This window comes from Eleutherodactylus coqui, chromosome 9 (assembly GCF_035609145.1).
Source record: "Eleutherodactylus coqui strain aEleCoq1 chromosome 9, aEleCoq1.hap1, whole genome shotgun sequence".
Lineage (NCBI taxonomy): Eukaryota > Metazoa > Chordata > Amphibia > Anura > Eleutherodactylidae > Eleutherodactylus > Eleutherodactylus coqui.
Genome location: NC_089845.1, coordinates 126,529,266 through 126,638,129, shown reverse-complemented (window position 1 = coordinate 126,638,129; position 108,864 = coordinate 126,529,266). Strand labels below are relative to the sequence as shown.

The 108,864-nt window shown below is 44.4% G+C and overlaps 1 protein-coding gene across 1 annotated transcript; it reads left to right on the top strand.

Annotated features, from left to right (window-relative positions):
• The first annotated feature begins 39,582 nt into the window (after window positions 1–39,582).
• Window positions 39,583–98,333, top strand: FAM83A (family with sequence similarity 83 member A). The gene is made up of 4 exons (XM_066578482.1): window positions 39,583–40,268; window positions 54,641–54,808; window positions 63,540–63,664; window positions 95,348–98,333. Exons 1-4 carry the CDS (start codon window positions 39,783–39,785, stop codon window positions 95,898–95,900), a joined length of 1,332 nt encoding a protein of 443 aa, XP_066434579.1. The 5' UTR covers window positions 39,583–39,782; the 3' UTR covers window positions 95,901–98,333.
• The last annotated feature ends 10,531 nt before the right edge of the window (window positions 98,334–108,864 follow it).

Below are 108,864 nucleotides of genomic sequence, written 5' to 3'. Positions count from 1 at the left end.
CAACGGCGCTATATGCGGGCTAAAGCCAGTACTGCATGAGGGAATACGTTGGATAGGCTCCGACAGCAGAGAGGCTGGCAACATACAGTAAGAGAACCCCGACGGATGTCTTCCAACATCGGAGCTGTACAGCCTTAAACCATAATGTCTTCAGAGGTCAGACAGTGGATTGGAAAGGGTTAACCCCTTAAGGACGCGGCCCCTTTTTTTCCATTTTCATTTTTTCCTCCCCCATTTTAAAAAATCATAACTCCTTTATTTATCCATCGACGTCGCTGTATGAGGGCTTGTTTTTTGCGGGACAAGTTGTGTTTTTCAATGGGGCTATTTAATGTACCATATAATGTACTGAAAAACTCTTAAAAATGAAAAAAAAACTACATTCCGCCATCTTTTAGTGCATCTTGTTTCCACGGCACACAAACTGCAACAAAAATGACCTGATAACTTTATTCTATGGGTCAGTACGATTACTACGATACCAAACTTGTATAGTTTTTTTTTTTTGCCATACTACTTTAATTTTTTTAAATTATTTCCTGCCGCCATCTTCTGTGCACAATAACTTTTTTATTTTTCCATCCACATAGTTGTGCAAGGGCTCCTTTTTGGTAGGTTGTCCTCCAGTTTCCGTTGGTTTAATTTTGGAATAGATACGACTTTTTGATTGCTTTTTATTGAATTTTTTCTTGAAAAAAGGGTGACTAAAAAAGTGCATTTCTGGTGTTTTTTATAGTTTTTTTTCTGACAACGTTCATCGTATGGGATAAATAATGTGTTACCTTGATAGAACAGACTTTTACAGATGCGACAATACTAAATGTGTTTTTTAGATGCCACCGTCAGAATTGATAGCGGCGTTTAAAGGGTTAACAGCTTTGATTAGCCGCTCGGTGCCGGCTGTCAGAAACAGCCAGCAGCTGCGGTGTATGTTGGGAAATCGCCACGCGATCTCTTGTCATACATACCCGGACACTGCAGGACGTTAATGTACACCCTGCAGTGGGAAGGTGTTAAGGGTCATTCATTATTGTTAATGTAATCACCTCATTTAGGTGATACTCAAGGGTTATCATAGCCTTATCAATTAGGTATGCCTAAACATATATAGACAGTGCATCCGAGAAGAGTACAATGAGAAATAATGAGGTGATGTTTCCAAGCTCTTCTATTTTATTGTTGCAATGCAAAAGATTATATAGTGTGGCATCCTCCACAGTCAACAATTCAAAGTCCACAGCATGTGTGATACTTCTCTCTTAGTAAAACATTACAAGGGTTAATTATGACAAAGCTGCATGCTCAGCATCTGGGACCTTGTTAGTAAAATTTCACTACAATGCATCTTTTGCAAACATACTTTTTGCTATGCACACGACACAAATATTATGCCCATGGCACTACTGCATAAAATATAGTTCAATACTTTCACAATTTAATTAAATACTTTCATAATTATGTAACTACCTCCCCCAGTATAAGTGAGTTTCTGTTAACTTGGTTAATTATTCCTTTTTATCTGAGACCCTTGGTCTATTTTTCCTCAGATGGTCATGTGATCTCAACTCTGACCAGTTCAGATGTACTTTGGTTTATGCTGTCTGAAACTAGTCAATTTCTCAGACTGTGTAAGGGCTCCTGTCCATGGGCGGGTTGGACCCCACATGCGGAATCCTGCAATGGAGTTCGACCCGATCCCCGGCTGTTGGCCCCTTCGTACCTGTACAGCATCTCTTCTATGTGCTGTGGATGTGCCGGCCTGCTCTTTGACACACATGAGCAGTACAGAGGACATCGCACCATCGCTATGGCGATGACGCCGCTCCTGCGGACATTCTGCAAAGATGATTGTGAAATGACTGCAGGATGGACGGCTTCCATTGACTTCAATGGAAGCCGTGAGTGTGTAGCCCACACAAAATCGCAGCATGTTACGATTTCTCCTCCGTGAGCGAAAAATCACAATCGATTTCTGCTCGTGGGCAGGAAATTGTGTTTTTACATTGCATGCTACGAGCCGGATATGCAGTGGAGTCCATAGGCAGAATCCTGCACTGCAAATCTGTCCGTGGAAAGGAGTCCTTCTGTCATTGCATGAATCCTACCACAGTAACTGTCTACAGGGGGACACAGACACTCCTATAACAGGGGGCAGGAATGGTAAACCAGTAGCAAATATCTCAGAATGAAGATGGTGCCTGATAAGCATCAGAAAGGAGACTGCACTGAATAGAATTGACTGCAAGACACAGAGGTAACCTCCAGAGTGTGACAGGCAAACAGGTGAGGGGGGGAAAGGGATAAGAAAATGTTTGTTTCCAGATTGTCTCTTTAAAGGGGTTATACTACCAAGATTGACTTTTATAGCCTTTCCACAGGATACAAGATAAAGTCTGATCAAAAATTACAAACTTTATTGGAAAATATCTTTGCGACATTTTACGCATTACCGAAGATACATAAGGGGACGAACCCAATCAAGGGACGCCCGATTGTTTCTGGGGTTAATAATCTTACCCAAAACATCAGCATTTATGTTGACAAGATCCTACGTCCTTACGTTCTATCATTACGATCTTACGTAAGAGATACGATGGACGTTCTTAGGATTCTTGAAGGTATCACCATCGAATCAGACGTCCTACTGGCATCACTGGACATTGAAGCTTTATATAGCTCAATCCCCCATGAGGGGGGTCTGGCGGCAGTATCTTTCTTCCTTCAGCAAAGAGGTGTGCAATTTGAAAGTCATAACCAGTGTGTTGTCAACCTACTGGAGTTTATCCTTAAACACAATTATTTTGTGTTTGACTCTGAGTACTTCCACCAGCTCAGGGGTACAGCGATGGGGACGCCTTGTGCCCCATCTTATGCTAATCTGTACCTGGGCTGGTGGGAGGAAAAGGTCATATACAACAACTCACAGTGGTCTGACAATATTGTACTCTGGTTACGTTACATTGATGACATCCTCATCCTATGGAAGGGTACATCTTCTTCTTTTGCGACCTTTGTCGAGACACTAAATACCAACACCTTAAACCTACGCGTGACTAGCGAGATTAGTGCTACGACATTACCCTTCCTTGACATCCAGATTGTCAAAAATGAGGATGGTACCATCGCATCCACTCTTTATCGAAAGAAGACTGCTACCAACAGTCTATTGGGGTGGCAGAGCTACCATCCGACCCCTTTAAAACGTGGTATCCCGAAGGGTCAATTTCTTCGGTTACGTCGGAATTGCTCTGATGAAACTACATTTCTCTCAGAGAGCAAAAAACTGATGAAACGATTCAGTTCAAGAGGGTACCCAGAGGAAACAATTCTCCAGGCCTATCAATATGCGTCCAAACAACAACGTACCGTCTTATTAACACCAAAAGTACGTTCTACCGACCACTCTCCAAGAGTGATTGGTACATATGATACAGCCTGTCCCCAGATACGTGATATTCTTTCTCACTATTGGGACATTTTGAAAAATGATCATGATATCAGTGAGTACATTTCCCAAAAACCCTGTATAACATACAGACGAGGCCATAATTTAAAGGACCACTTGGTCAAAAGCCATTTACCACCGGACGAATCCAAAATCACCTGGCTAGGATCGAATCGTCCAAAAGGCACTTTTCCCTGTCACTCTTGTGCTGCTTGCCCCTTCATCCAGAAATCAAGTTCCTTCACCTGTGCTGTTTCCCATCGCACATACAAATGTCACGATTTTATTAATTGTAAGACCAGAAATGTGATATACATGGCCACATGTCCATGCCCAAAAAACTACATTGGCAAGACAATCCAGGAATTTCGCCGGAGGATTCTTGGCCATGTGGGGAACATCGAAAGACACGAATCCACCCCCCTAGCGGATCACATGTGGTTGGTACATAACGGCGATGCGCACTTATTAAAATTTCAGGGCATTGAACTTTTGCGCACGCACGGGAGACGAGGGAACATAGATCAACGCCTTTTGCAAAAAGAAGCCTCCTGGATCTTTCGTTTCAATAGCCTTAGTCCATCAGGCCTTAACGAAAGCTTATGTTTTAATTGCTTTTTGTAATCATGAAAAAAAGTCCTTGTTGTCACTGACATATCTTTGATGTGCTCAACCGCCTCTGCTTTTTGACAGCCACTCTATTCTCTATTGTGAGAACTTATATTTGTCTGTCTATTATATACAGATATAGTTTACGATATGAAGTCTCAGAATTTTTCTAATTTGACTCTCATTTATCAATGTATCCACGAAGATATCCCCAACTTTTTTTGGATTATATTACCTTAATCTATAAGCTAAATAAGTAGATTTACATATTCTGTATCAACTATAATAAAAAAATCTGCTTGCTCCTTCTCGTCGCTCTCCAGCACTGACGGCTGTACTAGCTGCCAGTGCTCTAAGCTCCTTTGCCCTTAACAGCAATGGGACTTTCTTCCCATACATGTGACCAACTCTGGGATCACATGACCGGCGTATTGACGCTACCGGCGACCAACGCATGCGTGATGACGTCACGCGCATGCGCGAACTTCCGGTCTGCCGCTCGGAGCTACACCGGAGACTACACAACAATCGGGACTCCAGGTAAGCGATCAGAGACGCTTCTTAGCTCTCTGCACTGATTCGCTACCTGTCTATTCATAATAGGAATCTCCCAAGTGCTGAACTTCTAAGTTGGAGCACTTAATGACCCTAGTCCGGCCCCTCTACTCCCCGGACCTCATTGATTGGGCTATGTCTGAATTCCCCTCCCAGGGGATGGCCCAGTCTAGCAATATATGGGCACACTGCTATTCAGCCTCACACTACTCCTGTGGCTCACCATCAGGGCCACAGGCTTTATCTTTTTGCTTTATTTGCTTTATGTTTTTTGGGGGCTTTGGGAAAGCTTTGTTAGGCTAAACTATCTACAGGCCTAGATAGCACTCCTCTTATGCCTATCGGGCATTTAGTAGAATTGCTGTCCTCTGTCTCTGTCTATGACCCTCCGGATTGTCTGCATCATCCCAGACATATCGGAAAAAGAAGGGCTACTAGACTCTATTACCTATTACTCAGGGGGACTGTCTGAATTCTTTTAGTAACCCTTTGTTACCCACTCTAACCTCTATCTATCCTCTGGCAGAAAAACAATTTTCTCCTAAGATAGAATTTTTGAGGCTATCTAGCCTACTGCATTACTCTTGCCACTGTCCTCAATTAAGGGACAAAACTACACTATGATATCCTGGCTATTTTGGATCTTAATATAAACCACTTGCCGGGACATAGATACGTTTTGGCAGAGTATTCAGTTTGCCTGTTGTTCCCAAATCATTGCTCCTCATTATTCTAATATTTACCGAACTCTTGTCTATCACAAATACTGACAGCAAAAAGTCAGATCGGTCTTTGTCCTCTTAAAATAATCCAAGTGCTCCTGATGAACCACATTCGTGTGGAGAAACGCGTCGAGCCGAGTCTACTACAACTGAATGACCACGCTTTGCGCCATATACCTTGCGCAAGCGAGAACTGTTGTTCATGTAGTCTATGATACCTAGACCATATTGTGAGCCAAGTCTACTACAATTGAATGACCACGTATTGCGCTATATACATCGCGCAAGCGAGAACTGTTGTTCTTGTAGTGTATGATACCTAGACCATTTTATGGAACGCTGTGCGCTCTATTCTCTATCATATAGGGGCTAATTCTGGTAGGAAGTGACTTCTTACGAAAATTATCATTCTACTGTGGGCACTATTTTTATGCCCTTACAGCAGTTTGAGTCACTTTCCAAAACCCCCCCCTGTGATTGATAAAACAGAGGTCCTAACGCTATTTGTCCTCTGGCAATACCGATTATCTTCAGCCTCTAATTATTTCCTTTTTAAGGATGAGGCGTCCTTTTGTGATAATTTTGGATGTTTTGTTTGTCTATATGTAACGTGTGTGTGTCAGCCCATGTTTTTTAGATATTTTCCAATAAAGTTTGTAATTTTTAGTCTATAACTGTGATTCGGGCCCTATACTATAATTTATAGACTTATTCCGTCTCTGTGACAAGTTTCTCTACTATATGGCGGGCTTTCTCTCAAAAGACTTCAACACGTCTCAGTGGCTGTCTGAGGCGGGTGCGGTTTTCTCAGAAGGGGAATTTAGAGCTACACATCAGAACCAATCGATTGAAAAGTGTTTTAAAGAGCTTACTTCTCTATATCGGGAATATTTACGAAATTGGTGGGAGGTCCAGGGTCTACAAAAATACATTGAACACCAGATAGTCCCTCGAGGCCTCCGTAACCCAATAGTACCACCCAAACGCCTCCACAATCCTGCATTTCTCAAGAAATGGCAGGATGAATCTACTCTAGCCTCACTCAAATTGATTAAACTACTACTAGATGAAGAAAAATCTACACTTGAGGCTAACCAAAAAAAGTTGGAGGAACAGATAGAAAGAGCAAAGGCATTCAGTACGGATCCTGATTTTTCCACAAAAGAGAAGGCCTTACATATTAATATTGAAAAATTTACGACACAAATAAAAGATAGGAAACACGCACAGTTTAGTCGTGATCTCCTTGATTTTAAAGACAATAGAGCATATACCAACACCTCAGGCCGCTCTGAGACGGATCCTAGCTCTTCGGATCTATCCGAAGGTGAACTGAGACCCTCCAATCACCCTACTGCACGTCGCTTTAAGGCACGGTTTCAATCCCGAAATAAAAGCCGTGGTAGAAAACCTCAAGAAGGGGTTTTCTCTGAACCCCCGATATCTCAATATTTTTTGAGGGGGCGACGAGAACCACACACCGCCCCATGACACAACCAGTAAGCTCCCATTTGCCCATTTCGCAATCAGTCTCTGAAATGATCTCTGATACTACATATATAACCGAGACGGACTCGGATTCCATTGAAGACAAATTGAAGGTGGTTAATTTGTCTGACTATAACTTGACACCACAGGAGTTGGGCCTGTTGGAGAGGGGGCTGTCCTTCGTCCCCACGACCCGCTATGATCCGTTCGTGTGGACGAAGGACATCTCCCTCTTCACTCGCAAACTTAGATGGAAAAAATTCTTTGCCATTAAAGAAAGAGAACGTTTAAAAGAACTCGGTCTGGAATTATCAGACCGTCAGGGTCTTCAAATGTTACAGGATCTTGAGGATGAGAACTCTAGACTATGGGGTTCTGGTCCATTTACGGACCTTAAACCATCCAGCAAGAATAACCCTCCGTCTCTGTTTAGTCCAGAAATTGATATATTTGAGAAATTGGTGAAAAATGATTTAAAAACCTTGACAACTTATCACAAACCAAACTCTAACTTGACTCAAGGACAAATAAAAGCGTTGAAATCTTTGGAAAATAACTCTAAGATCATTATTAAGGAGGCTGATAAAGGTGGCAATATAGTAATACTAAATAGACCACATTACGTGGAAATGTGCCGTAGACTTCTGCATGATTCTACAACATATAGCACCCTCTCTCATGACCCGACTAACCTATTCTTGACACAATTACGGGACCTGTTACAACATGAATTGACCAATGGCAATATCGATACCAACGAATATCGCTTTATGTATTCTTCTTCTCCGACCATTGCGACATTTTACGCATTACCGAAGATACATAAGGGGACGAACCCAATCAAGGGACGCCCGATTGTTTCTGGGGTTAATAATCTTACCCAAAACATCAGCATTTATGTTGACAAGATCCTACGTCCTTACGTTCTATCATTACGATCTTACGTAAGAGATACGATGGACGTTCTTAGGATTCTTGAAGGTATCACCATCGAATCAGACGTCCTACTGGCATCACTGGACATTGAAGCTTTATATAGCTCAATCCCCCATGAGGGGGGTCTGGCGGCAGTATCTTTCTTCCTTCAGCAAAGAGGTGTGCAATTTGAAAGTCATAACCAGTGTGTTGTCAACCTACTGGAGTTTATCCTTAAACACAATTATTTTGTGTTTGACTCTGAGTACTTCCACCAGCTCAGGGGTACAGCGATGGGGACGCCTTGTGCCCCATCTTATGCTAATCTGTACCTGGGCTGGTGGGAGGAAAAGGTCATATACAACAACTCACAGTGGTCTGACAATATTGTACTCTGGTTACGTTACATTGATGACATCCTCATCCTATGGAAGGGTACATCTTCTTCTTTTGCGACCTTTGTCGAGACACTAAATACCAACACCTTAAACCTACGCGTGACTAGCGAGATTAGTGCTACGACATTACCCTTCCTTGACATCCAGATTGTCAAAAATGAGGATGGTACCATCGCATCCACTCTTTATCGAAAGAAGACTGCTACCAACAGTCTATTGGGGTGGCAGAGCTACCATCCGACCCCTTTAAAACGTGGTATCCCGAAGGGTCAATTTCTTCGGTTACGTCGGAATTGCTCTGATGAAACTACATTTCTCTCAGAGAGCAAAAAACTGATGAAACGATTCAGTTCAAGAGGGTACCCAGAGGAAACAATTCTCCAGGCCTATCAATATGCGTCCAAACAACAACGTACCGTCTTATTAACACCAAAAGTACGTTCTACCGACCACTCTCCAAGAGTGATTGGTACATATGATACAGCCTGTCCCCAGATACGTGATATTCTTTCTCACTATTGGGACATTTTGAAAAATGATCATGATATCAGTGAGTACATTTCCCAAAAACCCTGTATAACATACAGACGAGGCCATAATTTAAAGGACCACTTGGTCAAAAGCCATTTACCACCGGACGAATCCAAAATCACCTGGCTAGGATCGAATCGTCCAAAAGGCACTTTTCCCTGTCACTCTTGTGCTGCTTGCCCCTTCATCCAGAAATCAAGTTCCTTCACCTGTGCTGTTTCCCATCGCACATACAAATGTCACGATTTTATTAATTGTAAGACCAGAAATGTGATATACATGGCCACATGTCCATGCCCAAAAAACTACATTGGCAAGACAATCCAGGAATTTCGCCGGAGGATTCTTGGCCATGTGGGGAACATCGAAAGACACGAATCCACCCCCCTAGCGGATCACATGTGGTTGGTACATAACGGCGATGCGCACTTATTAAAATTTCAGGGCATTGAACTTTTGCGCACGCACGGGAGACGAGGGAACATAGATCAACGCCTTTTGCAAAAAGAAGCCTCCTGGATCTTTCGTTTCAATAGCCTTAGTCCATCAGGCCTTAACGAAAGCTTATGTTTTAATTGCTTTTTGTAATCATGAAAAAAAGTCCTTGTTGTCACTGACATATCTTTGATGTGCTCAACCGCCTCTGCTTTTTGACAGCCACTCTATTCTCTATTGTGAGAACTTATATTTGTCTGTCTATTATATACAGATATAGTTTACGATATGAAGTCTCAGAATTTTTCTAATTTGACTCTCATTTATCAATGTATCCACGAAGATATCCCCAACTTTTTTTGGATTATATTACCTTAATCTATAAGCTAAATAAGTAGATTTACATATTCTGTATCAACTATAATAAAAAAATCTGCTTGCTCCTTCTCGTCGCTCTCCAGCACTGACGGCTGTACTAGCTGCCAGTGCTCTAAGCTCCTTTGCCCTTAACAGCAATGGGACTTTCTTCCCATACATGTGACCAACTCTGGGATCACATGACCGGCGTATTGACGCTACCGGCGACCAACGCATGCGTGATGACGTCACGCGCATGCGCGAACTTCCGGTCTGCCGCTCGGAGCTACACCGGAGACTACACAACAATCGGGACTCCAGGTAAGCGATCAGAGACGCTTCTTAGCTCTCTGCACTGATTCGCTACCTGTCTATTCATAATAGGAATCTCCCAAGTGCTGAACTTCTAAGTTGGAGCACTTAATGACCCTAGTCCGGCCCCTCTACTCCCCGGACCTCATTGATTGGGCTATGTCTGAATTCCCCTCCCAGGGGATGGCCCAGTCTAGCAATATATGGGCACACTGCTATTCAGCCTCACACTACTCCTGTGGCTCACCATCAGGGCCACAGGCTTTATCTTTTTGCTTTATTTGCTTTATGTTTTTTGGGGGCTTTGGGAAAGCTTTGTTAGGCTAAACTATCTACAGGCCTAGATAGCACTCCTCTTATGCCTATCGGGCATTTAGTAGAATTGCTGTCCTCTGTCTCTGTCTATGACCCTCCGGATTGTCTGCATCATCCCAGACATATCGGAAAAAGAAGGGCTACTAGACTCTATTACCTATTACTCAGGGGGACTGTCTGAATTCTTTTAGTAACCCTTTGTTACCCACTCTAACCTCTATCTATCCTCTGGCAGAAAAACAATTTTCTCCTAAGATAGAATTTTTGAGGCTATCTAGCCTACTGCATTACTCTTGCCACTGTCCTCAATTAAGGGACAAAACTACACTATGATATCCTGGCTATTTTGGATCTTAATATAAACCACTTGCCGGGACATAGATACGTTTTGGCAGAGTATTCAGTTTGCCTGTTGTTCCCAAATCATTGCTCCTCATTATTCTAATATTTACCGAACTCTTGTCTATCACAAATACTGACAGCAAAAAGTCAGATCGGTCTTTGTCCTCTTAAAATAATCCAAGTGCTCCTGATGAACCACATTCGTGTGGAGAAACGCGTCGAGCCGAGTCTACTACAACTGAATGACCACGCTTTGCGCCATATACCTTGCGCAAGCGAGAACTGTTGTTCATGTAGTCTATGATACCTAGACCATATTGTGAGCCAAGTCTACTACAATTGAATGACCACGTATTGCGCTATATACATCGCGCAAGCGAGAACTGTTGTTCTTGTAGTGTATGATACCTAGACCATTTTATGGAACGCTGTGCGCTCTATTCTCTATCATATAGGGGCTAATTCTGGTAGGAAGTGACTTCTTACGAAAATTATCATTCTACTGTGGGCACTATTTTTATGCCCTTACAGCAGTTTGAGTCACTTTCCAAAACCCCCCCCTGTGATTGATAAAACAGAGGTCCTAACGCTATTTGTCCTCTGGCAATACCGATTATCTTCAGCCTCTAATTATTTCCTTTTTAAGGATGAGGCGTCCTTTTGTGATAATTTTGGATGTTTTGTTTGTCTATATGTAACGTGTGTGTGTCAGCCCATGTTTTTTAGATATTTTCCAATAAAGTTTGTAATTTTTAGTCTATAACTGTGATTCGGGCCCTATACTATAATTTATAGACTTATTCCGTCTCTGTGACAAATAAAGTCTGATCAGTGTCGAGACTTCCACCCTTCCCAAGAACAGGGGTCACATGTCCACCTTTTCTTGTCCCAGTGGGGTCGCTACACCCACCCATAGTGACATGGATTTTGAATGGAGTAGTGGTCGTACATGCACGGCACTCCTCCATTCATTTCAATGAGGCTGAAGAAATAGCAGAGTTTAAGCGCTTCGCTATTTCCAGCAGTCCCATTAAAGATAAATGGTGGCACCGTGAATGCACAGCCAGCTCCTCCTTTCAATTTCCTCCTCACTGCGGGGAGATGCAGTGACCCTGCGGTTGTGAGAAGAGAGGGACCCTCATTCTCTAGAGTGGTGGGGATCGCATAGCTGAGACCCCACTGATCAGACTTTAATTGCCTATCGGCGATAAAAGTCATTCTTGATAGTTTAAGCCCTTTAAACATCTCAGACATGTTCATGATCTGCTGGAGCATTGAAAGAGGTATACTGATCCTGAGTTATATCTTGTATTACTGTATAAGGGCTTAGTCACACGGTCGGTTTTTTTTTGCCCGATTTGCAGATGCGCTTGCGATCCGTATCTATATTTACCCAATGCTTTGCAACGGGAACGGTCACATGTCCGTTTTTTATGCGGATGTGCCGAAAATTATATGACACAACGATTCGCAGAACACATGTAACTGCGTTCTGCGCAAATCGGTGTTCTTGTATGTGCGCTCAATGAGAACATATACTAAAAATCATTCTCCCGCCTGATCCCTGACAGCTGCAAAAAGGTGAGTATATATATTTTTTAATTTTTTACACTTTTTTTGGATGCTTTTCAGGGAAGGGCTTATAATTGAAGCCATTCCCTGAAAATTACTACAGCAATTGCCGGCAGCTGTATTCCGGTTCCATTGACTTCAATGGGAGAACACCGTTCTCCTCTGCCACAGCTGTGGCAGAGGACAGTGGGCAGCGCTCTTTTTGAGCGTAAAACGCCCGTGTGACCGGACCTTTTGGGATGATAAACGCTGCTAGTAGCGGTTTTTTCAGCCGTGACGCCATTTTTTGTGCGCATCAGTTTTGCACACAAAAAATCACGCGAAAAAATGCCCGTGTGACTAAGCCCTAACTCAGAGCTGCAATCGCTGTCCTGCTGATGGATTCACTGCATACAAATAGTATATTACTTTTATTGCGTATTGATCTGGACTTAGATCCTGTTTTATACTCCAGAGCTGCACTCACTTATCTGCTGGTGGAGTCGCGCATAATGCACACTTCTAAAAGAACCAATGGCTTCCTATAGAAGCGTTAATATGTGTGGAATTTGAAGCGCAAAACAGTGCGCACCTAAAAAAGATAGGACATGGTGTGCGCTGTTGGTGTGCATTTTTCAGGAGTTTCCCTTGACTCCTATGGGAGCAGGAGTTAATAGAAACTCCTATGCTGGAAATAAATTCCCCGCTGCTTACAGCAGGGCATTTAAAAGGTGCTTCTGGCCAAAAGCTCCTTTTTAAATGTCCCGCTGTTAACCCCTTAGTCCCTGCAGGGATGAGGGGACTTTCCGAGGGTTCCCATTAATCTCCGCGGGGAGTCCCCTCATCACTGGACATTGTGACAACACTGTCACAACATTCAGTGATGAAGGGACTGCAGTGGGGACGAAAGAATCCACTGACATAGCTGTGGCAGAGGACCACGATGCTATGCCATTGCTTTTAGTGGAGCTGGTGCTGCTGCCGCCCCATTGAAAGCAATGGTATGAAGGCAAACCCTGCAAGTTCTTAATTCCTGCACTATCTGTCTCCCACTGAAGATCAAAAATCTGACGTGCTCTCTCAAACAAGTCTATGGGATAGCATGCACATGGCAATCTGAAAAGATTTTTGTGTACTGATCTTCAGTGGGTGACATTGCAGGAATCAGGGAGTGGGTAAATATTAAATATACATCACCCGACTCCCTGTCACTTTCCTCTAACAGCATCATAACATAGTTTATTCTATAGTAAGACGGTGCAGATTCCTTTTTTGGTCCTGCCAGTTAGGTTAAGGTCTGGACTTTCATAGTATGCTAGGCTGAAAAAAGACAAATGTTCATCCAGTTCAGCAGTTTTCACCACCCTCCCTCCCCCACACCTTGTTGATCCAGAGGAAGGCTAAAAAAAACAATGAGGCAAAAGCCAATTTACCCCATTTTGGGGGAACAAATCCTTCCTGACCCAATAATGGCAGTCAGAATAATCCCTGGATTAATATTTGAAAATTTCCTACCTGACTCCAAGACTAGCAGTTGGAAGATCCCCGGATCAACAACCCCTCTAGTTATTTAAGGTCTACATCCTGTAATGTAGCGCTCTAAAAAGTCATCTAGTCCCCTCTCTTAAACTCCTCCATTGATTTTGCCATCACCATGTCCTCAGGCAGAGAATTCTATAGTCTCACTGCTCTTACAGTAAATAACCCTGTCCTGTGTTGATGATGAAACCTGCTTTCTTCTAGATGTAGCGGATGCCCTCTTGTTACTGTTGCAGTCCTGGGTATAAACAGATCATGGGAGAGATCCTTGTATTGTTCCCGAATGCATTTATACATAGTTATTTGGTCGCCCCTTAACTGTCTTTTTTTGCAGGGTGAATAATCCCAATATTGACAGTCCTCTCGTTCCATTTATTAATTTTGTTGCCCTTCTTTGAACCCCCTCCAGCACTGTAACATCTTTCCTGAGCACCGGTGACCAGAATTGTACGCAGTATTCCATGTGAGTCCTGACAAGTGCCTTATATAGTGAAAGAATAATGTTCTCGTCCCTCTCCCCTATATCTCCTTTAATGCACCCCAAGACTTTATTAGCTTTTGCAGCAGCTGACTGGCATTGATTGCTCCAGTTAAGTCTACAGTCCACTAGTAACCCCAGGTCTTTTTCCATCTCACTTTTCCCTAGCAGTACCCCATTCAGTGTATATTGGTGACATCCGTTTCTCCTGCCCATGTGCAGAACCTTACATTTTTCGATGTTGAACTTCATTTGCCATTTTTCTGCCCAAGCCCCCAACTTATCTAGGTCTATTTGTAGCCGCACATTGTCCTCCGTTGTATTGATTATCTTTGAGTTTTTCCAATATCTTATATTTTATTTAATCAAATCTGATGTTGATTTGCTCATGTCCTTGGGATCATTGTCAGTTGCAAACTTGGATGTATATAAGGTCTAAAACTTGGATTTCTTAGTCAGGCAACCCACATGACCATCAATGAAAATATGATTACACCTCTTCATTACCAATATATGAGAGGTCAAAACTGTTCACAGGGTTCTTTTAAAAAGCAGAATTGCTGAACATGTGATGCAAATAATGCTCACTAGGGGGCTCCCTACACTTATTTCTTAATTCTTAAGACATCAAGACTGGTGAAGTCAGTTGTAGCTATTATACAGTATAAATCATTGTGATGCTCAGTGTTAGCCTGGCACTATCCTTCTCATCCAGAAGTTCTGTGAACCGGTACAGGGGGCCGCTTCTCTACCGTCATATCAAAAGAAAATGAAAACAAAGATCTGGTACCGTGTTAGCCAGTACAGCAAAATGTGATTGTTCCCAGCAAGAGAAACGACGTAATCTTGTAGATATGATACCTTTTAATGGCTAACAAAAATACATGATGTAATAATAGCGAGCTTTCGTACCAACGCAGGGTACTTCTTCCGGCTTAAATGGATTGGATCTGAAGAGGCATGCATATTTATACACACTTATAACATACATACTTATGACAAGGCACAGATATGGATGGGATTGGTTCGCACTTAAAAGGAATTCTGCAAACCAGAAAACAAACTTTTTTTGTCTAGGCACTGATAGCGGAGTGAAAGTTTTATGGTCTCTAAATTACTGTTGGAGGGGGGGAAAAGGTCAACAGGCTTGAATTGTTATAAGAGATACACAAACATTTTTAGCTAAATACTGATAAGGGAGTGAAAGTTTATGGTCCCTGAATTACTGTTGATGGGGGTCTTATCTGTATAATAAATGTCTCACACTTCCCATTCACGCATAAATCCTGGGGAATAATTTAACCCAGTATTCAGCGTGTCAAAGGTTGTTATCAATTTATACTCCTAAATTCTTCTGTGGTTTTGTGACTTGAAACCACCCTTCAATATCAAAACTCTCATATCTCCTATGTCATGTTCATGGCTAGAGAAGTGTTCGGCCACAGGCAATTCTCTTCTTCTGTGTTCAATCGTGTGGCGATGAGATCTCATCCTGGCTTTCAGTTTCTGTCCTGTTTCTCCAACATAAAGACCCCCAACAGGACATTTACTGCACATGATCAGGTACACAACATTGGACGAGGAACATGTGAATGTCCCCTGGATCTTATAGTCCTGCTGTGTGTTGGGGATCCGTATCCTGTCCGCAGTCAGTACATGTGAGCAGGTCTTACAGCTCCTTACATTACAGGGATAAGTTCCTTTTTGTGTGTCAGAGGGTAATGCACTCCTGATTATAAAGTTCCTCAAGTTAGGAGGTTGCCTGTAACACAGAAGCGGAGGGTCCGGGAATATGGTTTTCAGACGGTCATCCTTGTGCAGGGTATGGTGGAGTTTTCTTGCGGTTTTCCTTAGTACCTCTAGTTGCGGATTGTAGGTCACTACTAGAGGCACACGATTGTTTCTTTCCTTCTCCTTGTATTGGAGTAGTTGACTTCTGGGTATCCTGGTGGCTCTGGTGATTTGGTCATCAATTGAGGTGGGATGGTAGCCCTGATTTATAAATGTTCTTTTAAGATGGTACAAATGTTCCTCTCTGTCTGTTGGGTTGGAGCAGATCCGGTTGTATCTGATGGCCTGGCTGTAGACAATGGACTTTTTGATGTGTTTAGGATGGAAACTGTCCCATCTGAGGTATGTGGGCCGATCAATCGGTTTTCGGTACAGGGATGTCTGTATTGAGTTATTTGAAATCTTTATGGTGGTGTCCAAAAAGTTGATTTCTGTATGCTAGTAGTTTAATGTCAGGTTTATGGTGGGGTGGAATGCATTGAATCTTTCATGGAATTTTATTAATTCTTGTTCGGTGTTGGTCCAGATGATCATGATGTCATCAATGTAGCGGAAGTAGGCCAATGGTTTGTTGGGGCAAGAGGCCAGAAAGTCACTCTCCAGTTTTGCCATAAAAAGGTTGGCATATTGCGGTGCCATTTTACTGCCCATGGCAGTCCCTGTGAGTTGCAGGAATTTCTCTTTGCCAAAGGAGAAATAATTGTGTGTGAGAATGAATCTTGTGAGTTGTAGCACTGCATCAGAGGCGACCCCATTGGCCTCAAGGTGCGCCTGGCAGGCAGTCAGTCCATCCTCGTGTGGGATGTTGGAATATAAGGATTCCACATCCATAGTGGCCAGGATGGTGCCATTGGGGAGGGGACCTACGGTTGACAGTTTGTTCAGTAGGTCCGTGGTGTCTTGCAGGTAGCTGGTTGTGTTTCTCACCAGTGGTTTGAGGATGCCTTCCACCCATCCTGAGATTCCTTCAGTGAGGGTTCCCACACCTGAGATAATCGGTCTTCCTGGGTTGCCAGCTTTGTGTAGTTTTGGAAGCATGTAGAATGTCCCCACCTTGGGGTTCTCCGGTATCAAGTCCAGAAGTTTTGTGGAGCCCACAGACAGGCTTCTAATGACCCTTCTCAATTCCCTCACATATTTCTGAGTCGGGTCTTGATTCAGTTTAGTGTAGTATCTGGTGTCCGTCAGCTGTCTGTTTGCTTCCTTTTTGTAGTCCGATGTGTTCATGAGGACTATAGCCCCACCCTTATCTGCAGGCTTAATTGTGATTTCCTTGTTGCTCTTAAGTGCATGGATGGCCCTTCTTTCCTGCATATTGATATTAAATGTTTCACTTCCATGCTTGTCCAGTATAGTGGATTGCACTGCATGCCTAAAGGAGTCTATGTATTTGTCCAAAGTGCGACTCCGGCCAGGAGGGGGCATCCAATCAGACTTCTTTTTGGCCCCAAGTTTATCCTGTGTTTGTGTGCTTGAAAGGCCTGTGTCCTCTTTATCATGAAAGAATTCTTTCAGTCTTAGTCTTCTGAAATATTCCTCCATGTCACTACAAAGTTCTGTTTTGTCAAGTGTTTTAGTGGGACAGAATGAAAGTCCCCTGGAGAGGACACTGAGCTCCACCTTACTGGGGTTGTGAGATGGCAGATTGATAACACAGCTGACTTTACCTTTGTCCGTGTACTGACTGCGGACAGGATACGGATCCCCAATACACAGCAGGACTATAAGATCCAGGGGACATTCACATGTTCCTCGTCCAATGTTGTGTACCTGATCATGTGCAGTAAATGTCCTGTTGGGGGTCTTTATGTTGGAGAAACAGGACAGAAACTGAAAGCCAGGATGAGATCTCATCGCCACACGATTGAACACAGAAGAAGAGAATTGCCTGTGGCCGAACACTTCTCTAGCCATGAACATGACATAGGAGATATGAGAGTTTTGATATTGAAGGGTGGTTTCAAGTCACAAAACCACAGAAGAATTTGGGAGTATAAATTGATAACAACCTTTGACACGCTGAATACTGGGTTAAATTATTCCCCAGGATTTATGCGTGAATGGGAAGTGTGAGACATTTATTATACAGATAAGACCCCCATCAACAGTAATTCAGGGACCATAAACTTTCACTCCCTTATCAGTATTTAGCTAAAAATGTTTGTGTATCTCTTATAACAATTCAAGCCTGTTGACCTTTTCCCCCACCTCCAACAGTAATTTAGAGACCATAAAACTTTCACTCCGCTATCAGTGCCTAGACAAAAAAAGTTTGTTTTCTGGTTTGCAGAATTCCTTTTAAGTGCAAACCAATCACATCCATATCTGTGCCTTGTCATAAGTATGTATGTTATAAGTGTGTATAAATATGCATGCCTCTTCAGATCCAATCCATTTAAGCCGGAAGAAGTACCCTGCGTTGGTACGAAAGCTCGCTATTATTACATCATGTATTTTTGTTAGCCATTAAAAGGTATCATATCTACAAGATTACGTCGTTTCTCTTGCTGAGAACAATCACATCAAAAGAAAAAGAATGAAGAGTAATCAAAATGGGGGTCGTGATGGTTTTATGAAGAACACAGTGGGGCATGGGACTGCAAATGGCTGTTTTTTTCATTTTTAGACAGTTGTTATCATTTCAACATTCAATACCACCACATAATATCCAAATAGTGAAGGAGTTAAAGTCCCTGGTGGTCTAGGGGAGTGAATGGTTAGTTGTTAAAGGGGTTGTCCAGATTCCAGACAACATGTTCTCTTCAGTACCTAGTGTACTAAAATAAGAAAAGGAGCAATGCTTACCTGTTCCTTGACACCGCGATCCAACATCTGACCAGTAACAGGACAACATCTTTTAGTTTTTGGTGGTCCAGAGTAGTGATGAATGATTAGTGAATTAATCGATTTGGGTCGATATCAGCCCAATTTCACAAATATCACCATGAATCTGGATCTCCGTTTCTGACTCCCATTAAAGTCAATGGGAGTAATAATTTCACGAAGTTGTCCTCCTGAAGGTCCTCAATGCAAGCAAAGACCCTCAAATTGCACGGGAATACGGCTACACATCTGGGGAACACTGTGCTCTTCCCAAAAGTTGTTTAAATAGTGTACAGTGGTGTAGGGGTCAATCGTAGTACAGGGGTGTCAATGAAAACAACAGAAAGCCCACATAGGATCTCCTTGATTAAAAAAGAGGCGGAGGAAGAGGGAGCAGGACGAGGCTGACTCTTCACCCTCAGGAACAGATGAGCTCTTCAAGGCAGCGGGTGGTGGGACTTCATATGCAGTATGAGCATAAAGTTTATTACATTCTGCTACAACTAGAGATGAGCGAGCATGCTCGTTTAAGCCTGCTACTCTAGCGAGTAGCAGCATGCGGGGGGGGGGGGGCGGGGGGGGGGGGAGCAGGGGAGAATGAGAGAGATCTCTCTCTCCTCCCTACCCCTGCTGCTCCACCGCTGGCCAAAGCCGCCCCCCCCCCCCCCCCCCCCGCATGCTGCTTCAGTGAGTACACAGTTACTCGAAAAGACTGCTACTCGCTCATCACTAGCTACGACTTGTTACAAGAACTGGCGTTGTTCTTCGTATTTGGTCATACTTGAATTAAAATCTTGGATTAATTTGCCACCTTTATCTGCTGTGGCATTTACAACCTTTAATTTTTCTTCTATCATTTTACCTTTCAAGTAATCAGGGATCACTTTCCAAGAAAGAAGTTGCAATTTTGAACCATTTAAAAAAAAAATCAAAAGTTTGAGGAAAAATAAAAAAATGTATCTCCTTGATCAACAGCAAATGTGCTTCTTCAAGGCTGAATTGTGCTCTTATCTTTTTGAGAGCAGGAGGTTGAAAATGAATTAGATGACAGAAATGTAATAATTTCAAAGCCATTTTTTTCCTTCTTCCTTCAAAGTTTCATCAAAAAACCCCAAATGCCACTTGTTCTGAATTTAGATACCACAGCTGATTTATACATTTGCCTATTGCTTTCTCTGATACCTCTTTTTCATTTTTTTTAATAATTTATAAGCAAACTTAACAATTGCAAATCTTGGTTGGAGGGCATAGCCGCCTTGGAGGCATTAACCCCTTGAGTGGCACGCCCGGAAAATTTCCGTGACGAGCTCCACTGCTCATAGCAACATAGCCCGGAAGATTTCCGGGCTATGTATCACTATGGGAGCTGCAGAGCACAATGCCACAAGCTGTGACATTGTGCTCTGCCTGCACAGACCCACACAGAGCAGTGCAAGGGCTTTGAAAGACCAGCAGAAGATATTGCAGATATGTCGGCAATCTCCTGCACTGGTTTGTTTACAGGTTGCCATAGAGACCATCGGCTTGTCAGAAGCAAGCCTATGGTCTCTGTTGCAGGGAGAGCTGGTTGTTAGCTGTCAGAGGACAGCTAGGTACTAGCTCTTACAGCAGAGATCAGAGAAAACCTCCGATCTCTGCTGTGTTAACCCTTTACATGCTGCAGTCTATGTGACTGCAGCATGTAAAGGGCTGTCACTGCAGCATGTAAAGGGCTGTCACCATCGGACCCCCGGAATGTGATCAGGGGTCCTGATGGGTCCCTGTGGAAGTCCCCTAAAGGGACAAAAGAAAAAAAAAAGGAAAAAAATTATTAAAAAAATAATAAAAACACTTGTCTCCCTTTACTTTGTAAAAAATCAAAAATATAATCACACATGTGGTATCCATGCATCGTAATGACCCAGAGAAGGAAGTTAATACATTATTTAACCCCTTAATGACATGGCCCCTTTTTTTCTTTTTTCCCCCATTTCTTTTTTTCCTCCCCCCTGTTTAAAAAATCACAACTTGTCCACAAAAAAACAAGCCCTTATTTGGCCATGTCAATGGAAAAATGAAAAAGTTATGGCTCTTGAGACGCAACTGCAAAATTAGTTGAAATTCAATGATTGGACCCTTTTAAAAAACCTGCCCTGGTGGGCACGACAGGGTGGTAGGAAACCCGCCACTCAAGGGGTTAAACCAAGTTTTCACGTAACTATTAATAATAAATAAACAAATTTGTCCTATTCCATTCTTTCAACATTATTCAAAAGAAACTGATCCCTATAAATATACATTTTTAGTGAATAAATGGCTTTGGCCATCCACCTAGCATGATGAATGGCACCAGGTACCCTGAAAGAAATTTTTTCTAAGTATTACATTCTAAAAAAACTAAACCTAATTTGAGAAATTCTTTCCGTGGGCTGCTGCTGTTTTACGGTCCATTTACACACACAGATAACTTTCAAAAGATTGAAAGATCAGTCATCGTTTTGCATAAAAGTACTAGTAATAGGCATACAAATGAGCTTCTGGGAGGTCTAAGCTCTGTAATTAGCTGTATTGTTCAGCCACAGGCTCCCCTTTGAGAATTCAGCACCATGGACAGCAGACAAAGCATGCGGTCCTGCTAATCAGATGTTCTGCTGAACAAGCAGAACTGAAAACGGTCGTTCGGCAGCAAACTTAAAGATGAACACATTTAGACACAAAGATTATCGCTCAATGGACGGCTTTTAGCAAATTTTTAGCGATAATCATTATGTCTAAATGGGGCTTTAGTTGTTCTAAAAGAAGGCTTGAAATCTCTTCAGCATCATCTTTTTTTTGTTTTTAATATATTTATCCTTAGAGATGAGCAAGCACGCTCGGTAAGGTCAGTTACTCGAGCGAGCCTCGCTCATCTCAAGTAACTGCCTTCTCCTCCGAGCGTGCTCGGGGGGGCAGCGGGAGTGGCAGTTGAGAGCGGAGTGGAGCGCGGGGGAGAGTGAGAGAGATATCTCTCTCCCCACCGCAACCCCCGCCTCCCCCCCGAGCACGCTCTGAGGAGAAGGCAGTTACTCGAGGTGAGCGAGGCTCGCTCGAGTAACTGACCATACCGAGCGTGCTCGCTCATCTCTAGTTATCCTCAATACCACTTTTGTATTTTCTTTTGTCTATCTTAGACCACTTAGCTTGAAACGTTTTAAAAATATCGGGTTGAGGGCTAATTTTCAATCGAACACTGCCTTTAACAAGACTTCTAAAATGTGGTGACGACATGCCAGGTATAACAGATGTTTCCCAAACATTTGTTCTAACGAAACCCATGTTCTTGTGATACAACTTGTGTTTACAGCAGTGATATCAAAACACATCGCCTCAATTTTTTCAACTGCCCCCCAACTCTTCTACTTCAGAGAATACAGCTTTTGCTTTAGTGATCCCCATACTATTTTCAAGCTGAGGTACTCCAATCAATTTATCTTCTTCCCCACAGCTACTCAGAATAGCTAGCCTCTCTATACTTTCTCTATTCCATTCCAGTGTAAAACAGCAGCCTCTAAATCAGAATTTTTAAGCCTACTTTTAATTAGCTGGGCGCTTTCCTGTTGAGAATGTTGTCTACAAAGTTGCACTGTACTCCTACTTAAAGGGGTTGTACCGCAAATACAAGTAAAGTTTAACACTTTTGCGCAGACCAACTGTGCGGCGCGAGCACGCTGGAGTGGCGCGTCCACAGGACAGAAGAGGCAGACTGCGCAAGCGCGTCTATTCGAGCCAGGAGAAGGATTCGGTCGGTGCCAGGGAGACGGGGACGCCAACACAGGGGGGGGGGACCCCCTGTAGGTAAGTATATAACTTCTGTATGGCCAATATTTAATGCACGATGTATATTACAAAGTGCATGTATATGGCCATACAGAATCGTTTAACTTTACTTGTATTTGCGGTACAACCCCTTTAAGGCTAAAATGTCTACATTTTCACCTAACGCCTCTGCAGTAGTTGGTATAATTCGCAATGCATCCCTGTCTGAAATATTACATCTATCCAACAATAATGACAACTTTTTGGTAATAATTTCTTTTCTTTCTCGAGAGTACTTCATTTTCTTAGCACTTGGCTCCTCTTCCTGATGTGTTCCTGGGATGTCCTCAAATTCATCCTGTGTCGGCTCCTCGTTTTCTGATGAGCTGCTTAGAAGAAAGTCTAAGGCCTCATGTCCACGGGGAAAATGAGGCCCGCTATGGATTCTCCATGGAGAATCTGCAGCGGGTCCCTCCTGCCCCGCGGACATGAGCGCTGAAAATAGGAATAAATGAGAATAAACTCACCTCCCATCCGCTCTGTTTCTTCTCTTCGCGGCGGCGCCATCTTCTCTGCGTCGCGGCCGGATCTTCTTTCTTCGGCTCGGCAGATGCGCATGATGACGTCGGTGACGTGCCCCGCGCATGCGCCGTCCCGAAGAAAAAAGATCCGGCCGCGACGGAGAGAAGATGGCGCCGCGCGAAGAGAAGAACCGGAGCGTGTGAGTAAATCCCGATTTTTGTCTCCCGCGGATCCGGACGGCTTCCATAGGCTTCAATAGAAGCCTGCGGGAGCCGTCCCCGCGGGAGACCCGCATGAAAATGGAGCATGGTCCAGATTTTTTCATGCTCCATTTTTTTTTAAATCCCTTTTATTGACCATCCGCGGGTATTTATCTACCCTGCGGGTGGTCAATGCATCCCTATGGGGTGCGGATCCGCGGGCAGGATAAGAGTTAAAATCCGCTGCGGATTTTAATTCTTATTTTGCCCGTGGACATGAGCCCTAAGTCTTTTTCTTTGCCGCCTGAAAAATAAAAACCGCAAAAATAACCTATTAGTATCTCCCCTCTAACAAAACGACATTCAATAAAAAATATCTCAAATACGTGTTGTTCAGCCCCACAGATTGAAAAGGTGAAAAGGAAATATTAAAAAGAGAGCAAACACACCTACTTGTGATTTTTCCAATCTTGCGATCTGAGCTGATTTTCTCTCTTCTCTTTGTTTTTCTGCTCATGCAAATTTCAAGTCAACTCCTCCCCTGCAGCCAGGACATCCCTTTTGTCTCTGGAGTAGCAAAAACACCTGATCTACTTCAGTAGTATTGATGAGTTCATCCTGATGAGCAACATCGAAAAGGTCATCAAGGGGTGACTTGAAGGCTTCCACCTTTTCATTCTGAGCTGCACTTGAAGTTCTGCCAGCATTTTTTTGCAGTTTTCTCCACTGTTCATAAAGTTTTTCAAGCTTTGCAACACAATCTTTTAAGTGTCTTGTTGGAATCTTCAATTTCTCCCAAAAAATTAATACTTCTTGGATAGAAAGTCTTGACACTTCTTTGATGCTCAGTTTGACTTGGCGCATATTATAATACAAATTTTGCAACACTTGAAAATTCAATGGTAACTTACTACCAGTAATTTGATGAGATGCGTACGTGATCAAATAAATCTTGTCTTTATGCCTTAAACTCACGCTAGCTGCTGCTTTGGAAGACGAAGGCTCTGAATCCATTTTCACTCAAAGTCAAAACCGAAAAAAAACCAATGCAAAGTTTACCACTTGAAATTCAAATGTTGACTGCGCTTCCTGCCATTCGCCACACAAGTCCCCACCCCAAGAGCAGAAGGGAAGATATCTGGTAGGGTTGTTGTTTGTCTTTTTGGAAAGGGCCCCTTCCCTAAGAACAACAAGTAGTCTGTGAGAAGGAAAATAAGGCCTCAACTCACATTCAACATACCATTCGTTTGGAGATTTGGAACACGCACGGCCCTGCAAATTGCCTAATATCTTCAAATCTATGAGTCACACCCAAAAAGTGCTTGAAATAATATTTGTAAGTAAGAACATTATCAATAAAATGAGACCATGATCAGGTTTCTAGGACAAATAGTTTTCATTTTATAGAAGAAGAACTGTGATTTTTTAACAAAACTGCCATAAAATCATAAGGTTGATGAGGCACGGGTTAATGTTATCCAACTGATCTGAAACTTGGGAACCTCATTTTCTTACCAATAGGCAATAGAGATGAGCGAATCTACTCGTTTCGAGTATTTACTCGATCGAGCACCGCGATTTTTGAGTACTTCAGTACTCGGGTGAAAAGATTCGGGGGGCGCCGGGGGGTGGGGGGAGGTGTGGCGGCACGGGGGTAGCAGCGGGGAACAGGGGGGAGCCCTCTCTCTCTCCCTCTCCCCCTCACTCCCCGCTGCAACCCCCCACTCACCCACGGCGCCCCCCGAATCTTCTCTCCCGAGTACGTAAGTACTCGAAAATCGCGGTGCTCGGGCGAAAAAGGGGCGTGGCCGAGTAGGATCGCTCATCTCTAATAGGCAACTTTTAGGAGGGCCCCCCAAAAGATATCGTAAGAAAATTTTTCCCTATATACCCTGCAACTACCCTATAAGAATGGTTCATACATTTTCTGTTGAGGTTGTTTACGTTCTGGCCACAGTTTCAATAATTACCACAGATTTTACAGAAGACTCTTCTTTCATCACGTGTGATTTCAAAGAATTACAGGTTGCACACATCCTGTGAGCAGACCTAGCTGTGGGCCTGATGTTGCTGCGACTAATAGTAGCTGACGGTGACGGTACGGCCCTTATGATTTTCTGCAACACACTACTCCGTCTTAGCATGGTCTTCTACTTCCTCCCCCCCTGCGATCTCCTATTATGACTCTCCCTGTCTCTCTGCACCTCATCATCTTCCACATTCTCTTCGTCGTCCTTCTCCTGAGTGGACTCTATGTTATAGTGAGCACCGGGAGCTAGCACCTCCATTTCCACATCCCCCTGAGTGCACATTGCCTGTGGAGGGCTGACCGCACACACAGACCCATCCTCATCCTCCTCTTCAGAGGAAAGTAATGGTTGGGCATCAGTGCATTCAATATCGTGGTCTTTTCCCTCTGGTTGTTTGGACTACCTGGTTGACATCCATGACACTGAATGATCCAACAGCTCCTCAGACTGATCCATAAGGACTGCTTCAGAGGACATGGGGAATTTGGCAGGGGTGAAGTAGAGGAGGATGCTCATGGTGACTGGTGCAGACTAACTGCTGTGTGCCTGTGACTGGGAGGAAGAGGAGATCATGGAAGTTGAGGCATGCTGTGTCATTCACTGTACAACCTCTTCTGCATGCTGTGGATGTAATGCATGGGCAGAACCACTTCTAAGACTCCTCTCGCCTCCTGCAGAATGTAAGAGCTGCTTGAAGTCCCAACTTAACCCATCTACTACCACTGACACGTCCCCTACCCATTGCTTTTCCATGTTTCCTTCTTTTTTTTGTTAACTTTTTAGTGTAGTTTTATGCAACTTATCAGCTAACTTTGTATGTTGTGGAAAACCACGGCTAACTGCATAAGGCCTGCAAATAATAAGTAGTGGCCAGCTAGCAACTTTGAACGATGTCTGAGGCAGCTGACACACCCAGTGTGTGTATTTACTGTTTCCCTGCTTGGATTTACTTTTGTTTTATATTAACAAAAAAGGGCTGCCAACTAAATAAGCCGCAATCCCTGGGAGGCACAATATGTGAGAGCACGCCACAGAGTATAGCTTGTATCTTTGTGAGCTGTCCCTGTTTGCATTCCCCAAACCCCACTGCTAGCTGTGTAGGGCCTGCAAATAATTTGTAGTGGCCAGACTGGCGACTTTGAACAATGACTGAGGCCACAAACAGAGAACTGCAGAATTCCCCATGCCAAAGCATATTTTGTCTGTCTGCTTTGCTGCTATATAGATTGACAGCAGCAGAAATATACCCTCTCCTAAATGTACAGACCATGTTTTGTATAGGCATATTAACGTGATGCAAAAACTTTCCTTGCTCCCTGCAATAGAACCCTGCTTAAGTTCTCAAGTTTTCACATTGTGACAATTGAACGACTAAAGTGTAGCTTCTGCTGTCTGCAGGTTCCTTCCACCTTGACACTGAGAGAACTCTGGAGAGCGTAAGTGTACACAGAAATCAGAGCGATAAAGCAAATGTAGCTCTTCACAAATGCAGACAGGTACTATCTAAAGGGAAATTCCAGCTTATTTTTTGTATTATCCTCTCCTGCTTCCAGAATGCAAATAGTTAAAACAAGTCTGTGAAATTTGGAGGGGCAGTGTACTGTACAGCAGATCGAACCTTCTATTACCACTTCTGTGCTGACCCAGCTGCCACATAAGTATCTGAGATCACCATGTCCCTCATCGGTGTCCAGTAGGTTGATGTTTGTACAGCTCAATGCTGTTGGACTCCGTAGAGGTTGAAATGCATTATCTGCAGCAATGAATCAGGTTCCACTATCTGTTTGAAATGGGATGCTGGTAGGCACCAAAATTGCAGGTTGTATGATGGTGCAGAAGCTGACAGAGAAAGGACTTTATTGAACCAAGTAATTTTATTAAACAAGAAACTGAGGACGTGGTTTGGATGGTGGAGCTACGGGACGCACATGGCTGAGGATCCTCAAGATTGAGGAGAATTCAGCCTGTTTTCCTTCTGTATGGCACTTAATCTGCCCCACTGGAAATCCATTGGCGATGAAGAGTCTCACGTGGAGAGGCAGGTGGGCGCCTGTTACCGACCACCAGAGACGGACGGCTTGCATAAGCACTGCAGTGATGAGTGCTCTACCTGGGGCTGCTGGGAGCAGGAGACTGGCACTTTAGGACAGGGCACAGCAGTTCTATTCCAGAATATCAGGAAGAAGTACACATATTGTCCTAATACTCATTAAGACACTAATATTTCCCTTCTTCCCCACCTCCACTTATTCATCTGCTATATAGACTTTAATGGGAATAAAACAGACATTACAGTTGCTTATGTGAACGCTACTGCCACCTGGTAGATGGATGTGGAACAACAGCCAGCGTTATTCCTTAATGTCATCTGAAGTAGTTCTCCTATATTAGACAAGTATATTGAAAAGTTTGCAAACACCGATTTCTTGGACAACCTAATTGTGTTACAACACTTGAGTAAAAACTAAGTGCCAAAATAACAGGATTTCCGTTGGTGAATTGTCTGGTACGACCGCATTTTATGAAAATCCAGCTGTTCACATGCGTCAACTGATTTACAAACCTTCTTATTATTAAATACTGGTTTGCCCATTGATGAGGGTGAGACTGCGGGGCCAATTTATTCTCCAGAAGTCCACAACCTTGGGCCACATGGGGAATAAAACAGCTTAAAAAGAAATCTAATTCCACCTAACCTAATGGCCCCTATGGGTACTGGATAAGTCACATCCATACCATGATCTATCTCATAATCCTTTACTAATCTTGGGGACCGAAGGACGCCTTTTTCCTCACTACATTTATAGCCTGTAAATTTGTCGAGCCTAGAGGGGCCTAAGTATGGGTAAAAATCTCACTGGATGAAATGCCTGTAAATCGGCACGATCAAATCGGCAATCAGAATCAGAAACAATAAGCACAACTGGAAAACAAAGAACCGAGTCTTCCAAGGGTAGCAGGGAAAAGGGGATAAAGGTGCCCCAGAACCCTCAACTTCACCCAATTCCACAATAATGAGTGCTACAGACACATCCAGACATAATCCAGACGAAGCCTAACATCTCATTCCCAGCTGCATCTCCTTTAGGCACTTTGACGCCTGGCAGCACGGAAACAACACAGGCAACCTTGGTGGCCAAGGAGGTGGCAAAATTACTCCTACCTTAATTTAACAGCTGACTGGAAACATTATACAAATCATTATTTCATCTATGTGATCCCTGGCGATTGATTAATGTTACTAGTAGGGAATATACTTGTCGCTCACTGCGTACCATTTCTTTCATGTCATGCTCCGTCCTTGGCCACCATCATCAATCTGCAATTCGCCCAATTATCTTTTCAGATCATGCACCCGTCTCACTGGAGCTTCAGATGGTCCCTTCCCAGTGTTTGTCAAAGATGTGGATATTCCCCTTGTATCTGGCAGAATCGGAGGACTTTCGGGATTATCTGAGGCTCCATTGGAACAGTTATGCAGATGACTATAGCAAACATGAGGAGAACATAGCACTATTCTGTATGACCTTCAAGGCTGTTATGCGAAGGCATGCTATAGATTATGTTTCTCATAGGAAAAAAAACATTTAGTTACAAATTTGCCATCCTCTTGATGGCACAGAGGGTATTCATACAAGGACAAAACTCCCTAAAAACCATTAGAACGATGCTAGCAGCAACTGTTATTGCTCAAACCCCGATAGCCCAGGGCCAAGCTTTTGACAAAATGGCTTAGCTCTTCCTATACATAATATCGGAGTGAATAATTTTGGGCGAACTTTTACCGATTACATAAACCTAACGCACACAGAAGCCACCACTACTCTCACTATTAATGGACTTAATACACTGACAATTGGCCCAATTGGCCTATTCTGAGGAGCCTGCCAAGGGATGCCCCCTTTCACCACTTCTTTTTGACCTAATTGTAGACCCTTTACTCCGCCACCTAACATCAACATCACTCTACACGGGTATTTGATGAGCTGAACTAGAAGTAAAAGTAGAGGCCTTTGCAGATTATATACTTTTTACCAATCCATTAGCAATCCAAAAAATGTCCTGGCGCCGTTTTTACAAGACATAAAACATTGGTAGTCTTCTAGCTTATACTTTAAACCTAAGAAAATATGAAGAAATGCTGCTCAAAGGCGCAACAAGACCTCTGTGGATGAACCGATACCTATTTAGATGAGAAAAAAATTCTATACGATACTTGGGAATATGCGTCACCATAGGCTATACAGAACGAACACAGATCCTTATATCTAAAAAATTTGAATGAGCCCTAGGTTATTGGAGGAACGTTCCTTGTTAGGGAGAGCTAGTTTACTCAAAATGCTTGACCCGTGGAGGCCAGAATACCTCGCTGTAGCCCGCCACCAGGTGCCGCTGCCACTCCCCCCTTCCTTAAATACTCCCCCACCCCTTTCTTTATCCACCAATCCCCCACCGCTATCCCCCTAAATCTAGAAATTCTCCCCAACACTAACAAAATTAACCCCATACTCCCCGAATAATTCTAACTCCGGCTATCTCCCCCCTCGTGTCATGGCGGGCTTCCATTTTAGGTGGGGGCCTCGCCTTCCCCCCCATTCCAGCCCTATCCAGGAGTTCCCTTGTCTGCTATACTGCCTTAACGCCCTACCAATACTCTTAAAACCAAACGATGAGGAAAGGATCAACTATTTATATAGAACTTTTATATGGGGAGAAAAAAGGTCCCGCATTGCTTTCAAAGCAAAAACAAAAATCGCATGGAGGAATTAATTTTCCCCACATAAAAGCCTATAATTTTGCATCACAAGCTAATTCAGGACTGGTTATATTCACTATCGAATTTCACAAATTTAGTTTTAGAACAAAGGATGTCCTTCCCGATACCTCTATGAAATATCCTCCCTTATACAGAACTGCCAGAGATAGCTCCCTAATATTTACTGTACGGAAGGCATGGAATAGATCACGCTGTGACAGCCACGCACCCCATCACCCCACAAATTCCCTTATTTGTCTTTTATAAAAAAAATCCCAATTTTTAAAATAATATCTGTTATCGGATTTTTTATGCTTGGTGCGTTCAGGGGATCGACTCAGTAGATAGATTACTGCACAGAAAAGGTTCATCTCGTCCTATGAGGTGGTGATGCGGAGGTTTCCCGAGACACGGGTGGCACTTTTTTCTTATCTGCAAGGCAGACATTATATCCAACACTCTTCTATCAGAATTCCGAGACTTTGACTGGGATCTGACAGGATGCATCTGAATCTCTAGACCAACGACGATACGAGGCCTGATTTCTAGGTTATATAGGTCCATCCATAATATGCAAGAGTTGGGTGACATTGATCCTGGAATTAGAAACTGGTCCACAGATGCTCCATATTTAACCCGCATACTTATTCTAAAATCAGTGGTGTGTGCTCTCAAATATTTGCCTTTGGCTAGAAATGAGATTACAAATTAGTCATAGATCTTCTTCAACCCCTACAAGGGGATGCCACATGGGTATATATACAACCCCAAATAGTTTCAAATTTATAACACTGTCTGTAGACCTGTCCCCTTGTACAGACCTTTTGGCTGCTAATCCACAATTACACGACAACGCATCTCACAGCTTTCTGTCCACATTCCCGACACCGTGGTCAGAGATTTATGCCTCATCTCACAGGAAAATCTGTACACTTTACCCCCGGCATCCTTTTCGATGAGTATCGGCATCTCACAGTCCGGTTGTGCTTCAGCATCGACGAAAAGTCACTAATTCTGTTTAACAGAATGATGTAATTAAAGGGAACATGTCACCAGGATTTCACCACCTAAATCGCCAATACCGCCACACTATATGTGGGAAGGGCATTTTGAGAAATAGTGCTGCATGCAGTGCCGGGCAGCTGAGCGGAAACCAAACGGACCCCCTTATAGTCAATGGTGTCCGTTCAGCACGGTTCGGAACCAACAATGCTGGTGTGAAAGCAGCCATACTCATACTCTATAGCAGTAATCTGCAATCTGTGGCTCTCTAGCTATTGCAAAACTACAATTCCCAGCATGCACCAACCCCCACTTCTCTACAGCAAAGCACAAATACAGGACAACCAGTTGATTGAATCTTTACTTTCCATACATTTTGGGATGTTTACATAGAGGAGGAAGAAGCCTCTACATGTCCTCTCCGGTAACCAGAATATGACCTCAACCAGTTCGCCCTGATCTGCTCCATGCCCTGTAGGCATTGTAGGCGTATTCATCCTCCAGAAGTGTGCACAGTATATCATGACCTGTCACTGTCAGTCCTACAGCTCAGTACACAAACCTGTCCATAAATCACATAGCTGTCACACCTCCCAGGTGGAGCACCTTAATAATTACATGCAATATACATAGGGGCTCAGTTATGAGTACTAGCTGGCACCACATGAGGATTCAGCCTGTCATACTGAACCCCATTCCATAGTGTCATACATAGCACTTAAAGAGGTTGTCCAACTGGTAAAGATGACCTTGTTTTTTGTGTTACAATTCATATTTGATTATGCATGCCCAGATTGTTTAACGCCTATCTATATTGAATCTATATCTTTAAGTGGTGCCCACTAAATAATACCTTTAGACACGCTCTGCCAACCCTTCCATCCGTCTCCCAGGAAGACAAGGAGAGGCATCACCCATCCCTCCATTTTGTTATCCCTATCAAGATAAATACCAGCCATTCAATGACATCTGCAGCAAAAATAATGCCAATCAACTGCCCCCTCATCAGCCGTATGATTGTCCTATTGGCTGCTTGCTGTATCTTCTATCAAACTAGAGAAAGGTGAATTTGAAAAGACCTGAATGCAGTTTCTGGGGAATAAACCCAAACAAGATTAAGGTTGTTGTGGATTGGTCTGTTCCTAAAAACTTAAAAGATGTTCAACGCTTTGACTGGTTTGCAAATTTTTACAGGAAATTCATAAAGGACTTTTCAAAAAACATCCTGCCTATCACTGCTCTCACGAAAAAAAACACCAGTGTTTGCATGGTCCCTCTTTACATCAGCACCGATCCACCCAAATGCAGAACTGCTCTTGGTCATCAAAGTTGACACCTCCTATTTGACAGTGGGTGTGAACCTATCTCAACAAGTTGGAGACAAAATGCAGCTGCATCCATGTGCATTTCTATCATACATCTTTCTCTGAATGGAGACATCTTTTGCAGGAAACTTATCAATGAGTTTCTCAGTGAGAGAAACACAATATGCCTTATTCTTCTCAAGATTCAACTTTTATTGTCTCCTACCGACTGGGCTCCAGGAACAGTAGGGCCGATGCCTAATCAAGGATTCTGGGTGAATCATGGGAGGCTGAGATAGACAGTACTATTCTGACCCCAACAAATTTGTCCAGAATTCTTAATCCTAAGGAATTGCTAACAAGGGTGAAAGAAGGGTATGAAAGCGACCCTTTCCTCAAGCAACCTTTGAAAGAAGTATAGCTGTCTTACAAAACTGGGTTCTGGTTGCACATGAACAGACTGTACGTTCCAGAAGTGGGTCAACTTGAGGTCCATGACTCCAAACTTTCTGGTCATCCCGGGATCACAAAGCTCCTGCTCCAGTTCTTCTGCTGGCCAAATTGCAGGGAGGATCTGAAGACGTGTGTCAACTCCCGTGATACGTGTGCATGGAACAAGATACCTCAAGCTCGTCATTTGGGGTTTTTACAGCCACTTCCAGTTCCATCTAGACCCTGGGGATCCATATCTATGGGCTTTATTGTAGATGTCCCTCCTTCAAAAGAGATGACCACTATTCTTGTGGTGGTAGACAGGCTTACTAAGATGACCCATTTCATTCTTCCACCAAGGGGATCCCAACAGCTGAGTAAGCGGCAGAACTAATCAGAGAAATATTCAGAATGCATGGAATACTGGATGATGTTGTTTCTGACAGGGAGTGGAATTCACATCAAAATTCTGGAAGAGCTTTTGCATGGCCCTGGGCATCACCGTGAATCTATCATCTGCGTTCCACCCCCAGTACAACGGTCAGACCAAAAAGGACAAATCAGACACTAGAAAAATATCTGCGATGTTTCATCTCCCACCTCCAAGATGATTGGGTGGGCTAGCTACCTACAGTAGAATTCACATACAACAATGCCAGGCATGGTTCAACCTCACAAAGTCCGTTTCTTGCAAACTATGGGTTACACCCTAGCTTCATTACAGGCCTCCCTGTCGAGACTCCTGTCCCCACCATCAACAACAGACTTTCAATACTGCAAAAAACACAGCAGGGACTAAAGGAAGTACTACAAGATGCTAAGGAATGCTATACACAGGCTGTGGATCGCCATCGCAAGGCCCCCCTGCCTTTCAGATAGGGGACAAGGTATCGCTGTATGCCAGAAACGTGAAGAGCCACGTCCCTTCCCACAATGTGAGGAGCTTATTTGGAGAAATTGGATTTCCTGATGATCCAAAGGACTGGTGACTCTTTATTGACAGTTCTAGCAAAAGTTAAAAGCAGTTCTCCTTCATAATGGCAATAAATATCCCACTATCCCAATTGCTCACACAGCGCATCTCAAAGAAGATTATAGAAATGTCCAATACATACTTCAGGTGTTACAGTATGAGGAACATCAATGGGATGTTATAGGGGACTTCAAAATGATCACATTCTTGGTAGAATTGCAAGATGGATATATAAAGTATCCATGGGATAGTAGGGATACTGCCAGGCACTATGAAACTGTTGAGTGGCCAATGAGGAATGATTTTGTGGTTGGTGAGAACAACATAAAGTGTGAACCACTTGTGAGGCAAGAGAAGATATTAATGCCCCCTCTTCACATAAAACTGGGGCTCGTTAAACAAATTGTCAAAGCATTAGTCCCTAATTCTGAAGCTTTCCAATACTTAAGGACTGTTTTTACACAACTTTTAGAAGCGAAGATCAGAGGTGGAATTTTTGTGGACCCACAGGTGAGGAAATGAATGCATGATGACGAATTCATGAAGAGGCTGCTACAATTTGAAAGGAAAGCATGGAAGAGCTTCATTAATGTTGTAGATTGTTTTTTGGGCAATCACAAGGTGAAAAATTACAAAAATGTGGTTCAGAATCTTCTTACCAACTACCACAAGATGGGATGCAGAATGTCACTCAAGTTGCATGTTCTCCACTCACACCTAGAAGTGTTCAGGTCTAACATGGGCGCATATTCAGAGGAACAGGGAGAAAGATTCCACCAAGATATTAAAGATTTTGAAAGGAGGTACCAAGGACAGTAGAATGAGCCAATGCTTGGTGACTATATCTGGGGCATAATTAGAGAAAGGGACCTAACCCACAAGAGGAAGAGGAGGAAAACGCTGCACTTTTAGGGGGTATTATTATGTGCTTAATGACATTTAAAGGGGTTGTCCCGCGCCGAAACGGGTTTTTTTTTTTTTCAATAGCCCCCCCGTTCGGCGCGAGGCAAACCCGATGCAGGGGTTTAAAAAAAAAACGGATAGTACTTACCCGAATCCCCGCGCTCCGGTGACTTCTTACTTACCTTGCAAAGATGGCCGCCGGGATCTTCACCCACGGTGGACCGCAGGTCTTCTCCCATGGTGCACCGTGGGCTCTGTGCGTTCCATTGCCGATTCCAGCCTCCTGATTGGCTGGAATCGGCACACGTGACGGGGCGGAGCTATGAGGAGCAGCTCTCCGGCACGAGCAGCCCCATTCAGAAGGGAGAAGTCCGGACTGCGCAAGCGCATCTAATCGGGCGATTAGACGCTGAAATTAGACGGCACCATGGAGACGAGGACGCTAGCAACGGAGCAGGTAAGTGAATAACTTCTGTTTGGCTCATAATTAATGCACGATGTATATTACAAAGTGCATTAATATGGCCATACAGAAGTGTATACCCCAACTTTGTTTCGCGGGACAACCCCTTTAAGTATCCTCAGGTGATTTTTCATGCACTGATGCATATTTTACATGTTCAGGAAAGTTTCAGTAATTTTATTGCCAGTAAATATTTTTACACAACACTGCAATCCAATTTGTACTGAGAAAATAAAGTAATTTTCTCAAATTTTGAAAAGTCAATCTTCTGAATCTAAAAACGATCTCACAGATAAAATTTTGGATGTTTGATCCATGAAAAACTGAGAGTGCACAAATATCATGTGCCCTCTTTTTTTTTATTGCACACCCATTGAATTGAATGGTTAACTTTCAGAAAAAACAATTGGACCAGAATAGAACATGCTGTGAATTTATTTTCCCATGGTCCATTGTTTGATGTAAAGAACCACATGACTGTAATGGGTCCATTACAGTCAGTTACAAACATGAACAGCACATGGACGTGAACATTGCTAATGTAAATGAGCTCTTAGTAAGCAGGAACCAATGTTCTTTTCTATAGATTCCTAGAATCCTTCACCTATTTGTACAATGTGAGTTTCAAAATTCTGAGCAGAGATTTATATAATCACATCCCTACATGTATAAACTGAAATATATACATATTGTTGTTCCTAAGGTGTGGTATCTATAATCAGAGACACACCTTGAGAAGTTATCTCGGATTTAATTGCACTTTATAAGTCAAGTGTATAGTATGTTGCTTATCTTTTACCCTCCTGGGAGTGAAGCAAAATGAAAATGAACCAATATGTAGCATCATATACATATAAGAAATTCTGATGGTTCAAAGGAGTTCTGATATCTCCAACATCTGTGAACTTCCCCAAGATTACTTCAAAAATACTTTCAACACCGCAAATAACTTTCTACATCTCCAAGAACCTCAAACGTCGAGACCTCAAAGCATTTTCTGACATCTACAAGAAACTCTGACACATCAAGGGTTAAGAGACCCAGGGATACAGCTGACAGTTGTGGACAACTCAGCCTGGTGGCCTGAAGAGAGGTTGTGCGGGGAAGGGGAAGGCCAAGCTATGCCTCTGGACCATGCAATGCTCCCGGGGAAAAACGATGCAAAAGAGTGATGGAGTCATCCTCCACAGCGCCACCTATTGGAATGTAACTTAGCTTCCTTACAAGTCAATATCTCACCATTTAACAGGCTGTAAGGCCCCTTTTACATGGACCGATAAATTGTTCAGATTCCTGCATCCAGCGGCAATCTGAATGATTATAGTTCAGTATAAATGTATGCTCCGACTGGACGATGAATGAGAATTTGTCCGCTTCTGCATGCAGTAAACTGAACGACAGATCGGCCCATGGAAACAGGTAGTCAGTTACTTATGAACAACTGCCTGCTTACTGTGAATGGAGGCGGGTGGGCTGTAACCTTCCCTCACTCTGCCTCCATTCACTGAGCAATAATCATTCCTGTGTATAATCTGCATCTGCGCCCGACAGATCGTCCTGTGTAAAAGGGCCCTAAGTCATACCAGAACACTCATGTACAGACGGTAGATTCTGGGTTCTTGCCTCTGTTAGCGCAAAGAGGATCGCTATAGGTATATTCTCGCTTTCCGAATTCAATAAGCCTTGAGTTATGAGCTGCTCACAAAATTGACTAGCCACACAGAAGTTGTGTAATCAAGACAATTTCTCCTTTAGGGCGCCTGCACACGAGCGGAAATTCTGCGGCGGGATCTCCCGCGGGATTTCCGCCGCTGCAAGCCTGCATAGGATTGCGTTAACAAACGCAATCCTATGCAGACGGCCGCAGTTTGGCCGCACGAAATCTCGCACGGCAAACAAGCTGCAGCACGTCCTATTTCTGTGCGGGGCTCGCAGAACCCCGCACAGAAACGCCACTCACTCACCGCCGGCTCTGGTCTGCGCATGCGCCGGCAAGCCGGCACATCAAACAGCCGGAACCGCGGGTGCGGGTAAGTACGCGCCGCTCTCTGCAGGCGCTCGGGTCGGGTCCCGCGGCGAGAATCTTTGCCGCCGGATCCGACCCGCCCGTCTGCAGGCGGCCTTATTTTGGGAACAGGTGGTAATATTTATAGGTTTTAGACAAAGACATTACTATGAGATGCCTTGGTTATTAATATGTTTAGCTTATTACAATTCATTTATTATCATTGGTCCTTAGAACTCAGTATGTGCAGTGACGTTGGTCTGAAGGCAGAACTTTCCTCCGGGTCGTTGTTCGGTTGGTCTAGAAGATCTCCAGAGTTCACTTTTCTCTGCCCATAGCTGTGTGTTACCCATTTCTAGCATCATTAATTAGTTACAATTCTAACCTTACACACTGGCAGTGTTTAGTCATTATTAATCAGTTAAGCCTACATAAAGGATATAAATTTCATATGTGTATAAAGTATTATATGGAGAGATATATACACACACATATACAGACACAGAGTACATTTGCCCGGTACTGTTGTATCTTGTCTCCACCACAAGAATGGGTGGAGATGTGGGATTGTCCTGGGAAGGTATAGGTTACGCCCACAGCTGATTGGCCCCCTTTGTCTATCCGCTGTCATCCTTCTGCCATGTCAGCTCCCCGTGTAAGCTCCTTTAGCCGCTGGTACCCCCGTTGTTGCTAGCGTCATGGGGGCGGCAGCCTCAGCTCCATAAGGTGCCAGGGGTGCTCCCGTGTCCCCCGTTGTGACTGTTTCCACCAGCCTCGCAGCAATATCCCCCGCTGTGAGTGTAATGCTGCCACCCTAGCCAGTCAGGAGCTTTGGGGCTTTAACAGGGTGGATACAGACAATCACTAAGTCTCCACCCATTCCCAGTTTTGTGGTGGAGACAAGATACAACAGTACCCATTTGCCCCAACCATCTATGGAGATACATCTATATATATACATACATACACACCCATATAAAGAGAGAGTTTTACATAGAAAATAGATATGTATCTGTCTTGCTTTAAAGGCCAATTATGCATATAACATATATTTTTCTCAAAACAAAATCCATCTTCCAATTATTTATTTGAGTCCTCCCAGTTTCCCCTTCTGTATATACTTTCAATTCAGACCCAAGCTAATTGGGTTCTTCATGGGAAATTATCTTGAATTTCTCTTAATTGCTCTATGCAAGAGCCAAATCACCTGCATATACGTTTTAGCAGAGAGAGAGAAAAGTAAAAGATAAACTTTTAGATAGACAAAGGCAAGATGACGTATAAGTGAGCATTGTGGCTTCTCTCACGCCCCTCATCAGTACACAGTAGGGTTCTGGTTAGCCGAGTGGATCAATGTAAGCCCAGAAGTAATATTTCTCCTTATAGAGAGGACTAAGAGAGTGGAAGGAGTCTTACAGGCCATGCAATGCTCCCTGGGAAAACACTATGCAAATCAATAATGGAATAATGCCTCCACAGCACCAACTATTGGGATCAAGCATGCTCATGCATTACACAGACAGCCTATTGATGTGAATGGACACTGTGTGATGCTTACTTTTCCTTGCAGTGGTGCTACAGGTAAATTGAACACTTGCTGCTACAGCACGTTCCCTCTTTACAACTGATCACTGTGCAACACTCTATTATCAGCTTTTGACAGTTGATCCTTCTAAGGTTTTATTCACAGGAGCGTATATACGCGGCTATGTAGCGGCCTTTTCATGCCCGACCAATAGAGATGAGCGAGCGTACTCGGAAAAGCACTACTCGCTCGAGTAATTTGCTTTATCCGAGTATCGCTGTGCTCGTCCCTGAAGATTCGGGTGCCGCTGCGGCTGACAGGTGAGTCGCAGCGGGGAGCAGGGGAGAGCGGGCGGGAGAGAGGGAGAGAAAGATCTCCCCTCCATTCCTCCCCGCTCTCCCCTGCAGCTCCCCGCTCCGTGCCGGCACCCGAATCTTCAGGGACGAGCACAGCGATACTCGGATAAAGCAAATTACTCGAGCGAGTAGTGCTTTTCCGAGTACGCTCGCTCATCCCTACCGACCAATATATGCGACCATCTGAGGCATTGGATTCCAATGTATTCGTTAACATGGGCGAATTTACGGCATGTAAAAACGTTACATCTTAAAAAATAGAATATACGTGACCAAAATCCACGCCATCATGCACATTTAAGTCGCGGACATGCAAACGTAAAAACGCATATGCTCACTGTGAAGGAGCCCCAAGAAAAGGAGTTGTCCAATGTGGTATTCATTATTCTCCCCCGCTGTTTTCTATTCTCTTGAATGCGGCACATGTTTGCAACATCCATAAAGTAAGACAATTTGTCTTGGTTTGCAGCTACATAGTTTGTAACAGTCAGGCATTAGTCTGACAATGCTCTTACTGTTATGAGTATAGCAGTTTGGGGAAAAGATTAGTTGAGTACCTTTGACACCTTTGTAGGAAGCCTCCAGGTGGAGAAGCTCATAGCTGTGCAACCATCTGCTCCATTGACATGTTACATGACCGTGAGAGTGACAGAACCACAAGGGGAGTTCCTAAAGCTCCAGAGTAGCCCACAGGTATAAGGCGTGTCTCCACCTAGATAAGGCAGTTTACAGGGCTGTCCCTTCACCTCTGATCCAAGCTCTGTTGCTTCTGTAAGAAGACTTTTCAGCTTAAAGGGCTTCTGAGATGAGCTGAATGCTTTGTTGGGTGTTTCATGGCCAGGTTGTCCTGAACTTCTATCCTAAGAGATATTTTCCAGAAAGCTGATACAAATCGTGGTAGAACACTCAGGACCTATCTCTATCAGGAAATATGAACAGGTCTAAGACATTGGGTAAAATAAAGAAGAGACTTGAAGAAGCTAAGAACAAGTGGGCAAGGCTGAGTAAGCCAGAGTTCTGCCATAATGAGAGCGCCAGGTTGGCAACAGATGCCCTCTTAGATGGTGGATCTGATGACTATCAAAAGGTTCTTACAGAAGAAGGAGAAGTAGACTTCCTATCGAAGCAAGAGGTCCAATACATCTTGGACAATGTGAAAGAACCATACTATGCCAATGAAAGTCACATGGAGAACGGAGAGAACGGGTCACTGCAAAATGGGAATCATTCGCACCAGTCTGAATGTTTTTACCCTATTAATTCGGATAAGAGTGAGACCACCACACCCCTCCATAACTGGAGTTCTGAGGAGAAACCCTATCTGAAGGACAAATCCAGTGCGACTGTGTACTTCCAAGCTGATAAGACCAATAACATCAGGGAAACCATCAGGAGGTGTATACACCGAACTGGTCAGGTAATATAATGTTTGATTTTTACCGTGTAGTAGAGCTGAATTTGTCATTTAATGCATTGATGCTAGATCATTATATATGATAAGTCACAGAACTAGGCTAGGGCTACATCGGGACTTTGGTTGTATGACACCAAGTCTCAGAGGATTCGACGTGGCCAAAAAATGTGTGCAACTTGTATGCGGCTTGCTGTTATGCAACTCTTTTAGGGCTGCGATTTGGTTGCATACAACTTGCATTGCAGTCTATGGTAACAAAGTTGCATGCAATCTGCGACCAAAAATCCAACAGTTTTACAATTTTTGCAATTGTTCTGTTGCAGTTGCGTTAGGTCACAACACAATCCCATTGACAGTCATTAGATGTGATGTTGCAGTGCGGCTTCAATCTCCATGCTGCACAGCCAAAAGTCGCCATGTAGCCCAAGCCTACAGGTGTCACAGTAGGTTCTACGTTACACCACAAATAGTGTTATGTACTCTTATATCAAAAGTAATTTGACAAACGCAGCTCTGCTACATCACATAAGATCATCTCTGGTCCATGGGGACAAAACATTCTGCTGATTACTGGAAAAAAGTTATTTCTTTGAGTAAGTGGCTGAATTCTGCCAATAAATGCAGCTGTAAAAGACCCTCCTGAATCTTAACCTAGAAATGTAGCAGAGCTGAAATGTTTCTTTAGCTCTTTAGAACTGCATTGCTTGCACGTACACGCTGATAGTTCTTCATTTATGATCTTGAGCTAAAGGTGATGTAGTAATTCCATGGAAAACATATGGTGCTAGATCAATGAGCTGTGCCAGATGACAAATTCAGTACTGCTATTCAGTAGTAGGATATCACTTGTTACAAAAACATAATAATATCTAAGTAGGTTTTACAACTTCTGATGTCACTGTGTATTATAAGGTTTTGGTTTGTCACCCACATGAGAAATATTAGTGGAGAAGATATGTAAGATGTTGATAACAATCCTGAGATATCAAGATGAATCATGCAAAATGTCAAACTCAGCTCTGCTACATCCAATGCATATATACTTATTGGGATGCCAAAGTGGCAGAGCTGATTTTTTCATTGAACCAATTAGAGTTTAGTTATCATGATAACTGTGAGGATAGTTTAATTTCTACCTGCAGTCCCATGTAAGACCACTTGTAACCCAATTTAACCCCTAAGGACCAGGGGTTTTGGTCCTAAAAAACCAGACACTTTTTAGGGCTTTTACCCATACGGTGGTTTGACTACCCTATTTTTTTTTTCTTCAGCTACAAGAATTATTTTTGCAGCATTTTTTCTTCAGTGACATGTAGGGCTATTTTTAATATATTTTTTAATTGAATTTTTTTTGTTTTATTGGAGGTAAAATGCTAAAAAAATGATAATGATTTATTTTAGCATAAATAAACTAATTTTGAAAATAAAGTACAGGAATGAGTTCATTTTGCTTCGGACATTTTGATATATAATTTGTATAGTCTCTCATTAGAAGGTGCATATGGCCACAGTTTAGGTTGGCATCGGCGGTGGATAATATTCCTTTTTATATATATTTTTTTTTATTTTATTAAGCATTTTTTTACTTATTCTTGTAACAATTTTTTTAAACATCTCTGTCATATATTCATATTGTCTTTTTCTAATTTCACACTTTTCCACTGTAACTACAGCATCCATAGGAGCCCCAGTTATAAGGGAAAACATTTCCCTGTAGTGACAGTAGTCACTGGCAAAGCTGATCAGGGTCTTCAAGGAACCTGCAGCTCTGCCTTGTCAGGGGGCACCCGGCGGTCACGTGAATAGCAAAAGTGACACTATTCTCTACGTAGCGCGCATTGAGCGCTATGTAACTTGCAAGAAAGAAGGCAGAAGCCAAAGACCCGATTTGCTACTGCTACATTGCAGGAACAGGAGTTTTAATCCCACACTATATTTTTACTTTCAGCCGAGATTAAAGACCAAGCACCATAAAATTAACACTGCTTGGTCCTTAATGGGTTCATATACCAATGACTTGTGCCAAATGACAAAGCCTTATTCACACAACCAGAATTTAGCTGCGTTAAAAAATCGCGATCATCTGAAGCATTGGATTCCAATGTATTCATTTAGATGAGCTGCATAAAAATATCACGCTGGGAAAAGTAGGACATAGGTGACCGAATACAGCAACCAACTTTATACGCAGCATCAAAAGATAGGTCTTGCCCCATCTTTTGCCGAGATATGCTGGAGGTTCCTGTAGGCTTCTATTGGAGTTGAAAAAAGGAGGGGGAGGGAGTTTAGCTGTGTCCAACACTGGAAAAAGAAGACAGATGACTTTATTTAAGCATTAGTAGTCAATCCAAGGATTTCTGCTGACCGAGTGATTTCCGCGCTGCAGCGTATTTTTTCATTGATACACCACCCATGTGAATGGACCAGAAAACACGACTAAAGCCCGATACTTGATCGTGGCTCTTCTTCATTCATGTGATTTTTTTTTTTTAGCTGCGATCGGCGGAGCGTACAAAAGCATATGGTTGTGTGAAGGGGCCTAAAGTTGATGAAAATGGATGATTTCAATCAATTTGATCCTTTGTCAGGTGGAGTTTACCAATGATCAGTCATTTTAATTGGCCGATGACAGGCTGTCATCGTCTGAAAAGAAGTCGACCACATTTAAAATTTTCTTCTGACTGTCGGATGAAAGATCTTTAGTCACAAAGCTTTCGTCCATGAATGAAGATGGTTCATCTGTCGCCCGGTGTCAATGAACATGTGTGACCACTTTGAGTCACTGTAACGGCCAATCTGGACTAAAGCTGGTCATACATTTAAGATATTAATTAGTGGCAATGTGGCCGACCGATCATCCGTGGGAATGTTCATACGAAGGATCCTATCAGCAACGCTGCACATGAAAATGGGCAATCAGAGACTCCTTGGGACTCGGACATGTGATAAATGAGTGGTCTGATTTGGCTGACCTTGCCATATATTTGAAATTTTGTCTGCTGTCAGCTGAAATTTTCCAGCTGGACGGATCACATTTTTAGCAGACTAATATGTCTGTAGACTATCATTCTCATTAATTTTGCAGTTGATAGTCATCCAAAATGGCCAAAATTCCGTATGGCCAGCTTAAAGGGGTTTTCAGGGCTAAAAGTATTGATGATCTTCAACACAATTCTTTTCTACAAAATGACAGAAACCGGATGAAATTAATGGTAGTCAAGGGGTTCCATGTGGCACTGCTGATTTCTGTTATTTGACGAATCCAGCATCACGTTTTTTTTCGTTCCTCTGTTTCATGATGCAACAGAAAAATGCAAACTGTAAACGGAGATGTGAACAAAGCTAAAAACGTGTATGGCTGCGTCTGCAAAACGACCCTTCAACAGTTGTTCAACCATCAAATTACTTCTAACTAATGTGAATACCCACCTTTAGGCAGCCAGAAACCCAGCTCTGCGCCATTCATCAATAACAGTAGCAGCAGAAAAACTGGATGACAACTAAGTTATTTCACCTTCCTGAGGAGTTGTCACCCAGCTTTCTGAGACATATAAAAAGCAAATCAGTCAAGTATTGCAGCCGAATAGGACTGAGTGGAAGTCATTGTATATCTACTCAGATTTGCCAAGCAGAGATTGTCAACCAGCCTAGGTACGCTGGGTGACAACCTCTATGGGGTCTGCCATGGTGACTATATTGGTTGTAACTTAGCTTTTCCTGGAACAGATAATTACTCATAAAAGGTTCAATAAGATATTGCACATCTTCATGACATGTATTTCTTGTTTTAGGTCACTAAAATGTATAAGTCAGTGCAGAGGCGTAACTTGAAGCTTCTGGACCCTAATGCAAAACCTGTAACAGGGCCCCCAACTATAATGCTTTATTCATAGTACTGGGCAGTTCCTTATATGGAGAGGAGAGGCCTTATGGGCCACCTTAGACTCCTGGGCCTGGGTGCAACCACATCCCCTATAGTTATGCCAGTGGGTCAATGCCATAACTATAGGGTAAAGCAAGTGAGCAACCTGAACGGGTCCCTACAAGACAGTTCTTGCAGCATGAGGATCAGCTCAATAGTATCTACTAGCCCGGGGGTATAACCTGCCTCCATCTAGGGATGATAATCATAAACTTGACAGCTTTCATTGAGCAGACCTTCAGTGAACTAGTATTCAGAACCCGTCCTGTCACCCTCCATCACTCATCGAATTACTTGTTGAGTTGAAGTGATGGATTTTTTTTACTTTTCACATCAAAAACCTGAATTTTGTATTCAACTCTTTGAAGTTGAATTACTGTAGTTGTACTTTCTAATAAGTTTCTCAAATTAAGGGAAAGCTTCGCTATTGAACCAGAATTTACATCATTGCACAAATAAAATCCACATAAAATATTGATCAACTTTACAAATTCTTTGCTTTATGCATCTCGTTCTGATTTTTGTGGCACGATGTTTTCTTCTCTACATACAGCTAAGGGTTTATTTAGATGAACCATTGAAAAGTTATGGCCAAGATCCTCAGGCACAACCACTTTGAACTCTGTCCGTTGCTGTCTGATGTGCAGGATGCCACACATTTACATGTACTATTTTTGTCCAAGAATAGGACGTGCTACATACGTTACGTTCCCATTTCGCACAATGTTTGACTATGTTGGTGTATTCCGTGACACCACCCCTCACCCGGCACAGATAATCCCTTCACTCTTCACTCAGCCAGAGCGGCGCATTGACACTGTTTACTGTACATTTTCAAGGATTAACGTCATTGCTTTTATTTGTGACACAACATTGTTTGTATTCATTCCCAGTGCTGAAATGACTTGTTGCATCTAAACTACATTAAAGGGGTTATCTAGATCAGAAAATCCATGTTCATACACACTATTAGGGAGCTGAGGAGGGGGTCTCCTGTTCTGGATCCTCATCTCTTAGTTACAAAGAGTGTCTCTTGCTCTGGAGGACCTGTTCTGTCCTACATCACACAGACAACTATTAATATGAATGGGCAAATGTGTAATGCTTTATATTGCCTGTGGTGGCGCTGCAGGGAAATTGAACACTTACTGCCAGGTTTCCTTAAAGAATACAGCTTATGGCTAGGGTTTCAACAGGAGGACACTTTGTGATCAGCTGATTCTCACAAGGCCATTTTAATCAGTCCAAAGTGAAAAGACCCTTTTTCCTAATTCAGATTACCTGGGATCAAGCTGTTATTGCCAAGTCCTACCGATCAAGACCTGCTCTTTGCACTGACTCACCATTCTGGCTTATTAAGTGGAGTCTCAAGAGATGTCACCCCTCTGAAAGACCTGAATAGCTGAATACATATAGAAGCCTCCACTACTATCTCCACAATATAGATTCCACTCTATACCATGGCCCCCTTCACATATATGTCTGGCCTTCCCGGTATAGTACAAAAGTGCCGGTGGAACATTTTTCTGTCTGGAGATAACATGAGACACTAATAACCCCTAAACACTCCAAGACGTACAGATACGGCATGGAGGTTTGGAGTTTGTATGGAGGTGGATCGTGATCGGAGCTGTAACCCTTTAAATGCCACTGTCAATTCTGAAAGCGGAATTTAATTCCCCGATCAATGTTTAGGGTCCTGAATGGCTCCACTCTCCCAGGACTGCTATTGCAGATTGCCAAAGGCATCGCTTGATGGATTGCCTGTCAGATTGCGGTACTATGGTATTACATCATACTGTATGTGCAATCAAACCATCACAATTTAATTGTTGATGTAAAAATCAGTTTAAAATGATTACTTTAAAAAAAAGTTAAAAAGTTTAAAAATAAAACCCTTTTGCCATATTTATAAAAAAAAAATGTAAATTAAAAAAACCAAACACATATTTGGTATCACTGCGTCCATAAAAGTCTGATCTATCAAAGTAACATATTATTTAACCCGCATGGTGAACATCGTCAGAAAATAGAAAAAATACACCAGAATTGCATTTTTCACCCTGTCTCAAAAAAAAATAATAAAGAGTTATCAAAAAGTCATATATACTCCAAAATGGTACCAATAGAATCTACAGGATGTCCCACAAAAAACAAGCCCTCGCTCAACTACGTCAATGGAAAAATAAAAAAGCTATGTCTGTCAGAAGATGGCGGCAGAAAATAATTGTATTTTTTGCAAAAATATATTACATTTTAAAGATAGTAGTGCAAAAAATATATATATATATATAATGTAGGTATCGTAATAATCATTCTGACCCAAAGGATAGTTATGTCATTTTTGCTGTAGGGAGTACACAGTAGAAAAAATTCACAATTTTGCACTGTAGATGGAGCATCCATAGGAGCCCATTTACAGGGGAAAAACACACTATGTAGTGACAGTAGTAACTAACAGAGGTGATCTGGGTCTGCTAGGAACCTGCAGCTCTGCATTAGCAGGGAGCACCTGGCAGTCATGTGATTGCCAGGTAGAATAGTGGAGGTAATACTTCCGCTTTGTCTCTTCACTGCATAGCGCACATTCAGCGCTATGCTATGTAGCCTGTAAAGGAGAAAGTAGGTCCTGAGAGCCGAGGACCCGACCCGCTCCTGCTGGATTGCACAAGTAGGAGCTTTAATCCAGCACTGTATTTTTCCTATCGGCTGGGATTAAAGCCCAAGACCAAGCACTGCAAATTTACAGTGCTTGGTCCTCAAGACGTTAAAGCTTATCATTGCTTATTTGTGCCTTTATCCTCAGAACAAATTAGAGGATGTAAATGACGGGGAGAAATAGTGAGCAGTAATACGTCTTTTTCTGTACAGAACAGATCCCATAATTATCCAAGTCTGTACTCACAGTCTTGAACAAGGGTGGAACTGATAAGGTATCAAGATATTTACTGTACGATATCTCTGTGAATATTGCCCGTGTAAAGACACCCATAATGCTATATGCACACTTTTGGGAATATCAAAGTCGGTTTATGGTTTACCCTGGCCGGGGGTAAGTAGCTCCACAGATAGTATCCGTAGGGGGGGCCCTTCTTTTAATTAATTTAGTCTTTCAAAATCTTCGGTTAACCAAATAGTGATATCTGAATAATGAGACTATACACTCAGTATCCACTGAACAACTGATTAGCACAGCACCTTTGGGGAAGCAGTACACTGATGAGTCAACCATGATCCAATCGATTGGAGATGACATGGGGCGCAAGTACTCACGATTTAATACATCTCTGAAACTTAGCTTCCAGATGCTTGCTGTCGATCTCTTCTGTACTGCTGTCATCTTTTTTCCCTTCGAAATCTCAGCATGCTGTCAGTGGATGAAATTGGGCAATTGTCTCTGGAACCTAGACTTTAAGTGAGTCTGCCTCTCTCTCGGGTGCAAAAGTCCAGCTGCAGGTCAACTCTGCTGCAGCTCCCACTAGCTGAGCAACACCAGAGCTCAGGAACACGACTTCACTTTTATATTAGCCAATCAGTGCACAGCTCAGATCCTGTCAGTCCATAGCAGCACAAATCAGAATGACCAGTCATGTGAAGCTCCTGGCAGGATCATAAAACAAAATACAATACTAACATATATATTTAGTTTTAACCCCTTACACCTGCACTTGATCATAGTTGTGGGACTCTCCAATCTGACTCCTTTATTTCATGTGACAGTTAATACATATACAAATACATGGATGGTCCAGGTCCAACTAGTGTGGTCTCTCTTCTCTGACTCATAGAGAAGGGTTCTGACCAGGGGTCCCTTCTGCGATATTCATATGTTCTAAAGCACTTGTACAAAAAGATTGTCATGAAAAGATTTCTCAAAGGTCCATTTTAAAAATAACCATAACCCATTTACCATTCTTGTAATTCTCATCTAATTCTGTCTACACCCAATACATGGTGGGTGACAACCACTTACAACAGCCACTAAAGTGTCTATGTGGGTTGTCACCAGGGTGGTCTCACTGGGCACATCCTATGTCATTACTGAAGGCACTCCCACTGGGCACCTAGAACTAGCACCACTAATTCCAGACTTTGTACCCAAAACTATGACAAGCTATTGAAATAGTCTAGCAATGTTATTTAAGCTCTGTATGATTTGGGCGCTTCATAGTAAATAAGGGAAAGGGGTATCAATAAAAAGGAATGGAACCTAGCAATGCAAGGCCAACCCTGGTTGTCACCCAGTTCTCCATAGACATTGTTACGGTAGTCCTGTAAATATATAGGTGAACCAGGAGCCCAGGATGAACAAAACTATTATCCAACTTCCAGGACAGGAATGGTTTTTTATAGGGTTAATTCACATGAAGGCATTTACGCAGCGTATTAAGCATGCAGAATTTGATAAAATAAACAATATAATGCACAAAAATAGCACATATTAACCTTAACTCCCCATTGAAATCAATGTGAGCATGCTGGCGTGTCTGTTTGCAGTACGCAGGACATGCGTACTCCAAAAAATACAGTAAAATACATACACGTGTGGACAAGAAACGCAACGTTTAGCGCGCAAATATGCAACGCAAATGTGTGCAGAAATATTCTTACGCCCGTGTGAAGCCGGCCTTATCCTGTTTTTTCAGGTCAACCTGAAACTATATCAGACAAATGTAGAAGGACAGAAAAATAACAGCGCCTCACGTGTTGTGTAATATGCGGGGTTAATGTTGTCATTGTTGAGCCGCTTACATAAGATGTATCTGTCACTTATCTTCATAGCTCTATAAATCAGGGATTAATCTCATTGTAAATGTATAATGCTAAACTTACGTATACAAAGTGCTTAGCTTTATGAAAGGCTCCATTGTCGTACTCAGGATATGAGTAGATGCCATCCTGACCCCGGCATGGCCGCAGGAAGAAAGAGCATGTAGAGCTTGACGGATGAGTGTTTGAATACATCATGTGTAATAATGTAATCATGTAGAATGGAGCTTATGTAAACAATAAGAACAAAGGGGTATATGTACTTACAGCGGCGTTTCATAGGTAAATTTTACGCCAATGTAAGCGCGCCAAATGTATTAAGAGGCTCAAACTTCTTAATATACTTGGTGGCACCTCCATACAGCAGATTGAACCTACGCCAACTAAGAGCTACTGTAGGTTTCAACTATAATTTGCACCAGTGTCTTGTATAAATATAGTGAATCTGACAGGCCGCACACGGTCACGCCGCTAGCGCTAGTTATAGGCACTGGCAATACTCCCAGACAGAAGACCTTCAATCAGCAGGTGCTCTCCTGGCACATTCCCTGCGGCTTTCGAATGGTGGCTGTGGAAATGGCTCTTCCAGGAGAACAGGCCCGGGCTGGGGTGCGGCAGGAATTCTGGTTCCATAAAAAAATACATTGTACAGTGCCTAAGTAGCAGTGCCAAACAATGTCTACATTAATAACACCATGCGGTGCTCAAGTAACAGCTCCATACATGAAGAAAGGTCTCATTCACACCTACGTGAGGCCTCCACTGTGATTTCAATGAAAATACTAGAATCAGCGGATTGAGCGCATACCGAACCCAATTAGCACCGGACAGACCCCACTGACTATAATGAGGTCTGTCCGGCCCCTGACTAATGCCGCCAGAAATTCTCCCAGATGAAATAGTGCATCCTGCTGTACTATTTCTTCTGGGATTTCGTGCCGGATCTGCACCTACGATGCGATTGTGAAAGGGGTCTAATTTAATAATAATGCCACAGTATATAATGTCTAAGTAATACTGTTTTTTACTGGACCCAACTGTTTGTCTATGCATGGTTACAGTGGTGGCCTGATCATCAGGGCCCAGTAGCTTCAAGTTACCCTGGTTTATTGCCAGCTTTACCTGTAGACTCACATTACTTACTACTGTAGATATCTGAGGTTACTTATTAGCAAAGGAGAGGCAGAGTATATGCCTGGTCTGTGGAGCAATGCACATATTAGTCCAAGTAATTGACGGGTTAAAAGAGTCCATGTGATTATTGCGTGTATCTTTTATGCACCCTGATCTGAAGTAGGCCTAGGCTCTCATGCTATAAGGGACCCCAAAGGTCCAGCAGAAGACAACCACATTGGGAGCCAACCAATCACTCCAGTAATTTCTTAGGGGCCCTTGGGAAAATGAAAGCAGTGACTTGATTCCTTGCTATGGACAACTACTCCAATTTTCTCCAACAATCTCACTATCCTATTATCTAAGGCTCCTTAGATATTTGCCCGCACTACAAGCGCCGACCGACAAGGAGCATGCCATTCAACGTTAGTTGAAAATAATAGAATGGTAGAGTTGGAAGGGACCTCCAGGGTCATCTGGTTCAAACCCCTTGGTTCATCCTGGTCCAACGAAAATAATTGCATGGGCATGTTATGTGCTGTTTGAGGATGAATGAATGTAAGTACAATCGCTTGGCAGCATACTGCTATCGTTGACCGACTGCACATCTATTCAGTTACACGGAGAGGTGTGCAGCCAACCAGTAAGCAGTTCTGCACTCAAGTAAATGAGCTGATCAACTGACGAATGAGTGCATTCTCATTTGTCGGCTAATTGTTTACATTTTTACATAGCCCTATAAACAGGCAAACATTTTTGCCCAATGATCAGACATGTTTGTTTATTCTCCTAGAGCAGTAGCGTGCCATACATCTACTTACAGGCCCTGTTGTGCCTCATGAGTCATTTATAGGCCCCTATGTGTCTCCTGAGTCATTTATAGGCGCCGCTGTGCCTTAGCAATAAAAAGAAAACTCATCTCTATCACGATCTCACAGCATCCTCCACCGCCATCTTCTGTCTTGACCGCCTTGGGCCAGGATCGTGCAGAATGATGCAGTTGGTGAAATAACATCATCACACCATCTGCATAAAACTGGACAGTGAAACAGGAAGCACTCGATTTCTTGCAGTGTGTCATAGTGCCATAGTCAGTTGTATCAGCATCTTTAAGACACTGATACAATTGCTCTCAAAGAATGAGGACTAGATTGATCCTACCTTTGAATGGGCCTTTCCTCCCCTACCCAACCCTCCCCCCAATCCTCATTGGGCCCTGGAACCTACCCGGGTTTGCCTGGTACTGACGTCGTCCCAGGTTGGGCACCACCAAAGTTATGGGTGGGGACATTATCCAATAAATAATGTATTATGATTAATTACATAGAACTAATTCCTTATATAAATCAACTAGCTGATATACCCGGCTTCGCCCGAGTTAATTTGGTACTGGTGTTTATCTGGTGTTCACACGGAAAATCTAATGAAGTCGTGGTTACTTTAGAGATACTGAGGAAAAACATATGTTCACCATTTTGCATAGTTCTCTGCGTTACCCAGGAAACACCACGTGGAGGTAACCATGCGACGTTTCCTTTATATAAAATGACATCAGGAAGTGAGAGAATTAGATTACATACGTAAAATGTGGACGCTAACTCTTTTGCGCTTAGAATTGAATAATCAAGTTGGGACCCATTAACTTTTCATATTTATGACACAATCAATGCTTGTGCCAAATTTCATGTTTCTATGACATTGGGAAGTGAGAGATTTGGATTATGTACGTAAAATTTGGACGCTAATTCTTTTGCGCATAGAATTGAATAATGGAGTTGGGACCCATTAGCTTTTCCTATTTATGACATAATCAATGCTCATGCCAAATTTCCCGTTTCTATGACACCGGAAAGTGAGAAAATTACATTCCGCACGTAAAATTTGGACGCTAATTCTTTTGCGCATAGAATTGAATAATCGAGTTGGGACCCATTAGCTTTTCCTATTTATGACATAATCAATGCTCGTGCCAAATTTTCCGTTTCTATGACACCGGAAAGTGAGAAAATTAGATTCCGTACGTAAAATTTGGACGCTAATTCTTTTGCGCATAGAATTGAATAATGGAGTTGGGACCCATTAGCTTTTACTATTTATGACATAATCAATGCTCGTGCCAAATTTCCTGTTTCTATGACATCGGAAAGTGAAAAAATTACATTCCGCACGTACAATTTGGACGCTAATTCTTTTGTGCATATAATTGAATAATCGAGTTGGGACCCATTAGCTTTTCCTATTTATGACATAATCAATGCTCGTGCCAAATTTCCCGTTTCTATGACACCGGAATGTGAGAAAATTAGATTCCGTACGTAAAATTTGGACGCTAATTCTTTTGCGCATAGAATTGAATAATCGAGTTGGGACCCATTAGCTTTTCCTATTTATGACATAATCAATGCTCGAGCCAAATTTCCCGTTTCTATGCCACCGGAAAGTGAGAAAATTACATTCCGCACGTAAAATTTCGACGCCAATTCTTTTGCGCTAGAATTGAATAATCGAGTTGGGACCCATTCGCTTTTCCTATTTATGACATAATCAATGCTCGTGCCAAATTTCACGTTTCTATGACACCGGAAAGTGAGAAAATTACATTCCGCACGGAAAATTTGGACGCTAATTCTTTTGCGCATAGAATTGAATAATCGAGTTGGGACCCATTAGCTTTTCCTATTTATGACATAATCAATGCTCGAGCCAAATTTCCCGTTTCTATGCCACCGGAAAGTGAGAAAATTACATTCCGCACGTAAAATTTCGACGCCAATTCTTTTGCGCTAGAATTGAATAATCGAGTTGGGACCCATTCGCTTTTCCTATTTATGACATAATCAATGCTCGTGCCAAATTTCACGTTTCTATGACACCGGAAAGTGAGAAAATTACATTCCGCACGGAAAATTTGGACGCTAATTCTTTTGCGCATAGAATTGAATAATCGAGTTGGGACCCATTAACTTTTCCTATTTATGACATAATCTATGCTCCTGCCAAATTTCCTGTTTCTATGACATTGGGAAGTGAGAGATTTAGATTATGTACGTAAAATTTTGACGCCAATTCTTTTGCGCATAGAATTGAATAATCGAGTTGGGACCCATTAGCTTTTCCTATTTATGACATAATCAATGCTCGTGCCAAATTTCCCGTTTCTATGACATTGGAAAGTTACAGATTTAGATTATGTACGTTAAATTTCGACGCCAATTCTTTTGCGCTAGAATTGAATAATCGAGTTGGAACCCAATTTCTTTTCCTATTTTGGAGATAATCTATGTTCGTGCCAAAATTCATGTTTCTACGATATCGGGAAGTTGGAGAACTTTTGGCGAGTCAGTCAGTGAGTCAGTCAGTGAGTGAGTCAGTCAGGGTGCGGGCAGACGAGCGCATAAACGGCGCGTTTTTGCGACCAAACGTATATACGTGACCATCTGAGGCAATGGTTTCGAATGTATTCGTTCACATGCCCGCACCCTCAGGGTGCATTCACACGAACGTATATCGGCTCGGGTTTTACGCCGAGCCGATATACGTTGTGCTCGTGTGCAGGGGGGGGGGGGAGGATGGAAGAGCCAGGGCCAGGAACTGTGCTCCCGCCCCCTCTCTGCCTCCTCTCCGCCCCTCTGCACTATTTGCAATGGGGAGAGGCGGGACGGGGGCGGGGCTAATTCCCGGCCGTTAGCCCCGCCCCGTCCCGCCTCCTCTCATTGCAAATAGTGCAGAGGGGCGGAGAGGAGGCAGAGAGGGGGGCGGGAGCTCAGTTCCTGCACTTGGCTCTTCCATCCTCCCCCCCCCTGCACCCGAGGACAACCTATATCGGCTCGGCGTAAAACCCGAGCCGATATACGTTCGTGTGAATGCACCCTGAGGGTGCGGGCATGTGAACGAATACATTCGAAACCATTGCCTCAGATGGTCACGTATATACGTTTGGTCGCAAAAACGCGCCGTTTATGCGCTCGTCTGCCCGCACCCTCAGGGTGCATTCACACGAACGTATATCGGCTCGGGTTTTACGCCGAGCCGATATACGTTGTCCTCGGGTGCAGGGGGGGGGAGGATGGAAGAGCCAAGTGCAGGAACTGAGCTCCCGCCCCCCCTCTCTGCCTCCTCTCCGCCCCTCTGCACTATTTGCAATGAGAGGAGGCGGGACGGGGCGGGGCTAACGTCCGTGAATTAGCCCCGCCCCGTCCCGCCTCTCCCCATTGCAAATAGTGCAGAGGGGCGGAGAGGAGGCAGAGAGGGGGCGGGAGCACAGTTCCTGGCCCTGGCTCTTCCATCCTCCCCCCCCCCTGCACACGAGCACAACGTATATCGGCTCGGCGTAAAACCCGAGCCGATATACGTTCGTGTGAATGCACCCTTATATATATAGACAAGACCAGTGGGAACCACATCAGTGACTGGAGAGGGGGCATTATCCCAAATATAAATGACTAGGATTATTTATGTAACACTTATTCCTCGTATGAAATTAAACTTCATTAATTCATTAATTATTTGTAAATTTTCCTCACATATTATGACACTAGAGACTAATCCTATTTTGTCCTATTGTGTTCAGGTCTTAGCCATAGTGATGGATGAATTCACCGACGCCGAGATATTCTGTGATGTATTAGAAGCTGCGAACAAAAGGAACGTGTTTGTCTATTTACTTCTTGACACCTGCAAGTTGCCGTCTTTCATGGACATGTGCGAGAAACTACAAATCAAAGACCTGCACCTCAAGGTAGACAGTGTAATCCACCAGCATTATTATCTCTCCTCCTTGTGTAATACATCTAAGGGTGCCTACCCACTTGCGATTTTTTTTCCTGTGATGTTTTGCGTTTTTTCTCAAGAGGAATTAGTATAGAATGTGTTCTTGTCCATCTGGGGTTTTTTTCCGTTTCGTGGGGTTTTTTCACATAGGAACTGTCAGTTGCATATGTGTCCTTATTTTTCTCTTAATGCACCCATGATTGTCAATGGAGGGCTGCAAAAAACGCGGCGAAAACGCCGCGTTTTTCACGCGCGAAAATCGGCAACGCAAGTGGGTAGGTGCCCTTATGTGTTAATTAGTGTTGTAAGAAATGATTTACTAATCATACTCAGAAGGTAGACAAGGTGAGGAAGATGCACTGAAGCACCATGTTAAAGAGTGGACAAGGGACAGTGATGTGAATATTGTGGACGTAGGGCATGTAAAACAGGCTTGAGGGGGTGAAACTCATGCAAATGTTCTCAAAGTGGGCTTTTCCTGGAGTTTTTTGTTGGTGTTCCTGGGTAATTTGGGGTGGTACTTAAAATGGGCCATTAATGGGGATTCAGATGTTGTGAGGTCTGCAGATGACTGCTGTGGGGCCCATGATGGGAGAGAGTCCAGGACTGAACTGCTCCGTCAGGCCATAGCTATAAGAAGTGTAACCACAGAAGTGGCACCTCGGTCCAAAAGCATCCCTGACACATAAAAAGGTACCAGTATTATAAATGTCCCATGGTCGGAGACCAAGAACTATATGTTCCACCTCTGTCCTGTACCATACTGTAAGCATACAGCACAGTGATGACACAGACTCAAGAACTGTTCCCCTGCTGTTTCCATCCCATAGTAATGTGTAGGATCAGAGATAACACCGATCTCCACTGTTTTGCCCCTTAGATACTTCCTTTGTAACTCCATCGGTGGCACCCATGAATTGATCACAGGGTGCCCATGAGTTGATATGGTAGTTGGCAACCTAAGAAAGACCTTGTTAAGGTACCTTTATATGGGCTGACAGGCAGGCGCATAAGCGCCCGACAGCTGGCCCATGGACTATTGCCCGACTATCTCTCCTGTGACTACACAGGAGTGATAGTCGTTCAAGTGAATGGAGGCGGATTGGCATGGGATCGTTCACGATACATTGAATGGCTTCTGTTTACACGGGCTGACAGTTGCTTGATTTTTAGTTCTGCTAAATATGAAACGACTCCAACAGGTGAGCGATTTCTCGCTCAGTACCTTGTTAATGGATGCGTGTACACTGGACGATTGTCACCCAAATTAGCTGTTTCTAGCAAGAATTCAGGCGATAATCGCCCCTGTAAAGTTACCTTTAGGTCTTGCCTATGGTGCCTATCAGTTTATTCTGGTAATAATATTCAGTCAATAATTCATTTGAACACAAAGCTTTTCCAATGTACTTTAACTAAAAATGAAAAGTGAAAGTCCTCAGGAGGGACAAAAAAAGAAATAAAGTTCAATAAAGTTTTGTGGAAAAAGTACCATAAGTAAAAAATTAATGTTTTTATTCAATAAACGTGACATATAATGAAAAGAAGACATATTTGACATTGATACAATCATAACACCCTATACAATAAATTTAACTTGTCGTTTGTACTAGCGAACACAAAAAAATAAAAAAATTGGAAGAATTGGCAACTCACCCACTTTCCCAAAAAACACAATTTAACCTGCAAAAAGCAGGTCCTCCTAAAACTATATCAACAAAAAAGGGTACTTTTGCATACCCGAATTTTCTATTTCCTGGAGTCCATAGGCAGCACAAGTGTAAATGAATTAAGTCTCCTAGGTACAACCAAGCAGAGACAGGTTAATAATCAGTAATTAACTAATTAATCAATTAGCCTACCCTATAAAGCAAGACAGAGGGCCTAGAGTCAGTGTATCATAATAAAGCAGTATTAAGTTATAACGTAGGCCCAATGCACACGGGCGTATTTGCACTGCAGCAAATACTGCCCATAGGACATGCTAAGTGAAACGCTTTTTCATGCCCACGAGCAGAAATCAACTGCGATTTTCCGCTCGCAAGGGGAAAATCGCAGCATGTCCTATTCTAGTGCGAGCCTTGCACAGGCTCACACGAACAGCTTCCATTGCAGTCAATGGAAGCCGTCCGTCCCGCGGCGGGTCTCCGCGGTTCTGCGTCATCGCCGACACGACACTCTACAGTACACATGTCTGGCAGTGCATCAGCCGGTACATCCACAGAGCAGAGAGAAGACTACAAGAAAGGGTGCAGCGGAATCAGACCCAGGGTGCAAGGTCTGATTCCACTGCGCAGACAGAATCCGACCTGGCTGTGTGCATTCAGCCTTAGGGTGGGAGACTTATAGTGCCTACAGACTCCAGGAAATGGAAATTTTGGGTAAACAAATTTGCACTTTCCTGATCATCCTACGACAGCACAAGCACAAATGGGATTTATAAAGCATAAAAACTATGCCTTATATGGGTAGGATAGCAGATGCTGTTTCTTGTACTCATTTAACCTCCTAAGGGCGAGCACCCACTGGCGTTTTTTTACCTGCGTTTTGCGTTTTTCCTGCACAGGCATAGAGATAACATGTGTTCCTGTCCACTGGCGTTTTTTTTGCGTTGCGTTTGCGTTTTTAACATAGGAACTGTCAGTTGCATATGTGTCCTTATTTTTCTCCTAATGCACCCATGAAAGTCAACGGAAATTAATGGAAAAGCCGCGAAAACGCCGCAAAAAACGCGCGGAAAAATCGCGGGAAACGCGGCGAAAACGCTGCGTTTTTTTCCCGCGGAAAACGCAAACGCCAGTGGGTGCTCGCCCTAAGGATGGAAGGCTGAGTCAACCTTGAGCCAGCTACTTAAGCAGTGCAGGGATTGAGGCCGCAACCTTCAGGTTGTGAGTGAGAGCTTAGGACTGCATTTCTTCTGCCTTAAAGGGGTTTTCTCGTGAAAGCAAGTGGGTCTATACACTTCTGTATGGCCATATTAATGCACTTTGTAATATACATTGTGCATTAAATATGAGCCATACAGAAGTTATTCACTTACCCCCTCCAGTGCTAGCGTCACTGTCTCCATGGAGCCGTCTAATTTCAGCGTCTAATCGCCCGATTAGACACGCTTGTGCAGAAGGGTCTTCTCCCTTCTGGTCGGTCCGGGCACGAGCGGCGTTCTGGCTCCGCCCCTTCTACGTGTCATCACGTAGCTCCGCCCCGTCACGTGTGCCGATTCCAGCCAATCAGGAGGCTGGAATCGGCAATGGACCACACAGAGCCCACGGTGCACCATGGGAGAAGACCCGCGGTGCATCGTGGGTGAAGATCCCGGCGGCCATCTTGGAGAAGGAAGAAGTAGGAAGAAGGAAGAAGTCGCAGAGAGGGGATTCGGGTAAGTAAATTTTTTTTTTTTATTTCAACACATCCCTTGGGTTTGTCCTGCGCTGAACGGGGGGCCTATGCAAAAAAAAACAAAAATGTTTCGGCGCGAGACAACCCCTTTAACACTGCGCCACATAAGGCTCTAGGATGCAGTTGTAGAATATGCTCCGATGTATAGTGTATATGAGATAAGGTAGCCCCAAGAAGTCAGAAAATGTTTTAATTAGCCCTCTAATCCACCTTGCGAGGGTGGCTTTGCTTGCCTTTCGTCCTTTATTGGGACCTTGGTGTTGTAGTAACAGTGCCTCTGAGTCTTATGGATATACAGTAGGACTGCTCTTTTGACATCAAGAGTATGCTGCTTTTCTTGTTCTTCATCCTGCAGATCTGGAAATACTACAAGTACTAGAGATGAGCGAGCAAGCCCTGTAAAAGCAGATACTCGAGCGAGCATCGCATACTCGTCTGAGAAAATGCGGGGGGGCGGTGGGGGGAAGAACGCAGGGGAAAGTGAGAGAGATCTCTCTTTCTCTTTTCCACCTGCTCCCACCCGCTCCCCCCGCCGCCCCCCTGCATTTGCTCGGAGGGGTATGCAGATACTCGAGAAGAGCGATGCTCGCTCGAGTATCTGTCTTGACCTATCTTTGGTGCACAAAACACAGGAGTGCCCATAGATTCCTAAGGGAGCTGGGAAAAAAGGGAGGGGGAGGGGGAGGGGAAGTGAGAATGAGCCCTTATAAAAAGCCCTTTGAGGGCAACCAAAATGCTAATGTGGCCCTTGGTGAAAATGAGTTTGACACCCCTGCTTTAGCACCTTCCTCAATTCTTTGGGTATGAGAGAGGGGAGGGTACACAAATACTAGTTTTCCTCTTCAGCTAACAGACCGTCTTTTCCTGGGTTTGCTGAGAGTGGTGCCAGGAGAAGAAGTTTGACTTTAGCGCTCCACTCTTTCAACACTTAGATAATTTTTTGACTCTCCTGATATGAATGGCCGAGAGCCGCAGGACGTATTTTTCTGCATCAGTAGCCTGTTTTCACAGGTCATCTGCTAGCTTTTGGTGCCTCCCTGCTTATAATAGAAAATCAGAGGGTAAGTTGTCCAACTGTACCAGAACATGATAATTGTGGAGGTAAGCCAGAAAGTGGGACAGGACTAGTTTGGCCACTCTCAGTTGTTTCATGTTAGAGGATAAGGCCTTGTTCTTCTTCTCCATCCTTTGAACCCAAAGATACAACTCATGGTTACCTCAACCTCAGGAGGAGGTATCAGTAGGTAGGAGTCTCTGGGTATAACAGAAGGGTGGATTAATATTTCCCTGTCTAGGTACTGGTGGCATCTGTTCCAGGAGAAAGAATATTGCTCTGCAATGTTCAAATGTACACCTTTGATGGACTGGCGATTATGGCATTAGTGAGATGACCCAATACTCTCAAGGCAAATAAGACCATAGTTCTGTGGTGGGATATAAGGATCTTTACTGATCAAAGTCTTGACTATATGCTTTCTGGAGACAGTTTCCAATAGGAACTGGAGGGAGACCACAATGAAGCCAAGGTATTTTAATTATTGAGAGGGAATGAGATGGGACTTGTTGAGATTGATTAAAATCCATGGTCCTGCAGGAGTTAAATTGTTACTAACCAATTGTTTAGCTATGATATGATGCATATACCTTTCATTCTGAGAATAAGGTTGGTACCACCATAAATGCACTCTGCACTGACGATATGATGAATGACAAATATGTGGAATGAAAATGGTGGAATCCAGTGTCCATGTGAAATGTAATTCTCAAAAACGTCCTTTGGCTGGGAAAGTTCGGCACATAAAAGATAGGCCTCTGTGAGATCTACGTTGGCAAGGAAGTTTCCTGTGATGAGTGAGTGGATAGTCCCTATTTTGAATTTCTTTTTGTGAATGAATTGGTTGAGGAAGGTGAGGTCCTTGACTATCCTTCACTTTCCAACTTACTTTGGGACCGGGAATATTTTGGAATAGAATTCTTGCCACCTTATCTGTAGATGCTCCTTCCTGAATTCTTGAAGGAAAAAAAAAATAACTGGATTCCTGCTGGTGGTGAGACAGAAATGATCTTTAGAAAGCCTAAGAATTCTACCACTTAAACTCTTTTTGAAGTTGATGAGACTCAGGTATCTGATGACGTACTTGACCACTGAGAAGAAAAAGACTCTTAAACTTGGAACTAGCCTTGGTTCTATAGGCCAGGCTGAAGTTTTCTAATAATTATTTGCTGCCTTATTGAAGAGGGCTGTTTTTTTTTCTTCTGGGAATTCATTCTCTTCTTCTGTTAGGATATTTATTACTTGTTCTGGATCTTGGAGATCCTTTCCTTGTGGTCTCAAAATGACTTAGGTAGCATCTTCTTTTTAATCTCAGGAAATTTCTCTTCTTTTAACCCGCTCAGAGACTCTTCTCTAACTACGGCCAAACAGAGAACTAGGTGAAATGGGGGAGGGAATACAAAAGTGGTTCAGGTAGGGAATATCTCCTAGTCATTGTTAGTTAGGGCCATAGACCTGGAAGAGAATTTGATGATATCCAGTGAAGAAATTCCGATGCTAATAAAAGGTACCTTCTGCAGGATCTCATCCGTATGTACTCTATCTTCTAAATACTTTGTTAAGTTGCTCAGTCAGGCTCGGAGGGCTCTGGCCTCTAGGAGTGATGCTACCTTTGCTGCAGCTGAACCAGATCATAGGTTTTCTTTATACTGAACTCTGCTTTTTGGTCCATAATATGCTTCAAAAGCGAGGACTCCTCCAATCAAACTATGGTTTTTCTGACTCGTGTGGCGCAGAGTGTTAAGGCAGCGGAATGCAGTCCTAAGCTCTCACTCACAACCTGAAGGTTGCGGGTTCAATCCCCACATGGTGTAGGTAGCCAGCTCAAGTTTGACTCAGCCTTCCATCCTTCCGAGATTGGTAAAATGAGCACCCAGCTTGCTGGGGAATAATAAACAAATTACCTGAAAGCGCTGCAGAATAAGTTGGCGCTATTCAAATAACAAGTCTCTTTCCCCACTCCTCCTTTTTGGGAAATCAAATAAACATTTATGTTCATATGAAACATCTCTTTCTGATTCTACTGTAGACTTATCAGCTTTTAATAAGGCATGCATCTGGATCGTCTGAATCTGACAGCGAAGAACAGTAATGAGATCTTCTCATTTTTTTGTGCCTCTGTGAAGATCTCCATTTTCAAAACGGAGGACAACTAATCTTTGAACCATGATTGGGATTCCTGTGCTTCCCCTTTAGGCAGACTGAGCAAGACCTCCAACTAGGCTAAATTTGCCAGCTCCACTTTCAGTGACCTATCTATCGCAACCCTTAGGGTGAGCGGTTGCGCTCTGCCTGGCTACTGATGATGCACTAGCATCAATTTTGGTGACGTGTCAGATGTCCCAACTTGTATCCGACTTTTGGCACACACTATACCAGTGATGTGCTCTGCCATGTTACTTCAAGTGAGGCATTGCTGCCAAAGATTCAATAGGTGTCTTTTACACTGTATTATGCTCGCGGTAATTACTTTCAACAGTGCCTCGCACACACAGTGCGCGCAAAAAAACGTGACATGCTCTATGTTAGAAAGTATTATATTCACATACATGCCAAAATGGTGTATGTGGATTTGTCGGTACACAGGAGATACACGGAAAACGCTCACGTGAGAGAGCCCCAAAAGAGCAGCAGGGAAGAAACATCTAATTGGTTCAGAGCACAGATTGCAGCTCTGACATCACACCACGAAGAACCCGCCCACTCAGTGAGCATAGAGGAAAAATGTGCATTTATAGAAATCAGCAAATTTTGGTTTTTCTGACAACGTTCACTGTGCGGGTTAAATAATGCATTACTTTGATAGATCAAGCTTTTATGGATGCAGCAATACCAAATATATATTTTTGTTTTATTGTTTAGATTTTTTTTTTATTAAAAATATGGCAAAAAGAAGATTTTTTAACTTTTATTACCTTAAAGTTTTTTTAATAATTATCAACTTTTTTAAACTTATTTTTACAGTTTTATCAGTCCTCAGAAGGGACAAGAACTTGCGATAGTTTGATCACTCCTGCAGTATGATGTAATGGCATAACATTACATTATGCCGCAATCTGACAGGCATTCTATAAAGCCATGTCACAGGCATGGATTGATAGGCACTCTGCAATGGCTGCCCTGGGCCTTTCATAAGGCCCCCGGCTGCCATGACAACCGTACAACAACCTACGATCTCATCGCAGGGGCCATACATTGTTCAGGGCATTTAAAGGGATAACAGCTCTGATATGCAGCTTGGTTAATCGGAGCTGTTGCAAGCGGGTGCTGGCTGTAAAAAAAAAGCAGCCGGCACCCACATTGTATGGAGCGGGATTACTCTGCGATCTCCCGCCATACACACCCCGAAGCTGCAGGACCTAACTGTTTGACCTTTAGAGTTAAGGGGTTAAACTAGTTTGCCAAAATCTGTGCATCTTTGTTTGTTGTGTGCAAATGAACATGTTTTGCACATGCAAAAAGTACAGTAAAATGCACGGATGCACGCGTAAAGCCGCCTACAGACGGCCGGGTCGGATCCTGCTGTGAGAATTCTCACAGCGAGATGCGGACCCGTGCCGATGCAGAGACCTGCAGCTCACCCGCTCCCTGTGTCTTCTGTTTCCTGCTATGCGCCGACTGCCGCCCAGCCGGGGGGTGCCAGAGCGGAGCCGGCCTGTCACCACTGACATTTTTGTGTGAGCCTCTGCGAGACCCGCACATAAATAGAACATGCCGCGATTTGTTTTCCACGTGTGTTTTTACGCGGACAAATTGCGGCCATCTGCATAGGATTGCGTTTTGTAATGCAATCCTTTGCAGGCGGGCATAGGCGGAAATTCTGCGGGAAATTCTGCGGGAAATCCCGCCGCGGAATTTCCGCCCGTGTGCAGGGGGCCTAAGAAAGCCTTGTTTAGTGCGCAAAAAAGTTACGCTGAGGTGTGCGCAAATACACACACGTGAAGGGGGCTTAAAGCTACAGGTTGCACAGAACATTTCTGGCTGCTCTTTATCTAATACACATATTCACCTACCTAAGAAGGGATTATATTACAACAATAGTCATAGTAGTCGTTATTTATATTGTGCCAAAAATAGTCCGCCCCGCTGTACAAATATGAGGGTCATTGGAAAAAGTTGGAGGAAACTCCTAGGTAAGCCATGTGTTTTCATATGTCTCCATCATTTGCTTGGTATTTTATGATATGAGTGTCATACAGTGCTTATCTTCCATGCATCGTGTCCTGATATCATCTTCTGATACTTGCAGAACGTATCGGTGAGGAGCGTAAATGGAGAAGTTTACTGTTCAAAATCCGGCAAGAAGTTTTTTGGCCGAATTACTGAAAAGATTATTATATCGGACTGGAGGTTTGCTATGTCCGGGACATACAGGTACAAGACCTTCTGTCTCTATATTCTTTGTATTTCCATGTAGTTGCTGTAGAAAGTTTAGACTAGGAATATATGCCAAAATGTCATAATTGGCCCTGCCTGGAGCAGAACCATGTACCCATTGGTTTAAACTTGGTCAAACCAAGAGGCTCCAGGAATACTATTGGACTAATCTGTGGCAGTATGCCCCACCACAGATTAAGCCCTTCATATGGCTAGAATATGCCATCACTTTCTGATCAGTGGCTGGTGGGGACTCTCAGGCCAAGGTGGGATCTACCCTCTAACAAGAGACAATATAGAAAGAGAGAAACCAACTCGCCAGCCCACTCCAGGTCCACGGGAGAGAACGGACCATTCAGATAAGCAAGCAACGTTAAAAGGAATTCCAGCTCGTCCAGAGAACCTGAATAATATTAAACTTCCACTTTATTTCATAAATATTAAAAAGTGAATGATGACCCCCACTACAGAAACCTCTCTTCATTCACATGAGTGTAAAAAAATCATGCCATCAAAAATAGAACATTGGCGCCCATTTTCGGTCACTGATTTTTCACGCTGCGTGAAAAGATAGTTCATGCCCTATCTTTTGCCGAGATACGCTGGAGGCCCCCATAGGGAGGGAGTTTAGCTGCATTCAACGCTAAGAAAAGAAGTCAGCTGCCTCTATTTAATCATCAACAGTCATTCCGAAGATTTCTGTCGATCAAGGGATTTCTGGGCAGCAGCGTATTTTTTCGTCAGGACGCCATAGTCGCCCGTGTGAATAGACGAGAAAATGCTAATTAAGATTGGTACTCAATTGCAGCTTTTCTTCATTCACGCGATTGTACGACGCGTGCGGTTGACCGTAAAAACGCATACGGCCTTGTGAATGAGCCCTTAGTCGTAACAGTTTATTCACTGAGACAGTAGGGTTCTAGTATTGTATAGATTAATTCACTGAAAAGGACCCACTAGAAAATCTAATTTTTATTATTAAAAAATAACTTTTATTTATCCTATTAAAAATTGACAAACATATATGACAACAAAAAATGTTTTTAAAAATAATGCCTCCGTTATCAATGCTGTGTTAGCAAAGAATAACAGTAATTTTGATATTTGTTATTTCTTTTGTGGAGGTATAAAAGTGTAATAGGGAACACCCTGAAATTGGTCTGTTACCCAGAGATACAAGGGTCACAGAGTAACCAGTTGGCCCAGATTCAGCCTTGACTGTATTAAGGAATAAACCGAAGGTCTCGTATAATTATTCCACTACTTTGGTGCAGTTTATTATAATTTGTTGAAACTGGTACACACGTAGTTATTCTCAAAAAAACGTGGATATTTAGGAAGATATTGCACTCCTAAGGCGCAATGATTGATATTTTTTTGCAATCGATGCGCCTTCTTTTGTTAAAACGATCGACGCGTTTCCTCGGCTCCTAATTATTTAGCCGATTCATCAGGATCAGAGTATCATGTTGTATTATTGTCCACTCAGGGATATATAACTGGGTGTTTACAAGATCGCACGAGGGGCGTGATGCTCAAATTACGATAACTAGCAGTTAATTTTCCTAGCAATAATAGCCCACTTTGGTTACCAAGTTAGAGGCTACTTTACTGGAAAAAGATGTTTGCTCAGATACAGATATCCGATTGAGTCTATGATGACGTCTGATGAATTTAGGGCGCAATCATAGAAACATGTAATGCACTGCGGTGCTGTCATGCGTGTTATGTTTGCCGTTAAAGAGGCAATTATAGATGAGTGTATATGTTTCCACCATATAGTGCTGTAAGGTTATTCAACCGCCGAGAATGAGCTGAGGTAGCTGAATGAGCTAGATAACATTGCTCATTGAAAAGTCAGCTAACCACTGTATAGCTCAAATGAAATAATTGAGGCGCTATGAATCAGCTAAGGTAGCTGAATGAGCTAGATACTATTGCTCATTAAAGGTCAGCAAACCACTGAGCTAGATAACATTGCTCATTGGAAATCAGCTAATGTTGCCTACTGCCAGAATATCATGAGACACAGATCTCAGCGGTTGCTCTGCGATTGTGTGTGTGTGTATGTGTGTACATTTGGAGTGGGCAACATCAAGCTAAACACTCCAAACGTTTGCATAGGCATGAATCAACTTAGGAGGTTAGCTGATTTCCAATGAGCAATGTTATCTAGCTCAGTCAGCTACCTCAGCTGTTTCATAGCACTTGAATAATTTCAATGGGCTATATAGTGGTGAGCTGACCCCCAATGAGCAATATCACCTAGCTCATGCAGCTACCTCACCTGATGCATAACACTTGAACAATTGCAATGAGCTACATAGTGGTTTGCTGACCTTTAATGAGCAATAGTATCTAGCTCATTCAGCTACCTCAGCTGATTCATAGCGCCTCAATTATTTCATTTGAGCTATACAGTGGTTAGCTGACTTTTCAATGAGCAATGTTATCTAGCTCATTCAGCTACCTCAGCTCATTCTCGGCGGTTGAATAACCTTACAGCACTATATGGTGGAAACATATACACTCATCTATAATTGCCTCTTTAACGGCAAACATAACACGCATGACAGCACCGCAGTGCATTACATGTTTCTATGATTGCGCCCTAAATTCATCAGACGTCATCATAGACTCAATCGCATATCTGTATCTGAGCAAACATCTCTTTTTCCAGTAAAGTAGCCTCTAACTTGGTAACCAAAGTGGGCTATTATTGCTAGGAAAATTAACTGCTCTTTATCGTAATTTGAGCATCACGCCCCTCGTGCGATCTTGTAAACACCCAGTTATATATCCCTGAGTGGACAATAATACAACATGATACTCTGATCCTGATGAATCGGCTAAATAATTAGGAGCCGAGGAAACGCGTCGATCGTTTTAACAAAAGAAGGCGCATCGATTGCAAAAAAATATCAATCATTGCGCCTTAGGAGTGCAATATCTTCCTAAATATCCACGTTTTTTTGAGAATAACTACGTGTGTACCAGTTTCAACAAATTATAATAAACTGCACCAAAGTAGTGGAATAATTATACGAGACCTTCGGTTTATTCCTTAATACAGTCAAGGCCGAATCTGGGCCAACTGGTTACTCTGTGACCCTTGTATCTCTGGGTAACAGACCAATTTCAGGGTGTTCCCTATTACACTTTTATACCTCCACAAAAGAAATAACAAATATCAAAATTACTGTTATTCTTTGCTAACACAGCATTGATAACGGAGGCATTATTTTTAAAAACATTTTTTGTTGTCATATATGTTTGTCAATTTTTAATAGGATAAATAAAAGTTATTTTTTAATAATAAAAATTAGATTTTCTAGTGGGTCCTTTTCAGTGACTTAGTCGTAACAGAGATGAACCACCAACACGTTGTTTAAAAGATAAATAGATAATTACAGACACTTGATAGAGCAGTCACCAACATCATAATATCTCAAAGTTGTTACATAGTTGCTAAATATATTAACCTCTTAATGACCGCCGATACACCTTTTGACGGCCTCCCTAGCTGGGCCTTTTTCCACACGGCAGTCAAAATACAGCCTCACTGTGTAATAGAGCCATGGGCCCAGGGAGTGTCACCTACTGGAGGTAGGTGGGGGTCTGGAGCACACACTGAGGGCAGTTTGCCGTCCTCAGTCATCCCATCGCCAATATCTAACAGATATCGGTGACCGAATGAAAATGCATGGTGGAGCACGAAGGGCGAGAGTTTCAGCTCCCCTCAGTGATCGGATCGCTTTGGGGGGCTGAAACTGCTTACCGGCAACCTGCCGCAGTCCATGGCATCATGCCAGCACCTGCCGACCAAAATGGCGAATGCTAGCACAATGTAAGAAGAGACCCTGGATATTTGAAATTTCTCTGCTCTCCACTACTAAAGGCAGAGAGAAGACACCGGGGGTCTGCGGTCTGCAGTCCCCAGGCTTGAGATCACTATTATCAGTGATAACAGTGACCTCTTGCAAAGTAAGAAAAAAAAAGTTTAAAAAAAGTGAAATAAAAGTTATGTAAAAGTTGAAACACAGTTGAAGTTTAATGCTACTTTCAGTTCGCAGTATGCCCCGTTGTGCATACAGATGTAATATTAGGGCCACAATGGGTATGTTTCTAAACAAACGGGGGTATCCATTTTGGGGTGAAAGTCTTCATTTATGGGTGCTGTACAAAAAACCTTGTTTTTAAAATGATACAATTGTCAAAAAAATGTAAGTCTGAATTTTTTTGTTCTACTTTGCTCAGATTCATTCAAAAATTGTGGGGTAAAAATAACGAGTAAACCCCTAGATGAATGCGTTAAGGGGTCTAGTTTTCAAAATGGGGTAATTTGTGGGGGTTCTCTGTCGTTTTGGCCACTCAAGGGCTCTACAAGTGGGCAATGGGGCCTAAAACACCTTCAAGCAAAATATCTGTTCTGAAAGCAATTGGCTGCTCCTTTCGGTTTGGGCCCCATTGTGCATAGAGACATAAGATTAGGGCCAAAATGGGTATGTTTCTGAACAAAGTACAAACAGGGGTATACATTTTGGGTTCAAATGTGTATTTTTTTAAATTGAGTCATTTGTGGGGGGATCTATCAGTCTGACACCTATGAGCCTTTACAATCTTGGCTTGGTGGAGGAAAACAAAATGTTCCTCAAAATGTTAATAATCAATATTAAATTTGTACATCTTCTAAATGGTTAAAAAAACTGAAGTTTTTCCAATGTGCACCCAAAATAGAGTAAACAGATGGAAATATATATCTCATAAAAATGTGTACAGTATGTTTGCACATATTTGAGATATTGCAATTGAAAATGTGAAAAAATGACCAATTTATCCAAATTTTCCCAATTTTGACGCTTTAAATAAATATACACAAATTCTATTGGTCTATTTTTACCACCTAAATGAAGTACAACATGTGGCGAAAAAACAATGTCAGAATCACTTGGAGATGCAAAACCTTTACTGAGTTATTCTATGTTAAAGTGACATATGTCAGATTTCCAAAATTTGCCTTGGTCATTAAGGCGCAAACAGGCTTGGTCACTAAGGGGTTAAACAGTTCTATCAATGATTGCTTATGAATTTAATATAATGCTTTTATCAGGCTGCTTTCACATCTGCGGCAAGGATTCCGTTTTCCTGGTTTGTTCCGGGAGCAGGAAAGAAGAATCCCGTGGCCGAACAGATCCGCCTTATGACTGAACCGAACACCGCTGAATAGACCACATTGACTATGATGGGTTTGTTCGGTTTCCATTCAACTATCCAGCATTTTACCGGAATAAAAAGCGTTGCATGCAGCACTATTTCTTCCGGTATTTTCTGCCATATCTGCGACAGAACCCCCGAATGGAGGTTCCAGCGCAGATGTGACCCCACCTTGCTACATTTTTGTTGCACGCCTATTAACATATTTAGCTACTATGTAACATGTTATTATGGTGTTGGAAACAGCTCTATCATGTGACCTGTTAATTAATATTCAAGTGTCTGTAATTACCAATTTGATTTACAATTATGTGCTGGTGGCTTATCTCTGCTATGAGTAAGGACGAAGTTACGTGCCAGAAATACATCAGGCAGGCTTTTGTAGTGGTGGTCATCTTTCACTTTTTAAAATTTCTGCAAAAAAGAGGATTTTTAATATTTTTCTGGGTCTCTGGACAAGCTGGAATTCCTTTCAAAGTTGGGATCTACTTACTATCTGTCTGCGCACTCAAAGGTGATGGCTACACTCTCAGACTTTGGGTTGTGCCATATGTTTGGAGGACTAACTGGTGACTATTGGTGGATCAAGGTGGTTGCAAACAACTACTTGCCAGGAACACACAACTGGACAGGCAGTGGCACACGTCAGTTCGAACCTCGAACAGTGTCTGATCCCAATAAAGCAAATATGGTATACCGCCCCTTTGACTACTCAAGGCCAAGGCCTGAATAGGCATAGACACAGCATTTAAAGACACGAGATGTATCTTTAACAGCAGCTTACAACAGAAGTGCTGCAGGGGTAAATGCATAAGAAATGGAGAGAGACAGGATACATAAGGGTATCTGACTGAGTGTGGGTGGGGCTGGGGGGAATAAGCGGAGGCGGGCACCCCCTACAACCAACCAATAGGGAAGAGGGATAGAGCCATCTGAACTAAAACTTTGCCATGGGTCAAATAGCAACTTCAGTATTTACCTCCAAGTAGATTCATACTTACTTCCATACCTTCACAATCGATTGGAAAGCAGATGATGATACTACTTTTACACGGGGTTCGGGAGTAAATAGGGGAGTTACTGTTTAAGAAATTAGTTTGATCTTAGTTAAGGATTCATAATTGTTCTTATCACAGCTAACTAATAAATAATACAGTGCGTAGTTCCCATTCATCGGATCTGGCACCGGCTGTTTTATCTTTCATTCTATCTATGGAAATGTAGATAATATGAAATACAGGATGATACACGGCTCTTTAAAAAAATGTGTGAAAAGAAACATCAAAGGCCCTTTGTAATCTAGAAGCAAACATATAAAACACCTATTATCCCATAGTGTTCCTGGAGAACATGTATAATTAATAGAGATGAGCGAACGCGTTCGTCCGAGCTTGATATTCGTGCGAATATTAGGGTGTTCGGGATGTTCGTTATTCGTGACGAACACCATGCGGTGTTCTGGTTACTTTCACTTCCTTCCCTGAGACGTTAGCGCGCTTTTCTGGCCAATTGAAAGACAGGGAAGGCATTACAACTTCCCCCTGCAACGTTTAAGCCCTATACCACCCCCCTGCTGTGAGTGGCTGGCGAGATCAGGTGTTCGCCTAATATAAAAGTCGGCCCCTCCCGCGGCTCGCCTCAGATGCGGTGTGAGTTAGATGAGGGACAGTGCTGTTTATACCGGAGCTGCTGTAGGGAAAGAATTGGTAGTTAGTGTAGGCTTCAAGACCCCCCAAAGGTCCTTATTAGGGCCACTGATAGCTGTGTGTTGGCTGCTGTTAGCAGTGGGATTTTTTTTTTTCTCAAAGTCGCCTCTGCAGACCGTTGCACCTGGCATTAGGGACAGAAGTGCTGCATAGGCAGGGAGAGTGTTAGGAGTGAGTGTAGCCTTCAAGAACCTCAACGGTCCTTTCTAGGGCCATATTTATCCGTGTGCAGTACTGTCCAGGCTGCTGTTGGCTGTGCTGCATTTTTTTTGGGCTTCTCAAAATCGCCTCTGCAGAGCATTCCACCCTCCATTGATACTGCAGGGAAAGAATTGTATAGGCAGGGCCACAACACAGTTATTATTCATAGAATATACGCAGTGCTGCCTGTTGGTGGGAAAAACCTGAAAACAAATCTATTTGTCCAGCCTCTGTCCGTCCTAACGCCTGTGGACACGTGTGAGCTGCGTGAAAAACATTGCTAAATCATACGCACCCAGCTACGCTTTACTGCTGGCTTCGCCATTTGCTTTCCTTAATTGGGAAAAAAAATACCTGCTCTGCCACAGTTAATAACTCTGCTACCCTCACGTTCTGTGACACATAAGCAGGGACACAGCGCAGTTATTAAACTTCGCAGGTTCATTGAATATACGCAGTGCTGCCTGTTGGTGGGAAAAAACTGAAAAGAAATCTATTTGTCCAGCCTGTGTCCGTCCTTACGCCTGTGGAGACGTGTGAGCTGCGTGAAAAACATTGCTAAATCATACGCAGCCAGCTACGCTTTACTGCTGGCTTCGCCATTTGCTTTCCTTAATTGGGAAAAAAAATACCTGCTCTGCCACAGTTAATAACTCTGCTACCCTCACGTTCTGTGACACATAAGCAGGGACACAGCGCAGTTATTAAACTTCGCAGGTTCATTGAATATACGCAGTGCTGCCTGTTGGTGGGAAAAAACTGAAAAGAAATCTATTTGTCCAGCCTGTGTCCGTCCTTACGCCTGTGGAGACGTGTGAGCTGCGTGAAAAACATTGCTAAATCATACGCAGCCAGCTACGCTTTACTGCTGGCTTCGCCATTTGCTTTCCTTAATTGGGAAAAAAAATACCTGCTCTCCAAGAGTTATAATAACTCTGCTACCCTCACGTTCTGTGACACATAAGCAGGGACACAGCGCAGTTATTAAACTTCGCAGGTTCATTGAATATACGCAGTGCTGCCTGTTGGTGGGAAAAAACTGAAAAGAAATCTATTTGTCCAGCCTGTGTCCGTCCTTACGCCTGTGGAGACGTGTGAGCTGCGTGAAAAACATTGCTAAATCATACGCAGCCAGCTACGCTTTACTGCTGGCTTCGCCATTTGCTTTCCTTAATTGGGAAAAAAAATACCTGCTCTGCCACAGTTAATAACTCTGCTACCCTCACGTTCTGTGACACATAAGCAGGGACACAGCGCAGTTATTAAACTTCGCAGGTTCATTGAATATACGCAGTGCTGCCTGTTGGTGGGAAAAAACTGAAAAGAAATCTATTTGTCCAGCCTGTGTCCGTCCTTACGCCTGTGGAGACGTGTGAGCTGCGTGAAAAACATTGCTAAATCATACGCAGCCAGCTACGCTTTACTGCTGGCTTCGCCATTTGCTTTCCTTAATTGGGAAAAAAAATACCTGCTCTGCCACAGTTAATAACTCTGCTACCCTCACGTTCTGTGACACATAAGCAGGGACACAGCGCAGTTATTAAACTTCGCAGGTTCATTGAATATACGCAGTGCTGCCTGTTGGTGGGAAAAAACTGAAAAGAAATCTATTTGTCCAGCCTGTGTCCGTCCTTACGCCTGTGGAGACGTGTGAGCTGCGTGAAAAACATTGCTAAATCATACGCAGCCAGCTACGCTTTACTGCTGGCTTCGCCATTTGCTTTCCTTAATTGGGAAAAAAAATACCTGCTCTGCCACAGTTAATAACTCTGCTACCCTCACGTTCTGTGACACATAAGCAGGGACACAGCGCAGTTATTAAACTTCGCAGGTTCATTGAATATACGCAGTGCTGCCTGTTGGTGGGAAAAAACTGAAAAGAAATCTATTTGTCCAGCCTGTGTCCGTCCTTACGCCTGTGGAGACGTGTGAGCTGCGTGAAAAACATTGCTAAATCATACGCAGCCAGCTACGCTTTACTGCTGGCTTCGCCATTTGCTTTCCTTAATTGGGAAAAAAAATACCTGCTCTCCAAGAGTTATAATAACTCTGCTACCCTCACGTTCTGTGACACATAAGCAGGGACACAGCGCAGTTATTAAACTTCGCAGGTTCATTGAATATACGCAGTGCTGCCTGTTGGTGGGAAAAAACTGAAAAGAAATCTATTTGTCCAGCCTGTGTCCGTCCTTACGCCTGTGGAGACGTGTGAGCTGCGTGAAAAACATTGCTAAATCATACGCAGCCAGCTACGCTTTACTGCTGGCTTCGCCATTTGCTTTCCTTAATTGGGAAAAAAAATACCTGCTCTGCCACAGTTAATAACTCTGCTACCCTCACGTTCTGTGACACATAAGCAGGGACACAGCGCAGTTATTAAACTTCGCAGGTTCATTGAATATACGCAGTGCTGCCTGTTGGTGGGAAAAAACTGAAAAGAAATCTATTTGTCCAGCCTGTGTCCGTCCTTACGCCTGTGGAGACGTGTGAGCTGCGTGAAAAACATTGCTAAATCATACGCAGCCAGCTACGCTTTACTGCTGGCTTCGCCATTTGCTTTCCTTAATTGGGAAAAAAAATACCTGCTCTGCCACAGTTAATAACTCTGCTACCCTCACGTTCTGTGACACATAAGCAGGGACACAGCGCAGTTATTAAACTTAGATAATTCATTCACTAGAGGCAGTGGGGCCTTTCGTTTTCCAAAAAGGGCAAAAATTATATTTGGCCTGCAGTCTTGCGCCAATTTATTTCCTGCCTGGGAAATCTAATCACTGGTAATACAGCATGCTGAGGGGTAGGGGTAAGCCTAGAGGACGTGGACGTGGACGTGGCCGAGGACGCGGAGGGCCAAGTGAGGGTGTGGGCACAGGCCAAGCTCCTGATCCAGGTGTGTCGCAGCTGTCTGCTGCGCGATTAGGAGAGAGGCACGTTTCTGGCGTCCCCACATTCATCGCCCAATTAATGGGTCCACGCGGGAGACGGTTATTAGAAAATGAGCAGTGTGAGCAGGTCCTGTCCTGGATGGCAGAAAGTGCTTCGAGCAACCTATCGTCTACCCGCAGTTCTGCGCCGTCCACTGCTGCCAATCCGAATCCTCTGTCTGCTGCTCCTCCTTCCTCCCAGCCTCCTCACTCCACTACAATGACACCTGCTCAGGAGCGGGAACACTCCCAGGAACTGTTCTCGGGCCCCTGCTTAGATTGGGCAGCAGCGGTTCCTCTCCCACCAGAGGAGTTTATCGTCACTGATGCCCAACCATTCGAAAGTTCCCGGGGTCCGGGGGAAGAGGCTGGGGACTTCCGCCAACTGTCTCAACAACTTTCTGTGGGTGAGGAGGACGATGACGATCAGACACAGTTGTCTTGCAGTGAGGTAGTAGTAAGGGCAGTAAGTCCCAGGGAGCAGCGCACAGAGGATTCGGAGGAAGAGCAGCAGGACGATGAGGTGACTGACCCCACCTGGTGTGCAACGCTTACTCAGGAGGACAGGTCTTCAGAGGGGGAGTCAAGGGCATCAGCAGGGCAGGTTGCAAGAGGCAGTGCGGTGGCCAGGGCCAGGGGTAGAGGCAGGGCCAGACCGAATAATCCACCAAGTGTTTCCCAAAGCGCCCCCCCGCGCCATGCCACCCTGCAGAGGCCGAGGTGCTCTAAGGTCTGGCAGTTTTTCACAGAGACGCCTGACGACCGACGAACAGTGGTGTGCAACCTTTGTTGCGCAAAGCTCAGCCGGGGAGCCAACACCAACAGCCTCACCACCACCACCATGCGCAGACATATGATGGCCAAGCACCCCACAAGGTGGGACGAAGGCCGTTCACCGCCTCCGGTTTGCACCCCTGCCTCTCCCCCTGTGCCCCAACCTGCCACTGAGATGCAACCCCCCTCTCAGGACACAGGCACTACCGCCTCATGGCCTGCACCCACACCCTCATCTCCGCTGTCCTCGGCCCCATCCAGCAGTGTAGTTCAGCGCACCGTTCAGCCGTCGCTTGCGCAAGTGTTCGAGCGCAAGCGCAAGTACGCCGCCACGCACCCGCACGCTCAAACGTTAACCGTCCGCATCGCAAAATTCATCAGCCTTGAGATGCTGCCGTATAGGGTTGTGGAAACGGAGTCCTTCAAAAGTATCATGGAGGCGGCGGCCCCGCGCTACTCAGTTCCCAGTCGCCACTACTTTTCCCGATGTGCCGTCCCAGCCCTGCACGACCACGTCTCCCGCAACATTGTGCGCGCCCTCACCAACGCGGTTACTGCCACGGTCCACTTAACTACGGACACGTGGACAAGCACAGGCGGGCAGGGCCACTACATCTCCCTGACGGCACATTGGGTGAATTTAGTGGAGGCTGGGACAGAGTCAGAGCCTGGGACCGCTCACGTCCTACCCACCCCCAGAATTGCGGGCCCCAGCTCGGTGGTGGTATCTGCGGAGGTGTATGCTTCCTCCACTAAAGCACCCTCCTCCTCCTCCTCCTCCTCTGTCTCACAATCAAGATGTGTTAGCAGCAGCATGTCGCCAGCAGTCGGTGTCGCGCGGTGTGGCAGCACAGCGGTGGGCAAGCGTCAGCAGGCCGTGCTGAAACTACTCAGCTTAGGCGATAAGAGGCACACGGCCCACGAACTGCTGCAGGGTCTGACACAGCAGACCGACCGCTGGCTTGCGCCGCTGAGCCTCCAACCGGGCATGGTCGTGTGTGACAACGGCCGTAACCTGGTGGCGGCTCTGCAGCTCGGCAGCCTCACGCACGTGCCATGCCTGGCCCACGTCTTTAATTTGGTGGTTCAGCGGTTTCTGAAAAGCTACCCACGCTTGTCAGACCTGCTCGTAAAGGCGCGCCGGCTCTGCGCACATTTCCGCAAGTCCCACACGGACGCTGCCACCCTGCGCACCCTGCAACATCACTTTAAGCTGCCAGTGCACCGACTGCTGTGCGACGTGCCCACACGGTGGAACTCTACGCTCCACATGTTGGCCAGGCTCTATGAACAGCGTAGAGCTATAGTCGAATACCAACTCCAACATGGGCGGCGCAGTGGGAGTCAGCCTCCTCAATTCCTTTCAGAAGAGTGGGCCTGGTTGGCAGACATCTGCCATGTCCTTGGTAATTTTGAGGAGTCTACCCAGGTGGTGAGCGGCGATGCTACAATCATTAGCGTCACCATTCCTCTGCTATGCATCTTGAGAAATTCCCTGCAAACCATAAAGGCAGCTGCTTTGCGCTCGGAAACGGGGGCGGGGGAAGACAGTATGCCGCTGGATAGTCAGGGCACCCTCCTGTCTATTTCACAGCGCGTACAGGAGGAGGAGGAGGATGAGGAGGAGGGGGAAGAGACAGCTTGGCCCGCTGCTGACGGTACACCGGCTGATTGCCTGTCATCCTTTCAGCGTGTATGGCCTGAGGAGGAGGAGGAGGAGGAGGATCCTGAAAGTGATCTTCCTAGTGAAGACAGCCATGTGTTGCGTACAGGTACCCTGGCACACATGGCTGACTTCATGTTAGGATGCCTTTCTCGTGACCCTCGCGTTGCACGCATTCTGGCCACTACGGATTACTGGGTGTACACACTGCTCGATCCACGGTATAAGGAGAACCTGCCCACTCTGATTCCCGAAGAGGAAAGGGGTTCGAGAGTGTTGCTATACCACAGGACCCTTGCGGACAAGCTGATGGTAAAATTCCCAGCCGACAGCGCTAGTGGCAGAAGGCGCAGTTCCGAGGGCCATGTTGCAGGGGATGTGCGTAGATCGAGCAGCATGTACATCCCAGGCAGTGCAACAGTCTTTAAGGGCCTGGCCAGCTTTATGGCTCCCCACCAAGACTGTGTCACCGCTCCCCAGTCACGGCTGAGTCGGCGGGAGCACTGCAAAAGGATGGTGAGGGAGTACGTAGCGGATCGCACGACCATCCTTGGTGACGCCTCTGCCCCCTACAACTACTGGGTGTCGAAGCTGGACACGTGGCCTGAACTAGCCCTGTATGCCCTTGAGGTGCTTGCTTGTCCTGCGGCTAGCGTGTTGTCGGAGAGGGTGTTTAGTGCGGCTGGGGGAATCATCACCGATAAGCGTAGCCGCTTGTCAACCGACAGTGCCGACAGGCTAACACTCATCAAGATGAACAAAGGCTGGATTTCGCCAGACTTCTGTTCTCCACCAGCGGACAGCAGCGATACGTAAGCAATACGTAGGCTGCACCCGCGGATGGAAGCTACGTTCTCTCTCACCATCCAAAACGGGGACATTTGTGCTTCATCAATCTGTGTCTAATATTCCTCCTCCTCCTCCTCCTGCTCCTCCTCCTGAAACCTCACGTAATCACGCTGAACGGGCAATTTTTCTTAGGGCCACAAGGCTCACTCAAATAATTTTTCAGAACAATTTTTATAAGTTTCAATTAGCTTAAAAGCGTTGGAACTTTAACTTGAACCAATTTTTCGTTACACTGGGCTGCCTCCAGGCCTAGTTACCACTTAAGCCACATTAACCAAAGCGATTAATGGGTTTCACCTGCCCTCTTGGCTGGCCATGGCCAATTTTTGGGATGTACATTAGTACTGTTGATACAGCAATTTTTGTGGGCCCTCGCCTACAGTGTAATCAAATTAATTTTTAGCCCACCTGCATTACAGCTGACGTTACCTCAGCTGTGTTGGGCAATGCAATGGGATATTTCTATGTACCGCCGGTGGCTTCCTGGCACCCACCCAGGCAGTGGGTCCACAGGGAGTTAAACCTACATGTGTCCACTTGTAAAGAACCCCAGTCTGACTGGGGCATGCAGTGTGGGCCGAAGCCCACCTGTATTACGCACGACATTACTACCTCAGCTGTGTTGGGCAATGCAATGGGATATTTTTGTGTACCGCCGGTGGGTTCCAGGGAGCCACCCATGCTGTAGGTGCACACTGAGTTTTTAATACATCTGTACACTTCTAAAGAACCCGTCTGACTGGGGCATGCAGTGTGGGCCGAAGCCCACCTGTATTACGCACGACATTACTACCTCAGCTGTGTTGGGCAATGCAATGGGATATTTTTGTGTACCGCCGGTGGGTTCCAGGGAGCCACCCATGCTGTAGGTGCACACTGAGTTTTTAATACATCTGTACACTTCTAAAGAACCCGTCTGACTGGGGCATGCAGTGTGGGCCGAAGCCCACCTGTATTACGCACGACATTACTACCTCAGCTGTGTTGGGCAATGCAATGGGATATTTCTATGTACCGCCGGTGGCTTCCTGGCACCCACCCAGGCAGTGGGTCCACAGGGAGTTAAACCTACATGTGTCCACTTGTAAAGAACCCCAGTCTGACTGGGGCATGCAGTGTGGGCCGAAGCCCACCTGCATTAAGCACGACATTACTACCTCAGCTGTGTTGGGCAATGCAATGGGATATTTCTGTGTACCGCCGGTGGGTTCCAGGGAGCCACCCATGCTGTGGGTCGACAGGGACTTCACAATAGGGAGTTGTACCTGCCTGTGTCTATGAATTAAAAAGCCCGGTCTGACTGGGGCATGCAGACACCTTGACAGAATGAATAGTGTGTGGCACATAGGTTCCCCATTGCTATGCCCACGTGTGCAGCTCCTGATGGCGGTGGCACAGGATTCTATTTCTCATTGCTTCTGTACAGCATTGTGGGCTATCGCTCCGCCACTTTTAAAGAGGGTCGCTGCCTAGCCGTGCCAACCTCTGCAGTGTATGCCTGAGGTCCCTCGTCATGGCAGACGCAATTCTAAATAGACATGAGCGTGGTGTGGCATGAGGGCAGCTGAAGGCTGCGCAGGGACACTTTGGTGTGCGCTGTGGGGGGGAGGGGGTGCGGTTGGGCAGCATGTAACTCAGGAGAAGTGGCAGTGGAGTGTCATGCAGGCAGTGATTGTGCTTTGTTGGAGGTAGTGTGGTGCTTAGCAAAGGTATGCCATGCTAATGAGGGCTTTTCAGAAGTAAAAGTTGTTGGGAGGGGGGGGGGCCCACTCTTGCCGCTATTGTGGCTTAATAGTGGGACCTGTGAACTTAGGATGCAGCCCAACATGTAGCCCCTCGCCTGCCCTATCCGTCACTGTGTCATTCCCATCACTTTCCTGAATTGCCCAGATTTTCACACATGAAAACCTTAGCGAGCATCGGCGAAATACAAAAATGTTCTGGTCGCCCATTGACTTCAATGGGGTTCGTTGTTCGAAACGAACCCTCGAGCATCACGGGAAGTTCGTTACGAATAACGAACACCCGAACATTTTGGTGTTCGCTCATCTCTAATAATTAATGAGGCTCAGTAGGTGTGGACAGCAGAGCCGCAGGTGCTGGGCGTGTGCGCCATATAGTGCCTCGTGCCCGCTTACACACTTGTGGTTGGATCTTTTTCCTCTTTACCAAGCCGAAATATCATTTTACCACCAAGGTAGAAAAAATATCCAAATTTGTACAAAAGTAAGTCCATGGTAGCAAACATTTTGTACTGCAGATCAGAGCCCCAGTATAAGTCAAGACGATGGGAGGTTAAAAAAATTGCCCCTAAGGTCGAATTCACAGAAATTTTTGTCAGGTGTGGAATTTAGCTTATAAAGTACATGCATGATGTCACATGTTCATGTGTACAAATGTTGGGTAATTGGGGGGGGGGGGATTAGACAAGGTTATGCACTGTGAAATTTTGGGTCTATATTAATCCCTTCCAGATGCAGCCCTTTTTCTTTTTTTTTTTCTTTTTCATCTACCCTGTTTCCCCAAAAATAAGACCTACCCTGAGAATACACCTTGCCCTGATTTCTCAGAATTTTTTAAGAGGCTTGAAATATAAACCCTACCCTGAAAATAAACCCTAGCTGCATTGTATAAAAAAATAATAAAAGGAATACATTACCTAGCAGGACGCTTCAGGGCCATTTTGCTGCTCTCCACTGCTTCTTGCAGACCTTGACCACCCACAGAAGATCACTTCCTGGTTACGGAATTCATAAAACCCATCTCCAGGAAGCAATGGCTCTGATTGGTTCTCGAGCGCTGCTCAGTCAATCACAGCCATCGCATTGTGGAAGTGGGATTTATGAATTAACCAATCAATACCGCAGCTCACCGTGTTGAAGCTCCGGAGAGCAGTGGGAGGGGCAAGGACTGAGCCTGCTATGTAAGTGTAATAAGACGTCCCCTGAAAATAAGCCTTTGTAGGTCAAAAATTAATATAAGACAGGGTCTTATTTTCAGACAAACACAGTATAGCTCTCCACTTTCAAAAAAGTTATATATTTTTTTATTTGTCTGGTGATGTAGCTACATGAGGAATTATTTTTTTGTGGAACAAGTTTAATTTTTCAGTAGTATCATTTAACGTACCATATAATGTATTGGAAATTTTTTTAAAAATTGTCAGTCAGGTGAAATGGAAAAAAAACGCAGCCATGCCTTTTGGGGGTGGGGCTGTTTTTATGGCGTTCGCAGTGCAGTAAAACCGACATGTCAAATTTGCTCTGTGAGTCAGTATGATTACGGCAATACCGAATGTAAATACCTTTTAATATTGTGCTACTGAAAAAAAATAAAATTACTTTGAAAAATTCCTTTTTATCTCCATCTTTTGACCCCATAACTTTTTTATTTTTCCGTTGATACAGATGTGCGAGGGTTCATTTTTTGCAAAGTGACCTGCAGCTTTTATTGACACTATTTTGGGATCGATATGATTTTTGATCGCTTTTTATTCAATTTTCTTTTGGAGATGGGGTGAACAAAAAAGTGCAATTCGGGCAGCATTCACCCTGTGTATTTAATAATTTGATATTTTAATAAATTGACATTTTAGCAGCAATTCCAATTTTTTTTAATGATATAAAAACTTTTTTTCTTATTCTTACATTTTTTAGTCCCCACAGGGAGTATGAGCTTGGGATCATTTGTATGCAATATACTACAATACTACAGTACTACATAATGCTGTATTTCGGCAGGTATTCTATTAAGACATGCCATACGTATGTCTTAATAAGTGGAGATACATGACAGCTTCGGCGGGCCTTCAGAAGGACCCAGGCTACCATGACACCTGAATGGCACCCGGCAATGTCATCTCTTCTCGGCATGGGGGCTGATTGGGACATTTCAATACCAATTGGGACAGAATTCACAGTGGTCTTTAAACAGTTAACGGCCGAGATAGATCAGTTATCTCAATGACAGCAGACATCTGCTGTGTAAGTAGCGGGCTCCATACAATGACACTTGATGTGCGCCATACATGTGCGGAGCATGTTGGAAAGGGGCAAAGCAACTTGCCCATTGTAGAGAATCAAAATGTGTTCCCCTGTATCTTGTTGGAATCAGCTATGGTCAGGGATCTTAGTATATGGGGTGGGGATTACATCGGGCCCTATTGCTTGAAGAAGCCACAGAGGAAGACATTAGCATTATGAGTGGAACATGGTAGGTCGGAGTCTGTTACAGATTTTGAATTGGAGCCCAGGAGCTTCAGGTTACACCTCTTCTTATGGCTAAATGTGAATATGGCACTGATTGACAGTTACTTGACTGCATTCTCCAATGGCTCTATTGATGTGACCATTGACATGAGGTGACAAATAGGGGATCTCGGTGCAAAAAGAACATGCAATTCTTTTGGTTGGCAGAGGGAGGACATACTTATTAATAGGAGATAATCTATTGTCCATGATCTATTGTCTAATTTAAAACATAACTTTAAAGGAGTGGTACCATGGCATATCCACAGTTTGATACAGACAGGACCCACCTCTGAGTTACATTTATATCTTAATATGTGGCCACTAGAGATGAGCGAATGTACTCGGTAAGGCCGATTTCGCAATCGAGCACCGCGATTTTCGAGTACTTCACTACTCGGGTGAAAAGTACTCGGGAGCGCTGTGGGTGAGCGGGGGGTTGCAGAGGGGAGTGGGGGGGAGAGGGAGAGAGAGAGAGAGCTCCCACCTGTTCCCCACTGCTACCCCTCGCTCCACCACGCCACGCCCCACAGCGCCCCCGAGTACTTTTCACCCGAGTAGTGAAGTACTCGAAAATCGCGGTGCTCGATTGCGAAATCGGCCTTACCGAGTACGTTCGCTCATCTCTAGTGGCCACCCTAGCCTGCATGGGGTGGCTTGGGGGTGTTCGGGATTATGGAAACAGTTGTGCGGTCTGTCTTAGGGCTCAGTCGCGCATAAAAAAGATCACACTGCGCACATAAAAACGCCCGTCTGACTGAGCCCTTACTGTGTTTCTGCAATTCCCATAGAAGTGTATGGAACTAAGATAAAAAGCATAGCACAATGAGCTAGTCTGTTTCCGCAGCCCCTGTGTTTAGGAAACAGTATAACTCTGTGCTACGCTTTTTACGTAGCTCCCATTTATTTCTATGCGAGATCCAAAAGGAGCATAGCAAAGCCTGATCGGCTGTTTACCTATTTCACCCTAGCCGCTAGGGGTACTCTCATCTTGGCTATGACTGGCTGAAATGGGAATTCTCCTTTAAAGGAGTATTCCCATCTTGACTTTTCATGGCCGAGATAGGAAATCCCAGCCGTTCTATTCAGAACACCTGTTGGAAAGAGTCGAGCGCTTAGCGCAGCACTGTTTCCGTAGTTCTCATGGAAGTGAATTGGAGCTACAGAAACAGAGTAGAAAAATGCGCTATGCTGTTTGCGTAACTCCCCAAGTTATGTAAATAGCAAAACATGCTGTGCTACGCTGTTGCTGTAACTCCCATTAACTTCAACGAGAGTTACGGAAACAGTGCTGCGCTAAGCGTTCGATTCTCCCCATAGGCTCCAGCCATGAGGCCAAGAGCCGTCACTGCGGCTTCCTATCTTGTAGTGTCTTAGACCACTGATACATACTGTAGTAATACACAGTGTGCATCAGGCAGTCAGAGAAGCGGGTCGGCCATCTTTGTTTCTCCAGAAGACAAAACCAGTAAGAGCTGCCACCATTAGGGATGTGGGAAGTTGTAAGAAGATTTTGTGATATTTAGAGCCACCTAATCGTGGATATTAGCCACATAATCACTAAAGAACTTAATTAATCCATCCATTCATATTGCCATATATACAAGAATTTGACATGAAAGGATTTACAGGATTAGAAAAACATGGCTGCCTACTTCAAGAAACAGCGCCATACTTGTCTGTGGGTTGTGTCTGGTATTGCAGCTAAGCTCCATTGAAGTGGATGGGACTGAGCTGCAATACCATACACAACCTGTAGACAAACGGAACAGAGAAATGGAAATCTGTAATAGAGTCTAAACACAGATGGGCCTTACTTTTTTATGAATTACCCCTTTCATAAGTTTCTAAATATAAATTACCCATAGATTCATCATCATTATATTATAAAAAAAATATATAAAATTGCTGATTATTATTTCCATTTGGCCAAAGTACTGTACATCACCTCCAGCGAAGCATTTATATGAGACTCCTGGAGCCGGCTTTATACCCCTACAGAATTGGATTCGGTAATATCACATAATCAGTAGAACGTATGCCCCAAGGAGGTACTTTAATGTATAATAGCAGGATAGGTGTGACGTTGGTATGTGAAAGACTCATTTAAGAAGAAGCTATAAAAGTTCACTGCTAATGAACTCTTAATTAAGATGTTTACTTGGAAAAGCTGGAGCAGAACGTCCACAGGTTTACAAGAACCAGAGAATATTAATGAGCAGTTCTGTATCTGTACACCAAAGTCATAATCCTGGGAGTAACCAGCTCTGAGATGTACATGAGGATACAGGTTTCCTACCTACATCCATATCAGTTCACTTGCAAAAACACCAAGCAACAAAGAAAAAGCCACAGAATAAGAGTCCATCGCTTATTGGCTAATAGAAAATAACAGATGAACTCTGATTGGTTGATATAAAGATGACATCATTTTGGATTTGTCACTTTTTATGGGATCCATAGACAATCTGAGGTCTACAAGGATGGTCCAATATGTAAGAGATAATCATCAAGAAGGACATATCAGAGAGGAATTAAAGGCGGGCAATTAAAGTAATAAATGGAATGGGTAGACTACAATACCCAGAGAGGTTATCAAAATTGGAGTTACTCACCTTAGAAAAAAGATGGCTGAGGGGCGACCAAATAAGTATGTACAGATATATCAGGGGACAATACAAAGATCTCTTCCATCATCTATTTATACCCAGGACTGTGACTGCAACAAGGGGGCGCCCTCTACGTCTAGAGGAAAGAAGGTTTCTACACTGACATTGAAGAAGGTTCTTTACTGTAAGAGCAGTGAGACTATGGAACTCTCTGCCTGAGGATGTGGTGATGATGTACTCACTAAAGGAGTACAAGAAGGACCTGGACACATGTCTTGAGCGTTACAGTATTACATGTTATAGTCACTAATTACTTCAGAAGGTTCAGTGATCCGGGGATTATTTTGATTGTCAGATTGGAGACAGTAAGGAATTTTTACGTTAAGTGGGGTAAATTGGCTTCTACCTCATTGGAGTTTTTTGCCTTCCTCTGGATCAACATGGGGGGGAGGGGGGGGTAATAGGCTGAACTAGATGGTCATATGTCTTTTTTCAGCCTAACATATTATGTTACTATGTTCCATGCCAGAAATGTATATGCAAAGAGAACATTGCCTGCAACTGAGGGTAGTTGGGATTTTGTGAAAGGTATTGGTGTGGTGGACAGGAGGACCTGCTGAGGCACAGAGTAATTCTGATAGTAAATAGCTGGTATAGCTCCGTGTGCTGAATATAGGTGGGGGGGTATAGCAGAGAATAGCTTCTCAGAGATCTGAGCAGCCCAGAAGTACAGACTAATAGAAGGCAGTAACTTTGGCACCTCCCGACTTAGTATGTGGGAGAGTCAGTATGCGGTTGGACTAGGCCATCTGGACACCTCTTGTCCATGTGTCCTAAAATCAAGGAAAGGGTACATTATTAGCCAAACTACTGTTAGACTGAGCAGATTCCATTCTGGCGGACTCGCCATGTCTTACTAATTTGAATGTGCACTCTGTAATAAAGCAAGTATATAGCTGCCTGCAGGTTCCCAAAAAGGGGCTTGTGCAGATGGGACAACGCCTTTAAACACAGATATTAAAAGACTTGACCCACTTTTGTCATGTGGTGGAATCCAAAAAAATCTGGAAACCATTAATAATTACTGATATTATTTTACACTGATTGGTCACAGGTAGTGGGTTAAAGATACATTTACATGGGACGATTATCTCCCAAATAATCGCTGGAAACAGCGAATTCAGGCGATAGTTGTCCTGTGTACACATGGGCACTGACAGGGCACTGGATGAGAAACAGCTCACTTGTTAGAGTTGCTTGGTTTTTAGCTCGCCTACAAACCAAGGGACTATCGGCCCATATAAACAGGCAGTTAATTATTCATCTGTGAACAACTGCCTGTTTGCAGTGAATGGAGGGGAGCAGCCAGAAGAGATCTCCGGGCTATCTGCCTCCATTCTCTGAATGACTATTGCTGCTGTGTGAATGCACAGGGGCTATATTTGGTGAGGCAGCTGTTGGTCCCTTATGTACCCAACAGTTGTCCTGTATGAAGTAGCTTTAACCTATATAAAATAATTCAGTTACCTTAAATCCCCGAATCCCCCAGAAAATGTTTCAATATTTTTCATACTATATTCATTAATCACAGAAAGCCCCAGTTGTTCTAGTGGTTCCCCTATTGCAAAAATGCTGTACACAATAGTGGGTTAGACTCAGTGTCTATAACCTAAGATTTTCAGTCCTACCTACCTGTCTAGTAGACCATGTTCTGGAGGTCCTCTTCTCCTTGTACTCTAGAACTTTATAGTAACAAGCCTAGAACTTGATAGGGTAAAGGGACTAGACCAGTAGACAGAAAAAACTTTAGGATTTGGGTTTCCAACAAAGGGCATCAAGCCATGTTTTCTCCTAGTCTTGGGCAAATCACCAAGATTTCACAATCATCTTGTAATGCTATTTCTATATTGATGTTCTACAACCTACCATAGTCCATCTGTGCAGAGGTATATTCCAAAACACATTTGTGTTTTCTTCAGGGTTCCTTGTACTTATAAGGATGACATTACAAAAACTGTAAAATAAAAAAAAGTAATTTTATACATTCTATAATCCTAAAACGCAGTGGTCATTGGTCTCCTACAGAGGGAATCAACTGTGGTCTAGTCATCGACCATAGGATTATGAAGATATTCTTCAAATGATATAGTGCCCTATTGTAATAATCTGATTCCAACAATACCCAAGGAAAGAACCAGATCTCACAATTTTACCTATAGCAACCTCTTTTCGCACTACTTCAGTTAGGGTCGACGAACTTGGCTGGCCCCAGGACCAGAAGTCATCATCTAGTCAAGTGACTGCTTCCTTAGATGACAGCTAACTGTTGGGGACTCAAACTCATAGATAAGTTTATGATATGGTTGCTATGGACAAACATAAAAGTCTCCAGAAAAGTACCAGGAACTGAAAAACAGGAGTGTGGTCAGGTGGTGCAGAAGTTGACAGTGGTAATCAGACAAATCTGAATGTGGCACCTGGCGTGAAGTGTTAACATAGTTGGTAGAGCTAAGCATATGTGAAACCATAGAAGGTAATTCAGGGAGGTAGTTGGCTGAGCCAAGGTTTTGTTGGTGAAGGAGAATTGGGTATCACCGATGAGTAACGCAGAAGAAAAGTCAAGCAAGTTGGGTCAAATTAGGAGTCAATTTACAAATCAGCAGCAGAAAGGAAGCAAAAAAACCTAAGGATAGTATACCCATAACTGGTGCCTAGTAATCTGCGCCTGATATTTCTGCCACTGTTAGCAGGAGGGACAAAAAGACAGTGCTGGATCGCAGTTAGGTGAGTACTCTATGCTACACTCATGGAGGCAGTACAGGGCAGATTACAGAATTTCTACATCAATACAGACTGAAGTCACAGATGAGGTATAGCAATGCAGGATTCAGGATACAATGCAGCAGACGGAGTAACCAAAATGTACAATATTTCTTTAAAAATGCAGAAATAAAGATAAAGAAGATGATAATGATCGAGCAATTTAAATTTTACTTTCCATTCTCAACATTCTATCAACTAATATATAATAATACCTTCTAGGCAATATCATTAACACTCTACTGCTGGCAGTACAGTTTCTTACAGCTTACAAAACCCACTTGAAATATCCCTTTTATCTCGGGCTTGCACGCTACCCAAGCCCCGTTCCACTTTTTCCCTTGCAGAACCAACTCAGTCAGTGAACTGAGGTTCAGGCAATGAAAGCTTATTGACAGTCCGATTCCTGTATAGTGGCTGTGTCCCCTACAGCTGGTGTGCACACCTAGCGTTGTTAGTGAGGCCGGCCTCATTTATGGTTTGATGATTTACGGGAGTTGATGCTTCTACCAACCCAAGCAATGCTGCAGCATTGTTCAGGGGTCAGGCCCCTCTCTGTTCCTCTCTGCTGGTGCCGGGTGATCCTGCTCCACTCTGAAGCTGGGCAGAACCATCTCCAGTTATCTCAGGTTTAGTCATGTGTCTCCTCACCGCTGCTCTCTGGCCTCTTCCTTACCAGCACTGTGCGCTTTCTCCTCACAACCAATAGCCTCTTCTTCCTCTGTCTGTTCAATAACCTACATAGCTAAAAAATTGTCATTTCTATATCAAGGCATTAACAAATTGCCATCAGTCCAGTGAGCATGCTTAGTTCTGCTGTGCCAACACTGGCGGTAATTTTGGTGCAAGCTTTGGCGCACTTTTCTAGTTCATCCCTTTGGCAACATTTACACTTTAGGGGGAGACCCTTACACACAAAGCTAAAGTAATACATTGTCAGCCGGATTGCCAACCTGAATTTTTTTTTTCTGGACAACTCATCGAAAAATCACAGATAGACAACCTTTTTTACGGGCACATTGGAAAACCATACTGAAGGATAAATATTATAAGCAGTACAGGGGTATAGGTCATATCACGATATGAACTCCTTAGCAGCATTTAATGGGAAGTGTAAAATGATTATAGTCATAACAACCTGCTCAGGTACCACCGGCCTCAGCACGGACCACTCCATTTTTCTTCATGGACACTGAGAAAAGTGCCCTGTTTTTACGTACTGTCCAGGAATATCTAGATGGTTGGTAACCCTAGTTGTTACCGATCTGTAATCTTTCCTCCTTTCTAAGTGTTGGAATAATGGGGACAACATCCAAATCATTCGATGACATAGTTTTCGGAGTTGAGTCACAGACTATAGCACGGGCACGGAGGGAGGATGCAGCAGAGTTGAGTGCATGCATGACAGGACATACACCCCGGGGCTACCCTGCCTCTGACATGTTGAAAATCACTAATGAGGTTTAGCTTTTCTACCAGTGTCAGCGCATGTGTTCAGCTCTCTGGGAAATGATTGCATGACATATATAAAAACTGACATGCCAAGAAGCAATCACAATGAGGGAGTTCCAATCAGTAGTTTCCATTTATCTCCGACTTGACACTTCAATTATGCTGACAAAACAAACAGCTGATTGGTAGTATGAGTGGTGGGAAAATATATATATATACTAGCTTATATACCCGGCATTGTCGAGGTATACATCTATCTATATCAATATTTTCTAATGCTATTTCTCTGTCTTTGGTCGTATTAGGGAGCTAAGAAAACCATCCGCCACTCTGTGAATCATTTTATCTCATTAACACTTTACAGTTTGTAATATATATATATATATATATTTTTTTTAATAATGTTGCGTTCTTCTTGAAAACCTTTGGAACGTGCAAGTTATAGCAGTCCGTGGGAACAGCATGGAGACAGAAAAGCACGTGTTTTTTTGGGCCCCCTGTGCATTATTAATGGTGATTAGAGATGAGCGAGCATACTCGCTAAGGCAAACTACTCAAGCGAGTATTGTGCTTAGCGAGTACCTGCCCGCTCGTCTATGAAGATTCGGGTGCCGGCGGGGGAGAGCGGTGAGTTGCGGGAGTGAGCAGGGAGGAGCGGAGGGGAGAGAGTGAGAGAGAGATCTCCCCCCCCCCCCCCCCTTGCTCCCAACCCCCCGCCGGCACCCGAATCTTTAGAGACGGGCAGGTACTCGCAAAAGGCACTACTCGCTCGAGTAGTTTGCCTTACCGAGTACGCTCGCTCATCTCTAATGGTGATACATAATGCAACCCTGGCAGGAGTGTTCATTGGAAAACTCGTTTTGGAAAGACATCGTGGCCCCGGGAGCTTCAAGTTACACATTTGGGAACGGTACTAAAGTTACAAGAAGTATGCAAATCAATGTTTAGCATTAAAACTTGGTTTAAACAATAGGACATTTTCTGATTACACATTCCCTTTAAAAATAAAAAGTCATTTTTTTTCTGAATTTCCCTCAAATGATAGTATAAATTAAAATAAATGTATCGCTAACTTAAGGCTTATTCAGACGTCCGTATATCAGCCGGGTTTCCACGCTCAACCGATATACGCTGTCTCTCTCAGCAGGAAGGGGAGGCAGGCCAGGCCGGGAGCAGTGCACTGAGCTCCCGCCCCCTCTCTGCCACTTGCCACTATTTGCAATGGTAGGGTGGGGCGGAACTTAGCTCCACCCAGTCCTGCCCCTCCAATAGCAAACAGTGGCAAGGGCTGAAGAGGAGGTGGACAGGGAGCGGGAGCTCAGTGCACTACTCCCGGCCTGTCCCACCTCCTCCCCCTGCAAGAAGGGACAGTGCATATCATCCGGCCGATATCTGAATAAGCGCTTATACTGTATGTACAATAACAGCATTATAAGAAAGTACACCTAGTTCTTCTAAAAAAAACAAGCGCTCATAAGGACATCATCCTAAAAAAAACACAAGTTATGAGCAATGGAATGCCGAGAGGCAAAAACAAAAAACATAGGACAAAATGTAAATGCATTAAAAAAAATCTTATGGAACAAAATAATAGATGTTTCACTATTTTCAGGTAATAAATATTTAGTTTCAACTATAAAAACCTGTAAAAAGAGCCAAACTTCAATATCGATGTTTTGTGAACGGCATTAAAGAAAGAGGCAAGAACACTGTTACATTACAGGAGCTGACAAAACGTCCTGTTCCAGTGCCCAGGCGGCCCAATGTTACCATAAGAACGATGAACCTTATGAAAACTAATCAGTTCCTAAATGAGATCTATCTAACTGCCGGGTGCGAAAGCATCCTTACAGCCGTTCCAGCGGTAATCACTCCTGTACTTTTATATAAGAGTGATTATCGCTCAGTGAATGGAGGCAGAGGGGCACGAAATGAACAAATTCGTCATGCAGATCATACATCTACACTGAACGAGTATCCTTTAGATTCCCTCTATCCTGTGAATCCGTGTGCCGTCCCAGCTGCGGGGACCGTTGACATTGTATGTCTTACTCTCATCCATTAACCCTTTCCAATCCAATTTGTATCCTGGTTGTTCTAGGAGGCTTACTCTTTTTCTGCCATTATACAACGGCGCTGTATGCTGGCTAAAGCCAGTACTGCATGAGGTGACACACTGGATAGTCTCCGACAGCAGAGAGGCTGGCAGTATACAGTAAAAGAACCCCGCCGGGCGTCTTCCAACATCAGAGCTGTACAGCCTTAAATCATAATGTCTTTAGAGGTCAGACAGTGGATTGGAAAGGGTAAAATGGATCACATTTTTTTTATTTTTACATGAACTGCGGGTTCATGAAAAAAAAAGTTGCATGCATGAAAAGGCCCATTGAAGTCAATATGCTGTATGCGGTCTATATGCAGCCTGTTGCTAAAACTGCCAAAAGTGTGAATAAGCCCTAAAACTTTAAAAAATGTTTTTCCAGCACTCTGAACTATTTAGATTTTTTTTTTCCAGATAACCATTTTAAGGGGTGGTAAACTAGGCAAATGCCCAGTTCCCCCCATTTACAAGGGGCGCCTGAGGAGGCAGTTTTATTTAGCAGTGTATTATTGGAAAACTAAGTTGTACTATATGGGAATTATATGGCAGTATTATGTGTGATCTTCAAAGGAGTATTTTGAATACTGTACATTATTTGGGTACTATATGGCGGTATTATGTGGGTTGAATTATGCTGGGGGCCCTACTATTTTTTGTTGCCCAGAGTCTGATTTTTGTTCTGCACTACGGTAACATGACTCAGTGTCACCTGTGTCGTCCCAAGTCATATGGATTATTCCTTTTCACGCCTTTCATGCTAAATACCAATCTATTTCCACTTTTCTGCAGCGCAGCTAATTAGTCTTTCATTTGCTGATTAATTCTTTCTTTTCCTTGAATGTTTTTGATTTACTACCCTCTTGTCACAGAGAAGTTATTATATAAGGGCTGTAGCCCTTAAAGACTATGTGCAGCTTGGCAGAGACTCCAGCAATATGTGCCAAGACTGGGTGTAGGCTCTGCAGCTGGCATTGTTACCCATCATTCTTACGTAAGACCTCCATTAATTTATGGGTACAGGTGTATGGCGTGAATACAAACATGTGCCATCAACATGTTCCATTCCTTTCATTCTCTAATTTGTGTGAAGTACTTTTCATCGCCTCAGTGGGGGGGATTTTTTATAAAAATAGAGGGATTCAATAACGGGATTGGAATGTTTTTGTTTGAAATATTGTACAATTTTTATGTCAACTTTTTGTGATTTTTTTTCACATTTCTTTCAATTAAAATTGTAATTTTTTTAACTAAAATAATGTTGCTTTTGCTTTACTGATCTTGCATTGATCTTGTGCAGTTTCTGCTCCCATGATAATATATAGGTAAAGTCACCTGGTGCAAGCACCGAGTCATGCCTGACTCCTAGGGTGATGTCGCATTGTGACGTTTTCTTGGTAGACTGTTTGTGCAGAGTGGTTTACCATTGCCTTCCCCAGTGATAATATATACTAAGTAGTAAACTACAAAGGTCTAGGGAATACCAGTTGCCGCTCAAGCCATTTCTTTCTTGCAGACTTTTTTTTTTAATTAAGCTTTTTTCAAGTATATGTTACAACAACAAAAAAAACTTGTAAGGGTCAACGCAAGACAATCTTTGGTTGTGATTCGTAACAAGTATGATCTAGGCAACATTGTTGAAATGGCCCATCATATGGTCTCCATCTATATATTTAGGGCTCAGTCACAGGGGAGTTTGTAACAGGCGTTTTTCCGCTAGTCAAAAAATTTGCACTAGATAGAACCAATGCTTTTCAATAGCAGTGGTCACATGTGCGAATTTTACATGCGGAAAAACGCCTGCGTCGAAAATTATAGGACACCAATTCGCAGATGGCATGTAACTACGATCTGTGGCTAAATGGTGTTCTGTGTATGTGAAACCCCTGGATGCTGTAGCATCCAGGGGTTTCACCTTGAGCCCAATAGGGCGGGTGGCAGCAATTCAAAGCAATGAGCTGCCAACAAGAGCTGCAGTGATTTTCGGGGAAGGGCTTAAAATATAAGCCCTTCCCTGAAAACCATCCTAAAAATGTGTAAAAAATAAAAAAAAATCTATACTCCCCTCTCTGCAGCTGCTGGGGCTCGGCCACGTCCAGCCGGCTCTTCTCCTGTACTGCTCTGAGGAGTATTCAGCAGGCGGGGATTTAAAACCCCCGCCTGCTGAATGGGCTGCCTCTGATTGGCTGAGCACTGTAACCAATCAGAGGCAGCTCTCAGCTATTGATGACAGCTGAGAGCTGCCTCCGATTGGTCCCTGCACTCAGCCAATCAATGAATTCATGAATAGGTGTCCACAGGTGAAACCCCTAGACGTGACAGCATCCAGGAGTTTCACATCCAAGGAATTCCCTGCTGCAGCTGTCACAGCCGCAGCAGGGGATAGCGGGCAGCAGTCTTTTTAAGCGGATAAACTCTACTAGCAGCGTTTTTTCCGCCATGACGCCCACTTCGGTCACTCAAATTTTTTAACGCATAACTGATGCGCTCAAAAATTTGTGCGTCAAAACGCCTGTGTGACTGAGCCCTTAGGATAGACAACCAAGCCCGTCATTTTACTCCAGGAGATCCTAAAGCAAGCTGGTGTGCATAATTCTTAACAGAAATGAACAACAGAAAAGAAAGGAAGTGCAGACTTTTTTTAACCTCCCTACAGATTACCCCAAGTATTATTCTACAAAAAAAAATTACAGTTTTGGATGAACTAGGCTTGTTCTAAGGCAAACAGTTGTAGCTCCGGTTCTATCAGTGCTAACAAGTTTTTGGATAGTTCATCAACAGTTGAATTGCATGAGTCCATGGATCAGAATCCCCACCAATCGGCTGTCCTAAAAGGCAACAGCACATCTTAGGCCAGTAACGTCATGTCCATTGGTCACATGGCCTGAGAGCAGCTCAGTCCCTTTCATGCGAATGGGACTGAGCTGCTATACCAGGCGAAGCCACGATACAATGTTGGGCCCTGTGCCTGGTATGCACTGAAGTTGTTGCATTGCTCACCCGAGTGCCGCTATCACTTCAATGAGCTGAAAAGTGTGCATCCCTAGTGGTGGACTCCCACTGATTAAATATCAATGACCTATCCTGAGGTCATCAATGGTTTAGCCCTGGAGTGATTGTAACCTATCTACTTCTGTGGAGTAATAAGGAATTCTCCCTGGCACTGTGTATCTATGGAGAGAATAATCTATACATACGGTAGCCACCATGATAGGTGCAGTGGTGTGACTGGCACCAAGAATGGAGTCCTATTTTGAGTTGTTCCATTGGACCTTCTCTTCCCGTGTAGCCCTCCTGTCAACTTCTTGATGCTAAAATTTACCCATTAATCATTATAATACTCGCAGCTTTGTTTACCCTCAAGGGTGAATGTAAAACGACAGTTGAATTGTTGATCACATTTATCCATAACTCACTGTATCTGTTCCTACATGCTCATAATTACCAAGTATTGACAGGACTACCTTGTCCTCCGACTCTTGCATTCTTGTGTCAGTAGTCAACTTATCGAGGTTTGCAATCATGAAATACAGAAGAAGAGGTTTTTTTCTCCTCTTTCATGTTATTTTATGTGATGTTATGTGATGGCTCCAAACAGATCTCAAACTACTGAAATCTATCACTGCATAAGCAAATCCTGCCTCATAGGTATAGGGAGTGCAGATGTAAAAGTCATACACCATTAAAGGGGTTTACCGGCACTAAACTAACCTATCCTTAGGATGGGTCATCAAATAGTTAATCAGGGGGAGTCTATCACTCAAGATCCCCGCCAATCAGCTGACGCCTCTTCTCAGGCCAGTAATGCACATTGATTTGTCTCGTGGTCTGAGAGCAACTTTATCCCATTCAAGTAAATGTGATGGAGCTGCAATACCAGACACAGCCACTATACAATGAATGGCGCCGTGCCTGGTATGGACTGAAATGACAGTGGCGGGGCTAGCAGCTGTGCCCCTGTCACTGCAATCAGCTGATTGGAGTGGATCATGAGTGATGGACCTCCACCATTCAATTATTGATGACCTATCCTGAGGATGAGTCATCAGTAGTTTAGTACTTTAAACCCCCTTTGTTGGGGTTGTACAAAAATTGAGTTTTATCATGTATCCATAGGATGGGTGATAAAAGTATGATTGGTGAGAGTCTTACTGCTGAGATGCCCATTGATTCCTTGTCGCCATTGCAGTAAGAGCATAGTGAGGAGGAGACTGAATGGAGCAGTGGTCAAGCATGCATGTTGCCACTCCATTCATCTTCAATGGGACTGCTGGAGATAGCTGAGCACTTGTACTCAGCTATTTGTCCGTCCCACTGAAATGAATGGAGCAGTTCCGCACATGTGTGACCGCTGCTCCATTCAATCACCCTCTCACTGCGGGTGGGTGCAGTGAGCCCACAGTGATGAGAAGAGGGCAACATGGTAACCCCGTCTCAGGATCGGTTGGATTCTCACCACTGAGACCCCCACTGATTAGACTTTTATCACCTATCCTATGGATATAGATGATAAAGTTCAATTTTTGGGTAACCCATTAAGTGTTTTGGGATATACATAACTAAGGCTAGTACTGGCCATAGAGGGGGTCAGCGGGATGAATATATACACATACACACAGTATATATGTAATAAGGGGGAGGGATCTAGTTGGAAGAGGAGCAAGTCTTGCATTACATACTGCACATATGTGGAGGGGATGGGAAAGAAGGTGATGGACAGTATGGATTATACATTGGTGGGGAGGAGGTAAAGGGTAATAAAATGAGTGATTGCTTAAATACATTAATTGACTTTCTATAAAATTTACCACATTGTGTGTCAGAGAAAAGGAAAATAAATTGTGAACCCTATATAGGACCAGGGAGTAATATAAACAGTGACAATCTCTGTACAGCACTGTGGAATATGTCCTGTTAATATGCTAGAAGTAGAAGAGTTAGGAAGATGTAGATATTTAGTTGCAGTGATATGTAAAACCACCAGTAGCATTATATCATACGTGTTTCCAAATTACAAACCCAGCTCTGATATGTCTGTATGCTATTAAATGTTCCAAAAATAAGAAGACATCTGCAGTTTCACCAAATTATGACACTAACAATGCCTTCGCTTGTGTTTTCAGCTTCACATGGCTTTCTGGGCAGGTTCACAGAAGCTTTATGACCAAGTTTACCGGACAGGTGGTTGAGTTATTTGATGAGGAATTCAGACATCTCTATGCCTCATCCAAACCAGTGATGGGACTAAAGTCTCCAGCCCCAATGAAGCCAGTATTAAGAAAGGAGGACAGCATCATGAGCACTATGACGGATAGCAGCACCCAGGAGAGTGCAAACACCACCTCCGAACTACTGAGCAGCTCCCCAACTACGAGCATCACCCAACTTCCCCAACGCCCTACATCCCCTACAACTCCAACTGCAACCACTCCAACTCACTCTCCACTTCAAAGAATAAATTCCTTCCATGGATACTCCCCCTTGCGATCTCCTCCACCTCAAACCAACTACCAAGTAAACTATTACCAGAGGAATTATCCATCTGAAAGCCCAACACATCACTTCCACAACAATAACAACATTTACCGCTCAATGAGAACCCAGAGAGAAGACTTGAGCCCAACGTCGAGGTTCATCCAAGGATGGAGACTGTTCTCCAAGCCAACAATGACTTAAGTCCAAGACTATGTAATGATATAGATACACAGAATGCACTGACATATAATAGAAAAACCAAAAAAGTAACAGTGAGCAATGTATGACTCCATTGTGATGATGTTTTTCACAAAAATGATCAATTCCAGGATATCCAAGATTTCTTAAAGTGTTCGTATAATGTGCCCGCAATGTATTCATATGTTGATTTCCTATTTGTACACTTATTACATATGCAAACTTTTTCTATTTTTGCCATAAATTGTGTAAGATATCCGTGTATTGTTTTGTAAGTTATGACTATCGGGGTCATGACTGCAACATGAAAATTTGCACTCTTAGGCAGTACATTATTTAAAATACATGTACTTTTGTTCAGGTTCATCTGACTTCTCAATTGGGTGGTAGTGTAATGGGCAGAATGCATTCTAATCTATAGAGGCATATTTTACAGGGCAGTCACCCAACTACAGATCAGTAATCATATCCAACCCTTAGCTTATGTTTAATGGAGCTCACTGGTTTTACATACTTAAAAAGGGTCATGTATCAATATAATTACAGTTTTATGGAACAAATGCATTGAGAAACATAGTACAGTGATACCTTGGCTTGCAAGTGCCTCGGCTTGCGAGCTTCTTGACTTGCGAGCAGGTTCTCTCCTGAATTTTTGCTCTGATTTAAGAGCAAAAACTCGGGTAATGAGCCTGCTTCATATTCCACGCGGGGTGTCCCCTCATCACTGAACAATGTGACAGCACTGTCACAGTGTTCAGTGACAAGGGGACTCCCAGCGGGAGTAAAGAATCCCCAGCCACAGCTGTCACAGCTGTGGCAGAGGATCGCAAAGCTCTCCCATTGATTTCAATGAATGGCTGAGTGCTGTGACCAATCACAGGCAGCACTCAGCTGTCATTCATTGAATGGCTGAGCGCTGTCTGTAATTGGCTGAGCGCTCAGCCAATCAGATACAGCTCTTTCAGCAGGCGGGGATTTTAAATCCCCGACTGATGAAAGAACTTCATTACAGTGCTGGGACCAAGCAGCTAGACGTGCCTGAGCCCTGACAGTGGTGGAGATGTGAGTATATATATTTTTTTAGTTTTTACACATGCTATGGATAATTTTCAGAGAAGGGCTTATATTTAAAGCCCTTCCCCGAAAATCACTGTGGGGATGCCGGTAGCCCATTGCATTCAATGGGGTCGCCGGCAGCAGCGGCAGCCCCATTGAAAGAAATGACAGAACGGATTAATGCCATTTCCATTCATTTCAATGGGGAAACTGGTTTTGACATACGAGTGTTTTGGGTTAAGAGATTCATCACGGAACTAATTAACCTAAAGCACCACTGTATTTGGGTTGAACACAATAAGACTTGGCATTGTTCAACATGACTGGTCACATTACACATGCTTGCACTATGTTAGGCAATGGTCTACTGCTGCTCAGCCTGAACACCAGTCTTCAGACATGTGCCCCCATGTGTATTGAGTAGAGCAGACAGCATACTCACATATTGTTATATAGAATGTGTCAAAGTTCAGTCACCAATGATGTGCCATGGAGAGGCAGTCTCTACTACAGCAGATAATAATTCCTATGAACACTTGAGTACGAATAGAAAGATAGAGAGGTCGCCTAGATAGAAAACTGAGTGATTGCTACGCTATCTGACCCCTCCTGCAGATATACTCAATCAGATCAATGTCTACCAAATTCATCAATTTTGGTAAACTCAACTAATGAGCTAATATGTATGAGACAGTCCGCCAAAGTCTCCCACGGAGAGAAAGCAAGATCATTATTCCTCTAGGATACGTGGCCACTAGAGCTGCCTAGAAATGGAAAAGTTCCTTTCAATATTTAGATAAATATAATCTACATGCGACTGTGCATATTTTGGGGGGATTTGGTAAAGACAGCAGTCAGCCATATGCAGTTTTATGTCTATGCCTGTCATACTCTGCTTGGGACATTTCCATTTTGCTATAATGTTAACTTTACAATGTCCTGCTGATAGGATCTCCACCGATCTCTGGAACTTATTTGTGTTTGATTCCTCTGCAGTATGACCAATTGTAGGAATACTCAGGGTCTGTTTAAATCTATGGTCTGTCCTTCAGCTCCAGAGCGTCTTTTTATAGCACTCTCCCTTCTGGTTAATTACATTTGTGTATATATATATATATATATATATATATATATATATATATATACAGACATATACATGTGTACCATGTCTGCATAAGATAGTTTCATCATTAGTCTCTGTACAGTACTTTCTGCAGGAATATCCGTTATATTACATAGCATAGGAAATATTATAAAAGAGGGCAAATAAAGTGTAAAGTTAAATTTAAGTTGTCAGTGACATGTATCCTCCATACTGACAGGACTGTATGTCAATGACTATAATAAAGTGTATATAGTAAAGTTGTTTTCTCTGTTGGAGTCGGAGCACCAATGTTTTATTCAGCTGCAATTTACCTGACTGTGTACCTTTATTGACTGACTTGAAAGATTCTTGACATCCTCCCCTGACTCCATCTGTCCACAGCATTCCCTTTGGCCGCCTGCACACGGGCGGAAATCCCGCGGCGGGATTTCTGCCACTGAAAGTTTGCATAGGAGTGCATTACAATACGCACTCCTATGCAGACGGCCGCGGTTTGGCCGCGCGAAATCTCGCGCGGCAAACAAACCGCGACATGTCCTATTTTTGTGCGGGGCATGCACTCACGTGGCCGCCGGCTCCGGTCTGCGCATGCGCCGGCTGCGCAGCAGCCGGCACATGAAAGAGCTGGGGCCGCCAGGCGCGGGAGAGTACGTGCTCGTCCCTGCAGGCTCTCGGGTCGGGTCCCGCGGCGAGAATTCTCGCTGCCGGATCCGACCCGCTCGTCTGCAGGCGGCCTTTCGCTGGATGTTTTTCCACTCTTGGTATACTTTCCACACCATTACATAAGAAGAGCCCTCAAGCTTGGCAGTGAAATCCTCAACCTGGGTAGTCTAGCACCGATGACCAGGCTTCGTTGGGAGTCGCTCAGATTGCTAGATGTTCCCGTCTAATGTGGAGTCACACAGAAACTGATCCACAGAAAACTTGCCCACTTACATACAGAGAAGCTCCAAGAGCAAAGCAGAGTTTGCCATTTTGGCTCAAATCCTCATGATATCCCAATGTCCAGTCCATTTCAGGAGCCTGTAGACCAGACGTGTAATTTCAAGTTCCTGGGCTGTAATGAAAATCAGATTCACCCACATACCATGTGCATTATATAATACTGGTCTCTTGTTGGGCTGCAGTAACATTTGGGTCCCTGCAGGCTTCATGACGTGGGTGTCACAGCAATCTCTTCAAGGACTGCAGGAGGCATACTACATATGTTGATAGAAGTACTATAGTGTATGCCCATTTCGTTCAGCCTATTATCCTACGATGTTGATCCAGAGGAAGGCAAAAAAAAAACATGCGGGAGGCCGCAGTGGAATCCGACCCTCCCCGCTGCTGAGGACACTGCTTATCTGTCCGGGTCTTCACTGCAGTTGTGTATGGGAGCAACGGCCAGCACGCTGCCGCACATGCGCAGTACAGATTTTTTTTAAAAATGTCCTGCTTTCCCGCGAAATCCGCTGCCTGTACGGATTGACTTCAATGGAAGCCGTCCGCACGGAAACCGCTGCAAAATTGAGCATGCTACAATTCGTTTTCCTGACCAATAGGTCCACAAAACAGCTCTCTCTTCCCCAAACCCCCCCCCCCCCCCCCCCCCCGCAACTCCCTGCTCACCCCCGGTGCCCCCCAAATCTTTTCGCCTGATTAGGCAGTTACTCGAAAAAAGCGATGCTCGATCGAGTAATTGATCTAAACGAGCATGTTTGCTCATCTCTACTCTCAAACATTTTACCCACAATAGAAGTAAGACTTACCGGCCTGTAGATCGGTATTTCGACCCCTTTTTGAATATTATACAAATCCTATGGAAAAGATCCCGTCAATATAGAGTCCTTAAATATAAGAAAAAACAGTCTGTCTATCACATTAATTATGCCACCATAGAGTTGCCACCTGTATGTAATTATATGTACAGCTGGTATAACGTATACCACCTAAACGTACAAAATTACATGCAGTACATGGTGCATACCTCGTACCGCATGTACTGCTCCTCCGCTCTCCTCCTCGAGTCCTGACACTGTCACTGCAGTGCTGGCCGGACATCCATCCTGACCCCCACACATCGCACACACACAACTCCACTACATCCATCCTGATCCCCAGACATCACACACACAGCTCCGCTACATCTATCCTGATCTCCAGACATCACACACACAGCTCCGCTACAATCATTTTGACCCCCACACACATCTCACACACACAGCTTCACTACATCCATCCTGACCCCCACACACATCACACACACAGCTCCACTACATTCATCCTGACCCCCACACACATCACACACACACAGCTCCACTACATCCATCCTGACCCCCACACATCGCACACACACAACTCCACTACATCCATCCTGACCACCACACATTGCACACACACAACTCCACTACATCCATCCTGACTAGAGATGAGCGAACGCGTTCGTCCGAGCTTGATATTCGTGCGAATATTAGGGTGTTCGGGATGTTCGTTATTCGTAACGAACACCATGCGGTGTTCTGGTTACTTTCACTTCCTTCCCTGAGACGTTAGCGCGCTTTTCTGGCCAATTGAAAGACAGGGAAGGCATTACAACTTCCCCCTGTGACGTTCAAGCCCTATACCACCCCCCTGCTGTGAGTGGCTGGGGAGATCAGGTGTCACCCGAACATAAAAGTCGGCCCCTCCCGCGGTTCGCCTCAGATGCGGTGTGAGTTAGATGAGGGACAGTGCTGTTTGTACCGGAGCTGCTGTAGGGAAAGAATTGGTAGTTAGTGTAGGCTTCAAGACCCCCCAAAGGTCCTTATTAGGGCCACTGATAGCTGTGTGTTGGCTGCTGTTAGCAGTGGCAAATTTTTTTTTCTCAAAATCGCCTCTGCAGACCGTTGCACCTGGCATTAGGGACAGAAGTGCTGCATAGGCAGGGAGAGTGTTAGGAGTGAGTGTAGCCTTCAAGAACCTCAACGGTCCTTTCTAGGGCCATATTTATCCGTGTGCAGTACTGTCCAGGCTGCTGTTAGCTGTGCTGCATTTTTTTTTGCTTCTCAAAATCGCCTCTGCAGACCATTGCACCCTCCATTGATACTGCAGGGAAAGAATTGTATAGGCAGGGCCACAACACAGTTATTATTCATAGAATATACGCAGTGCTGCCTTTTGGTGGAAAAAAACTGAAAACAAATCTATTTGTCCAGCCTCTGTCCGTCCTAAGGGCGGTGGACACGTGTGAGCTGCTTGAACAACATTGCTAAATCAGACGCACCCAGCTACGCTTTACTGCTGGCTTCGCCATTTGCTTTCCTTAATTGGGAAAAAAATACCTGCTCTCCAAGAGTTATAATAACTCTGCTACCCTCACGTTCTGTGACACATAAGCAGGGACACAGCACAGTTATTAAACTTCTCATGTTCATTGAATATACGCAGTGCTGCCTTTTGGTGGAAAAAAACTGAAAACAAATCTATTTGTCCAGCCTCTGTCCGTCCTAAGGGCGGTGGACACGTGTGAGCTGCTTGAACAACATTGCTAAATCAGACGCACCCAGCTACGCTTTACTGCTGGCTTCGCCATTTGCTTTCCTTAATTGGGAAAAAAATACCTGCTCTCCAAGAGTTATAATAACTCTGCTACCCTCACGTTCTGTGACACATAAGCAGGGACACAGCACAGTTATTAAACTTCTCATGTTCATTGAATATACGCAGTGCTGCCTTTTGGTGGAAAAAAACTGAAAACAAATCTATTTGTCCAGCCTCTGTCCGTCCTAAGGGCGGTGGACACGTGTGAGCTGCTTGAACAACATTGCTAAATCATACGCACCCAGCTACGCTTTACTGCTGGCTTCGCCATTTGCTTTCCTTAATTGGGAAAAAAATACCTGCTCTCCAAGAGTTATAATAACTCTGCTACCCTCACGTTCTGTGACACATAAGCAGGGACACAGCACAGTTATTAAACTTCTCATGTTCATTGAATATACGCAGTGCTGCCTTTTGGTGGAAAAAAACTGAAAACAAATCTATTTGTCCAGCCTCTGTCCGTCCTAAGGGCGGTGGACACGTGTGAGCTGCTTGAACAACATTGCTAAATCAGACGCACCCAGCTACGCTTTACTGCTGGCTTCGCCATTTGCTTTCCTTAATTGGGAAAAAAATACCTGCTCTCCAAGAGTTATAATAACTCTGCTACCCTCACGTTCTGTGACACATTAGCAGGAACACAGCACAGTTATTAAACTTAGATTATTCATTCACTAGAGGCAGTGGGGCCTTTCGTTTTCCAAAAAGGGAAAAAATTATATTTGGCCTGCAGTCTTGCGCCAATTTATTTCCTGCCTGTGAAATCAAATCACTGGTAATACAGCATGCTGAGGGGTAGGGGTAGGCCTAGAGGACGTGGACACGGCCGAGGACGCGGAGGGCCAAGTCAGGGTGTGGGCACAGGCCGAGCTCCTGATCCCGGTGTGTCGCAGCCGACTGCTGCGCGATTAGGAGAGAGGCACGTTTCTGGCGTCCCCACATTCATCGCCCAATTAATGGGTCCACGCGGGAGACGGTTATTAGAAAATGAGCAGTGTGAGCAGGTCCTGTCCTGGATGGCAGAAAGTGCTTCGAGCAACCTATCGTCAACACGCAGTTCTGCGCCGTCCACTGCTGCAAATCCGAATCCTCTGTCTGCTGCTCCTCCTTCCTCCCAGCCTCCTCACTCCACTACAATGACACCTGCTCAGGAGCGGGAACACTCCCAGGAACTGTTCTCGGGCCCCTGCTTAGATTGGGCAGCAGCGGTTCCTCTCCCACCAGAGGAGTTTATCGTCACTGATGCCCAACCATTCGAAAGTTCCCGGGGTCCGAGGGAAGAGGCTGGGGACTTCCGCCAACTGTCTCAACAACCTTCTGTGGGTGAGGAGGATGATGACGATCAGACACAGTTGTCTTGCAGTGAGGTAGTAGTAAGGGCAGTAAGTCCAAGGGAGCAGCGCACAGAGGATTCGGAGGAAGAGCAGCAGGACGATGAGGTGACTGACCCCACCTGGTGTGCAACGCTTACTCAGGAGGACAGGTCTTCAGAGGGGGAGTCAAGGGCATCAGCAGGGCAGGTTGCAAGAGGCAGTGCGGTGGCCAGGGCCAGGGGTAGAGGCAGGGCCAGACCGAATAATCCACCAAGTGTTTCCCAAAGCGCCCCCTCGCGCCATGCCACCCTGCAGAGGCCGAGGTGCTCTAAGGTCTGGCAGTTTTTCACAGAGACGCCTGACGACCGACGAACAGTGGTGTGCAACCTTTGTTGCGCAAAGCTCAGCCGGGGAGCCAACACCAACAGCCTCACCACCACCACCACCAGCATGCGCAGACATATGATGGCCAAGCACCCCACAAGGTGGGACGAAGGCCGTTCACCGCCTCCGGTTTGCACCCCTGCCTCTCCCCCTGTGCCCCAACCTGCCACTGAGATGCAACCCCCCTCTCAGGACACAGGCACTACCGCCTCATGGCCTGCACCCACACCCTCATCTCTGCTGTCCTCGGCCCCATCCAGCAGTGTAGTTCAGCGCACCGTTCAGCCGTCGCTTGCGCAAGTGTTCGAGCGCAAGCGCAAGTACGCCGCCACGCACCCGCACGCTCAAACGTTAACCGTCCGCATAGCAAAATTCATCAGCCTTGAGATGCTGCCGTATAGGGTTGTGGAAACTGAGTCCTTCAAAAGTATCATGGAGGCGGCGGCCCCGCGCTACTCAGTTCCCAGTCGCCACTACTTTTCCCGATGTGCCGTCCCAGCCCTGCACGACCACGTCTCCCGCAACATTGTGCGCGCCCTCACCAACGCGGTTACTGCCACGGTCCACTTAACTACGGACACGTGGACAAGCACAGGCGGGCAGGGCCACTACATCTCCCTGACGGCACATTGGGTGAATTTAGTGGAGGCTGGGACAGAGTCAGAGCCTGGGACCGCTCACGTCCTACCCACCCCCAGAATTGCGGGCCCCAGCTCGGTGGTGGTATCTGCGGAGGTGTATGCTTCCTCCACTAAAGCACCCTCCTCCTCCTCCTCCTCCTCCTCTGTCTCGCAATCAAGATGTGTTAGCAGCAGCATGTCGCCAGCAGTCGGTGTCGCGCGGTGTGGCAGCACAGCGGTGGGCAAGCGTCAGCAGGCCGTGCTGAAACTACTCAGCTTAGGCGATAAGAGGCACACGGCCCACGAACTGCTGCAGGGTCTGACACAGCAGACCGACCGCTGGCTTGCGCCGCTGAGCCTCCAACCGGGCATGGTCGTGTGTGACAACGGGCGTAACCTGGTGGCGGCTCTGCAGCTTGGCAGCCTCACGCACGTGCCATGCCTGGCCCACGTCTTTAATTTGGTGGTTCAGCGCTTTCTGAAAAGCTACCCACGCTTGTCAGACCTGCTCGTAAAGGCGCGCCGGCTCTGCGCACATTTCCGCAAGTCCCACACGGACGCTGCCACCCTGCGCACCCTGCAACATCACTTTAAGCTGCCAGTGCACCGACTGCTGTGCGACGTGCCCACACGGTGGAACTCTACGCTCCACATGTTGGCCAGGCTCTATGAACAACGTAGAGCTATAGTCGAATACCAACTCCAACATGGGCGGCGCAGTGGGAGTCAGCCTCCTCAATTCCTTTCAGAAGAGTGGGCCTGGTTGGCTGCCATGTCCTTGGTAATTTTGAGGAGTCTACCCAGGTGGTGAGCGGCGATGCTACAATCATTAGCGTCACCATTCCTCTGCTATGCATCTTGAGAAATTCCCTGCAAACCATAAAGGCAGCTGCTTTGCGCTCGGAAACGGGGGCGGGGGAAGACAGTATGCCGCTGGATAGTCAGGGCACCCTCCTGTCTATTTCTCAGCGCATACAGGAGGAGGAGGAGGAGCATGAGGAGGATGAGGAGTAGGGGGAAGAGACAGCTTGGGCCGCTGCTGACGGTACACCGGCTGATTGCCTGTCATCCTTTCAGCGTGTATGGCCTGAGGAGGAGGAGGAGGAGGAGGAGGATCCTGAAAGTGATCTTCCTAGTGAGGACAGCCATGTGTTGCGTACTGGTACCCTGGCACACATGGCTGACTTCATGTTAGGATGCCTTTCTCGTGACCCTCGCGTTGCACGCATTCTGGCCACGACGGATTACTGGGTGTACACACTGCTCGATCCACGGTATAAGGAGAACCTGCCCACTCTGATTCCCGAAGAGGAAAGGGGTTCGAGAGTGTTGCTATACCACAGGACCCTTGCGGACAAGCTGATGGTCAAATTCCCAGCCGACAGCGCTAGTGGCAGAAGGCGCAGTACCGAGGGCAAGGTAGCAGGGGATGTGCGTAGATCGAGCAGCATGTACATCCCAGGCAGTGCAACAGTCTTTAAGGGCCTGGCCAGCTTTATGGCTCCCCACCAAGACTGTGTCACCGCTCCCCAGTCACGGCTGAGTCGGCGGGAGCACTGTAAAAGGATGGTGAGGGAGTACGTAGCGGATCGCACGACCATCCTTGGTGACGCCTCTGCCCCCTACAACTACTGGGTGTCGAAGCTGGACACGTGGCCTGAACTAGCCCTGTATGCCCTTGAGGTGCTTGCTTGTCCTGCGGCTAGCGTCTTGTCGGAAAGGGTGTTTAGTGCGGCTGGGGGAATCATCACAGATAAGCGTAGCCGCTTGTCAACCGACAGTGCCGACAGGCTAACACTCATCAAGATGAACAAAGGCTGGATTTCCCCAGACTTCTGTTCTCCACCAGCGGACAGCAGCGATACGTAAGCAATACGTAGGCTGCACCCGCGGATGGAAGCTACGTTCTCTCTCACCATCCAAAACGGGGACATTTCTGCTTCATCAATCTGTGTCTAATATTCCTCCTCCTCCTCCTCCTGCTCCTCCTCCTGAAACCTCACGTAATCACGCTGAACGGGCAATTTTTCTTAGGGCCACAAGGCTCACTCAAATAATTTTTCAGAACAATTTTTATAAGTTTCAATTAGCTTAAAAGCGTTGGAACTTTAACTTGAACCAATTTTTCGTTACACTGGGCTGCCTCCAGGCCTAGTTACCACTTAAGCCACATTAACCAAAGCGATTAATGGGTTTCACCTGCCCTCTTGGCTGGCCATGGCCAATTTTTGGGATGTACATTAGTACTGTTGATACAGCAATTTTTGTGGGCCCTCGCCTACAGTGTAATCAAATTAATTTTTAGCCCACCTGCATTACAGCTGACGTTACCTCAGCTGTGTTGGGCAATGCAATGGGATATTTTTATGTACCGCCGGTGGGTTCCAGGGAGCCACCCATGCTGTAGGTGCACACTGAGTTTTTAATACATCTGTACACTTCTAAAGAACCCGTCTGACTGGGCCATGCAGTGTGGGCCGAAGCCCACCTGTATTACGCACGACATTACTACCTCAGCTGTGTTGGACAATGCAATGGGATATTTCTATGTACCGCCGGTGGCTTCCTGGCACCCACCCAGGCAGTGGGTCCACAGGGAGTTTAACCTACATGTGTCCACTTGTAAAGAACCCCAGTCAGACTGGGGCATGCAGTGTGGGCCGAAGCCCACCTGCATTAAGCACGACATTACTACCTCAGCTGTGTTGGGCAATGCAATGGGATATTTTTATGTACCGCCGGTGGGTTCCAGGGAGCCACCCATGCTGTAGGTGCACACTGAGTTTTTAATACATCTGTACACTTCTAAAGAACCCGTCTGACTGGGGCATGCAGTGTGGGCCGAAGCCCACCTGTATTACGCACGACATTACTACCTCAGCTGTGTTGGGCAATGCAATGGGATATTTCTATGTACCGCCGGTGGCTTCCTGGCACCCACCCAGGCAGTGGGTCCACAGGGAGTTTAACCTACATGTGTCCACTTGTAAAGAACCCCAGTCTGACTGGGGCATGCAGTGTGGGCCGAAACCCACCTGCATTAACCCTTTCCAGTCCACTGTGTGACCTGTGAAGACATTAGGGTTTAAGGCTGTACAGCTCCGTTGTTGGTAGACGTCCGTCGGGGTTCTCTTACTGTATATTGCCAGCCTCTCTGCTGTCGGAGCCTATCCTACGTGTCAGCTCATGCAGTACTGGCTTTAGCCAGCATATAGCGCCGTTGTATAACAGCAGAAAAAGAGTAAGCCCCCTAGGAAAACCATATACAAATTGGATTGGAAAGGGTTAAGCACAACATTACTACCTCAGCTGTGTTGGGCAATGCAATGGGATATTTCTATGTACCGCCGGTGGCTTCCTGGCACCCACCCATGCTGTAGGTGCACACGGACTTTTTACTACATCTGTACACTTATAAAGAACCCCAGTCAGACTGGGGCATGCAGTGTGGGCCGAAGCCCACCTGCATTAAGCACGACATTACTACCTCAGCTGTGTTGGGCAATGCAATGGGATATTTCTGTGTACCGCCGGTGGGTTCCAGGGAGCCACCCATGCTGTGGGTCGACAGGGACTTCACAATAGGGAGTTGTACCTGCCTGTGTCTATGAATTAAAAAGCCCGGTCTGACTGGGGCATGCAGACACCTTGACAGAATGAATAGTGTGTGGCACATAGGTTCCCCATTGCTATGCCCACGTGTGCAGCTCCTGATGGCGGTGGCACAGGATTCTATTTCTCATTGCTTCTGTACAGCATTGTGGGCTATCGCTCCGCCACTTTTAAAGAGGGTCGCTGCCTAGCCGTGCCAACCTCTGCAGTGTGTGCCTGCGGTCCCTCGTCATGGCAGACGCAATTCTAAATAGACATGAGCGTGGTGTGGCATGAGGGCAGCTGAAGGCTGCCCAGGGACACTTTGGTGTGCGCTGTGGGGGGGGAGGGGGGGCGGTTGGGCAGCATGTAACCCAGGAGAAGTGTCAGTGGAGTGTCATGCAGGCAGTGATTGTGCTTTGTTGGAGGTAGTGTGGTGCTTAGCAAAGTTATGCCATGCTAATGAGGGCTTTTCAGAAGTAAAAGTTGTTGGGAGGGGGGGGGCCCACTCTTGCCGGTATTGTGGCTTAATAGTGGGACCTGTGAACTTGAGATGCAGCCCAACACGTAGCCCCTCGCCTGCCCTATCCGTTTCTGTGTCATTCCCATCACTTTCTTGAATTGCCCAGATTTTCACACATGAAAACCTTAGCGAGCATCGGCGAAATACAAAAATGTTCTGGTCGCCCATTGACTTCAATGGGGTTCGTTGTTCGAAACGAACCCTCGAGCATCACGGGAAGTTCGTTCCGAATAACGAACACCCGAACATTTTGGTGTTCGCTCATCTCTAATCCTGACCCTCACACACATCACACACACAGCTCCACTACATCCATCCTGACCCCCACACATCGCACACACACAACTCCACTACATCCATCCTGACCCCCACACATTGCGCACAGACAACTCCACTACATCCATCCTGACCCTCACACACATCACACACACAGCTCCACTACATCAATCCTGACCTCCACACACATCACACACAAAGCTCCACTACATCAATCCTGACCCCCACACACATCACACACACACAACTTGACTCACTCAATCCATCCATCCAGAACCCTACAGCTCCAACACAAACACACAGCTCTACTACATTCATCCTGACACACACACACAGCTCCACTACATTTATCCTGACACTGACACACACACAGCTGCAGAGTCCTACCACCGCTGCAGAGTCCTACATTTACTTAGCCCCCGTGGTTATGTGATCCCTGACTCCTCCTACACAGGGTATCACATGACATGACATCATCGGAGGCCCTGGAATCTGTCGGCTCTGCAGGTCTGTGTTTCCCCTGATGTCAGGACTGCCG

What these genes read in the sequence shown, in the direction of transcription:
- FAM83A (XM_066578482.1), top strand. Translation starts at nt 39,783, where the DNA reads ATGAACAGGTCTAAGACATTGGGTAAAATAAAGAAGAGACTTGAAGAA. An exon ending in GTATACACCGAACTGGTCAG is followed by an intron (nt 40,269 to 54,640) that starts GTAATATAATGT and finishes TATTGTGTTCAG; the next exon opens with GTCTTAGCCATAGTGATGGA. An exon ending in GCTATGTCCGGGACATACAG is followed by an intron (nt 63,665 to 95,347) that starts GTACAAGACCTT and finishes TTGTGTTTTCAG; the next exon opens with CTTCACATGGCTTTCTGGGC.